Source organism: Lutra lutra, chromosome 16 (genome assembly GCF_902655055.1).
Source record: "Lutra lutra chromosome 16, mLutLut1.2, whole genome shotgun sequence".
Classification (NCBI taxonomy): domain Eukaryota; kingdom Metazoa; phylum Chordata; class Mammalia; order Carnivora; family Mustelidae; genus Lutra; species Lutra lutra.
The window spans coordinates 4,756,368-4,874,313 of record NC_062293.1 but is presented as its reverse complement, the minus strand read 5'-3'; the positions used below and the strand labels follow the sequence as shown (position 1 = coordinate 4,874,313).

At 55.5% G+C, this 117,946-nt stretch overlaps 5 protein-coding genes, 1 long non-coding RNA gene and 1 other non-coding gene across 18 annotated transcripts; 4 read left to right on the top strand and 3 right to left on the bottom strand.

The window, feature by feature from the left end:
- The first annotated feature begins 10,670 nt into the window (after positions 1-10,670).
- On the top strand, positions 10,671-13,073 carry AANAT (aralkylamine N-acetyltransferase). The gene is made up of 6 exons (XM_047708068.1): positions 10,671-10,700; positions 10,786-10,965; positions 11,325-11,406; positions 11,726-11,963; positions 12,263-12,417; positions 12,764-13,073. The coding sequence occupies exons 4-6, from the start codon at positions 11,801-11,803 to the stop codon at positions 13,067-13,069; spliced, it is 624 nt and encodes a 207-aa protein (XP_047564024.1). The 5' UTR covers positions 10,671-10,700; positions 10,786-10,965; positions 11,325-11,406; positions 11,726-11,800; the 3' UTR covers positions 13,070-13,073.
- A 942-nt stretch (positions 13,074-14,015) lies between these two features.
- On the bottom strand, positions 14,016-42,078 carry RHBDF2 (rhomboid 5 homolog 2). Of its 10 annotated transcripts, XM_047708060.1 has the most exons (22): positions 39,300-39,384; positions 34,093-34,217; positions 28,511-28,668; positions 26,952-27,142; positions 23,616-23,681; positions 23,004-23,168; positions 22,184-22,311; positions 21,467-21,662; positions 21,159-21,362; positions 20,116-20,244; positions 19,671-19,789; positions 19,330-19,527; positions 18,263-18,374; positions 17,972-18,046; positions 17,661-17,822; positions 17,197-17,306; positions 16,986-17,049; positions 16,787-16,881; positions 16,507-16,582; positions 16,256-16,356; positions 15,943-16,096; positions 14,016-15,259 (listed from the first exon to the last, which is right to left on the bottom strand). In XM_047708060.1, exons 6-22 carry the CDS (start codon positions 23,145-23,147, stop codon positions 14,840-14,842), a joined length of 2,487 nt encoding a protein of 828 aa, XP_047564016.1. In that variant the 5' UTR covers positions 23,148-23,168; positions 23,616-23,681; positions 26,952-27,142; positions 28,511-28,668; positions 34,093-34,217; positions 39,300-39,384; the 3' UTR covers positions 14,016-14,839. The 10 variants fall into 10 exon arrangements, with proteins under 10 accessions (XP_047564016.1, XP_047564020.1, XP_047564015.1 ...); XM_047708064.1 differs by lacking the exons at positions 23,616-23,681; positions 28,511-28,668 and adding an exon at positions 23,921-23,964; XM_047708059.1 differs by lacking the exon at positions 28,511-28,668.
- An 8,572-nt stretch (positions 42,079-50,650) lies between these two features.
- CYGB (cytoglobin) lies at positions 50,651-60,532 on the bottom strand. 2 transcript variants are annotated; one of them, XM_047708471.1, is made up of 4 exons: positions 59,836-60,532; positions 54,871-55,102; positions 54,401-54,574; positions 50,651-51,983 (listed from the first exon to the last, which is right to left on the bottom strand). In XM_047708471.1, the coding sequence occupies exons 1-3, from the start codon at positions 59,976-59,978 to the stop codon at positions 54,407-54,409; spliced, it is 543 nt and encodes a 180-aa protein (XP_047564427.1). In that variant the 5' UTR covers positions 59,979-60,532; the 3' UTR covers positions 50,651-51,983; positions 54,401-54,406. The 2 variants fall into 2 exon arrangements, with proteins under 2 accessions (XP_047564427.1, XP_047564426.1); XM_047708470.1 differs by having other exon boundaries at positions 54,411-54,574; positions 59,836-60,528.
- Positions 60,533-62,164: 1,632 nt separating this feature from the next.
- On the top strand, positions 62,165-70,205 carry PRCD (photoreceptor disc component). The gene is made up of 5 exons (XM_047708472.1): positions 62,165-62,860; positions 63,168-63,236; positions 65,383-65,463; positions 65,849-65,941; positions 69,483-70,205. The coding sequence occupies exons 1-3, from the start codon at positions 62,787-62,789 to the stop codon at positions 65,402-65,404; spliced, it is 165 nt and encodes a 54-aa protein (XP_047564428.1). The 5' UTR covers positions 62,165-62,786; the 3' UTR covers positions 65,405-65,463; positions 65,849-65,941; positions 69,483-70,205.
- A 7,809-nt stretch (positions 70,206-78,014) lies between these two features.
- On the top strand, positions 78,015-82,920 carry LOC125087283 (uncharacterized). 2 transcript variants are annotated; one of them, XR_007123397.1, is made up of 3 exons: positions 78,015-78,217; positions 80,993-81,088; positions 82,505-82,920. It is a non-coding gene; the product is annotated as an uncharacterized LOC125087283 (long non-coding RNA). The 2 variants fall into 2 exon arrangements; XR_007123398.1 differs by lacking the exon at positions 78,015-78,217 and adding an exon at positions 79,564-80,379.
- LOC125088243 (small nucleolar RNA R38) lies at positions 80,801-80,882 on the top strand. The gene has a single exon (XR_007123640.1). It is a non-coding gene; the product is annotated as a small nucleolar RNA R38 (small nucleolar RNA).
- A 1,348-nt stretch (positions 82,921-84,268) lies between the features above and the next one.
- ST6GALNAC2 (ST6 N-acetylgalactosaminide alpha-2,6-sialyltransferase 2) lies at positions 84,269-99,567 on the bottom strand. The gene is made up of 10 exons (XM_047707456.1): positions 99,312-99,567; positions 94,303-94,363; positions 91,518-91,692; positions 90,755-90,923; positions 90,236-90,374; positions 89,032-89,135; positions 87,249-87,332; positions 86,113-86,212; positions 84,915-85,089; positions 84,269-84,774 (listed from the first exon to the last, which is right to left on the bottom strand). The coding sequence occupies exons 1-9, from the start codon at positions 99,434-99,436 to the stop codon at positions 84,922-84,924; spliced, it is 1,125 nt and encodes a 374-aa protein (XP_047563412.1). The 5' UTR covers positions 99,437-99,567; the 3' UTR covers positions 84,269-84,774; positions 84,915-84,921.
- Between the last annotated feature and the right edge of the window lie 18,379 nt (positions 99,568-117,946).

Here is a 117,946-nt window from a genome sequence, read left to right as displayed (position 1 = left end):
CACAAGTAAGCAGAGAGAGAAGAAGGGAAGCAGGCTCCCTGCTGAGCAGAGAGCCCGATGATGTGGGGCTGGATCCCAGGACCCTGAGATCATGACCTGAGCCCAAGGCAGAGACTTTAACCCACTGAGCCACCCAGGCACCCCAAAGCTGGGGGCTTGACTCCTCCCCAGTCCCCGAGCCCCCAACCACAGTCTGCACGGCCAAGCTGGTGAGTGGGGTGGGCTGGGCTGGGAGCATTGGCCTAGTTCTTATTTTCATAATTGCCGAATGAAAACAAACAAACAACAAAGAAAACCCCTTCGTTCCCCAGCGGAGAAACCCCTCCTCTCATGGCCCCAACACCCAGCCCTCTTTGGAGGATAGAGATTCTTCTCAGGGGAATTTTGCTTATTTACAAATATGCCTGCAAGAAACTGAGCCGGTCTGGCCACTCCCCTTGCTAAGGGCCTGGCAGGGTGCAGGAGGCAACAGGGCTGGCAGTACCACGAGCTGATCTCTGGGAAGCAGGCCCTGTCTTATCCCTATCTCAAACAGCCACTGGGTTAAGAAGTGGCCCATGCGGGAGCCCCAGCCTGCTTGGCCTCTCTAAGCTTCCCCCTCCGAGAGAATCCAGATGGGCCCAGAGAACTCCTTCTACCCTGGAGTGCGTATTTGGAGGCTCTAGGGTGCCTTCAGCACCGGGATCTTCGGCTAGGAAGGTGGAGTGGGAGGGGAGCTCCCCTGGCAACCTGTCCCACACCCCCATTGCTAGCCTAGCTGGAGAAATACCCATGCCTGCAGCTCCAGCTGGCAACTGCTCAAGAATCATGGGCTTTTGGAATCAAAGGGGTCCTTCTTGCCCCTGGAGCCTTACCCCTTTTTGTGTGGATGCCCTGGGAGGTCTGTGAGATTTGCCCAAGTTCACCCTGCAGTACAGTCAGGATTGGGGCCCAGAGGGGCTGGCCCTGAGCCATTCTCACTCCCAACTCAGGAATGGTTGCAGTCCATGGGGCACACTACTTTGTGCTGGGGGCACCAGATAGTTGAGCAATAACTGAGAGCCCAGGTTTGGCAGGTGCACCCTGTTTCCCTCCTTTCTTCAGCTACTGGGGCCAAGGACAGCACCTCCACTGAACCAGCTTGAAGGACAATGGGGGCTGCAGTCACTCCAATCCACCCTCTTCACCACCAAGTCCCAGATCACCAGCACCAATTCATGGGTACCTCCTGGATGACCAGCCAGATGTCCCAAACCCATTTCCCCTAAACCTATGCCTTCTCCCAGACTCCTCTTCCAAGTGGATTGCAGCATCACTTACCTGGGTACCAAGTGGCCGAGGGTTAACCCTTGATCTGAAGCTCCACAGGCGATCAAAGCCCAGGTCATGGCCCCTCTACCCTCTTTCCACCAGGTCCAGAGTGTCTCCTCTGGGGGCTGCTCCACGGGGAGGTAGGGTGGCACCGTGGTGTTGTGGCTAGGAGTAGGATTCCAGAATCCATGGACTTGGGTTTGAGAGGCCTGTGATGCCACCGACCCACTCTGTGACCTTGGACAAGCTATTTCACTCTCTGAGACTCAGCTTTCTTTCTGTGAAATAGGAGTTACAACAGTACCTACTTCTCAGGGCTGTTGGCAGTGTAACTGGCGTGGTCAGTATACGGTGGTTTGCCTAGGGCCTGGTCAGTGAGCGGGGACTGATAAACGTTACCTGCTGGTATGAGTTCATCCCCATCTCTCGAGTGCACTACGACTGTAGCCTCCTTCCCCTACTCCCGCCACCTATCCATCCACCACCTTGTTCCCAGGGATGCTGAAAATGCAAACAGGATTCTCCAGCTTCTTGGCTTGCCATGTCTCTGTGGCTCTCCTGGTCCAGCAGAGAATGACACAGGTAGCCCTTCTAGAATCGGTCCCCTCCACCTACCTCTAACCCTGTCTTCCAGTTCTACGCCCTGCACACATGCGCCATGCTCCAGCCCCAGCTGCACCCCTCAGGACCCCAGTTTTTACTGCCTGGTGCCTTTTCCCTTGCTCACCATCTGCCAGGAAGTTTCAACCCCTGTTTTTACCAAAAGAATTCCTTTTCATCTCACAAAACCCAGATCAGGCCTTCTTATCCATGACATCCTCCAAGCACCTCGTTCCCTGATGATTCTCCCCACTTACCTGGTAAGACCTGTGTGGCTGTATTTATTCCCCTCTTCATCTCTGTACCGCAGCATCCAGCACAGGTCTGACCCATAGCGCGAGCTCCAAAGATATTTGTTGAGTGAACAAAACCAGCCAGCCAAACTTTCCCAACGGTTCGAAAGGTGTCAGCAAGTCTCCAGAACACTTCTGTCTTTCCTCAAGTCTGCTGCTCTCCATGTTTGCTAGATATGGAGAGGAACATACACATATGCCACACACACACACACACACACACACACGCAAACATGTGCGCGCGCACACACACACGCAGACACACACACATGCAGACACACTCACACACACACACACACACACACACTTGCTCTCTCCTCAGTTTTCAGCCTCTAGATCTATGCTGTCTGTTGCGGCAAACCCTAACCACATGTAGCCCTTGAGCCCTTAAAATGTGGCTCGTCTGAATTGACATGTGTTGTAAGTGTAAAATATACACTGAATTTTGGAGACTTGTTTGGGGGGGGAAAAGAATCTACAATAATCTTCTTAATTTTATAATGATTACTTGTTGAAGTGTCAATACTTTATATGTATTAGGTTAAATGAAATATATTATTAAAATCAAGTTCACCTGCTTTCTTTTGGATCTTTTTCATGTGGCTACTATAAAATTGAACATCACATTATGGGGCTCACATGACCTCTGTGTTGGCCTGCCAGGCTCCAGATGCTCAGGGAGCCGTAGGTCCCTTCTTTCTCCAGGAGGTGGCGATCCCTCCCTGCCTTTGACAACTTCCTTCCAGAAAAGTCTGGAAGGTTCCTGAGGAAACAGCCTGTGTCATCTTTCAGATATCAAACCCCAAATAAGGATGGGGCTCTGCTCAACCATGCACCGAAGCCAACCTATTTATGCAAATGAGGCTTCAAAATAAATCCACAAGAAATCAAGAAGCTAAATGCCATCCTATTCGCCATCCTATTCTACAGAAGAATCAAGACCTAGTTGATAGACACCTGATCTGGGCGGGGAGGGGCACATGGCCCCACTTTCAACCTGATCTCTGTTTTCCAGAGGTTTATAAAGCCCATGGGGTGGGGGGGGGGGGCTGCGCCTGGGTGGCTCAGTGGGTTAAGCCTCTGCCTTCGGCTCAGGTCATGATCTCAGGGTCCTGGGATCGAGCCCCACATCGGGCTCTCTGCTCAGCAGGGAGCCTGCTTCCCTCTCTCTCTGCCTGCTGCTCTGCCTACTTGTGATTTCTCTCTCTGTCAAGTAAGCAAATAAAAATCTTACGAAAAGTAAATAAATAAAGCCTGTCGGGGAGATGGGCATCAGTGGACACTGTGTGCACAGCCCGAGTCCACCTTCTGATCCCAGGAACCCTTCCCCCAGCTGCCAGGCATTGGCTGCTGAAACTGAAGGCTTTGGTACCTTTTCAGGGATTGCCCTAGGCTGCAAGAAGGTGCCTCACCCATCCAGTGACTGTCCTTAAGGAGGAGCAAAGCCCAGCCTTCTCACCTCCATTCAGGATCCCTCAAAAGGGGCCCCCCAGCTTCAGAGCTTCTCCTGGGATCAGCTGAGATCTCCACCCGAACTGGGTCTTCACGGTTAAATGCCCTCTGCCCACCTCTGCTGACCTTGCTCCCTGATGGCACTTCCGATAGGTGTCTTCGTGCAGATCTGAGCCTCTAAGTCTATTTCCTGGGGAGTCTCACCCATAAGCATTGGTGCTGAGTGTGGTGGGAGGGAAGACTCTAAAGTGGGTTCTAGAGCCCGCTCACTTGCCTGTTAATGAGGATCCCCACCGTGGTGGGAGATGTAGTATTCTGGGCCCTAGCACACTACAGTGGTGCAATCATTACAACTTTGGTGGACAGTGACCCAATGGAAGGAACTGTGGTGGTGGGGGGGGGAGCAAACAGTATCAGGCACCCGCGCAGGCAGTTGCCCTGGAGAAAAACAGCGAAAAGCTGTGGGTGATGGGTCACCAGTCAAAGGCTCAGTATTAAAGCCGGAGGGTCTCGGGGTGCCTGAGTGGCTCAGTGGGTTAAGCCTCTGCATTTGGATCAGGTCATGATCTCAGGGTCCTAGGATGGAGCCCCGCATTGGGCTCTCTGCTCAGCAGGGAGCCTGCTTCCCGCCCCCCCCCCGCCGCCCCCCCCCCCCCCCCCCCCCCCGCTCTCTCTGCCTCTCTGCCTACTTGTGATCTCTGTCTGTCAAATAAATAAATAAACTCTTGGGGAAAAAAAAGCCAGAGGGTGGTCTTGGCAGCATGCAGTGAAACTCACCTCCTGAAGTTAGGGAACAGAGAAAACTAGAGAAGCAGGTTCCAGACTTACTTAATAAGGGCAACAAGCCCCTAGAGGACGTTGAATTCCCAGCCTTAGTGAGCCAGCTATGCCAAGGAGGACCCTCATTGGGAAGGGGGCGGGCTCTGAGACATCTGAGGAAATTTGGGTCTCTGGACTCAAAAATCTCCAAGTGCCAGGTTCTCCTTGAGCCTTCTGGACCCTCACAGCCATGGCCCCCTCCTATGCGACCCCCCTCCTGCCTGGCACAGGTTAGTGCTTTCTCCTTGCCTGAAGATAGAACTCCTCCATGTGAGACAGATGCTAACCCTCCCCGGACCGGAGGACCTACTCCAGCTCCCCTCTTTGTCCCAGATCAATGACTTGGTCTAAATCACAATTCAACTCGGTTGGTAGCTCGCTGGGCCACTGAAAGGGAGAAAAAAATTGTCCCCGGAAGGGGCTGCAGGTCCCAGCCAATGTTGCCCACAGGAGCTGGGAGAATGTGGGACTGCAGTCAAGGGTACTGGGTCAGGAGAGGCAGAACATTAAGTTGGGCAAGGCGAGAGTGTTGTTCTGGGAACACTTTTCCCTGCTGCAAGATTTATGTCCCTGGCAAGGCCCCCGGAAGTCGGTGCTAGCACTCTGCTGGGGCAGCTCTTGGCAGCTTGATGAAAATGATCCCAAGACACCGTTAGGGAGAGCTGCCTTCCCTGCCTGTTATGGCCTTTCCGCGGCTCTGCATGGAAAGTTGGGGTCTCAGAAACGTCATCAGAGTGTCTCTGGGCCCAGTCTCTCAGGGCACCCACCTCTCAGTCTCCCCCAGGTCAGCTCCCCTGGGCCCTGCCCTGGGAACCCGGCAGTTGTCACATTGAGGGGAGGAGAGAGGTCCTGGGCCCAGGTGGGTGCTCACGGCCACACCGGGCCAGGCTCTGCAGGTTATCAGAATTGCTACACGCTGGATCCTGGTGCTGGGGGCGGGGGAGTGGGGGCGGGAGGAATACCGTGGGGGATGCGGGGAGTCGAGTCGTCTCCAGGCCCCAGACACGCCAATGGGTCAGTGTATCTTTAACAGACAGCCTCTGCCCTGTGACCTCTGCTCTGTCACTATGAGTCGGCTCCCCTGCATCGGGCCTCCCTCCCCATCCCCTCTCTCCTGAAGGACTTAAAGGCCACCAGGGGCCTCCTTGTTAAGAGCATCTGAGAACTTTTCTCCTTTTCGTGTGCGTTTGACACTGCTGACCCCCATCCCTTGGATTCTGGGACATGTCTTGAGTCTCACCTTTCTTCCTGCTAATGTCTCCTTCACTCCACCCCCGCCCTGAAGAGCAGACATCCCTTAGCTTTCCAGTAGCACCATGCAGCTCCTCTCAACACTCTTCCTTTACCAAGACCTCCATTGTCTACTTGATCATGAGGACAGCCACCTCTGTGCCTGTGATCCTTGCTGCTACAGATTATTGGTGGGATAGGGACTCAGCTGGGTCAGAGGTGAGGCTGTGCGGGGACAGGTGGGGAGTTTGGTAACACGGGCCTCTGGTGGGGGGTGGAGATCTCTTTGTGCCTTGCATAACCTGGCTCCAAACCCATAGAATGTTCTGGAGCCCTGAAGCAGGAGCCAAGCCACAGCCCGTGGTTCGCTTGGGACCAAAGAGCCTTGTGGGAGAGAACTGGAACCCAGCCCACAGCTGTCATTCAGATGTGCGTGGACCTGTCTGGTGGACTGGGAGGCCAGAACGGAGGAAGTGAGGGTAGCACCCCTAAGGGGAGCGGTGCTGGGAGAAGAAGTGTGGTATGGAGGCCAATGGGCAGAAGCAGAGCTGGGGAGCAGTGGTTATGACAGGACCCTCTCCAGGGAGCTGGTTCTGGAAGGAGAAGACTGGCATAAAAAGCAAAACTGTATCAGTAGGGGGTCTCACATGAAGCACCCCAAACCAATGGTCCCCACGCGGGACATTGGATTACACGGACTGTACATCAGATACGCAGCTCATCTGTGGTTCTGCCGTGGAAGTGCCCGTGATGTCCCCTGTGATGCCTCATCAGATAGATGGCACTCTTCTCTTACCCCCTGAGTCTGGACAGAGCCTTAGAACCTGCCAGTGGGGGTGGTGTTTCAAGGGCCAGGGGCACAGGACGCTCTGAGATGAGTCTGTGCCTCTGAGGGCAGTCCATTTCTCTCCAGGGGCCTCTGGTGGGACCCATATTGTCCCAGCTTCATGGGACATCCGGCCCGGGGTGGAGGTTGGGGCTCTTGGTCTGTTTTACGTGTTAGTGCTCTGCCAAAGACTGCAATTGCAAAAGGGTACAAGGTTTGAACCCCCCCCTCTGTGCACATGGCTAGCTGGGCATACGCTTTCCCCACAAGGAAGACCAATAAGATACCAAATTACAGCTCCGAGAATGCGCACTTTTTCAAAAAAAATAAACTCCACACCAAAGTGGGTCTCGAACTCATGACCCAGAGATCAAGAGTCACATGCTCTACTGACTGAGCCCGCCAGATGCCCCTAAAAACTTCTTTTCTAATTTGAATAGGGTTGACATATAATGTTGCATTAGTGTGAGGTGGAAATCAGAATTTTGGATAAACAATTTTTTAGTAAAAGTATGTCCCAAATATCACATGGGACAGACTTATACTTAAAAAATTACTTGTAGAAGGGGCGCCTGGGTGGCTGAGTGGGTTAAGCCCCTGCCTTCGGCTCAGGTCATGATCCCAGGTCCTGGGTTCAGGCCCCACATCGGGCTTTCTGCTCAGAGGGGAGCCTGCTTCCTCCTCTCTCTCTGCCTGCCTCTCTGCCTGCTTGTGATTTCTCTCTGTCAAATAAATAAATAAAATCTTAAAAAAAAAATTACTTGTAGGGCACTTGTTTGGCTCAGTCTGCGTAACGTTGCAGCTCTTGATCTCAGGGTGGTGAGTTTGAGCCCCACGTTGGGTGCAGAGATTACTTAAAAATAAAATCTTTTTTTTTTTTAAGATTTTATTTATTTATTTGACAGAGAGAGATCACAAGCAGGCAGAGAGACAGCCGGGGCCGGGCGGTGAAGCAGGCTCCCCTCCGAGCAGGGAGCCGGATGCTGGGCTCCATCCCAGGACACTGGGATCATGACCTGAGCTGAAGGCAGAGGCTTAACCTACAGAGCCACCCAGGTGCCCCTTAAAAATAAAATCTTAAAAAAGGTTGTTTACCTAAAATTTGAATTTCTTTTTTTTTTTTTAAGATTTTATTTATTTGACAGAGAGAAATCACAAGTAAGCAGAGAGGCAGGCAGAGAGAGAGGAGGAAGCAGGCTCCCGGCTGAGCAGTAAGCCCGATGTGGGGCTCGAACCCAGGACCTGGGATCATGACCTGAGCCGAAGGCAGCGGCTTAACCCACTGAGCCACCCAGGCGCCCCTAAAATTTGAATTTCAACGGGGCTTCCTGCATTTTTATTTGCTAAATATGGAAGCCTCATTCAGTAGGTCCATCTCCTGAGGCTACTCCGCTGGCCGGTTGAATTTGACGACAGCCCCTGGGGGAGGGTGCTCTGGAGTCAGGACCCAGTTAGCATTCTGAAATGCTTTAGCAGGTTATCACTCAGCAAGGCTGGGACTAGAAACACATGAAGTCACTCTCCATCTTCGTGTTTGACATTTTTTTTTCTAGGAGTGTATTTTTGGGGCACCTGGGTGGCTCATTCGGTTAAATATCTGACTCTTGGTTTTGGTTCAGGTTGTTGGGTCATGACCTGAGCCAAAACCAGGCTCCCTGCTCAGCAGGAGTCTGCTTGTCTCCCTTTCTCTCTGCCCCTGCCCCAGCTTATGCCCTTTCCTCGCTCTAAAATAAATAAATAAATCTTTTTTTTAAAAAGATTTTAGGGGCACCTGGGTGGCTCAATGGGTTAAGCCTCTGCCTTCAGCTCAGGTCATGATCTCAGGGTCCGGGGATTGAGCCCCACATTGGGCTCTCTGCTCGGCAGGGAGCCTGCTTCCCCCTCTCTGTCTCTGCCTGCCTCTCTGCCTACTTGTGATCTCTACCTGTCAAATAAATAAACAAAATCTTTAAAAAAAAAAGATTTTATTTTTGGGGCGCCTGGGTAGCTCGGTTGTTAGACATCTGCATTCGGCTCAGGTCATGATCCCAAGGTCCTGGGATGGAGATCCCTGCTCAGTGCGATGCCTGCTTCTCCCTCTCCCACTCCCCCTTCTTGTGTTCCCTCTTTTGCTGTGTCTCTCTCTGTCAAATGAATAAATAAAATCTTAAAAAAATTTTTTTTAATTTTAAGCAGTCTCTGCACCCAATGCGGGATTTGAATTTGCAGCCAGAAGGTGAAGAGTCACTTGCTCCACAAACTGAGTCAGCCCTGCACCCCGGGTCGGTTCTCCAAACTTCCCTGTAGAGGGCGTCCTTCTCTCCGTGCTCGTCCACCCCACACGCCCCTCATCTCTTTCCCTCCCAGGCGCCTTGTCCTGTTATTCCAGTTGACCAAGATAGATCACCTTCGCTCGCCCTCCCCTGCCCCCCACGGGGGTTCGGATCCCCCCGGTCTAGTCATGTTGAGTGTACTGTCTTGTCTTGCTTTCTGAGGTTCCACGTGTCTGGGGATGTTTTCCGGGAAGAGTAGGGCCAGCACGGCCATCAGTAACCTGCTCTTCTCCGGCGGGCCGTGAGGGGGCGCAGGGGAGCCACAGGCCTACGAAGGACGGAGAAGGCCTTTACCTTAGACCTTGAGGTTGGAGGCGGGGGTGCCCAGCCCAGGTCCTGACCAAGCCCCCAGAGCCAAGCCTGAGAGCTCAGTCGTAGGTTCCGGGAAGGGGAAAGACGGGAAGCAGCTTGGTAGCCGTTGGGGTTGGGGGGGGGCGGTGTGGTAAGCTCTGTGGGTTTTGCTGGGCCTCAGGCAGCAGAGCGGCCCTGGGAGGGGAGGACCCCACAGACAGAGGTGTGGGTGCGATGGGCGTCTGGGCTGGCCTGGGGTCACCCCAGTGTCAGAGCTACGGAGGCGACCCCAGAATCATGGTCAAGAGCAGGCTTGGCCCGGCTGTGCGGGTGTAGAAGCCGGGCCCTGGCAGGGCAGGGAGAGCGTGTGGCAGGAGCGAGGGGGTGGGTGCTGGCCAGGGAGGGGCGCAGGGCTGTGGGAGGGGTGTGGGCGGGAGGGAAAGCAGAGAAGCCTGGACCGCCTGCGGGTCTGAGGGCCTGGAGGGGGTAAGAAGGAAGAGCTGGAGGCAGTCGCCTGGGGCTCAAGGCTCCCAAGGGAGAACTCACACCAGCTGCTGACACGACCCTGGGGCAGCCTTGGCCTTGGGGCAGAGCCAGGGTCATTGGTAATCAGGGAATTTGGGTGGAACAATGTCTGGGATATTTAAGTAAACTTCAAGTAGAGCATACAGAAACAAAAGTGCGCAAATTGGCAGCCTGCTGAGTTCCCACCACCTTCCTCCTTCAGCTGAAGAGCTGAATGTTGGGGGCGCCTGGGCGGCTCGGTCGGTGAGGCCATGATCTCGGGGCCCTGGGATTGAGCCCCGCATTGGGCTCCCCACTCAGCGGGGAATCTGCCTCTCCCCCTCTCTCTGCCCCTCGCCCCACTTGAGGTCTCTCTGTCTCTCAAATAAATAAATAAAATCTTAAAAGAAAAAAAAGAACTGAATCTTATGTCACCAGCACCCCAGAAGCCCCCCCTTGGGCAGCCGCTGCCTCCCATACACTGATTAAAACAGACTCCAGGGACTCAGAACCCCTCTTGCTGGGGGCTTCTTTCCTTCCCTGCTGCACTGGCGAGGGTCCCAGCGACGCCATGTGTCCTCAGGGTCCTTTGCTCTCACAGCTGGATGAGTTCCCTAAGGAACTAGGGAACTAATTCCCTAGTCCCTTACTGCTGATGGTCATTTGGGCTGTTCCCAGTTGGGGAAGCGTCTAGCTCTATCGGTGTTCAAGTGGGGATTGCGGGTCCCAGGGCGTGAGCCCCAATGTAGCAGGTACTGCAAGGTCTTCCAAAGTGGCGGCTGTACCCCCTCGGGGTTCTTTAAGTACCCCAGGGTAATGGCAGGTGTGGGAGACTAGGCAGAGTACCAGGGGGACGGGAGGAGGGCGCGAGTCAAGAAGGACCTCTTGCTTGTCTGGGTTGGTTTTTGCTACAGGTGACCAGCTAGTACGCGCAGAAGGACTTGACTCTCACGTCTGGATCTGGGGGAAGGACCTCCGAGGTGGGGGTGTCCGAGCTTCCAGAGCACAAAGGGTGAATGCCCAGGCCCCGCCAGGCAGAGCCGGAACAGGGATTAGAGCTGGACCCCTGAGGTTTAGCCCTGTGTGCGTCCCCCAGATTCCGGGCCCTCAATCAGTCACTGTAATCCCCCGCGTGCAATGTGTCACTCTGATGTTTGACCCTCAGCAGGCAGGGACGGGGCGGGCAGCAGCACAGCCGTGCAGGCTCCATCCTGCTGGTGTAACGCAGAGGCGGGGCAGGGATTATAAATTGGAGAGAACATTCCATGTTCCCCAGTGAACCCTCAGCAGCCAAGCAGGCCGAAGTCCCAGATTTCCCTGCCTCCCCCGACTGCTGACGACCTCCAGGGTGAGTGGCTCTGTGGTGGAAACATTGGGCCCCTGCTCAGAGTCCTGGTAAGGGCCCCCCCATCTTCCACTCCTCCCCCAACCCCGGGCTTCCAGCCTTCAGGAACAGGAGCTACCCTGCTTGGGGCTTCAGGGCATAGGGAGAAAAAGTGGAGGAGGGAGGGCAAGACCATCATGGGAGAGAGGTCCAAGGCGCCATAGGGTCACAGTCAGATGCCCTCCAGGCCTGCTCCTCCCTACCTCCCCAGATGCCCCCCATCCTCCCGATGCCCTCATGTGTGTGGGGTCCAGTCTGAGGCCCTCTGAGTAAACATGAAGGCTCCTTGAGGACCCACTTCAACTAAGGGTCTTTTTCTCCAGGGCCGATGGCTGAAGCAGCCTAAGAAGCTGGACCCACTCCATCTTTCACAGGCGAAGGACGGGGAAGCCCCTTTCTGAGCAGGTGAGACGGACCAACCCACGCCTCTCATCGTTGCGTTAGACGTGGTCAGTGGCCACCGCCTCCTGAGACTTAGATGTACCCGGAGGTCAATGAGGCCAGGATCCGGAGGTTTGGAAGGGCTGCTCCGTGGGTACTTCTGGCTGAGAGGGAAAGATGGGGACAGGGTACCAACATTTACAGCTCCCAGAATCCGTGTTGGGACTCGCCCAAACCCAGGTCCGGCTACCAAAAAGACAAGAGGTGAGGTGCACCCGCACCCTGGCCTGCTCCTGTTGGAGTTGAAGACCGCACCGTGACCCTCACTCCTCTCTGGTAACAGGTGCCAGAGGGCCCTTTTAGGTGACGAAGGCCACTTCTGAAGTTGGGGCATCCCCAGGAGACACCAGCAGCCAAGATGTCCACACAGAGCACACCCGCCCCAGAGCCCGAGGCCTCGGACATGCAGCCTGGGACCCCAGAGGCCCTCAGCCGCCAGCGGCGCCACACGCTTCCCGCCAGTGAGTTCCGCTGCCTCACTGTGGACGATGCCAGAGGCGTGTTTGAGATCGAGCGCGAAGGTGAGCGGGCCCCGCCGGGGGTCTGAATGCCGACACACTCTGCCATGGCTGCCCTTTGGGGAGGAGCCCCTGTCCTCGGTGGCTGGGCCCCCGGAGGAGCAGATTGGCCGTGCATTTCTGTGTGTGCGTGTGTGCATGGGTGTTCAAGAAGGCGGGGATGGGAACTGCCCTGGATCCTGTTTTCTTGTGGGAGAGGGTGGGGGTGGGGGGCTGGGAGGTGTGGTGGGGGAAGACCCCGCCCGGGGCTGCTGAGCAGATGCTTGCTGCCACCGAGTCATCCGCCGTGCCTCCCCCTGCAGCCTTCATCTCCGTCTTGGGCACCTGCCCCTTATATCTGGATGAGGTCAAGCATTTCCTGACCCTGTGTCCAGAGCTGTCCCTGGGCTGGTTCCAGGAGGGGTGCCTCGTAGCCTTCATCATCGGCTCGCTTTGGGACCAGGAGAGACTCACTCAGGTGACGGAAGGCTGGGGCTGGGATGCCCAACTGCTGGGAAACCTCTGGAAGGGAGGCTGCCACCCCGGGACCCTGGCTTCTCTTGCTCAGGAGGCAGAGGACGCCAGGGCCTGGAATGTCTTCCTCTGGTCTTCTCCCGGGTCAAAGGACTTTGGGGCTCAAAGGCCTTCATGAAGGGTCCTCCAAGGGGTGGAGCGTAGGGTACCCACTGGGGGCCCTCCACGGGTGGGAAGGGAGCCCCGTTCGGAGACACTCGGGAGACACTTGCTCCTGGCCCGGTGGGGGTAGCTGGGGAGCCAAGGATGGGCAGAGATGGAGCTGGACTCACATCCCTGCTCATTCCCAGGAGTCACTGACGCTGCACCGGCCCAGGGGCCACACTGCCCACCTGCACGTGCTGGCCGTGCACCACGCTTGCCGGCGCCAGGGCAAGGGCTCCACACTGATGCGGCGCTACCTGCAGCACCTGGGCGGCCAGCCGGCGGTGAGCCGGGCCGTGCTCATGTGCGAGGACAGACTGGTGCCCTTCTACCAGGGCTTCGGCTTCAGCCCCGTGGGCCCCTGCGCCATCACGCTGGGCCCGCTCGCCTTCACGGAGCTCCAGTGCTCCATGCGAGACCACGCGTCCCGGCGTCGGAACAGCGGCTGCTGAGCCTGGCGCCCTGCCCTCCCGGCTGCCGCCCCATGGTGCCTGCAGCCACATGCTGGGGCTCCCGCCCGGCCCCAGGGTCCCCTTCTCTCCCCAGCCGGGGCTGCCTGCCGAACGGTGCCGGAGATGGGGCTGGGTTGGGAACTGGGGACAGCAGGTGTCCCTGGACCGCCTCGGTGACTCCTTCATTCTTAGGAACCAATGGGGGACCCTCTGGGCAGACAGCCTCCTTGTCCTCGTGGGAGGTGCCTGGTGCTCAGAAGACCCTTCTCCCCAGCCTCAGGGATTCCCCTTCTCATCCTCGGCCCCGGAATAGGGGGAAGCTGGGCACAGGGCAGTGTGGGGGTTATCTCCCAGCTCCCCTCATGAGCCCCCCACCCCTTGCCTCAGACACCCCGGATCCTCTTCCCTCTAATAAAGAGTTGTGCTTGGGTGCCTGGGTGGCTCAGTGGATTAAGCCTCTGCCTTTGGCTCGGGTCACGATCTCAGGGTCCTGGGATCGAGCCCTGCATCCGGCTCTCTGCTCAGCGGGGAGCCTGCTTCCCTCTCTCTCTCTGCCTACTTGTGATCTGTCTGTCAAATAAATAAAATCTTAAAAAAAAAAAAAAAAGAGTTGTGCTGCATAACTTCCCAGGTGGCTTCCTGTGTGGGGTGAGGGCTACGGGTGAGGTACGGTGAACAGACGAGGGCTGTGCCTCCCCTCTGCTGCCGTCTCTGCCGGGGCAGTCAACCCCTCAATGCCCCTGGGGTCCAAGGATCTGACCCGGCCCTCTCAAGGGACCCCCTGAGGCTTTCCATGGGACCCCAAACCTGATTTCCGGTCCAACCAAACCCCCCACAGGTTTTCCACCATCCCTTTGGGCCCCAGCCCTGCCCCTGAGCTCATGGCTGACCCTCCATCAACAGCTTTCACTCTGCCAGAACCCCTCAACTCACAAAATGATACTTCTAGAGACTATCATTTACTACATTTGAGTCTTCATCCATATAAAGTTAGCGTTACTTTTAAAAATTAGAACCATAATATAAACCAGTAAAAAAGGGCCTGACTGAGCCTTGGGCAACCCTGGGAGCAGGTCCTTGAGGTGGCCCGGCCCCTGCCCCGACTTGGGCAGGAGTGAGGCAGAGAGGGGTAGGGCTGGCCTTCTCAGAGCCAGCCCACAGGGCAGAACACTGACTCCAATGGAGGCCCACGACAGAGGGAGGACGGCCTCTCTTCACCACCAGCAAGCAGAGGCTCTCAGCTTCCCAGCCTCGCTGTGTCTCCGTGCTCGGCCTCTGCCCCAGACCACGGCAGAGCCCGTCCCACACATCTGGTCCAGGAGCATGAAGGGCGGGCTCGCTGGGCCACTGCTGAATGAGGGACATGGGCTCATAGGGCAGGGAGGGGTGAGGCAGGGGCGGGAACCTGGTGGGAACCCTGGCCACGTCCCAGTGAGGGCACATGCACGGTAATTGTGTGTGCATGTGTGTGGTGGAGGGGCCAGCACCAGTAGGGGCTGAGGGAGGAGATGGGCAAAGCCCAGGACCTTGGGATGGAGAGAAGCCCAAGTTGGGGCAAGGGTCCTGCCAGCCGGGGAGCAGCAGAGGAGCACGTGATCAGGGTGTTCCCCAGACTGAGGAAGGGGGGCCGCCCTCCCTGGAGGACCCGGCCTCTGTGACTGTCCCTGTGGAGTTGGCGTGGCTGGCGGAGGGAGGGCTGGGCCCCCCGGTGGCGGGTGTCTGGGGCGCGGGCTGGGGCGCTCTGCAGACAGGCAGCCCGTCCCTCAGGGGTCAGTGCAGCACCTGGTCCAGCTCGTACTTCTCGCAGAAGCGGCTGGTGAAGGGCAGGCAGGTGAGGTACTCGATCCAGGGCCAGTGGATGGGGTAGACGTAGAGCCAGATGACGAGAGAGGCAAAGAGGCCGGCAAAGACCAGCAGTGACACTAGGATAAGGGCGCGTTTGCGGTACTTGTCGCTGGTGCCGAAGGTGATGTAGGGCAGGAAGGCGAAGGCCAGCAGCAGGCCGCTGAGGAAGCCAAAGATGTGGGCGATGTTGTCGATCCAGGGTAGGAGGCCACAGATGAACAGGAACAGCACGACGGCCGACAGGTTGAGGAAGGCCTTCCAGGGCCGCTCCAGCAGCTGCCAGCTCTGGAAGAGCTCCACGAAGAGGCAGGCGAGGAGGCCAAACTGTGAACCCGCCGGGCCCACCTGGGGCAGGGTGGGGAGGGGAGGGGAGCGGCGTCAATCCCAGGGGCCCGGCGCAAAGTCGGGGCGCAGCCGGGCGGTGGGAGCACCGGGACCCGGCTCCTCCTACGGGTGGGCTCCTCCCAGGGCTGGGGACCCCGCAACTGAGGCTCCTGGACCAGAGCCGGCCTCGTTGCACCCACTCTTTCTGCAGATACCGAGGACCGACCACGTGCCCAGTGCGAGGCCCGTGCTGTAAGCCGGACAGGCCTACACCAGGCAGCAGACGGCGGGATGGACAGACACCGAACAAGCCGAGGGCATGGGGTTGAACTGATGGGAAACCTGTCCCTGCTTCTATGGGTCACGAACGGTTGCACATTACAGATTTCATACAACTCAACCCACAGATACATGACATGCGGGTAGGCAGGCAAGGGTCACGGTCATGAAGAGAAATGAAGCAGAGAAAGAGAGCAAAGCGGGGGACAGGGGCTGGGAAGGTCTTTCTGGAGGTGATGCCTGAGCATGACGCAAAGGCATGGCTGTCCGCTGCCCCCAGGGACTAGGGGATCAGCCAATAATCCCACAGCTTAGCTGTCCATCTGCCGTCTGGCCCGGGAGGGGCCGCGCAGCCCTCTGGCAGCTCCGGGGGGAAGGGCAGAAGCAGCAGAGCTGGCCCTCCCCGCCCTGTCCCCTGTCCCTACCTCCGCCCGGTATGGGAGGAAGATGGCACTGGCGAGGTTGCCGGTGATGCCACTGAGAATAAAGATGATGGCAATGCGGTGCCAGCCGGCCAGCTTCTCCAGGTCCCGCAGGATGGTCATTTGGAAGACCACAGACACGAGGCAGTGCACCACGCTGGGGAGGGGGGCACAGCAGGCGTCAGCTGTCCCCTATCTGCCCCCGGCTGCCAGCCAGGAGTCCTCATCCACGGGCCAGAGCAGGGGAGGGGGGAGGGGGGCACGCAGGCAGCACAGGGGTGTGTGGGGGAGGGGAGGGCAGCGAGGAGCCTTTTACCCTGCGTGGAGGAACAGAGACAGCCAGAGCCTGTAGAACTGATCGGGGACCTCGGGGTTGAGGAAGGGCAGCAGCCCGCACACCTTGTCCAAGCAGTGCACCTGAGGGCAAGCAAAGCACGGGGCAGTCAGTGCCTGTGGCCTAGCTGGCCCCGATGTGGGGGTGGGGGCATAGATCTGCAGGCAGTGGGGGGACACATGGCCGCCGTGCTCACCTCCTCACGCCTGGGGCCCCAGCAGGCCCCACCTTACCTGGGAGCAGAGTGTTGCCTCTTCGTGGAAATAGCCATGCATGAACTCACAGTACTCCCGGGTGGTGATCTCACAGCTGCGGGCCAGGGAGGCAAGGGGATCCATCATAGCCCCGAGGACCCCTGCCCCCTGGCAGGAAGAGGTACCCCTCTGCGGGGACCCTAGCTCTGGGCCAGGCTCCCCTTCATCCTGCTCACACCATGGACGACCCCTGAGTTGGGGAGGGAGGATACTAGCCCGGGGGGGCGGGGGGCGACCGAGGGGCACGGGGCTGGCTGACCTGCCCTTGGTGCCAATGCAGCAGGGGCGGCCCTTGATCTGGCAATCCATGTGTAGGAAGCCGGTGCGGTTACTCCTGGCCTGCTCGGTGCAGATCTGCAGGGGGCGAGGGGGGACACCCACACTGGGTTGGGCCCCTGTGGATGCAGGCACCCCGCCCCCCTGCCCTTCCTAGACCATTCTCTACCCCAGACACTCACTGGCCACTTGGTGATGTCATCGGGCCAGATGTGGGCGCCGCTCGAGGCTGGTTCCTCGCAGGTTCTGGAGGCAGAGGTCAGAGGGGGCAAAATGAGGAGCTGTGGGCGTCCCCCAGCCTGCCACACCCACCCGCTAACATCCCCGGAGGAGGCATATAGGACACTCAGCCCTGTCTTCTCACAGCCCAGCTGGGCCATCCTGGGACGGTACCTGGGGTCTTGGTGGCACACTGCCCCTGATGTCCGCTTCTGGCCCAGATCAGACTTATCCATGGGGGGCCCGGCATCATCCTGCCACTTGACAAAAGTGGCTAAAGTCTCCTGGAGGATGAAGGAAGGTTGGTTATGTCTAGGATCACACCATATCCATTAGTGAGCAAGGGACCCTCTGGACAGGGGCTCTTCCCCTGGTCCCCAAGGCTCAGGCCTATCTCCCACACCTCCACCCTCCGCTGACCTTCCTAAGACCTGGGAACATTACTTCCTTCACTTCTGCAGGGCTGGGAAGGTCAGCACTCTCCCTGTGCTGGGCCAAGTATGGGGGTGTATGGGGCCCAGAAGGAGAGAGGGGATGTGGTCACTGTCCTTGAGGGCCCCTCCGCTATGCCAGGGGCAAGGGAAGGTGGTGTGCAGGGCCAGAGTGGAGCTGGCAGGGGCTGGAGGGCCTGGCCCCACCGAGCAGTCCTTCCGCTGGGTCTGAATGCAGCCTGAGTGGTCGTTCTGAACACAGCAGCCCGAGTCCCGCTCTAGGTCTCGCTCCCGAAGCACCAGCTGCTCGATCTGCTGGTCCTTCCGGATGCAGGGGGAGAACTTGGCTCCCAGGTGGATCAAATCAATCTGGGGGGGGGCAAAGAGTGAGCCTGGGCTCAGAGCTGGCCACTCGCTTTAGTTTCCCCTGGAGTCCCCCGGTGAGAGGGGCTCCTGGGCGGGCGACAGGGCCCCAGGGTTCCCTGCTGAGAAGCTGCCCATCCCTCTGGGGTCCTCACCGAGCTGGGGCCAATCCAGAAGTTCTCCTGCTGGATATACTTCACGCTCTCATACACACCTTTGTTCCTGAGCACCTGGTGCAGGGGCGAGGTGGGGCAGTCAGGGGTTTCCCCATCCCAGGGTAGGGACCCCAGCGTGGGGCTGAGAGGTAAAGCTACGTTGAGCCCAGAGCACCCTCCTGCATGGGCCAGGCTGTGGCCATGGGAGGGACTCCAGGGCTGATGATGCTGATGTCTCTCAGGGGTCTCAGGACCCTCCAAGGGGAGCACCCCTTCCTTAGCCTGACTCACCAGCTGGGTGGTGATGTGCTGGGCAAAGCCCACAGGTGCGATGCCGTACGTGCAGATCACCAGCAGTGTGATGATGATGTGGACAAAGGTCAGCCAGTAGGTGAAGTAGGGCCTGGGGACAGAGGCCGAGTCAGCAGAGCCAAACCCACATCCCAACCTCAGCCTGCGGAGCCCAGCCCCTGTCAGCTCTCACTTGGTCTCTCCCTTCCCCTTCTGTTCCCCTCCAACTCATCCTTCACCACAGTGACTTTGAAAATCACCCCCAGGTCTCTCTCCCAGCTTAAACCCTTAGATGGCTTCCTGCTTCCCCTGGAGTAAAGTCTGACATCACCGCCTCCTGCTGGCTGCAGAGCCTTACTGCGCCCACCCGCTTTCTCCTCTTACAGTTCCTGCAACAAACTATGATCCCTGCAGCCCCAGGGCCTTTGCACCTGGCATTTCCTTTGCCCGGGATGTTCTTCACATCTCTCTCTATCAGGCTACCTCCTGCTCATGCTGGCTGCAGCCCTCCCTGCCGGTCTGTCCACTCATGCTCTGTCCTCCTGGGACACTTGCTACACTCGTTACTCATTTTTTGGTTTTGGGTTTGATGTCGATCGGGTCACCCCCTGTGGCACATGGTGAGAACTGCCCCTCCCCAAACCTCTGGTTGCCCCCCGATGGTCCCCTCACTCACAGAGCTTCTAACTGTCCCTCTGGCCCACCCTGCACCCCCATCCCTCCTGCTGGAGCTGTTCCAGGGCTCAATGAATCCTTGATGGCTGTTGGGGGCGGGACTAAGGACACAGGCCAAGAGAGCCAGGAGGGTGGAGAGGCAGCAAAGGGCCCAAGGAGCCTTCCCAGGCGACACGCGTGCTCGTGGGGACACCCTGAGGGCTTGTCCCCGCTCTCCTCTCCCGCGCCTGCTGAATACGGGGTGCCACAGGAGAGGGACCGTCGGGGGATGGGGCAGATCTGTCCGCGGTTGTCCGCCCTTCTCCTCCCGCCTACCGCGGAGGGACTCCGGAGGGCGCGACGCTCAGCCAGCCCGACCCCAGCAGGCAGCCCCCGGCCAGCCGGCTGCTCACCGGTGACTGTCGAAGCTCTCCAGCTGGCGCTGCACGGTGCTGCTGATGCTGCGGCGGTAGCTCCGGTTCAGCCAGTTGCCCACCACGCCCAGCCCGTAGTGCCGCTTCTTGCGGTCGAAGGCAAAGTGCTTCACCCTGGACGCGATGCGCTTGCCGCGCCTGGCCCCGTCCACCAGGCCTCGGCCATGCTCCTTCTTCCTGGGGGGTGGGGGGTGGCTCTCAGCCTGCTGCCCCCGCCCCCCCATGTTCCAGAAGGGGGCTTGGGGGAAGACTGGGGGTCTGGGGAGCCCTCCCGAGCTGTGCCTCCTCCCTGGGCCGGGAGGAAGGATGCCCAGACTCACAGAGGCGTCTGCACCCCATCGGGGGAGACTGGGGAGGCTGAGCGTGGGATGCCCCGGAAGTAGCTGGCCGAGAGTGGGGGAGACTCAAACACGTCATCGGGCATGGAGCTCATTTCCTCCTGCGGTGGGGTGGAGCGGGGGACACAGAAAAAGACAGGACCTCAGTTCAAGGACAGGACAAAGCTAGACGGGCTCTTTGGGAGGGAAGGGGAAGGCTTGTGCCCATCCACCCTGACCGTGGCTCTCCAGGCTGGTCCCCCGCCCTGCCAGGTCCTCCACAGGAAGACAGTGGCCCGGGAGTCCCACAAGGTGGCCCATCCCAGCCCACCCATGGGCCTCTGGATCCCTCAGGGGCTCCCGGCAGAGCATGATCAAGGCCAGGTTGCCTCTCCTCACTCCCAGGCCACCCCATGCCCTGTGCCCGAGGCCCACACCCCATGCTTGCCTTACTAAAAAATGAGGAGTCAAATGTGTCTGCGCCATCCACCACGTCCTCCTCCAGGAAGCTGGGGTAGGCGAAGCTGCGTTTGACCACGCGGCACCGCTGGCCCGTGGCATCCAGCACGGAGCGGCCCTGTCACAGGGCAGAGGCCCGGCCATCAGGCCGAGATCAGGGGCCACTACCCCTGCCCCCTCCAAAGGAACTGTGAAGCCCCTCCTCCCGGGGCAGCACCCTGGGAGATGGGACCTGGGACCTGCCCAGAGCATGGAGCAAAGCTTCCGTAGCCCTGAACCCATGGCTCTCTCCAAGATTTTCGGTTATGCTCACCCTGCTGACCTCCTTACCTCTGGCTGGGGCGGCTACCTCCCGCGCACTAGTTCTGTACCCTCGCCCACCACACTCGGGCCATCTCCCCCAGCTGCAGCTTCCTGGCACAGCACCGCCAGCCCACGTCTGCCTCTTGGACTCCAGTCGTGGCTTCTCCTCCCATAAACCCCTCCTCACTAAAATCCCATCAAACCACACGCTGCTCCTCTGATGGGCCAAGCCCCTTCCACCTCCAGGCCTTTGCATGGGCCCTTCCCTCCGCTGAGAATACTGTTCCTTTCCTTCCTTCCCTGGGGAGCTTTCCCTTATTTTTCTGGATTCCAGCCCAAATGCCTGTCCCAACATCAGCCCCTCCCTTACAGAGGCCCCCCTCTCATCACGCTGAGTAGTGATACCAGCCCCCTCGAGGCTGAGAGCCCTTCAAAGGCAGTGACACTGGCTCGGTCTGCCCCACAGTCCCCGCGCCCAGCACATCACAGGCACTGAGTGAACTTGGGTGAAGGGTGGTCCCTACACAGGTCACTTCCTGCTTTCCCAGCTCGGGTGGGTGCAGAAACCGGCTTCCAGAACCATGGAGAGCTGGGTCTGAGAGGACGTGGGCAGGGCTCCTGGGCTGCAGGGCCCCTCCCTCTGCCCTTAGCACAGTCTGGTGGGGTGGGGGATGCTCTGAGAAGAGGGGGGGAAGGGGGCGCCGGGCAGAGGCCGGGAGGCATCCTCACCTTGAGGAGGGCGGCGGCAGCCTGAAAGCTCATGTGGGCCACAGACATCCTCTTGCGGCGGGGCAGGTGGGAACAGCCGGAGCGGACGCTGCTGAAGGAGGTGAGGGACAGGACCCCTGGGGTCAGCGGTGGGTGCGGGGCATGGGGCCTATCCACCTCGTCCGGGTGACGGAACGCCCGTCCACGGGCCAGGGGATCCACAATCTGGAAGGGAGGGCAGGAGTGAGCAGAGCTGAGGGTCCTGGGGCCGAGGCACCTGCCACTCCCCATCCCCCCACCCCACCCCCACCGCCACCAGGGGAGCCCACCTTGGGCATCCTGCAGGGCTTCGGCGACTCGGCACCCTGGAAGGAGGGCACCTCCTGGCTGGGGAGCTCCAGGTCGCGCTGGCACGAGGGCTTGAGCCGGCCGTAGCGCACGCTGCAGTGGTGGAGGCTCCGGCGCTGCCAGTGCTGTCGCTTGGCCTCCCAGTCACCGCTGACCCCGAACCACTGGGCCGTGCCCCTGCGGGAACACACGGAGCCATGGCCACGGGGGCCTCCATGACGCCCACGGCAGGACGGGGAGTGCACGTTGGTGGGAGTCACAGGAGGGGTGGGCGGGGCAGGTGACGCGGGAGGGGCCGTGGGAGGTGTGTGCAGGGGGGCCGGGAGACACGGCACGTGTGCTTGCCGTGCAAGGAGCAGATTGGCTCCCCCTCTGGCTCCTGGGTTGGTACCTGATGACCAGACGGAGAGGCGTAAACAGAGTCCGGGGCCAAGCCGGGCTGGGCAGGCCTTGGGGTCCCTTCTGAGGGCCAGACTCTCCCCTGCAGCCCTGGCTCCTTGAACCCCCAGCCTCCAGACTGTGACTTTCTACAAGACACCTTGGGCTTCAGTTTCCTTCCCCTGTGCATCTCCCCCCCCCCCCCCCCCCCCCGCAATATGCACATTCCAGCCCTGCCCTACTCCTTCTTCTTAGAAGGGGACACAGAGGCTGGCCCAGCAGAGGTCCGCAGGGCTGCTAGGGGCAGGAAGGGTGCTCACTTGCGAATGCTCTGGGACAGGGAGGCCTGGCGGCGGAAGCCAGGGCGCTTCTCTGAGCTGCCCTCCTGCCATCGTCCCCGTGGCTCCTGGAGGCTGACACTCTTCACGTAGGCTGGGTTCCTGGGCCTCTGTGGGAGGCAGGGCAAGAGGACAGGCTGGGACTTGGTGGAGCCCAGACCCTGGGATCGCTCTTCTTCGGTCCCCTACACCAGAACCCTGAGAACACACCTTGCTCCTAAGGTACACGCCTGAGCTGCTTTCCTTCCAAATGTAAAGTCACCTTCTCTCCACACTTCAAGGAACCCTAATGTGATTTCCCAACTCCCTAACCAGTGCTCCCCCTTGGCTCCCTGTATGCAAAACAGCCCCCGGGGTGAGTGGGTGGCACCAACACAGGACCCCTTTTATGCCCCAGGACACTGCTTCAAGGCTGCTCTCAATAAGCCCTTTATGGAGTGTTGGTCCAGCCCGTCTTCATTTCCATTCTCCAGGGGAGCCAGGGCTGCGGGGTCAGCTGCTGACGCCCTAACCCCCCCCCCCCCCCCGAGTCTGCCAGCCCCTCGGGGAGGGGGCCCAGGGCAGGAAATGGGTAGAACCGGGAGCCTTTCTCAAGGACTGTGCTCCCGGTCTCCCCATCCACTGACAACTAGGAGATGCAGCTCCGGCGCTCGAGGCTCATTCCATGTGACACTGGGGTGGGGGAGGAGGGAAGCGCAGGCCTATGTCACTGAGGCTCAGGCAGAAGGGGCCGCCTCCGCCCCACTGGTATTGCATGGGCACAGCTGTGGCTCCCCAGTGAGCCTCCAGGCTGCCCCCTTACCTGGGGAAGCATGCTGGCCTGCTCGCCCGGCGCCGGGTTCTCGGGAGGTGGGATGGTGATGGACAGGTTGGGCGGCTTCCGGCTCTGCAGGCGGCTGCTGGACACAGAGGAGACGCTCTCGCCATTCTTGTCAGCGGAGGCCATGGTGGGCTGGGGGCAGGGCGACTGGAATGAAAACAGGGAGAGGGGGTATGAGCGTGTCAACAGGTGGCAAGACAGAAAGGGACCTGGGGGCCCCGGTGCCAGGGCGGGTGGCCCGGGCAGAGAACCACCTGCAGAAGCCTAACTCTGGGGTCCAAACCACCCGAGCAGAGACTGACTCTGAACTGGGTGGGGTCAGATAAATAGGTCTATTTCTGTCCTTTGTTTGCATTCCAGGCCCGGAGGGGCCTGGGGAATCCCCACCTTTCTACCTCCTTCCCTTGGTGGTCTCTCTGCTTCAGGCCAAGAACCACACCCAGAAAGGAGCTGAGGGCAAAGGACAGAGCTACAGTGACCTTGACCGCCTGGTCACCCTGGTCAACATAGGCCGGGGCCAGAGGACAGCTTCCTTGACCTTGGGGCAGGGCTTGGTGGAGGACAAGAAGGCTCCAGGGCAACCGGGTGCTCTACCCGCAAACAAGAGGTCCACAGCTGTGCGGGGAGCAGGTGGTTCTCCGAAGAGCTGTCCCTGGGTTTCTAGCAAGGAAGTGGTAGCTCAGCCTCATTACCAGACAGACGGGAAAGCCACCACACTGGTTCCTGTCCCTTGGGCTGCCTGGTTCCTTTTTCAAAGGTAACTGAAACTGTCACCTGTTTGTACTTTTATCTTTTCGTGGAAGAAAAATGTTAATCCCAGTGATAAAATGGCATATGCTCATTGCAGAAACAAAACACAAAAATGACTCTGACAATTATAAAGCAGAAAGTGAACTCACAGTCTGCCCGTCACCCCGTCTTCCAAGAAAGAGCCTCTTTGCACCTGGAGAAGGATACATGTACTTAAAATTTTACACGCTCACACCGTATCCTTTCTTCCGTAGGCTGCACATCAATGCATACAGACAGATCTACCTTTTTCTTTTTTTTTTTTAAGTAGGCTCCACACCCAGTGTGGAGGCCCACAGGGAGTCTGAGCTCATGACCCTGAGATGGAGACCTGAAGATCAAGAGTGGGATGCCCAGGGGCGCCTGGGGGCTCAGTGGGTTAAAGCCTCTGCCTTCGGCTCAGGTCATGATCTCGGTCCTGGGATCGAGCCCCGCATCGCATCGGGCTCTCTGCTCAGCAGGGAGCCTGCTTCCCTTCTTCTCTCTGCCTGCCTCTCTGCCTACTTGTGATCTCTGTCAAATAAATAAATAAAATCTTAAAAAAAAAGAGTGGGATGCCCAGCCGACAGAGCCCCCCAGGCGTCCCTACCTTACCTTTCTTGATGACTGCAAAGATTTCGCTGAGTGGAATGCACCAAGATTTAACCAGACTGATGGCTGTTTGGGGTGTGTTTGGCATTTGGGACTCCTGTCCAGTGTTAACCAACGCCCTTGCCTAGACGTGCACCTGTCCCAGTGCTATCCCAAAACGAACTTCTAGAAGTGGAACTGCTGGGTTGGAGAGTAAGTTCAGCCTGAATTTCAGTGGATCCTGGGAAATGGCCCTGCCAAGAGAAGGGGGCAGTTTACCCCCCTTCCCCGCCCCTGCCCAGATCTGGGGCTTGTCCATACTCGCTCGTGGCCCCCACTCCCACTTCCCCTCCGATTCCACCAGAATCACTGCTCTGCCTGTGCTATCCTCCTCCCTTCCTCACTCGCTCTGCTCTTTCTCTGACTAAAATCCTTCGCTTTCTCCTCTCCCCACTTCCTGAAGCTGCTGGAGCTTACCTGGTTTCCCTTCTCCCAGCACAAGGCCAGGGACTCCACATCTACCTGCCGACACAGTGCTGACCCCGGCTATGCGGAGACCCAGGGAGAGTCACATGGGAGCCCTCTAGGTAAGGCCGTGGGACCAACGTGTGACAGAAAGGTGACACAGCAGCCACACGTGGCCTGAGTCCGTCCGTCCCCTCCACCTCTACGCAGCCCCCAGAGCCACCATCTTCTTTCCACTGAGGGGTCACAGCAGCCTCCTGACCCTTCCACCTGCTACCCCTCACGTCCCCAGCCTCATGACCACCCTCCACACAGCAACAGACGTCACCTTTTAAAACCACCAATCACACCACGTCTCTCTCTGCTCAACACTGTCCCAGGATTTCCCGTTCTCACCTAAAGTCCATGCTTCTCACTGGGGTCTCTGGGCCCCGAGTGGCTCTGTGTCCTCCTCGCCCCTGCACCGGCCACTCTGAACCCCTCCCTACCTAGCACCTGCTAAGCTCTGTTAGGAGGCACTGAGGGGTCACGGTCAAAAGTGTGGGGCCTCGGGACGCCTGGGTGGCTCAGTTGGTTAAGCAGCTGCCTTCGGCTCAGGTCATGATCCCAGCGTCCTGGGATCGAGTCCCACATCGGGCTCCTTGTTCTGTGGGGAGCCTGCTTCTCCCTCTGCCTCTGCCTGCCACTCTGTGTGCCTGTGCTTGCTCTCTCTCTCTCTTTCTGACAAATAAATAAATAAAATCTTTAAAAAAAAAAAAAAAAAAGCGTGGGGCCTCTTGGTGGCTCAGTTGGTTGAGCGTCTGCCTTAGCCTTGAGTCATGATCCCAGGGTCCTGGGTTTGGGCCCTGCATCGGGCTCCCTGCTCGGCGAAGAGCCTGCTTCTCCCTCTCCCCCTCTCTGTCAAATAAATAAAATCTTAAAAAAAAAAAAAGGCATCCTGCCACTCACTGGGTGGTCTGGCCTTGACCTGCACTTGACCATGAGTCACCCACATCCTCGCTTTGTAAGGAGGGAAAGACCTCCCCCAGGAGAGGCGCCTGAGCATCAAATGAGAGAATGCATGACGCACACCTGGGCAGTGTGCGGACACAGAAACTTGTTCTAGAATGTTCACAGCAGCATGGTCATCAGAGCCAAAAGGTGCAAACAACCCAGAGGCCCATCGACAGACCAACGGAGAAACAAAGCCTGTTCCATCCACATAATGGGATTGAGTCAGCCAGAAACAGGAGAGCAACACCGACATGGGGTCCAGCACGGCTGAACCTTAAAGATGTTATGTGAAGTGAGAGAAGCCGGACACCAAAGACCACATGCTCTGGGAGTCCATTCATATGAAAGCCTGAGATAGGAGGGAGGTAGGGGGACAGCAGCTAAAGGGTGGGTCTCATTCTCAAGCGATGGAAGGTTGCACAGACCTGTGAATATACCAGAAACCACTGAATTGTACACTTTTTTATTTTTTTTTAAGATTTAATTTATTTATTTGACAGAGAGAGAGAAAGAGAGTGAGAGAGGGAACGGAAGCAGGGGGAGTGGGAGAGGGAGAAGCAGGCTTCCTGCTGAGCAGGCAGCCCCATGCAGGGCTCGATCCCTGGATCCTGGAATCATGACCTGAGCCGAAGGCAGATGCTTAACGACTGAGCCACCCAGGTGTCCCTGAATTATACACTTTAAATGTATCTAGTTTATTTGGATTAAATGGACTAAATGTGAATTACAGCTCAATGATGCTGTTGAAAAAGTCTCAGGCAGGTACCCCATAAACATTCGGCCTCTGCCTGTGTTCAGCTTTCTATCCTCATATCAGATCATCACACAACAGAGCAGGTGGCTCCTTCCTATCATTCTGGTTCCAGCTTGGGTGCTACCGCCTCCAAGGAGCCCTTCCTGACTGCCTGAAGCAGCTCTCCCACTCCTGCTTCAAGCCTCTCCATGGCTTTACCCTGGTCACCTTCCTCTCTCTGGCGTATTCCCTGCAGCACCACCCCCTCCAGCAGAGTACTGGCCCACAGGTAGTATCTGTAGGTATTGGTTGAAAAACAAAAAAGCAAGCAAAGCGGCAGGTGCCTTGGGTGCAGCCCACGCAGCTACCCAGTGTCCTACCTTCTGGGTTTGGACTGAGCTCACTGCTTCCCAGGTCTTGCTGCAGGGGTCTTCAGAGCATGTTCTAGTCCTTCCCTCACTCTATGCAGATGCTCTGGGGTCAGTCCAGCTTCAGCTCCGTGTAAAGGTGGACAGATGCCAAGGTAAGAGGCTTCCAGGCCAAATGGGGCCGCTCACTTGGTACGCACAGCCTATAGGGAGGGAAGGGCAGGTTCAAGCAGGCGTGCTGGAACGACGCATCTTTCAATCTTCCTGACCTCAGTCTCTGCATCTATAAAGTGGGGTAATTCCATGGGCCTCATGGGTGAGGGATTAGGAGATCTGCTCTCCTGCAGTAAGGACGTCCACTCTGGGCCAGGAATCCCAAATCAGAACAGTCCCTATTTTTTGTGTGCATCAATGTAACTTCATGAGAAACGTGTTGGCTTCTTCTGATTAAGATTTCCTTTCAAACAGAGTAAGACAGATGTTGAAGGCAGCGTTCAAATGACTTACAAGTGTTTCTTTGGGGGCACCTGGGTGGCTCAGTGGGTTAAAGCCTCTGCCTTCAGCTCAGGTCATGATCCCAGGGTCCTGGGATCGAGCCCTGCATCCGGCTCTCTGCTCAGCAGGGAGCCTGCCTCCTCCTCTCTCTCTGCCTGCCTCTCTGCCTACTTGTGATCTCTGTCTGTCAAATAAATAAATAAAATCTAAAAAAAGAGAGAGAGAGAGAGAAAAGAGTTTCTTTGTTATTGTATTAGCTCTTTAACTAATTGAGATCAAACCCACACAACATAAAGTGAAGCGTTTCAGAGAGAATGCAGCAAGCTCGCCAGGTCTTGCACACAGGAGCTCTGCAGCAGACCCTCCCTTAGCAGAACCCCGCAGGCTGCTGGGGGCAGGCAGGTCAGTCCTCAGGAGCGCCAGGCTTGGCCCCTCACATCCATTATCCCACTTTGTCCTCAAAACACCTTTGAAGGTAGACATCTCCCATTGCTCCCATTTCATGGATGGGAATGGAGCGGGGCTCAGAGGGGTTAAGTAACTTGCCCATGCTCACACAGCCAGGAAAGGGAACAGCTGGGTCTTTTCAGGAAACAGGAGCCCCCCCCTACTGCCACCAAAGCTAGGGCACACTGGGGGCTGGACAGATCCCTATCAGGGTGACCCAGTATAGTCCAGTCTGGAAGGAAACTTAGTTTTATTCAACAGCACTTTGCAAACTCTGTTCCTCAGCGGCCTGGGGTTACCCAGAGGGGTACGTGGGCAAACCGGCTGGGGCCAGGTCTTTGCCCTCCCTCTGATTTCACGGGGTGGCAAAGTGTTCCAGCTATAAGACAGAGGAACTCTGGGTGTGCGGGGGTGCCCGAGGGGGGATCTGAGGCAGAGCTGGGGGCCCAGGATGCTTTCTGCTTCAGGGTTTGCCCAATAGACCGGGCATCCTTATTTCTATCCCGAAGTGCTGGGAGTCCTGACTCCACTCCTCAGGGCAGGCCGGCAGCGGGCGACAAGGCCCCTGAGAGATGACGGGCAGATGGGCCTCAGTGCCAGGCCAGCTGGCTCCTCAGATGCCACTTTACCTCTACTCTGGGGGCAGCTCCAGGACAACAGCCTCCCCTGGGGCCACTGCATGGAAAGTTCTCCGGTTTGGTCTCCTTTGGGATCGGGGGCAGCAAGAGGGCACCAGGCAGGCGCTGTTCTGCCCCAAGGAGGGAAGGAGGCAGACGGTGGAAGAAGGCTGGGAGAAAGGTTAGGACGATCTGCTGAGTCTGAGCTTGGGTGAGGTCATCAAGCACGTAGGCTCCCTCTGGAACTCCCTACTGATCACACTTTCCCAGAGTAAGCATCCAGTGCCCTTCAGAACCTGTCTCCACCCGCAGCAGACACACATTCCCTGCAGGTCCCCTGGCCCCTACTTCCTCACCTGAGGCCCTGCACCTAGCACAGCAGGCTCTACCTCATCCCCTGGGCAGCTGAAATGTCACCTCCTCCAGGAAGTCTGCCCTGTCACCATCGGGCAGAATCAACCACTTTCTCACCTGCCTCCTCTACCATACTGCAGACACCAGGCTGTGTATAGGTGTCCCCCTCCCAGAGCAGCACCAAATCTGGAAGTTGGCTTCCACTAATGGCTAACGGGATGGAAGTGGGGGGGGGGGGGCATATGCACTGTTGCAGACTGTCAGTCCACATGGACCCCAGACTAAAACTATCCCTCCCCCCAATCCTGGACTCAGCCCAGGAAGGGAGTGGCCCACTCTGGAAGGCTCCAGGAGGTATTCTCTGCTCTGCTGGGGATCTGTGACCATTGTGGGCTGATGACAGCAGATGCAGTCCCAGGATGAGCCCCCACTGGACCTCCCGCTCCCCTCTCTCAGCACAGCCCAGACTCCCCGGCCTGCCCTCCCATCCCAAAGCCATAGCACCCTGGTTGGGCCCTCCGGCCTGGCCTCCACAGTGCTGCTGGCATCTGTGCCAATGTCCTGACACTGGGGAGACCGGACTGGCCCCAGGGGACTTCTGGGGGCCACAGGGAGAAGTGGCTGCACCCCGGAGAGCAGAGGCAGTGCTGGGGGTACACCTCCCTGGGGAGGAGTGGGGTATCTAAGAGAGCTATTTTCACCGTCTTCATGGTCAGTGCCGAGTCCTAGCCTGGAGCCAGCTTTACTCCTTGGCCTCAGTTTCCTTCTCTGTTAAGCAAGGGACTCGGGGGCGCCTGGGTGGCTCAGTGGGTTAAAGCCTCTGCCTTTGGCTCAGGTCATGATCCCAGGGTCCTGGGATCGAGCCCTCCATTGGGCTCTCTTCTTAGCAGGGAGCCTCCTTCCTCCTCCTCTCTCCCTACTTGTGATCTCTGTCTGTCAAATAAATAAATAAAATCTTAAAAAAAAAAAAAAAAAAGGCAAGAGACTCGGACGAGGTGATGGCCCAGCTTTCACACCCACCAAGCCCGCAGCTTAGTACAAAACACCACTTTCCTACAGCCCCTCTCCACCAAGAAGGGGAGGGCCTACTCCTGAGACTTCCCCAACTTGTGCAGAAATGGTGGGTAGGTGTACCAGAAGCCCAGTGTCTTCCTTGGGGTGGTGGGGGGCAGAGGGTAGGGCTGGCAGTACAGGGGGCCACAGAACCCAAGTCTTGGGGATGGCTGAACCCAGATGGAAAAAGTGCCGGAGCTTTGGGAGGACCCCGCCCTACCCGTATCTCCCCCGCCCCAGAAATGCTTGCTCATTGCAGAGGAAATTGTGACATCCTGGGACAAGGCTTCCTCCTGGCCCAGTCACATCCGCTGCTCTAAGACCCCAGGGCTGCCTCAGCACCCAGACTGTGGGCTAGGGAGGGGTGGGGGGCTTGTGTGAAAGGTCTGAGAGCCTGCCCCACCCAGTGAGGCCAATGCTGGATCCTGGCCTCAGTGGGGCCTTCTGCCCCCGCCCAGAGTAGCAGGGCCTGGGTAAGGGCAGCGACTTCGGGGGGGTCCATCACAGGGTGCGGTTGGGGCAGATTCAAATCATCCTGAGGTGCCCAAGGGTTGGTACTTCTGTACCCCCCCTCCCCCGCCCCCCTACAACCAGTGATATAACCCGGCTAAGAGCAGCCCAGATCAGGCACACAGGACAGAAATGCAGACTCAGAAAGCGCTCACTGATGCCACTGGACAATCTGGTTTCCCCACAAAGGGTGGGGCTGGGCATTGCTGGCTAAGCCGCCGCCCCGTAGACACAGCCACAGTGAGCAAGGCCTCGGTCGGAGAGGTCTCCCCACAGAGCTCTTCCTGGGCAGGCTCAGGCAGGGTGCTGGATGAGCATCCCCTCTCCTCGAGCCCGTGTGGCCCCACTGTCCCCTCGCCACCTGCCCCCAGGGGTCTGACTCCAGTCCCTTCTCTCCCTCCCCACCCGCCGGCCCCCCAGGCACACCAGCTGGCTTCTGAAGGCTCCCCTGGTCTCGCTAATGGCAATGGGGTCTCGGCAATCCCCAGGCTCTGAGGACCTCCAGAACCAGGACAGGGAGTCAGCAGCTGCAGCTCTGGACGGAAACAGGAGGCTACTGACTTCGGTGCTTGGCCTGTGTGGCCGGAACTGGGGACAAAGGGAAGAAAGGGGCTCTTGGACAAGGGGTAACAAGCATCCCCTCCAGCAAAGAGGCGGACCACTATTAACTACTAGGCTCAATCAGGAAGTTAAGGGGACCTCCCGGGGTGGGGGTCGGGGGGCACACATGTCCCCTGAACCAAGGAAGGAAACTGGCCCCCCGCCCGGGCTTGCAGCTGTGGGTGAGTAGAGGGAAGGAAGATGGCCCGGGGCTGCTGGGAACCTGTCTATCCCCTGATGAATCACAGAATGATAGGGTGACAGCCAGGAGCAAGGAAGTGGCCTCTCTCCGCTGCTTCCCTGCCACAGAAACTGAAACCGGCTGGTCCCTCCCCACAGCCTTCTGGGAACCAGGGCGTTTTTAGAAAGCTGCAGAGAGGAGAGGAAGCTGACCCTCGCCCACTGTGCAACCCCCAGCAAAACCCCGAGTTCTGCTGACCTCAGGGGAAGTGGCTCCAGCTCCCCTCGAGACCCGGAAAGGAAAGCTTATGTAAAGGCTGTCATCTAACCCTGTCTCCCAACAGGCGTCCCGATGGCCCTGACTCACCCCAACACCTCCCTGCACTGCCAAGAGCGGGCTGGAGCAAAGGGCAGGGAAGTGCCCAGCAGACGCTGAGGGTCTGGGAACAAGACTTAAGAAGAGAGAAGGCAGAGGCAGAAAGGGAAGGGGACACAGAGTCCCTGTCAGAGGCTACGAACTCTAAGTCACTTGCTGGTCAGTTAGAGAAACCAGTGGGTTGCCCCGTCCTCTCCTTCCCTCCCAGCGAGCACCCACTTCCCCAGAGGTGCAAGTCCACGGACTCGACTGCACTGCGGGGCTGGGAGGCTTCGCCCCCCCGGGTGCAGAGGAAAACTGAAAGCACCTGCGGGTTTGCGCCCCTCCCACAGGGAGAGCCCCGATGTCTCCACCCTCCCTTAAAACCTTAAAAGCCTTTGCTCAGGGGCGCCTGAGTGGCTCAGTGGGTTAAAGCCTCTGTCTTTGGCTAAGGTCATGATCTCAGGGTCACGCTCTCTGCTCGGTGGGAAGCCTGCTTCCCTCTCTCTGCCTGCCTCTCTGCCTACTTGTGATCTCTGTCTGTCAAATAAATTAAAAAAAAACTCTTAAAAAAAAAAAAAGCCTTTGCTCAAACTCAGTTCAGAAGATAAAGAAGGGGGGGAGGGGGCAGCCAGTTCAGGGGCTTGGTGACCCACACTGGCTTTGCCCCATCAGACCCCAGGTTCTGGACTCCCTGTGACCCAGTTAATGTGGCTTGGGTGGCACGGCCAACCACAGACACGGGAAGTGGGTGCTGGGCTCCAGGCCCAGAGTAGGAGTACATGGAAGTTGGAAGGGGTGCCAAGTTCTTAGAGTGGGGAGACCCCAACACCCCTTTGTCCCACCCGCCAGGCTTTCTCGGGACCATGCACCAGTGGGGCGGGCAGAGACGTGAATGTCCCAACCTCTGCAGGGGGCCCCGCGTAAGGGAGGCCAGCTGGGCTGGGATGCAGGGCAGGCAGCACTAAATGCCACCAGGGGTCCCCAGCCGGATACAGTGCCCGACCCTGCCCTTCAAGTGCCTTCCCGGAGGGCGCTCTGGAACTTTCTGGACTCTACAAGCTGTCTGTGGAAGCACACAAGGGGACGGTGGCTGAGCAGGGATGCAGGTGCCCTCCCACAGCCTGGGGAAGCAGCAGCTCCCAGAGCCTGGGGGCCAACTGCTACCTGGGGACAACAGAGGGAAGGGAGCACCGGGGCTGGTCCCCGGGGGCCCTGCCCAACGGCCCAGCCTCCGCTGGGAGGGTGACCTGTCCTAGTTCTGCTGCTCCCTGAGCATCGCCATGAAGGTGAGGAGTCAGGGAGGCACTGGGGGTCCAGAAGGCCCTGGTCCTTTCTGGGTCTGATACCAGGGCACAGGATGGCTCCTGGAGAGGGACACCGTGTCGACCTGAGCTTGAGGCCAGCTGGCTTTGTTCCAAACATCGAAGACGATTTGCCTCTCTCAGGATCTCGAGGTATTGGAAACTGTTTTTTTGTTTTGTTTTGAAGTTTATTTTTTTGGTAATCTGTGCACCCAGCGTGGGGCTAGAACTCACAACCCTGAGATCCAGAGCCGCAAACTCCACCCACTGAGCCTGCCGAGTGCCCCTAGGAACTGGGTTTTCACTGGTCCTTAGCACTGGTAGAGGCCTAGACCCTGCTCGGAGGTTAGGGGAAGGGTGGCTTGCAACGTGGGTTGGGGAGCAGGGGAGGCCCGCTTCACTCCTGCTGGGAGCTCCCCGACACCTAGAGGTGACAGGCTGTTTCCAGACATGAGCACACTCAGTACACAGACCAGGGCTCTGTCTTGGGCTTGCAAGGGTGGGGTCCACCTAATTTCCACCCAGCTCCTTGTGGCCTGGCTCTAGACAGTGCAAACACTGTCCAGCTGAGGCAAAGGGGTCTCGGGTCCAACCCTCAACGCTGGGTACTCTTAGACAGGCCACTTAACGTCTGACCCCAGTCTGTTTATGCTAAAGGATGCTAAACAGCCCCCCAGGAGTCTGAAATCTGGGTAGCTCTGTCCCCATTAGCTGGGGCTCACCTTGGGTACGGGCGCCACGGAGGGACAAAGGCTGACTTATCATAGCTCACAGAGACGTAAGCACCTGGCCCAGGGTCATTCAGTCAGAAGTCAGGCCCTGGGCTGCCCTGGGTCCCCTCATCTTGATCCACTCAGGCGGGGGCTCTGGGTGCCCCTCACTTCTGGAGGCCCAGGCTGGCCCCCACAGCTGGGAGGGAGCGTGCCAGGCAAACAATTTTCAGCTTGTAAACAGTCATTAAGGAGCTAATAAACCCGACTTCCCAGAACCCTGCCCCAGAGCTTGCGGCTTCCCCAGAAGAGGTTGGCCCCAGCCCCTGTGACGACCGAGCTTCAGGGCACTTGGACGTGGGCCCAGGCAGGCCATTAAGGCTGGGGGTGTAAGGCTTTGTCAATCCCGCCTCACTGCAGCCCCCTGCCTCACGCTGGGGCAGCACGGATTCACTCGCTGTGGAACGAGGAAGGCTGTGGGGCAGGGCGGGACGAAGACAGGACTCAAACCCTGGCCTGGCCACTTACCTGCCAGGAGATCTCAGCCAAGTTACCACTTCGGAGCCTTGGTTTCCTCTGCTGTGAAATGGGCTGAGGTCCCTCCAAACCCGCGGATCCAGCAGAGATGACATCAGATGATGAATGGACGGGGCCTGGCACACAATCAAGGGCCACTAATTGGTGGCTTCTTTTATTCCTGGCTGACCGCTGCTCACTGAGTCTCTCTATCTGAGCCGAGAGCCCCGGAGGTAACAGATCTCTATTTGACAGGTAGGGAAATTGAGGCTCAGACACGACCCCTGTCCCGGGTCCCATTGTTGGGCACGCGCGGGGGTGGGGGGGTCCTGCCACCCTGGAACTGGTGAGGCGAAGTGGCCAAAATACGGGCCTGGGGTGGTGAGCGAGGTGCTGAGGGTGAGTTTAGGCTTAGGCCTGCAAGACTCCGGAGCTCCTCCCAGTGCCCCAGGCAGAAATGACCTCACCCGGCGTTTAGGTAGTCCTGGGCTTATCAAAGGGCCTTCTCAAACACTCTCACATGCTGTCTGTCCCTCTGTCATGATCACCAGTGGCTGACAAGGTGAGAGCCAAGACTCGGGCCATATTTCGGTGTCAAGTCCTGCTCCTGGCCCATCCCACGGCTTCTGCAGGCTGCCCTGGAGGCCTGACCTGGGGAGGGCCATCTGGAAAGGGAAGAGACTCTTCTCGCTGGACGTCAGGGGCGTGACCACCTCACGGTGCTCTTGGCTCAGGTCCCGGGGCCCCACATGGCCCTGAATGGCTTACCTTGTTCCTGGCCTCACAAGCCCAGCCAGAGGGAGTGGAGGCTGAGGGTCACCGCCTCCATGAGCCCCTCACCCCTCAACCTGACACACGTGCAGGCAGACAGGGAGAAGCCCCTGCTGAAGGAGCCAGCACATCCTGGCCCAAGGCTCCCCTCCCACGTCCAAGCCCACCCTCAATCCCCTGGGCCTCAGTGCAGCGGGGGTCCCCACCCCAGACTGGGCCACTTCTGCAGAGTAATTATAGCACTGCTGCTCTTCGACATGCTCTTAGCTAGCCTTCCCGACAGCTCACGGGGCAATGCCCCTGTCATCACCACGAGCCTGTGCCAAGGGCACAGAGACACGCCCCTAACAGCAGGCACGATGCCCTTATCCTCACGGCTCCCACCTCAGACCCCAGGCCCAGGACTTCCCATGGGTCACCCCTGGAATCCTCACAGCAAGCCGTCCCGGTGGGCTACCGCTGCCCCACAGTACAGCTGTGGAGACTGAGGCACGGACCACAAGTGGCCCTCCTTCTACTGACCACTACCTCGTGGGCCACCATGGCTGCCAGCTTCTGGGCCTCGATCCTTGGCTCCCCATGCTGGGAATCACCCTCCTACCGTCCTCCCAGCCTCCTGGCCAGCATCCCTGACTGGCACTGCCTACTTAGCTCCAACCACTGGCACCCCACCCCCACAACAGGCCTCTGGCAGCTTTCAAACTGCAAACAAATGACTTGTGTCTGGGTCGCTGGATAAGTTTACGCAATGACGGAATGTAAGCGCTGGGTTCTCGTACCTCCCTGAAGACGACAGGCTGAATTTTTCTTTACACTCAGATCTGACTCCCATAGGGAAGCAATAGTAACTTTATGGGCTGTAGGGGAAAGCCCTTGTTTTGCCCCAGGGATGGGGCAGGTGGGGCAACCCCTCCCAGCCCATATCCTGTGAGCTGGACTCGCCCAGGCACTGCCCCAACCTCTCCACCGCACACAGGTTAGCCTGCACTAGCAGCGGGCGTGGATGACCCCGCCAGTGCTCCCTCAGCCAGGTCCAGCTGGGTAGGAAACACGGAGCAACGCTGTGAGCTCACTCTGGAAATCCCCACAGGCAGCCAGGACAACACTGAAGACTGCTCCAAAGTGGGTGGTGCAGACCGGAGGGGATGTGTGGAGAGGGGGAGGCAGACCAGAGCTCCTCTCCCCAGATGCTTCCCCCTGGGGAGGACCGGGGGCTGGGGCCGTGCTGATCCTGCCACCACTCATTCTGAACCAAAGAGAAGTACCAGGTGGCCCATTCAAGTCACCTGTTTTTGTTTCAGGATTTTAAAAAAAATTCTTATTTCCTTAAGTAATCTGTATACCCAATACAGGGCTCAAAGTTATGACCCCAAAATCAAGTCACATGCCCTCCTGAGCCAGCCAGGTGCCTTGGTTCAAGTCACCTGGACACCCGAACAGGTCGGTGCACGCAGGGACACACCCCCTTGACATCTTCCTGCTCTTATCTGCTCTCCCATCTAGCACGGTTTCTGGCAAGTCGAGGGGAACACTGTAAGAGCTCTGGCCACCAGGAAAAGCACCACCAGGGAGGAAGAGCCAGACCCAGACCCCGGCAGCCTCCATGATGATGCATTTGGGATGTGACTAATCCCTCCCCCGAGAGGAACGGATGTCCCCTCCTGGGCCTCCCATGTGTGTTTCGCACCACGTACAGCTGTAGCTCGAACGGGAGCGAACCAGACAGGAGTCAGCCAGTGGCTTAGCAGCAGGTAGGCACAGCGAACCAGACAGGAGTCAGCCAGTGGCTTAGCAGCAGGTAGCACAGGCACAGGTTGGGGGTTGGGCCTGAGAACACGGCCCCGGGTTCAGTGTCAGGCTCTGCCACTCGATTCCTTAACAGCCCGCACTAGTCCCAAGTGCTGTCTTGTGCCGCGAGGGACACATTAAAGGCGGAGGACACCATTAGTTTCTTGTTCAACCAAAAGATGGGAGTGTCCCTGCAGCCCTTTAAAGTTAAAAGCAAACAAAAACAAAAACAACCAACCAGAAACTGCCACCTGCTCCTTTTGTCCTGCCGGAGATCCCAGGCCAGGAGGCCAGGGTCCAGAAGTGAACAGGAAGGGGGCAACGGACACTGTCAGAAAACAGGAAGGGAGGGCAGCGGGTGGCCTGGGCTCCTGGGGACAGACAGCTGCTTCACTCCATCCCACCCCTCTAAAATAGCCCCCCCACCCCCATCCTCCAAGACCTGGGCCAATGTTCCTGAGCCCAACTCAAACCAGAGTCGTCCCTACTGGGGTCCCCCTGGCCTGGCTTGGTAACACCAGGAACGGGGATGCCTTGCTCTGCCAGCCGCGGGGCCCACCATGGGACCTCTTGCCTAACTCAGGGTTCCCACAGCCACAGAGGCCCTTTTTTGTTGTAGGAGGGAAGCAGACTGGGGGAGCCACAGGGAATTAGAAGCCTGTTAGTTGGGGCGCCTGGGTGGCTCAGTGGGTTAGGCCGCTGCCTTCGGCTCGGGTCATGATCTCAGGGTCATGGGACTGAGCCCCACACGGGGGCTCTCTGCTCAGCAGGGAGCCTGCTTCCCTCTCTCTCTCTGCCTGCCTCTCTGTCTACTTGTGATCTCTCTCCGTCAGGTAAATATATTAAAATCTTAAAAAAAAAAAAAAAAAAAGAAGCCTGTTAGTCCTTGGATGTTATTTTCCTGGTGTACATAGCTGGAAGAGTTAGGTGTCAGTTTAGAAGGGAAAATTCCAGCAGGTCACATGGCGCCAGGAGTCCATGCCTGTCTTAGCAATCCAGCTTTGGGAAAATCTGTGAGAACAGAGCCCCCTCCCCCAAAGGGATATTTGAGCTCTAGGGCTGCCCTGGCTCACCCTGCATGGAAGGTTGCCTTAGGGGTGAGGCACTCTAGGACTGAGCTATGAGAAGGCCCTGTTCCCAGCCCCTGGAACTCAGCTCCTGTCCCACTGCAGAGACTGTGGTTTGAGCAGGGAAGAGGAAGGTTTATGGCACCAAAGGGAGCCTATTGCTAGGGGAATAACTGCCCTCACACCTCTTATCTCATTCAAGTTTATTTTGTTCCTCCCCTAACCCCCAGGGAAACTGAGGCAAGCAGGGGAAGTCGGTGAGAAGTAACCCGATGAAGCAGGTGCGCCACCAGGGTCTCTGAACCTCAGCACCGCGCAGACATTTTTTTTTTTTAAAGAGTCCACCCATTTATTTGACAGAGATCACAAGTAGGTAGAGAGGCAGGCAGAGAGAGAGAGAGAGAGAGAGAGGAGGAAGCAGGCTCCCCACTGAGCAGAGAGCCCGATGCAGGACTTGATCCCAGGACCCTGGGATCACGACCTGAGCCAAAGGCAGAGGCTTTAACCCACTGAGCCACCCAGGCGCCCCCCCACTGACTTTTTGAGCAGAGTAATTCTTTGCGGGGGGGATGCTGTCCTGTGCACTGTTAAGATGTCTGAGCAGCATCTCAGCCTGGACCCACTAGACGCCATAACAACAGCACTCCCCTCCTTCTCCTGAGTTGTGATAACCGCAATGTCTCCACTGTCAGATACCTCCTGGCACCAATAATCAGTCCCCGCCTTGACACCTCACTGCTCTAGAACAAGCTTCACTCCCCACTCTTCCCTCCGCCCTACATACAGAGTGAACAGGAGCACATCTTTTTACCAGCCAATGTCACCCACATGGGGTCCTAAATCTAGCCACTTGGGAACCAGCTGCCAGTGCGTGCACCTGTGGGGTCTCTGGCAGCCCTTCCCAGCTCAGACACCCTCTCAGGACCTCCAACCCTTCAGCCCTCTCGGGTGAGACCTCGGCTTCCCCTCTGCCCTGGGATGGGAGGGTGCCTCTAGCAGGCATAACCCTTTCCAACCCTAACCTAACCCAAGGCCCTGGAGGAATATCAGAGGGGGCCAACCTTCCCCAAAGCCCTCGGTCCAGAAGTCAGGACTTCTGGTTCCAATTTCTGAGCTTCGACCTAGCCTCGCTGTGACTCCGCTTCCCCGCACCTGTTTCCACCCCGGCGAGGCTGAGAGCACAAACTCTGCCTCGGAGTTTAAAAGAGAGGGAAGGATCGGAGTTCCAGGCGCTTCTGGGAAGAAGGCGGGACCCCGCGGTCCTGTCCCCTTCCTTCCGCGGCCTTAAACTTCGGCCCAGTCGTCGTGCCCTCCCCACATCTGGTGACCCGTGGCCAAGGGACCCCCTTCGGCGTCTTGTCCCAGCCGAGCCCCGGGGACCGGCAGACCCGGTCCAGCACCTCCGTCCGAGTCCAGCCCCGACCTCTGGCCTCCCGCGCGGCCCACGTGGGGCCCGAGCGCTCCGGCAGGGCGGGCACCCTCGCGGGCCGCGCACCGTCGCCCCAGGCTAGGTTCGGGCCCGACCCCGCGGACCCCTACGGCGCCTGCCGCCGGGCCGCCGCGTGCCGGCTCCGCCCTTCGCCCCGCGCTCACCTCCCTGAGGCCCCAAGTCCCCTGGACGCAGCTCCGAGCGGCGCGGGTCAGCGGCTGGGCGGTGGCTCCTGGGGGCGGGGCCCCGGCGCTCCGCCTCTTCCCTACCTGCGCGCGGGCGGTGGGGGCGGAGCCGGGCCGGCCGGGCGGGCCGAGGGGCGGGGCCTGGTGGCCGGGAGGCGTGGCCGGAGCTCAGGTCTGTGCTGAGGAGGACCTGAGGACGCTGCCGCTGGCTGCCGCGGAGCCCGGGACTTGCGAGGGTCGCTGAGTGCTCCGCCCCCTCGGGGAGGGGGGCGTCCCCGCCTGGGCAGAACCCTGTTTTCCGCCGGAGCTTGCCTCTTCCGGGCGCCGTCCTCTCCTTCCCGGACAAAGCGCATGATCTAGGTCTGCACTGCCATCACGTCACCCCCACGCCCCCGAGAAGTCACTCCATTGATGACCACCTCCCATCCGCTCCCGCCAGCTCCCTCTTTCTAAGGCCAAGTGGGCCTGTTCCTCGCGCCCTTCACCCTTTCCTTGAAACGTATTTGGAGCCTCTCATTTACTCCAAGTCCTGCTGCGGCTCCCGCCTCGGCGAAGCCTCTTATCTCAGTCCTCTTCATCCTGCTGGGGGCGGAGGCGCCCTCCTAGGCCGGGTCTTGCTCGCTCAACTTCCCTCGCCCCCATCCGCGCGCCACCTGGGACCGGAGAGCGGGTCCCGGGGGGAAGCCCGCGCTGGGTGCCTGCGTGGGTGCCCGGGTTCTCTGGAGGAGTCCCAGCACTCTCCTTTAGGGCCACCCAGTGAAAACTTGACGTTGTCTCTGGCCCGGCGACACACAACCTTCCTGATGGGGCAAAACCTTGGCTCACAGGGACACCTGCAACGGGAAGGGAAAGCCCTCAGGATCTGGAGATTCGGGGCCCCCGGGGAGGAGGTGCGCAGCCTCCAGGCAGGGTGGCCGCGGCCCAGGCCCTAGCCCCTTCGAGCCCGTTCTTAATTTGCAAAGTTGCAAAGCCAGGAGCCCGTTCTTAATTTGCAAAGTTGCAAAGCCTGCCTGGCTTTCTCATGTGATTGGCAGTGGGGATGCAGAGAACAGAATCTGCAAAAGGTTGCACCATCAAGTGTTAACTAGTGGGGTTATTATTATAAGGGGGGTGCCCACAGCTAGAGGACCTAAGCTCAGATCCTGACCCTGCCATCTGCTATCTTTGTGGCCTTGGACAGATCCTGCCACATCCCCAAGCCTCCACTCCTCCTCTGTAAATTGGGGTCATGATAGGCCCCCACATCATGTAAGAAGCCCAGGGGTGGGGGCGGGGCACCTGGCCTGTGCTAGCAGCTTCTGGCAGCTGCTATGGTTACTACTGCTCCTGTGTCACACTAGGACCTCATTTCTCATCAATTCTGAACCAATTCCTACTCCTTCTCAGCCCAGAGAAGCTGGCCTCTGATTCCTGATCTCCCTGGGTCCCTGCCTCTCCCTAGCTCAGCGGCCCCCTGGGGTCCCACCTTTAACAGCCCTGTGGCCAGGACCAAAATTGGTGAACCTCCCTACTCTTAAAGGCATTGGCAGGACCCGCCCAATTCCCTCCAGGGTGGGCGTGGGCTGGGTGTGGTCTGGGTGGGATCCGGGTGTGGTGTGCCAGCCGGCCCTTGCTGGCACTGGGCCACTCCGTCCTTCTGCCCTCCTGGCCCCTTGACCCGAGTCTGGCTACCCAGGTGGACTTTCTTCCTCCTCAGCAGCAAGAGGACCTGGCCCTAGACTCCCCGTTCGGCCTAGACAAAACTGTGGCCAGGGGAACTGGGAGGAACTCCAAGGTCAGCATGCCCCTTTCTCAGCCCTGGAGGCTCTTATCTCCCCCTTCCATGTTTGCCTGGAGGAGCAGAGTCTGAAGGGAGACTCTGCTGGGGGGGAGGGGCTGGACCCGTGGGACCAAAATCAGGCCGTCCTGTTGGTCTCAGAGGACAGCCAAGACCCTGACCCCTTAACAGAGCTCCTGAGTGGGGTGGGGATGGGAGGTTAAGAAGTAGAAGGGGCCAATGCTGGAGGGTTGCTTCCCAGTGGCACATGCAAGGACCCATTATTGTATACCCGCCACATCCCTGGGGGCTGTGGAGACAGAGAGAAACGAGATCAGGGCCTGTGTGCAAAGTGCTGGGGCTCAGTGGGAAGGTGGAAGTACACAGGGGCTAGAAGAAGAAGGTTGAGGGCGGCCTGATTGGAGGGCTGTAATGTGGTATCCCAACTCTTGTGACAACTCAGAAGCGGTGCCGCTATGATCCTCTCCATGTTAGGGATGAAGAGACTGAGGCAGAAGGAGATGAAGTGATGCAGCTGGGGTGGGAGGCAAGTCACAATCTGACTTAAGATTCTGGCAAATGCTCCAGATACCGGAGCCAAGGGGGCAGTCCTGGAACGCCAAGGAAAACTGTAGGAGCCCCCAGGAGGAGAGGGACTCATGGTGGTGATTGACGTCAGGGATTTGTCCCCTGGAAACAGAGCACACTGCCCAGTGCCCAGCGACGTAGGCGCAGGGATGCTGACCGTGGCCTTGGCTGCAACCTCAGACACCCGTGGAGCCGGAGGGCAGAAGGGCGTCGAACAGACCAGGGGTATAGTTTGCGGTCATGTTACACAGCCGTTAAAAACAGTTAGGCAACTCTGTGTGCTGATGATGAGAAAGACATCCAGGATACATGAAGTGGAAGGCAGACGACAGCCGGGCGCATGTTTGACATAATTCCATTTGCCTGTGTTTAAAGAACATACCCATGGATTTGCTGGTAGATCCACAAACACAGTCTGGAAGTCCATGTGTGGGGTGACCCTGCGTGGGAGCGTAGTGGAGACGAGCAGGACAGACACGCGCTTTTCATTTCATACTGTGTGCGTGTATTACTTTTATCACTTACAGAAAACACAGTCTAAACTTTTTCTAAAATTAGCCTAAAAGGGGAAGCGCCTGGGTGGCTCAGTCAGTGAAGTGTCTGCCTTCGACTTAGTTCATGATCTCTGGGTGTTGGGATCGAGCCCCACATTCGCGTCGGGCTCCCTGCTCAGCAGGGAGTCTGCTTCTCCTTCGGCACCCCCTCATGCTCTCTCTTTCTCTCTCATAAATAAATAAAACCTTTAAATAAAATTAGCCTAAAGGTATCAGGAGGGTCTGGACAGGGAGGGGTGAAGAAAGGAATTGCTTGCTGGTGGGAAGAAGAAAAACAAAGACACAGGAGTGCGGGATCCCTGGTTATGGTCAAGGAGCTTCAGGCCCCTGTTCTGGCTGCATCCCAGGACGTGTTGGGGAGGCTGATGGGCAACAAGGATGGGGAGGCAGGACGTGTGTAAGGGAGGTTCTGCTAGGTCTGGAGAGGCGTTTTTATTTTTCTGTAAGCAGTGGGGAGTTTTTAAACTGGAAAATTGCATCTAGTATTTTACTCTTTGAAAAGTGCTTTCATAGACATGGTTACGTTTTTCATCTTGACAGCAGTCCTGCAGGGTAGGCAAGCCAGGCTTTATAGATGAGGAAACAGGCTTTGTGGAATAAAGAGCACACACTCGGAGTTTTAAAATGAGAACCCTTTGTCCTTTGTAAGCACTGCTTTGCAGGAAGACTGGGGAAGGGAGCAGCCCCCCCCCCCCAACACACGAGAATGATAGGCTTTGTTTCATGTCTGAGCAATCCCGAGACCCCCCCCTCACGACATTCAGATCAAGAAGGTGAGACATCATGACCCCCAGAAGAAAGGGCAAGAGGTTCCTGAAGTGATAAGTTAGCAAACTCAGGAAGGTTCTGATAAGGGATGCCTGGGCGGCTCAGTCGGTTGAGGGTCTGTCTTCAACTCAGGTCATGATTCCAGGGTCATGGGATCCAGTCCCACATCGGGCTACCTGCTCAGCAGGGAGTCTGCTTCTCCCTCTGCCTGCCACTGCCCCTGTTTGTGCTCATTCTCTCTCTTTCTCATAAATAAATAAAACTTTTTTAAAATTTTTTTTAAAGATTTTATTTATTTATTTGTCAGGGACAGAGGGAGAGAGAGCGAGCGAGCACAGGCAGACAGAGAGGCAGGCAGAGGCAGAGGGAGAAGCAGGCTCCCTGCAGAGCAAGGAGCTGGATGTGGGACTCGATCCCAGCACCCTGGGATCATGACCTGAGCCGAAGGCAGCCACTTAACCAACTGAGCCACCCAGGCGTCCCAGATAAATAAAACTTTTTTAAAAGTTCTGATAATATACCTTTGAAGGATGTCCCTGTGTTTGTCCAAGAGAGTAAAAATATTAGGAGTCTTTTTATTAGCTGAGATTCAAAGAAATTTAGATCACATAAGGAAGCTCTATTGAATGAAGCTCACTTTCTTGTCAAGGTTCAGAGAGGTATAGGGCTGTGCCCAAGGCCACACAGCTGTGAGGAGCAGAGCTGGGTACTCTACCTTAGACCCATATTCTTTCCAGCATCATGGACCACACCCGTATTCCAAAAGGGTCATTCTGGCTGTGCTTAGGACAGACAAGTTTGGCAAAGTTAGCAAGGTGAGTGAAGAGGCTACTGCAAGGGTCCAGGTCAAAGGGCTGGGGAGAGAGGCTGGGGAAACGGAGCAGAGAAGAGGGATCAGAAAGGCATCCCCTCTGTCCAGAATTTGGCTGACCCAGGACCTCAGATGTCCTCTCCATTTATGTTCTGGGTTTACCTCCCCACTCAGGGACTCTAGCCCGGCAAAGTGAAGGAAGAGAGAGCTTGGGCCGGCTGAAGTTGAGGGCTTTATCAGAAAAGGATCTCCGTGGGCCCTGACCGCTAGCATTGATGGTGCAGAGTCTCCACCTAGTGGTGGTATGGGGTACCGCACCAAGGAACCCCACCTGGTCTAGAGAACCCCGCGGAAGCCATGATTCATCTTTGTCCCCTCTACCTTCTTTCTCAGCAGAACACCTGGCAGCCCCACCTAAATACGACAGGCATTAAAGCTACAGGCTCACCCGTAAAGGGCTTATTGGCGTTAGTAAGCTGCAGAAGCCTATATAACTCGTCCTTGCCCTCCGGCCCTCCTTTCAGAAGGTCATGCCCAGGAAGGGGCACCAGTGACCTCTCTCTATTTGGGTGCTCATGAACTACAAGACCCCAGGTACCCTAAGAGCTGCCTGCCACCCAGGTGAAAGGCTGGGGCATCCAGTGTCCAGAGGCTGATGCGGTCAGACTCTTGGGCCCTGAGATGCTTTTCAGCTCCTCTTCCTGGAGCTCTCTCCCCGCCCCCCAGGGTGACCTTGAACTCTCTGCCTCTCCCCCAGCAGTCTGTTTCTTGCACGTGCTGTTCTCAATCCTTTATCAGCCCTACTCTGGGGCATCCTAGTCTCATCCTAGACTCGGTCATTCTGACTGGCCTTTGGGAACAGACTTTGAATATTATTCCGGAGCCCACATTACCTCCCAGATCCTGGCTGGGCTCATCCTACGGACCCCTGATCACTGCTGCATCTTCCCTGCCTCACCGTGGAGGCTGCAGTCACCCTGGGAGGACCGTGGGGGGGGGGGGGGCACTGGCTTTGGTGGCAAATACACCAGCATACCCGCTAACTAGCCATTTGATGAGTTACATTAGGCAATGCAGCTAACCTTGAGTAGCTGAGGGTTCCCCAGGAAGACACCTCAGCCTAGAAGCTCCACCCAGAAGCCAGAAACTAAAAGATGGACAGATCTGATGGCATAAAAGCTGTAGACTTCTGTGTCGCACAGATACCCTCCACAAAGTGAGGAGCCAAGCAAATGGGAGAAAGCAGTCCCGACGGTTGTAATTGATGAAGGATCAATATCTAGAAAGCTCCCCCAAACTTAGGCACTTAAAACAATGCACACTATGACCTCATAGTTTCTGTGGCTCGGGAATCCATGTGTGGCTTAGCTGGGTTCTTGGGCTCCGGCTATCTTGTGAGGCTATCATGGAAGTGTTAGTGAGCCTCTGGGCATCTCAAGCCTGGCTAGGGGACGATCCACTTCCAAGCTCCTTGGTAGGTTCAGTTCCCCAGTGACTGTTGTCCGCAGGCAGGGCTGGCTTCATGGGCACGTGACCTGGACAGTCGCACAGAGCCCCGTGCTCAGAAGGGCTCTTTTTATTTTGTTTATTTTATCTTTTATTTTTAAGCCCTCTCTACACCCAGCATGGGACTCGAACTTACAACCCTGAGACCAAGAGTCGTGCATTCTACCAATGGAGCCAGCCAGGCGCCCCAGAAGGGCTCTGTACTAGATTTAATGCTCTGTTGTCTATTTGTCTAATACTTTTATCTTTGAACTTGTGTTCTGTAAGCAAACCAATGGGACAATGGAGTGAGTACGTGAGCTGAGGAGATACGCCTCCTCTGTGTCCGCCACCATTCCCTGTAGCTCCCTTTGCATACGTCTTCAAGATGCCCCACGAACCCCAGGCATGGTCCAAATGCTTTCTGTATATGTCTGAATTCATTTCATCCTCCCAACAGCCCATTGTACAGATGAGTAACTGAGACACAGTAAATTCAAGTCATTTGTTCATGGCCTTGCAGCTGGGGAGTGGGGCATGCATTCTTGGAGCAGCATATATTCTAGAGAAATCCTAGAGAAAGACTGTCATTTCTTTCTTTCTTTTTTCCTCCTTCCTGCCCTCCCTTCTTCTCTCCCTCCCACCCTCCCTTTCTCTCTTTCTTCCTCCCCTTCCTCTCTGTTTCTTTCTCTCTCCCTTTCTTCCTTCCTTCCTTCCTTCCTCCTTTTTAAAGTAGGCTCCTTGCCCACCATGGAGCCCAGTGTGGGGTTTGTGCTCACAGCCCTGGGATCAAGACCTGAGGTGAGATCAAGAGTCAGCCTTTCAACTGACTGAGCTGCCCAGGTGCCCCTGTCATATTTTACTTTAAATCCACAGGTAGGTATTTCTGGAATCTTTAACAATAAGAATATATAAATGTTGGGAAGCCTGAGTGGCTCAGTTGGTCAAGCATCTGCCTTCGGCTCACGTCCTGGGATCGAGCCCCGCATCCGGCTCTCTGCTCCGCGGGGAGCCTGCTTCTCCCTCTGCTTGCGTTTCCCCTTGCTTGTGCTTGTGTTTTCTGTCTCTCTGACAAATAAATAAAAAATCTTTTAAAAAAAAGAATAAGAATATATAAATGTATACTTACAAAATTGAAAAAGAAAAAAAATGACGGAGGAAGAAAAAGAGGGAACTCCTTGGTCTGTGTTCTTCTTCCTCCTGGAGCCTGGCCCTTGCCCTCCGTGGGCCCCCACCGTGCCTCGCAGCCCTGACCTTTGCAGCACTTGTGCGTGGGGTCACCTCAAGGCTTTCAGTTCCTTGGGGCCCCTGGAAGTAGCTCCCAGAGTGGGGAGATTCTGGGCTAAGCAAAAAAAAGAACCGTTCAAGAGCCCATGGGCCCCAGCGGTAACCTGACTCCCTGTCTTGGGCCCCTGTAACTGGGGCTTAGTCCTGGGTCGCAGAGTAAGGCGGTGTGGATCTGAACGAGCGCGGGTCTCTTGATGCCAGTCTGACATGGTGCTGATGTGGGACACAGAGGCAGAAGAAACATTATTAAATTTCCTTACCTACTGACAAGACCTTAAAACAGGCAGAGTGACTCTCCTCTAGGGACTCCACTACCCCCTCCTTAAGGCTTTGCTAAGGACAAAGGACAATCGTAGACTGACGACCCCCTACCCCCAGCCAGAATCCTGTAAATCTACTTTAACAATTCCTTTGGAAACTTTATCTCTAAACCTCCAAGATAGTGTCATGACAGTCATTCCCAAGCATATGGCCCACTGATAGACATCTAAAGGGTCTCACGAAAGGTTTTATTTCCCCAGACAATAGCTAGCCCTTCAAGATCCTAGAAACCTTGCTTCCAAAATTCCATAGAGACTTAGGCCATCCCTAACCCCCTCCCCAACTTACAAGTATATAACAGACCACCCCTCACATCCCCCGGGCAGCAGCTCTTCCAGCCCACGGATCCTGTCCCGGAGCTCTAATAAACCACCATTTTGCACCAAAGACGTTTCAAGAATTCTTTCTTGGTCATCAGCTCCGGACCTCACCCCACCGAACCTCACCTATGTTCTAGAACTTCATCAGTGCTGCCCCCCGCTGTCCTGAGAAACACAAAAGCTGGTCTTTCCCTTTTCTCTTCTTTTCTTTTTCATTTTCTCTTAAGATATTGTTTATTTATTTGGGAGAGAGCGGAAGAGAGAGTATGAGTCAGGAGCAGAAGGAGAGGGAGAAGCAGGCTCCCCACAGAGCAGGGAGCCCACAGACTCGGGGCTCAGTCCAGGACCCCGGGAACATGACCTGTGCTGAAGGCAGACGCTTCACTGACTGAACCCCCCAGGCACCCCACAAAAAGGTCTTTGGAGGAGATTTGCTCCCTCAGGCTCTACGACCCAAGGGGATGTAGAAGTGAGTGCAGAGTCTGGATCCCCCGCCCCTCCCAAGCTCCGAACACCTGGGCCCCCACCATTGGCCCAGATGTCTGGTCAGGAATGAGAAACCAAATATTAGGTGTGAGGACACGCTCTCTCTCTGAAGCTCTGGGGGGCCTTCCCGCTTCCCCCCACAGTCTCAGATCCCAGGTCCCGCCTCGACTTCCTTAACCTCCCCCATTATCAGCTGCTCCTTATATAGAGCCTTCTGGACCCCAGAGGGCCATCTGGATAATTCTTGGATCAGGGCCTGGCCAGACCAGCAGGGCCCCGCAAGTGTCTGGCTTATAGGAGGAGGAGCAGGGGGGTCCCTGCTTGTTCCCTTGCTCTTTCCTCCTCTTATGGATGTAGCCAGCTAGTGGAGGCCCCCAAATTCTCATCCGCCTGCCTTATTGAAGAAAGGGCCTTTGCTAAAGATCTCGAGACAAGATCGTCTTGGGTTTAGGCTGACACACAGAAGGCCGTGTGGCCACAAATTGAGGGACATCCAGAGCCACCAGAAATGAGTGAGTCTGTAAGCGTTGACAAAGTAGACCCAACCAACTGGCCACCCATGGTGTTTTATCTATCGTCCGTTTTTTAAATAGAGATTTTATTAACTTTTTCCACGTGGTTCAGACTATGGGAGGATATCTTCATAAATAGGTATGGGGGCTCACGTTTTTCCTTTTTGCCTCAGGATACGTCCTTTCAAGTGAGGGAGGAAGGTGGGTCCACAGGGTAAGGGAAGAGGGAAAGGAAGGTCACTGGCAGCCTGGTCCAGAGCCTCCCGGGGAGGGTCCCGGCTAGTGGCCAGCAGGGGGCGCTGTGAGGCTGTGTGGCCGAGAAGGAGCAGCAGCCTGGGCACCCGCCCCCTCTTTCCCGACACCCCATCACTCACAGCCTGAGCAAGCAGGGGGAGCTGGCCCAGCTTGGTTAGTTCTTTAGCGACAAGGCTATCCCTGAGTGTAGAGCACAAAAGCCCACCCCTTGCTCCCTGACCCTGGGGCCAGCCCCCTGGGGACAACTGGGCCCTGCCCAGCAGGCCAGGGGTGGACTTGTCCCTCCCCCACCCCACCCCTACCCAGCAGCAGCTCTAGCCCTGGTGTGGGGGGAGTCGCTAATTGCCCGTGTCCCTTGCCTAGGGGGTGGGGAGCAGAGATAAACTCTCAAGGGCCACGTTCCAGAATGATTCCAGTTTTGCCAGTCAAGAGGCTCCTTCCCTACTTGAGTCCACTGAAGTGAAGGGGGGGGTGTGTCTCTCTTCCCAGAGGCTCTCCCCACCCTGCCCATGGATGCCCCCTTTCCCCTCACAGCCCTCACAGTCCCCAGCCCTCTGGCTCCCCCTCAGCCTGAGCTCACTAGGGGCCATCAGGCCCAGGATGGGGGCACTCACCCCCTCCCTGCCCGCCACAATCTCCCTGTCCTTTGCCCTGTTTCCTGCGATCTTCCTCCTTTGTTCACTGCCTTCCTCTTTCCATCTCTGCCCCTCAAGACTGGTCTTGGCCCGCCCACACTCTCCCCTCCCTCCATTTGCTGCTTCTGATGGCCTGACAGTCAAGTCACCCTGTCCAGAGCAGGCCCATGTCCCCGGTACTGTGGCTGGCTTCCAAACTCCTCCTTCTCCTCCGGGTACCTGCCTGGTTCACTCTTATTTTACTTACTTATTTTATTTTATTTTAATTATGTTTCACTCCTATTTTATTTTATTTTTTAATTATTTATTTATTTGACAGAGATCACAAGTAGGCAGAGAGGCAGGCACAGAGAGAGGAGGAAGAGGCTCCCCGCCGAGCAGGGAGCCCGATGCGGGGCTCGATCCCAGGACCCTGGGATCATGACCTGAGCCCAAGGCAGAGGCTTTAACCCACTGAGCCACTCAGGCGCCCCTCACTCCTATTTTAAATTAGAGGTGACTATGCAGCTCAGAAAGGCTAAGTAACTTGCTCAAAGTCACACAGCATTAGGAGGCAGTCTGGCTCCAGAGTCCAGCTCTCCATCCTGCCTTGCCCACTCCTGTCCTCTCCCCTCTGCACTCATGCCTCATTCACACAGCTCCCTCTCAGCCCCATGCACTGGTCTTGCTCTCTCCGAGCGGTGTTCATTCATTCTTTGGATTTCTTTTGAGCACCTCGGCTGTGCCAGGCCCCGGAGACAAAGGTGTACACTGCATTTGAGGAGTTCATGGTCTGAGAGACAAGACTCGTCCTGCATGTCAGCTGAAACTTCTAGGCAGCAGGGAGCCCTCCCAAGCGAGGAGCCTGCTTCCTGCTTCTCCTGCAACCCACCCGGGGGGTAGAGACCTCCTGGTCTCTCCTTAGGGAGATGTTGCTCTGGCTGTTGCCTCCATCGTGCGTGGGGGTGGGGCAGGCTGGCCTGAGGCTGTGGGGTGTGGGATCCAGGGCTAGGGAAGGGGGTCTGGGAGCTGAGAGCTCAGGGAAGGTGCTAGAAGTTTAAGGTGGTATATGTAAACAGACTTCCTTTCTCAAACATCCTCTGCCAGACACTTCCAGGAGCTCCCCACCCCCTTCCCCATGTGGGATACCCAGTGCTCATGTCTAGCAGAGGGGTGGAAGGGGTGAGGGGTGAGGGGGGTGGGCAATCCTTGACTCTCTCCCATTTTCCTGAACATCTCTCCTGGATTCCTCCCCGACTTATCCTATGCGCCCCAGGGAGGAGACTTCCAGGACAAAAGACTGAAAGCCCCTCGACTTTAAAAACAGCACAAACGCCCTTCCCGGCCCTCCACAGCCCTGCTTCTGGTCTCCAGCCCCGGCTTCTGATTACCCGGGTCAGGGCGTCTGCTCCACTTGTAAGCCCCAGCTCCAAGGAGCCACTGCGGGCCGTGGCTGAGGCACAGGTGAGGGGGCCCTTGGGTGGATCTCAAGAACAGGCCTGAGCCCTGAGCTAAGCGAGGGAGGCAGAGGCGAGTGGCAGCTGGCAGGAAAAGACAGAGCCAGTGGCGCAGACGCGGGAAGAGCGAGTCTGTTTAATGACACGGTGGGTCTGGTTACAAACATCAGAAACTACAAAAGGACAGGCAGTTACACACATGGCTGCACGAGGATGGGACAGGAGGGGACACAGGCACAGAAGCCACAGTAGCCAGACATCCTTGAGGACGGCACACGTGACCAAGGGGCACACATGGGGGGCGGGGTCCCCAGCAACTCTGAGCCAGATGGGTGGACAGGACCCGACTGCTAACCAGCAGCCCGGGGTCAGGGACGGAAGGCCCTGGGCCTTCGGCCCACAGAGCTCCAGGATGGGAGGGAGGCATCTGGCCTGTCATGGCTGACAGCCGCGTGGAGCCCCACTCCCGCTGGGCTCCTAGCAGCAAAGGCAGATGGGGCTGGCATTCAGGGTTTCTGTACCAGGGCCCCTCCCCCAGTGCGGTCCTCCTGTCCCACACGGCTGGCCCCTCTGTCCGCCCTTGCCCATGCTGGAGCAAGTCAGGGAGCCACATCCTTTTGGCGGGGAGAGGTGGGGAAGGCCACCTGGAAGTGGAAAGCAGGAATGTGCAGAGCCGGTCAGAGATTGGGCTGGACTCTGAGGGCAAGCTGGGTCCACCCCTCCCCCCGCCCTGCCCACCCAAGCCCTTGGGTCCCCTGCCACCCTGGCCACAGGTGTAGATTCTCTCTGTGCTGAGGTGGGAGCCCCATCTCAGCCAGAACATTCTGTCCTCTGCCCAGAAGCATGACCAGGACCCCTCCCTGCCCCACACGCAGATGGGCACAACCAAGGCTTCCCGTGTGCCTCTGGGCCCCGTAGATACACAGTATAGATATGTATGTGTGTATATATATATTTTATATATAGATTGTATATAGAATATATCTGTATGATTGATGAGTGTGCGTGATGCTCTAGATAGGAGATGTGGGGACCTGCATGCTGGTCGGGCAGATAGAAATGGGGCTGGCTTACTCCTGGAAAGACTCACACGTGCCCCGGACTCCTGCCAGCTGCTCAGCTAGGTCTCTGACAGAGAGTACAAAAGCTAAGAAGAGTGGGCCCAGCTCTTGAAGGAGGAAGCGTCCCCACCCCCACAGGCCCCTGAGCTGGGGTCAGCAGACAGGCAGCCAGCACCACCTGCTGGCCGCTCCAGTGGCGACTGTGGCCACAGCAGAGGCTGCCTCTTTCTGGGAAGACGAGTCAGGGTTTCCTCCAGCTTCCTTGGCACCCAGAAATGGAGGGTCAAGGAGGGTCTTCAGAACTCGGCCTTCTGCTCAAGGTGCTGCCTGGGAGGGGGGAGGAGAGAGGGGGTCCTACGGCCCCGAAGAGGGCAGCGTGGCCGGCGGGCTGTGGACAAGATAGGAGATGGAGTTAAGAGGTTACAAGGGGCACGGAGTGGGGCCAGGGAACGTGGGGGTCAGGGGATGACGGCAAGGCAGGGCACCATCTGCCGGGAGACCCACCCAGCTGCAGCCCAAAGCAGCCCACCAGACCCAAGTTCCGGCCCCCTTTGGCCAGGAACTCGCTGCGTGACCTCAGACAAATCAAGGGGCCCACCCGAACCCCAGGTTTTTCTCTCCAACCTGTGAATAACGTCTGTTTGGCCTGCCTCTACGGGAACGGAGTTTCCCGTAGGCAATGGAGTTTGTCTTTCACAAACTGCAAAGAACCTTTCAAAGGTCAGCTCTTTTTCTACTGATTCCGAGACCCGTCTCCGCTCTGGCTGGTTTGTCTGAGTTCCCTTCTTGTGACCCACAGGCATTCTCTGCACACCAGCCTCTTTGCACTCACCACCGTGCCCCCCAACTTCCCAACTCCCCAAACCACAAGAAAAATGCACATAAACCCTTAAGCAGCACAGTTCAATAAACAGCGGCATCTGGCCCGCCACTGCTTCCCTGATAAGAGAAGCTAGACGGAGGCCTTCTAGAACTCTGTTCTGAAACTCCCTCCCACCATCTGAACCCATTTGGACCTTGGCAGGAGTTTGGGTCTGCAGGCCCTGGGCCCAAGGAGACACGCCTTCTTGGGGTCCACACCCATGCCCTCAGGAGACCGGGGTGGGGGCTGAGTGTGCAAAGGGACGAGGGGACAATCCCCAGGACTTCATGGCTGGTGGGGGGAACCCAAATTCGAGGTGCCCAGGCCCGATGGATGCAGGGTTCCAGCCAGGCCCCGCTATAGCCCCTCCATTCACTCCCCGAGGAGCAGAAATGGGCAGACAAAGATTCTGGTGGTTTCTTAATGTTTGGGATTTCGTGAGATGTAAGTCCCAGGGGTCCAGCTGGGGCAAGACAGGGGAGGGGACAGGGCTTCGTGTCGGGAAACACTGTCCATGTGTTTCTGATTCACTGGGACTAGTGCTGGCCAGCTCTCTCTCCTTCTCCCTCTCCAGTCCCTCTAGGCCCCTGTAAAAAAGCCCTTTTCTCTAGAAGCAGGAAGTCTTGTCTCCTGGTTGTAAACAAACTCATCTCTGGCAGCCAGAGCTAAGCCGGCCTGGGGAGAGGCGTGGGAGGGCAAGCCCCTTCCCCCCACTGACCCTCCCTGGCCCCTCTGTCTGCTTCCGCCAGCTCTCCGGGCTCTGCCAGCACCTTCTCTGGCTGGTAAAGATCTTCGGCCTGCTTCCCGTCCACCCGGGGATCTGGGGCCGGCCAGGACCCAGCTGCGCACATCTGGAGTCACTGCCTGGCTGCAGCCAGAAGTTCCCGAGGTTTCTACTCTCCTGGGGTGGTGCTGCGGTGGGGGAAGGGAGCCGGAGCAAGCTGGAGCCGGTGTGGTCAGCAGCAGGAAGGCCTGGAGGCCGGGCCTCGCAAGGGCCTCGCAAGGGCCTCGCAAGGTCGCCCTCAGGGGACCTCCTCCAGAGCTGGGCCCGGAGGCCTTGCGAGCAGGAGGTCCCGGCAGGCTCTGTGGGCCTGCTTGGAGCCCAGGGAGGAGACGCGCCTTTTCCATGGGAAACTGCTGGGAATGTTTCTCTACAACGCGTGTCCTGAGCCGCTGGCTGACCCCGGCTTCCCATTCCCGCCTACGCTCCTCTCCCTCCTTCCTACTCCAGCTCTGCCTCCGCCCCTCCATTGAGCTCCCAGAGCCGCCTGCCCCTTGGGGGCCCAGGCAGGCCAGAGTGTTCCCAGCCACCATGTCTGGGGGCCGGCCCTTCCCTCATGCTCCGAGTCAGCTGGAGTCCCTGAGGCCGGCCACCCTCCTCGAGCCCATCTCCCCGGCCCTCACCCCAGCCCCGGGAACCTGGCCTCCAGGGTCAGCGGAGAAGTAGACCCCGCTGATGGTGTGTGTGGTCGTGGTACCCACACAGGCCCCTCGTGGGCCCAGGCACGTGTGTCCGTGTGCACATATCCTCGTGACTCTCCTGGCTCCGGCCCTACTGAGGCAGAGGCAGGATGGAGCACTGGCCAGCACGAGATGAGGAATGGCCCCCTGTGATTGGTACCCAGGGAGGAAATGGCCAAACTTAGCCTGGCCGTTCTCCGGCCCAATGAGCTAGCCTTCCCGGCAGGAACATTTTAGAGCCTCTCTGCCCTGGGTGGCCTCAGCCTTGAGGGCTCTGAGTGCTATCTTGTCCTAGAGAAGGAGAATTTGTTCGGGGCTCACTGCCGCCCTTAGGAGGGGCCTGGCCCTTGCCCATCGTGCCTGCTTGTCAATGTGTCAGACCCCAGACCCAGCCTCCCGGAAATGTTCCTGTGCCCCAGGAGAGACAGGAGATGAGCGGGCAGGGGGACACACGGCAGGGAAGCCACCCGGCCCACCCTCACCCCTCCTCACGTGGTGGTGTTGGGGACCTGCTGTACCCAGCCCACTTCCTTGTAGGCAGCGGTCACGTGACTGTAGATGAGGCCGCGCAGCTTGGCCCAGGCTCTCTGCGTCTCTGCTGGGAAGTCATTGGCAAATTCCTCCGCGATCACCTCGAGAATCACCCCAGAGAGGATCTGGGAGCAAAGAGAGGAGGGAAAAGTAAACGCCTGGGTACCCGGTGTCACCCCCAAAAGCCCCAGGACCCCAGCACCCCTTCCACCCAGAGTCTGGCCAAGGGGATCATTGATGACATGACAGCCCAGCGGTTTGGGGGACCAGGCACCACGGAGACCGGATCCTGCGTCCCTCCCTGTCACCGCCACGCTGCGGGCGGAGGCTGGGCTGTCTGGTGGTCACCGCTGTTGTCCCAGGGGCTCCCCGAGTGGAGCGGGGTGGGTGGTGGATTGGCCATGCCCACCCAGCCACGTACCTTGAAGTACACCGGCTCCACCTTGTGCTTGAGGGCGTGCGCTTTGCCCACAAGGGCGAGCACAGACGATACCTTCTCGGGGTCGTGTAGGTTTTCCACCACAGTGTTGAGGGCCCCCATGACCCGGCAGGCGTGTTTCCGCAGCTGAGGGCTCCGCTCCATCTCCAGGGGCTCGGTCATGTGCTTGAACTGGCTGAAGTATTGCTTGGCTGACGGGAAGTTCACAAAGAACCTGGCGGGGAGGGGTTGCTGAAGCGGGGGCCGCCGCGGCCCCACCCCGAGATGGCCCGGATGATGGGGGTGCAGGGTAGGAGGGGCAGGACCCCTTAACTGTTTTCACCACCGTGGGTAGCTGTCCCTCAGACGCAGACCCTCTCTCTGGCCAAGCTTGCTTACAGGCAGCCGCTCCCCCACCGCCGGGTCCTGCCCATTTCCGTCTGCCAGGCTTGCAGACTGTCAGCTGTGTCTCCCAGGCCTCTGCCTTTCTTGGTCTGGCCTCATTTCCAAATCCTACACACCCTTCAAGGCCTGCTGTAGTCCCAGCAGAGAGGGTAAGAGCTCTAGTTCTGGAATCTCAGGCCAGTGTCACCTTGGGCAAGGGACTTTACTTCTCTGAGGCTCAGTGTCCTCTTCCAAGCAATGGGCATCGTTGTCCCCAGCTTGCTGTGGGGACGAACAGAGCCACGGGGGGATGGGGTCCTCCGCACAGTGTGAACACGGGGTGCTCAGTAAATGCCAGACTTCATCACGGTCAGGTTAGAGCCTCTTTGCAAACAAAGTAAAGCCCGAGTGACCTAGCTCAGGTCACCCAGCGCACGAGGGAGGATATGCAACTCAGTCGTCCTGCCAGCTCTCTGTTTCCTCCTCATGCCGTGCTCCCCTCCTCAGCCCGTAGGGCACGTATTGACTGGCTGACTTAATTAGAACTACAGACGGTCTTACCCTCCTATTACTTCCCATCTCCACATCTTGCTTCTCCAAGAAGCCTGTGCCCATCCCAGGGCAGATCCCAGGTCTTCTAAACTCTCCTTCTCCTCTCCAGCTTACCTGAGATTGTCTAATTTCCCTCCAAATATTACTCTCATTAGGTCACTTTCATGCTCAAAAACATTCAGCGGCTCCCCATTGCCTACCGGACAAAGTAAAAATCCTTAACCTGGGATTCCAGGCTTCCTACAAACTGTCCCAACTCAGCCATCTTCTTCCAGCCCAGTCCATTCACTGCTGGTAAAACACCCCTGGGGCCGGCCAGCCTTTCTTTCCGCACAGTGGGAGGGATGTCTTCCTCACTCTTTCTCAGGTTGAGCTTGCCTCCCGGGAGACTGCTTTCCCCTTAAGGCCATGAGGGGTTCCCCTGCCACCTTTTCCGCTGCTTCCCTTTCTGCCTGTTGGACTGGGTCCTACCACCCAAGGGCAGGGCGTGGCTCTCACACATCCTCTGACCCAGTATCTCCACCCAGGGCCCTGTGGTCTGCAGGATGACGTTGACGTTGACGAGGATGACCTTTGCATTCCCTCTCCCTGACAGAGCTGGCTGTTGGGGGAGGTACACGCGGAGAGACTGGGTCAGAACTCCAGGACGTGTCCGGAATGTCTCGGGACAACCTGTTTTGTCAGGTGGTGTCACAGCTCCGAAGTGTCCCCCTCTGTGATCAGAGAAAGCTGATAATGTACCAAATCAGCCCTTTGGCCAGAGAGCTGGAACAGCTGTAGAAAGAGCGTCTGGCGGGGGCCGACCCTCCGGGCGACAAAGCTGCAGCTGGCAGGGACGGAGTGACCGAGACATGGTCCATGTGGAGACCAAGGGCGACCTTGGGCAAACCACTTCACAACCCCCTGTCTGCTCAAGTGTGAGAGGAGTTCCTCCCGCTCGATAGTTCACAGATACGATGGTGAGGACAAATGAGGCAATGAGTCTGAAAATACACTGGATTTTTCTGGAGAGGCACTGTATGAAGGACAAATGTGAAAAACCCAATCTGGACTTAGATGAGTATCTTGGGCTCTGGGCATTTCACATTGCCATAAAAATAATGATCGCTGTTCGCCCTGTGTGTCGCCGTGTGCAAAACATCTCCACCAGCTCCTTCACTTAATTGCCACAACCAAGCAGGCATTGTCTCTGTTCTACTGATGAGGAGACTTACTGAGCACTTACTAGATTGTCTCATTAATCCTGCAAGAGCCTCCTGAGGCTGGCACTGTTTTTATCCCCATATTTTGTTTTAGGAATTGATGGCCAAGGTTGCCCAGCGAAGCGGGGTCGGGAAGGAGAGACTCTACTTGCCCCATCCTGCCTCATAGGGATGGGGGAAATGGGGGGGTCAGGGACCCAGGGAGTCTCCTGCCCCAACACCCCGGGGCCAGGTGATGGTCCTGAGGAGTGACAGTCCCAGGGAGCCCCACGGCTACGCCGGGGGAGTCCGGGCGCCCTGTGCTCTGCTCCTTCATGCTGGGCCTCTGTCCCTGGCCCCTCCACGGACACTCTCGACCCTCCCGGTCCAGGCCTGTGCTGCCTGCCAGGGAGAAGCCTCAGCAGCCAGCCTTAGGGGGTTTCTCCACTCCCAGAGGCATCTGGGCTTCCAGCAGAGCCTGAAATAGGCTCATCTAAGTGTGAGGGGGAAGGCGGCAGAGTTACAACCCGGAGGAGAGAGGCTTCCTGGAGCAGGGGTGTTCCCTCTCGGTTGGAGTGCAGGTGTGGGGTCTGGTTCAGACTGGAAGATGGCTTCTCCACCACCACTGGCTGCCTGGCCACCCTCCTGGGGTAGAGCTGGGGCGGGGGGTGCAGCTGGTCTTAGCCCAGTGGGAGGGAGGACCCAAAGAGCAATGGGCCAGGGGACTAGTGTTTCAGGCTCTCACTGGGCCTGTGCTTGTGGGCCAGGACTGAGGAGGGCAGGATCTGGGGAGGGGCCTTTGGGACACCAGAGAAGCTTATCTATCTTTTCCTTTCCCCCTTTTTAACCAAGCCTGAACCCCCGCCCCCACAACAACCTGGCAGCTTGGGGAGACAGGGGGCAGGAAGAGACCCAGGAGGGGTAGGCTGGTGGGGCTTGGATCTGGCAGGGAGGAGCTGAGCCAGCAAGGGGCTCCCATCCGTCAACACAGAGGTGGGTCAGGTGGAGTGTGGCCTGGGCTGACCGGCAAGCCAGACCTAATCACTATCTCAGGACTTCTCGGGTTAACTGTGGCCCTCTCACTGAGCACCGAGCACATGGGGAAATGGCCCCTGCCACCCGCCCAACCCCAGCCTCCCTGAGAGTCAGGAATGGGGAACTGCAGGGGCGCAGAGAAAGATCTTGTCAAGATGTCAGACCCCCGAAACAGCCCTGGCCGTCTTCCGTTCCTTCCTCTGCACCCCTCATTCCCGGGGAGGCTGGACGGTACCCCAGGAGATGGATCTTGGACACATCCCCTCCCCGTCCTCCCTGGCAAATGGCAGGATGTCGGTGTTGGGACAGCGGATCTCCAAGACCCGAAGGATGCCACTTCCTTTCCTCTTGGTGACCTCTGTGTGTGCACCGGGGGTACATCCTGAGGCTTGGTGGTCTCGTGTGTGCCGACACACGGCTGAGAGCCGCCCTCCAGGGCTGCAGGCCAGCGCATCTGGGACTCCACTACCGTGAGCTTATGTGGGTGGTCCCACTTGCAGGTCTGTGTCTCAGAATGTCTGATGGCTTCAGGATCTGAAACTCTCTCTTAACCTCCCCACCATTGCCCCCCCCCACCCATGTTTCTGGGTCTCGGGGCTGCCCAGGAATCCTACTCCAACTCAAGAGTACTTCTTGCTCTTTTTCCTCCAAAATCTGTTTCCAAGTTGGAATCAGGGGATATAGATATGGAGCTGGACTGGTCCTCGGTTTGGGGGGAGGCAGAAGGGAGAGAGAATCAGGGAGACAGAGAAGCCAGAGCCAGGGGCCAGGACTGGGAGACAGGCATGCATTTCACCTCTCCCTTCCACAATCAAGGGCTCGCCCCATCTCCAAAGAATAAGGCTGCCCTACTCTGTCCGTAATCTGGCTGCTTCCCTCTGCGGCTGACAGTGGGTTGAGGGTGAGTGTGTGGGTCTGGGGCCCCAGGGACCCGCATGTGTGGGAAGAGAGCGTCATCATGTGCTGTAGTCTGTTACTAGCTTGTGGGGGTTGGGGACATTAACTCTAGAGCAAAGGTATGTGTCCACCAGCGTGTGGTGCAAATAAGTTACTCTGGGGGGTTGTGGTACCTGAGGAACCCCTGGGCCCAAGACACACGGCCTTTCCTCTTTAAGGGGTGATTCCAGGGTAGAACCCTGACTCCTGCCCCTTCTTCCTTTCCCTCCTCAGCTCAGCAGGCGTTTGTACCCTAAGGACCTTCGCTTCTCCACTCACCTGTGCCTCACCTGGGAGCTCCCTGCCCGCCCACTCCCCAGGGGCAGGAAGGGGCCAGCTGGGAAAGCCGGACCCTAGTGGCCTGCTCCTTCTGACCTCTATTCTCTGGCCCTTCGCTCCGTCCTTCTGAGAGGCTTTGAACATAGAAAGGGGCTGAGCTGGACGGGGGTCTTCTCCTCTTTCTCTCCCTTCTTGGTGGAGCCTCAGTTTTCCCGCCTCTAAAATGGGGAGTCCCCAGTTGAAGCATACAAATTGAAATGTGTGCGGGCGCAGCTGGGCTGGGTGGTTGGGGTCGCTGGTGAGGAAGGCATGCCTGGCCGAGCCAGGAGTTCTGAGGCAGGGGAGAGGAGGGGGACCAGGGTGCCCTCCTTCTGCGTCTGGCTCTTTAGTTCCTAGACCCCCGGCCCAGAGCCAGGACCCGCTGCTCGGCCAGAGCTTCGCCCATCCCAGGGCGCCCCACACTGCCTGCACCGGGGCAGGCCCGGCCCCAATTTCAGCTGGAGAGGTGGCGCCGGAGCTCGGACCCGGGCCGAACCCGCCCCTGCCCGGAGCCGCTGCCGCCCTCCCTCCCCCGGCTCGGCCGGGCCGGAGTGACACCTACCTCACCAGGATGGCCACCCCCACGTCCTCGCAGTTGGCATAGAGCCGGGCCCACGTAGCCTGCACCGCCTTCCTCTCCGCCTCGGACAGCTCCTCGCTCCGCTCCCTGCGCTCAATCTCCATCTCGCCCGGCACTTTCTCCATGAGCAGCTCCAAGCCCAGCCCGGCTTCGCTCGGAGGCAGCGGGGCGCGGGGCGCCGGGCGCGGGGAGCCGGGGCCGGCTGCGTGCGCGGCGGGCGGGCGGGCTGGCGAGCGAGGGGTAGAGCGCGCCGGAGGGAGGGAGCGTGTCTGTCTCTGCGCGCCGGGTGTGTGTGTGTGTGTGTGTGTGTGTGAGTGAGTGTGTGTGCAGGGTATATGTGCGGGGGGCGGGGGACCGCGAGCGGGGGGCGGGGATGTGGTCTGCTGGAAAAATGTGAAAAAAAATAAAGCCGCTCCAAACCCCAAACCCCGCGTCGGTGAGCCAATTCCGGCAAGGTGAAGGCTGGGCGGGGTGGGGGAGACGCGGCTCGCGCCCGCCAGGCCACCGCGGACCTTGACCGCCGGGCGGGGCTGGGGCGTAGGTGTGGTGGGAGTGCTGGGGAGCCTCGCGGGGAGGGGGCGGTCACGCGGCGCTGGGCTGCGCGGGCCGCACAGGAGTGCGCCCGGGCGGGCGCGGTCGGGGGGCACCGTGTCCCGGCTCACGCTGCGGGCGGTGTCGGGCTGTGTGCGTGTGTGCTCCCTTCACGCGGCGGGGAACTGACTCAAAGTCAAACACTCCCAGGCGTTTGCGGCGTGGCCGTCCGCCCGAGGGGGCGGACGCAGACCCTCCGGAGGCGCGGGGGTCCCAGCTGAGCTCACGCTCCCTCCCGGCTTCTCCCAAGCCAGCCACTGGGGGCCGCGGCGCCACTCCCGGAGCCGCGGACCCCAGGCTCCGGAGGGTTTGGGACTGGGGTCGCCTCCCTGCTCCAATTCCGTGTTGGAATCCCCTGCTGCGGGGATGGGGGACGGCTGTCGAACTACAGCGCCGAGGCCTGCGCCCCCTTTCCTTCCGGCCAGCACCCCCACCACCACCCCCGCCGCGGTACGTGTGCATGGCGTCGGAAGAAAGGCCTCTGGGTGGCTTATTAATGACACGGGCAGGCAAAAAACAGGCGCTATCCTGAATCCCGGCCCTGGAGGAGGAAAGTCCACAGGAGGGGTAGCCGGCCGGGCAGGGAGGTACTGTGGGGAAGGTGTCAAGTAATCTTGGGGAGGCCCAGGCCCTGGAGACAGCTTAGGTGCCAAAGCTGCCACTAGGCGCTGATTCCGCGGATGGAGGAGAGGAATTCTCATCCCAGTGGTCCTGCTCTGCGAGGTGGGAGCACCACAGGACAGGAGGCGGCAGCTCGGCTTGGGAGCCGGTGGGTCCCCACCCTGCAAATAAGCTGTTGGGAGCCAGGTCCCACCTCTGATGCCCAGCCCCAGCAGGAGGCCAGGGCCCAGTTCTCCCTAACACTCCCTGGTGACCCCCCCCCCCCCGCCCCCCCGCCGCCTTCTCAAGACTTTGTGTCCCACTTCAAGTATTAGAAGAGTTTGGCTCTCCTCTTGAGCGCTGGTTTAGGTATGTTAAAATCATATTTCCGGGGGCGCCTGGGTGGCTCAGTGGGTTAAGCTGCTGCCTTCGGCTCAGGTCATGATCCCAGGTCCTGGGTTCGAGCCCCGCAGCGGGCTTTCTGCTCAGCAGGGAGCCTGCTTCCTCCTCTCTCTCTGCCTGCCTCTCTGCTTACTTGTGATTTCTGTCAAATAAATAAATAAAAATCATTTAAAAAATCATATTTCCAAGTAGAGAGCCCTGGTGGAGCCCCAGCTCCGGCCCTCCCTGATGCTCAGGGTTCACGTACCTCCCTGGACTCCTGGGCAGGGGCTCCCTTGACTCTGCCTCCATCTCATTTGAGGGAAGGAGAATCTAGTGCCATCTCCTGTGGGTTTTGGAAAGGGTTGGAAGAGGATGGATGCTTAGACCCATCTCTGCTCCCCAGGCTGCCTGGGCCAGGACAGAGCCCTCTGCACCTGGCCACCTCCCTGATAGGACGCCCGACGCCAGTGTGGTGCCCTTCCAAGCACCTGCCAGGAAGCTTTCCACCGGGAAAGCAAGCAGAAGAAATCTTATGTCTGCTTACTCTCATCTCATCCTTTGCAAATCTTACGTGTGTTCATGGTGCAGGACTATATTTGCCCCGTTGTATCGTACATAATGTCTAAGCGGATGCATATACTATTTCACGATGCACACTGAAGATCAGTCGTTTAAGGAGGAGGGTAGGTCATCAGGGACATTTGGAGAGAATTGTCCAGAGGGGACAACTGAACGACTTAGCCAGCCCTTCAATCCCTGGCCTCCCTTGTCTTTCTGGCTTCATCATCTAATATTCTTCTCCCTTCCTCTCCTCCTGATGCCTTCCCATGACATCATTGTTCTGCTGACACTCAACTTCCAGTTGCCGGAACATGCCTGATGCTTTCATGTCTGCAGCCCCCAGCAGAATCTGCCAGCCAGGGGGGCTCAACCTTCCTCGAGCACCTCCCAATTCTGGTGCCCCCAGCTCTTCTTCCAGCTGGGCGTTCCCTAAGGCTTGTAGCACCCAAAGGGCTCTGCCCTCCATCACCTATGTCTCTCTATTGTGGTCATTTATGTAACTGGCCAGGGCGTGTGTCTAAACTAGAAGTACCTTGAGGGTCCAACCCAGGTCTGTCACATCGACATCCCGAAGGGACAGCTTGATTTACCCTGCCACCGTGGGCGACAACCTGGTCCCAGCAAGGTTAATCAGTCTGCACAAGGTCGGGTGTGCTGACCCCACTAAGCAGCTTGAGCCTCCTAATCCAGGGCCAGCAGGAACCTCAGGACAGACGGCAGTGGCTCGCGGAAGGTGACAGGGCCATCTTGGCCTTCTTCTGCGGACCCTGTCGGGGAGGGGATGGGGCAGCTGAGTCATGTGCACCACTCTTTTCGTGCTCAGCACCTTGGCCATGCTCTGGCGCCGCCGGTTCGCCAACCGGGTCCAACCGTGAGAAACTGGGCGGTGGGCTTGGGTGGGTGGGGTGGGGAGAAACGACTGTGGGGGGCCAGAGCCAAGCTAAAGTTGGGCCCCAGGTTACCTGGACCTTCTGGGAGGGCGGTGGAGGATGGGGTGAGGATTTGCAGGGAGTCCCTGAAAGGCTTCCACTCAGAGCAGGGGGAGTTCGCAGCTCTTCAAAAACTCTGGCTGAAGCTCCCCAGCTTCCCCAGGCCAGAGTGGCTGGGTCCTGCAGGAGAGAGGGTTCTGGGCCTGGGCACCGTCCACAGCTCCTCTTGCCTGGTCCTCCCGCCCACAGAGAGCCCAGCGGAGCAGACGGGTCAGTAATGGGCAGCAGATCGGAAACAGACCTCCAGTCCTCAGGCAGGTAAGGCAGAAGAGAGTCAGGGGTGGAGGAGGGAGGGTGTGTCCAAGGAAGCTGCCGCTCTCCGGGTCCCTGTCCGTGCCTGGGGGGCGAGGAGAGGGTGTACGTGAGTGTGTGAGTGTGTGCGTGCACGCTGGAGGCTGGCCCCTCGCCCCAGCAACCTTGCTCCCTGTGTGCCTGGTGGCTGAACGTTTTCTCCAGTTGGCAGTGGGAGCCTCCAGCCTGTCCTCTGGACCACAGCTGCTTTGTCTTGTTTGTCCGAATGTGGGGTGGTCCCCAGGGTCCTATCGGAAGGTGCAGGGGGACTGGAGAGAGGGATGGGGCAGAAGCAGCTCCGCTGGCTCGGCTCGCCTTCCCTTCCCCCTCTCCCGCTGCCCCCGCTCAGCCTCGGCGGCTCCTCTGCTCGAGCCCGGAGCCCGATTCGCCGTCCGGTGCCCAATAGGAGGCGCAGGAGGACCATGACATCATCAGCACGGAGTGCCATTGGCTGGGCAGCTCCTGCGGGCAGGACGCTGTCTCCAGTGGCCAGAAAGTTAACTCTTCCCTTGGCTGAAACCATGTGGCCTTTACAAGGGGTGAAGTTTTGGGAACTTCTGGAACGTTCCTTCCCTGGGTGACCAGGGCCCTTTGATGATCAGGGCTCCTGTGCCCAAAGAAACACAGAAAAATCGACGAATATTTATTAAGAACATACTATTTGTCACGTTCTGTTGTGCCTGTGGGTCTACCTTGTGTAAGAGAGAGGACAGCATTCTCTCCTGCAAATTCTTCTAGCCTTTGCTCACTTCTAGTGAAACAAAGAACACGATGCCCTCGGGCTCCGGGGCCCCTGGCTGGAGGGAGTCTCCCCATAGGGCTCAGAAGGCTGAGCCAGTTAGCACACCTGCCTGCCAGGGCACCCCAGTGTCTCCATCTTGGGGTGTGGGACACGCCTGCGGTGGCCCTCAGCCACACGGAGACTGGCAAGCCATGAGAACGGGAGTCTCTGTCTGTGTGCAGCGCCTAATTCCTCCTTGGTGCTGGAATTCCTCCAGGCTCTGAATGTCAGAAGACCCACTGGGCAGCCCCGGGCACATGCCAGAAACAGGCATTTCTTCGATGCCCTTCCTTGGCATCTAGGCCAGCTGAGATGGCCACAGAGCGCCCAAGTAGTCCTCCTGGTGAAATTGGCTGACCTAGGTGAAATGGTGAGCCCCGGGCCTCACACAGTGGGCCTCACACAGAGCAGGACCCTGTTCACCCAGGGAAGGAACATTCCAGAAGTTCCCAAAACTTCATCCCTTGTAAAGGCCACATGGTTTCAGCCTAGGGAAGAGTTAACTTTCTGGCCACTGGAGACTGGTCCTCCAGGCTGAGTTTGGGTCTGGAAGTGTATAGCCAGAGTCCATGTCCTGACTCCCCTTACTGACTGAAACTCAGAGAAAGCGACCTTTTTATTTATATATAAACTGAGATTAATAACAGTATGGCGTGGGGTGATCATGAGGTTCAAATACAGATCATCGTAAGCCACTTGGCACAAAGCAGGTATTTAATAAATGCTGGCTGTTCTCCTGCGCTCCTCTGGTTCTTGGTCAGTGTTCTAGTCATCCCCTGAGGTGTCCCATGTATTAACTCACTTGGGGGTTGTAACAGTCCCAGAGGGGTGGCAAGACAAACATTTCTACCTCTCATGAATGGTGGAGGAAACTGAGGGACTGGGAGGCATAAGTTACTTGCTCAAGGTCATCCCTCCGATTTGTGGCCAATGGGGACAGACAGGTCCCTGACTTTAGGCAGTCCGTCTCAGCCACATGAAGTGGGCCTGGACCCCTTCTCAGGAGGAGAGAGCCGAATCTGAACTATCAGGCCTGGCCTTGTGTGGTTAAGCCAGAAGGAAGCAGTTTCCTGTCAACTCGTCACGACCTAACGCCTAACACCTCCAGCCTTCAAGGACCAGCCTGGGTGAAATTTCTGCTCTCCAATTACCTGGTCACAAATTCCTGCTGCTTTCCCAGCTGCTCCTACCCCTCCTCCATAGTGGGGTGACTCGCTAGGCCTGGGGCAGAAGGAAGTGGAAGTCTGGACGCATGGGAAGGACACCCCCCTCAATCCTCTGACTCCCATCCTCACCCCCTCAATCCTCTGACTCCCATCCTTTTCTGTTTAGGGAGAAAGAGTCTCTGAAGTAAGTTCTCACGTCTTCAGGAGGAGCTTGGCCCCAGGGACTGACATCAGCCGGCAGAGACAGGTAGGGCCAGGCTTCGAGGCTTGGAGGTGAGAGGGCTAGGCTGGGGCCCAGGGAGGAAGACTGTGCAAGGCCTGGCCATGTGGGAACAGACCACCTGCAGCTCTGTGCTCCTTGGTCATAAGGGGGAGCCTGGACTCTTCTCAGCTCCTACCTTGAGCCTGTTATGGTCCCGGCCACAGGGCAAGGGCTAGTTTTAAGGGAATGATGTGTGATCTCAACGGCATTTTCTAAGCTAGGAGATGAGGCAGTGGTCATGCTGGGGCCATGAGGGTAGTCTCAGTGGACTTCTAAGGGAGAGGAGGAGCTCTGGAATATCCATTTTGGAATGCAAGCTTCTGCCTTGGCATGGGAGGAAGTGCTAATTTGGTCTGGTTTTCTGTTCCAGTTCAAGTCCCGGCTTGCCCCCCACCTACAAAGGATGCTGTGGTGGAAGGAGCGGCAGCACGCTGGAGAATGGGAAAAAGCAGCCATCGAGAAGGTAGACCCCTCCCCTTGAGATCCTGGACCTGCTTGTCCTCATTTTGTCTCCTGGCGCTGGTGGCCGGCAGGAGGAGCAGAGACGCTCATTGCCTTGGGACGGGCTCCCTTTGTCTGAGGTCTTGAGGATCGTCCGGGGCAGGCCCAGAGAGGGACTCGGTGGGGTCTACTCTGGGGCACCCCAGCAGCCCAGGCTAGAGGAAGAGCAGGTCAGGAGCTGAGGGACTGTTGATAGGGCTTCTCACTCATTCCTTAACCTCATCCTTGAAAAAATCCAAGGAGCCTGGGCATATTATTATCCACATTTTGGAAATGAGGAAACACAGAGAGGCTAACAAATTTGTCCGGTGTCATCTAGCTCATTAATGGGGGATCCCGCCTTCCCGAGCCTCACACGGACGCTGCAGAGCTTCCCCACGCTCTTAACCACCAGGACCTAGTCGTCTCTGGAACCCCACGGCAGTTGGCAGCTGCTCTGTGAAAAAAGGGGTTCCCCTGGCCTGGCAGCCCCAAAACTTGTGGACCAAGGCTGTGTGGCATCAGTGTCCCAGAGTGGCACGCGCTTCCTGTGGTCCTTGCCTCTCCCGGGTCCCCAGCACTCTCCCTGTCACGGGCCGCTTGGCTAGATCATCAGCAAGAAGTGCCCGTTGGATCTGTGACATGTCTGCCTGCAGCTGGAGCAAAGCTTCTCCCAGCCTGGGCTCCGAGCGCGTCTTCTGGGCGCGCGTGTGTGCATGCGTGCTCGGGTTCCAAAGGGGCAGTAGCGTGTGGGAAGGGAAAAAGCATGACACTTGTTTTTGTCAGTCCGCTGACTGCTCAGCACCACAGCGGCCTCCTTTGCCCCCAGCGGCTCTGCCATTTCTCTCTTCGCCATGCTGCCCGACCCGGAGCAGAGATCAAAGCAGATTTCCGCTTCTGCTCCCTGGGATCCAGGCACAGACCTGCAGGCAGCTGCTCCCGACTGTCTGGAAGTCATTCATCTTGCAAAGCAGCATCCCCCCCCACCCGCCCCCTCCTGCACGTGCACCCCCCCAACCTTCCTCACCATCCAGCCCCCAGGCGGGCTGACAGGCAGGGAAGTCTCCATCTGGCTGGCCCCTGCCATCAGGAGGCAGGAGATGGGGAGTTCTCTAGACAGCAGTCCCTTTGCTGCCGCCGTGTGACTCCACAGATGAAGGAGGGGAGGAAAGGGTGAGATGCCATAGACTGTGGGGACCCACACTGAAGCCCTGGGGGAGGGGCTGTTGATCCTGCAGGGAGCCTGGCAGGGCTATGGAAGCCTCTAGAAGTAGGGCGGGACAGAGGCAGGGGAAGGGTCCCACCCGGCAAGGAGCTCTGGGCTGGAGTCCCGGCAGAGCCCCACTGCCCACTTGACCCAGGCCAAGAGTTCGTGACCTCTGTCTCAGCTCCTGTCAGTCCGTCTTTCTGCTGCAAGGCAGGCAGTGGCTTTCCTGGTGACAGGGCTGTCACGCTGAGGGCTAGAGGACACCGTTCCTGGGGCCCCAGTCTGTGTCCCCGAGCCCGACCTGTGTATTCATTCTCTAATCTATTTGCCATGTTCCTGTCACTTCAGCCTCGGCTCTGCACTCTGCCGTTTCCAGGTGGCCTGTCTCCTTGCACGAGTCTGAGGAATTGTCAGGCCAAGGTCACCTGGCAGGACAGGGGCTGGCTGGAGGCCCAGACACACCTCCACAAAGCGACACCCCTTCGCAGCACTGTTCCAGGAGCCTGCTCAGGGGCTGGTGGCTCCTCCAGGCATCGGTCCCAGACGAAGGGACGGAAGCGAGGGGATGGGGGATAGGGGGGAGTGTGTTGGCTGGCCTTGGCGGCTGCCTGGACCCTGGCAGCTGGGGTGCCATGTGGGCTGGGCGGGAGGGGCCCCCTCCCCCAGGGAGCGGCTGGCTTCGGTGGGAGCAGATTGTGTTTACACCTTCCCCGCACACCCAGCCCACGCTCCCTCTTATTCCCCCGGGCTCTCCCACCCCTGGGCTCTCTGCACAACGTGCACATTTGCAGCCCCTCTCCTGCTGCAGGAAGTGGCCACCCTCAGCCGATGCTGGGCCCCAAGCGCTCCTGCCTCAGCCCACTGTCACAGGGGGTGGACCCAGTGTCCCCAAGAGGCTGCCTCCTCCCCTCCTCCCTCCCCCCCCGCCCCGCCCCAGCCCTATTTCCTTGGAAAGAGCTGCTGCTTGGGAATGGGTGCAGGAAAGTCCAGGGGCTTGGCAGACGGACCATAATAGGAGGGAAGGGATTAAGGGCAACCAGAGAGACAGCGCAGAGACTGAGAGCTGGGGCTCCCCTGGCCCCTCATGAAATATCAACGCAGAATCTGAGAGTGAGGAGTCTGGGCTCAGAGCACCAGATATGAGTCCAGACTCCACCATCACTTCCCAGTTCTGTGGCCTTGCATGGGTTACTGAACGTCCCCAACCTGGGGTTTCTTCTACGAGGAGGATCATGGTAAACCTGTCTCTGAGTGGTCGTCACAGTTAAATTAGATAACCGTCTAAAGTGCTCAGCGCACTCAGCAAGCCTTTGATATATCTGAGCCCGGGAGGCAGTGTTAACTACAGAACAACAGGTCACTTTGCAACAACGGTGGATTCAGAACAGCTAGTTCTTTGCCTCCTTGCCCCGTGGCCCTTCCTGCCCTGTCTTTTCCACATATGCAACAGCAGGGCGATGGGCAGTTCTGAAACAAGGCAGAGCCAAGCCCAGCTCAGCCCTGGGGCACCTGGGAAGACCCAGCAACAAGGCAGACTGGACCAGGGCGCATGGCTGCTGCCTCTGTGTGCCTGGAGCCCTGTCCCAACCTCCAGCGGGAGGCCTGGCCTGGACACCCTCCCTTCCACTGGCTCTGCTTCCCTGCGTGGATCTTAGCTCCTAAGGAAGACAGGAGGTGATGGCCTTGATGTTTTTCCATTCTCCATCTGAATGCTAATCTCTGCCGGTTGGAGCCTGAGTGACAGGGGAAAGGCTGCTCTGAGCTGCAGGGTGGCCACCAGCAGCAGCCAGGAGCAGGGAGGTGCTGTTGTCTGCTACTTTTGTGGCTGCTGCCAGTCTCTCCTGGAGATTGGAGCATGACTGGAGAGCTAATGAGGTGGTGGAGGAGGGTGGGGAGCAGGGGAAGCAGACACAGCAGCTGGATGAGCCACTGATGTCCTGTGTCACCCTAGGGGACAGATGCTGCCACAGGGAGAGCCCTGCCCATCCCAAACCCAAACACGCAGTTGTGCAGGAGGGTCCTGGGCAAGGGCGCCCAACAGAGGCCCTAGTTCAAGACAAAGCAGGCGCGATGGCACCAGGACTGGTCCCACAGTTTCCTAGGGACCCTTTATAGGACCTCAGTTAGGAAGAAGCCCAAGACCTTGAGCTAGAGGGAAGTCATGCTTTTTCGTGAGCCTCGAAAGAAGATAAATGGCCACGGTTTACAGTAAGATGATGATACTAATATTAAGAATGGTTAATGTGTCTCAAACACTTCTGTGCTAGGCGCTGTGCCAAGTGCTTTATTTATATGCATTGTCTCATTTACGGGGCAGGGACTGTTGTCATCCTCATTTACCCAATAAGGAAAGTGAAGTTCGTGGAGCTTGCTCAAGGTCACGGACAGCGACTAGTGAAGCCAGGAAGTGCGTCCTGAGCAATGTGATGCCAAGGCCTGGGGAGGTGTTGGAGCACCGAGGACTCGAGTCTCGAGCTGGGGCTTGAGGACATTCTGGGTATGACCTGCCCACCAGGGCTCCGAGAATGAGAGCTGTGGAGCCCGCCCCGTGACATTCCCACGCTCCCTCTGTAGGAATGCATCATTCGAGGCTGGATTTGACTCTGGGCCCTGAAAGGGTGGTCCTGGGTTGCCGACTGAGGGGAGTGAGGAGAGCCGCCTTTCTGGGATCTGTCACGCCCCTCAGGGAGGAAGCAGTGGCCCCTATCTGCGATGACAAGGTCATGGAACTTGTCACTCATTGTCACTGGTGTTCTGCTAGCAGCCTCCTTCAATCAGGGGCAGAGCCCTGGGGGTAGGAGGGCAGCCAGCAGCCCAGCAGGAGAGCGGGGAGATTGAGGAGGAAGGCTTTGTTGTTTGTTTTTACAGGGGGAGGGTGCAGGGTGTGAAGGAGATGGCTTCAAGAGGGACCCGGTGACTTCAGCGGGAAACCAATCCTTGTACCTAAGGACATCGGACCCTCTCTGTGGGCTACACATGCCCCCTAGTGGGGATTAAGATGAGAGGGTGGCTGAGAAAATTAAAACCAAAAAAAAAAAAAAAAAAAAAAGATTTCCTGAGGGGCACCTGGGTGGCTCAGTGGGTTGAGGCCTCTGCCTTTGGCTCGGGTCATGGTCCCAGGGTCCTGGGATGGAGCCCCACATCGGGCTCTCTGCTCAGCGGGAAGCCTCCTTCCTCCTCTCTCTCTGCCTGCCTCTCTGCCTACTTGTGATCTCTGTCTGTCAGATAAATAAATAAAATCTTAAAAAAAAAAAAAAAGATTTCCTGATAGATTGTGGCACCCGAGGCTGGGTAGGAATGGCCGGTCGTGTGTCCGTGCGAAGGCACGCGCCTGCTTGCACACACACGGGCACGCACACGTGTAATGCCATTTGCAGCAGTCGGGCGCACGGAACGTTCAAAGGAATGATTTCATTTCTTCCTTGGTCATTTATTTAAGACGCACATATCGCTGTGACATTCACACCCTGCGACAGGAGCCAGAGTCAGACGGCGACGAAAGGGACACTGCCTGATGTGCCAGTGAGGACAACAGGAAGAGCCTGGCCGAGCCTAGTCACTTGACCTTTCTTTTCCTTCTCTGGACCTCATCTCCCCTCGTAACAAGCAGTGTGGAACCCCGCTGGGCTGGTGCTGGGCGTGAGAGGGACTACCGTCAGACTACCCGACTACCCTCAGAAGAACGGTCTGTTCAGATGAAGGGGATGGACCATTTCCCGATTCTCCCAGTCCAGACAGGCCACGATGGACTGTGTTTGGAGGCGCTGACGATGACTGGCTCCCTGGGCAAGTGTGGATGGAGCCCGTGTGCCAGGTCCCTTGGGTGCAGAAATAAGGTGAGACTTCCTGCCACAAAGAACCAGAAAACCCGGCAAAGTAGAAGCAACCAGTACTTGGCAGCAGGTGCCACACAGGATGGTGACCCCGTGGCTGCCTCAGGTCTGTCTCACACAGGTCCCTGCCTGTGGCGTGGGGAGGGGAACCCCAGCAGATGGCAGTGGTCCCATTCCAGTGAGGAGACAAGATCAGAGCTCAGGGCAGCGTGCTGTTGCTAAGGATATCCACACAGACTCATGGGATCCCCAAAACAGACGCTATGAACGTGATCCAAAGGAGAAAGAAAAGCGCTTTTGAGAGTACACAAAAAGCACTAACCATAAAAGAAAAACAGATAAATTGGACTTTATCGAAATTCTTGGAAAGCCTGGAAGAAAATATTTGCCAAGCAAAGGTCTGAGAAAGGACCTGTGTCCAGCATATATAAAGAACTTTTACAACTCAAGAAGAAGACAGCCTGACAAAAAAGGGGGGAGGGTTTTAATAGGTACTTTGCAAGAAAGTATACATATGGCCAATAAACACATAAAAAGATACACAACATCATAAGTCATCAAGGAAATGCAAATTAAAACCACAATGATATACTACCGCACACTCAATGGAATGGCTAAAAGACGGACCACAACAGGTGTTGGTGAACAACCATGACCCTGTACTAATGCATTGCTGGGAAGCCAGTTTGGCAGTTTCTTAGGAAGTTATCCAAGAGGAATGAACCCATTGGTCCACACAAAGACTTGTACAGAGAAATTCACAGCAGTGTTATTAATAATATCTCCAAACCGGAAACAGCCCAAATACCAACCAACAGGTGAATGGATAGAAAAGGAGGCAGTGTCGGGGCACCCGGGTGGCTCAGTGGGTTAAAGCCTCTGCCTTCGGCTCAGGTCATGATCTCAGGGTCCTGGGATCAAGCCCCGCATTGGGCTCTCTGCTCAGCAGGAAGCCTGCTCCCCCCCTCTCTCTGCCTGCCTCTCTGCCTACTTGTGATCTCTCTCTCTGCCAAATAAATAAATAAGATCTAAAAAAAAAAGAAAGAAAAGGAGGCAGTGCATTCACATGATGGAATACTACTCAGCAATAAAAAGGAAATGGGTCACCAAGTAGGTCACAGCACGGGGCACTGAGAGAAGCCAGACCCCAAAGAGCACCTACGGTGTGAATCCATTTATGGGAGATTCTAGAACAGGAGGAACTAATCTGAAGAGGCAGAAAGCAGATCAGCGGTTGCCTGGGGCCAGGGCTGGATATGGACGCTGTGAAATAAACAGGAAGGGGCCCTTCCGGGTGCTGGAGATGTTCTAAATCCTGACTGGGCTTGTGGTTATATGGTGTATCACTGATGGGACTATTGAATCGTACATTTTAAATGCATGCATTTTATTGTATGTATGTACATTATACCTCAATAAAGCGACTTAAAGAGTTTAAAACAACTTAAAGAGTTTAAAAACAAAACAAAGTAAAAGCCAGATGTGAAAACAAATAATCGTAAGACTGTGAGTATCCTAAGAAGTGTGCTCAGATAACAAGGGTCCCTCACCCCTGGCCCATGGAGGTGCTGTACGTACACTGTTCTTGATGTCCCGGTGAGCAAAGAGGCTCAGACAGGAGGGGCAGCGGTTCTCGAAGGGTGACTCAGCTAGAATCAGCAGGGCTGGGGCCATGCTCAGAGCCTGCCTGGGTGCGGAGCCTGTGTTATGCCAGCCTGCGGCAGACCACCCCGAGGAGAGCTCGGGACCGCTGCAGCTTCTCAGGTGAGACTTTGCAGAGGAGGTGTTGACACAGGAGTTGGAATTTGTTTAGCAGAGGAGAGGGTGCGGGGAAGGAGATTTCAAGGCAAAGGGAACAAACAAAAATAAGGACGGGCTGGGCAGCCTTTGAGAAGGCAGGACTCCTGGGGAGGGAGAGATGTGTCCCAAAAGGAGCAGAAGAGGTCAACAGGATGTTGCATGAACTTCATATTCACTTATTTTTTTAAGAACCCATTAAGCAATAATTTTACGAGAGGCCACAGCTCTGCTGAGCAGGCAAAGGGATGGGTGTGCTCTTGGCTAACACAGGAAACAACCCACTGGGGTGCGAGGGTTGCCTCCTCTCAGGGAATGGGGTACGCCTTGTCATAATTCTCCTCCAGGAGGTCACAGGTCGTGTGGTCCACGTGCCCAGGTTTCCGCTGAACACCATGTGTGGCACTCTGTCGTGATCCTGAGAAATCCCAGGGTGAAAAACAAAACCCCTCTGGGCTTTTATGCTGGGCTTTCTAGCTGGCTGAAGTCAGGTCACTGGCGTGAAGCAAAATGTGTCCCATTGTCATCCTGTGTTCTTCCGGGAAACTCCGCACAGCCGCGGGGATCCGAAGCTTTGAGGCTGGACTGTCTGTGGTCTGATCTCAAGGCTCTCACTCACTGGTCACTTTCACTTTCCTGTCCTGTCCTTTGGCTCCTTTTGTTGCAAAAGGGGGAGGCGGTGATCATAAGAGAGCACATTGGAGAACCAGACCCATCAAGTCTGAGGCGTTAAGCGCCTACAGCTTTTTGTATGCTAGTCTGGCCTCAATACGTTGGTTTTTTAAAAAGGAAGTGCTTCGAGCAGAGCCTGGCCCAGAGCAAACACTTAATAGACAGTAGCTTTTGTGTTTTCAAAAAGGAGATGTGCACATGTCAGCTCATTCCTTTTATTTTGCCATGACCCGTTCTTTCAGAGAATTATAATGAAACGAAGAGGACGTGGTACATGTGGATCATATCATTTAGGATGATTGTGACTCAACAGAACACCCAACTTAGGGTGGCTCAAACAGTATGGAGATTTCTTTTTTAAATCTCACATTCTGGGACACATGGGTGGCGCAGTTTGTTGAGCTCCTGACTCTTGGTTTCTGCTCAGATCACCCTCTCAGGGTCGTGAGATTGAGCCCTGCATTGTGTGTGTGTGTGTGGGGGGGGGGGGGGGTCTGTGCTCAATGGGGAGTCTGCTTGGGATTCTCTCTCCCTTTCCTTCTGTCCCTCCCCATCTCTCAAATAAATGTTAAAAACTCTCATTCTGTGTTTCACTGAAACTAACATGCCATTGCTTGCAAAATGCTTCTCACATTCAGAAATACTAAGATGAAAAAAAAATGTGTCTGTGAGTCCAAACAAAAGGTCTGAAGGTACGGGGCTCCAGGGCTGGGATTTCGGCAGTTCGTCATGAAGACTCTGTCCTTTGTTTCTACCTTGCCACGCCAGACCTTAGATTCTGGCTTTGGAACAAGCCTCACGGACGCAAGAAGGCTGCCACAGCCTTAAGCAGTCTATCTTCACAGCCTCCCAAAGCCAGAAGGGAGGCTGTTGTTTTTAAAAACAAGAAAACGTTCCCAAACTTGGCATAATTGCATCACAAACCCTTTTCTGAATTCCTGGCAGAAGGAAGAGATTTATCATAAGGGTCTGGTGCTGACTCAGCAAGATCGGCCCTCAGGGCTGGGGAGGAGCTTGCCTCCAATGAAGCGCAAAGCCCACCAGTAGCTTTGTTCTGTTTGTGAGATGGAGGAGGAACGGCTGTGGGCCCCCCGTGAATCGTGAATCACCGGTCAGCTGCTCCCAACTAAGCAGCCAGCCACTTGGGATAACCAACCCACCTTCCTGTTCTTGTTAATGACAGCAGAGCTGCTTTTCCCAGTTGAGAAATTAACCTCAGATTCTAGAGACTCAGTTTCCTATTAATGTGGGTTTCAGATACCATATCTGAAATCCCATCAGTGAATGGAACCTGATGAGCCAACCACCAGAACACAGCAGACCAACCAACTAGGTTGACCCACACGGCAGACTTGGGCCCTGATCAGCCCGTGTTGGGCTTTGGTCACTGACCACTCGACTGTGTGACTCTGTCCATATCAATAAATACAGATCCACACTAGCCGTGAACAACGGCTGCATAGTAATTCCACCGCACAGAAAACTCCAGCATCCCAGACCTCGGGGCGTCTGGCTGGCTTAGTGGAGCACGCCACACTTAATCTCAGGGTGGTCGGTTCAAGCCCCATGCTGGGTGTGGATCCTACTTAAAAAAAAAAAAAAAAAAATCACAACAGTTAACACTTTGGTGTCGACAGCTCTGAACCCCGCCTGCTCATTCAGTCATTTGATGCATTTTTTTGTTGTCTTTCCCAAAGGTTTTTTAAGATTATTTATTTATTTGAGGGAAGGAGAAAGAGAGAGAGAGAAAGCAAAGGAGCAGGAGCAGAGGGGCAGAGGGAGAAGCAGACTCCCCACCAAGCAAGGAGCCCAATCTGAGACTCCTATCCCAGGACCCTGTGATCACGATCTGAGCAGAAGGCAGATGCTTAGCGGCCTGAGCTACCCAGACGCCCCATCTTTCCCATGGATTTCTGGCCTGCCCAGGCAGTGTGCCCAACAGGTGTGCAGGCCCAAGCCTTCTCACTGCATTTTGCTCTGGCCTCCTGGCCGCTGCCAAAATCACAGGACAGGTGCCCATCATTCCGGCTAGTAATTTCACCCCTGATCACCCCTGCAAACACACAAAACTCCTCTTTGCTCCTCTCCCCCACAACCAGAAGCCCTGTAATAAGGGTGTAGAGACATACATGGTGCAGTCCAACTTAGTGGTGAAAGCTTGGACTTTACAGGCTGGGCTCAAACCCCGACTCCAGCAATGGCCGGTTGCATGAATTTGGGAAAGTTACCTCATCGCTCTACGCTTGCATTCCCTCCTCTGTGGGACGGGGGTAGTGATGGTGCCCTTCACAGGGCAGTGGTGCACGTTAAACAAATCAGTGCACGTCCAGTGCTCCAGGAGTGAACGACACATACCCATAGTAAGCGCTAAGAGGTATCCACTCTCCCTGTTTTCTCCTACAGCAGGTCGCTGGCCTGCATACCAGCCAGTTTGGGAACTTCCACCCTTAAAACTCCCTCTTCAGGGGCGCCCGAATGGCTCAGTCGGTTAAGTGTCTGCTCCCTGTTCAGGTCGTGATCCCGGGGTCTTGGGATTAAGTCCCACATCGGGCTCCCTGCTCAGCGGGGAGTCCGCTTCTGTCTCTTCCTCTCCCTGTGTGTGTGCTTGTGCTCTCACTCTCTCTCTCAAATGAATAAAGTCTTAAAAACAAAGAGAAAAACTCCCTCTCCAGGGGCGCCTGGCTGGCTCAGTCGGCTAAGCGTCTGCCTTTGGCTCAGGTCATGATCCCAGGGTCCTGAGATCGGGCTCCCCATTCAGTGGGGACCCTGCTTCTCCCTCTCCCTTGGTGCTCTCTCTCTCTCTCTCAAATAAATAAATAAAATCTTAAAAAAACAAAAACCTCCCTCTCCAAGTCTGAAATGAAAGGAACTTAGTGTACACAGAGAGAACCCATTCTCCCTTTTGGTATTATACAAAACAGTGTCTTCAAGGGTAAGCTAGAGAAGCTTCAGGGTCAACTTTACAAGATAGAAGTTACTGCGAGGTGAGCCCACGAGTGTCTGTTGGGTGTGTCCTGTGAGCAGAGGCACCTGAATACCAACTACTAGACGTGAGGACATTAGTGAGAAAACTAAAATAATTAAGAGAGATATTTCCGGGCGCCTGGGTGGCTCAGTGGGTTAAACCGCTGCCTTCGGCTCAGGTCATGATCTCAGGGTCCTGGGATCGAGTCCCGCATCGGGTTCTCTGCTCGGCAGAGATCCTGCTTCCCTCTCTCTCTCTCTGCCTGCCTCTCCATCTACTTGTGATCTCTCTCTGTCAAATAAATAAATAAAATCTTTAAAAAAAAAAAAAAGATATTTCCTGGGGCGCCTGGGTGGCTCAGGTGGTTAAGTGAGGGCCTCTTGGTTTCCTCTGGGGTCATGATCTCAGGGCAGTGGGATGGAGCCCTGGGGCGGGCTCTGCGTCGGAGTGTGGTCTCTCTCTCTCAAATCAATCAATCAACCAATCAATCCATACATCCATCAGTCAATCTTTTTTTTTTTTTTAAAGATTTTATTTATTTATTTGACAGAGATCACAAGTAGGCAGAGAGGCAGGCAGAGAGAGAGGAGGAAGCAGGCTCCCCGCCAAGCAGAGTCCGATGCGGGGCTCGATCCCAGGATCCTGAGATCATGACCCCAGCCGAAGTCAGAGGCTTTAACCCACTGAGCCACAGGTGCTCCTCCATCAATCCATCTTTAAAAAGAGAGACAGACGTCTCCTGTCTCCCGCTTTGAAGAACTTACAAATTAAGGTAGGCAAACATAAGCAAATGTGGCAACCTCCCCTCGTGAGGTCCCCTTGAACTTCCTGCGCCACCCCAGTCTCGGCCAGGGACTATCTGTGGACCCAGCAGATAAATGACTGTAGCTGAAGCCACCGCCTGTCTTCGTTTTCTTCCGAGATCAGGGCTCCCACCCCGAGCTCTCTACTGTCCCGGGTGGCGGAAACCATCTTACCCCCAGCCCCACAGTCGCGCTGAGGATGCGACAGCCCCCCAGCGGCGGTTGCTTGGACTACATTTCCCATGAGCCGTTTCTCAACATCGCGAGAGCTCTCGCGAGATGGCCGAAAAGACGTTTGCGCAGGCGCGGCTCCGCCTTCTTCTTTGAGGTAGGCCGCGTGGCCAGGAGGCATGGCGGCTTCTGTCTGGGAAGAAGGGGACGAGCAGCCTCGGGCCTTTGGCTGGGGTAAGGCTGTGGAGGTGGGAAAACGAGGTCTTCGTTGAGCCGGCGCTAGTTCATTCGACTGCCCTTCCTCAGAGGCGGAATGGGGACGGTAGCCGGTCTCCTTCCTAGGGCGGCTGGGAGGCTTGGGTCGAGTACTGGGTCGGAAGACGCTTTCCGAGCCGCGCGTGTAGACGGAGAGCGCGGAGGCCCTCCTCTGGAGCCAGAGAGTCCCTCCTGGGCCGGGGAGAGCTGCTTCCAGCCTGTGCAGCCCCGTGCGTCGCACAACCACCGTGTGCCCGGTGTCTCCGAGGCCCACGGGGCAGGCTGCGGGGGGCGGTTCTTAATTCTCGTCCAGGGTTAGCGGCCAAGTCAGGCCCCTCGTGGAGCGCCTGGAGGACGCCCTAACCCGTAGTTCTGCTTAATCCCGCAGACCGCCGTGGATGGGACTGTCGGTTTTGGAAAGCCACGACTCTGCAGTCCCCCCTTTCCAAGCTCATTTTTTTCTTTCCCCACAGGCTTTTCTTGGGCGTCTGCGGAGACCGTGGGCGCCAGACCTGCAGGCTGAAGCTTAAAAGTAACAGATGGATCCCTGAAGTGGGTAAGGACGGGGCGCGGCGGGACCTGCGCGGTCACCGCACGCGAGGAAGTCCGGGTGGTGGGAAGGCCTGCCTCTCACTTTCTTCGGCTGTTCAGTTCGGTTTTAAGAGCACGTGGACGCAGGAGTCTGGTTAGGGTGAGAAAACGGGACCCAGAATCCGGAAATGAGCGGGGTCTGGGCCAGGGTGATTTGGGGCCACTAGGTGTCGCTGTATGGAATCGGGAGGGTCACTGCACCCAGGGGTGGAGGGGAGACCGATTCAGGGAAGGGGCTCTGGTAGGCCGGGGCTTAGAGTATTTATGGATGATTTAAAGTTACCCTTGTCTGAAAGGACGTCTTTTGTGAGGAGTTCTGACCCTTCGAGGCTCAGCTTTTTGTTTTTATTTATTTTCTTTTAACAAGTTTGGGTACTTTAGTTTCTTTTTTTTTTTTTTTTTTTAAGATTTTATTTATTTATTTGGCAGAGACGCAGGGAGAGAGGAAACACAAGCAGGGGGAGTGGAAGAGGGAGAAGCAGGCTTCCCATGGAGCAGGGAGCCCGATGCCGGGCTGGATCCCAAGTCCCTGGGATCATGACCCAAGCCCAAGGTAGACACTTAACGACTGAGCCACCCAGGTGTCCTCAGAGCTCAGCTGTTCAAATACCGATCTTGAGACTAACACCTTGACATTCTTTCTGTTAGAATGAAGTATGTTACCCACATTTCCCTTAGAGATTAAAAGTGTTGACTGTAGACTTTGAAAAAAGTCACGTGAAAACCATCTTAAGATGTTGAGTGTAAGGATTTTTTTTTCATGAAAATTCTATAAATGGGAAGGGTTTTTTTTTTTTTTTTTTTTAAATAAGCTCTTTGGCAGAATTGCAGAGATTAGGGTGCCTTTAGTGTCTGTTAGATTTCAAGGATGTGAGCCTCCCAGAATTGTTCTACCCAGATAAGGGAAGGAGTGTGGAACTCTGCTAGCCTCTGTGCCAAGCAGTCTACCGAACAATATTTGTTACAACAATCTTTTTTTTTTTTAAGATTTTATTTATTTAATTGATAGAGATCACAAGTAGGCGGAGAGGCAGACGGAGAGAGAAGGGGGGAAACAGGCTCCCTGCCGAGCAGGGAGCCCGATAAGGGCCTCAATGCCAGGACCTCGGGATCATGACCTGAGCCGAAGGCAGAGGCCCAACCCACTGAGCCACCCAGGCCCCTGTTAGAACAATCTTTTTTTTTTTTTTTTTTCTTCAAAGATTTTATTTATTTATTTGACAGAGAGAAATCACAAGTAGGCAGAGAGGCAGGCAGAGAGAGAGCAGGAAGCAGGCTCCCTGCTGAGCAGAAAGCCCGATGCGGGGCTCGAACCCAGGACTTGGGATCATGACCTGAGCCGAAGGCAGCGGCTTAACCCACTGAGCCACCCAGGCGCCCCCTGTTAGAACAATCTTAAGTGGAGTAGATACTTTCTCCTTTGCCAGTGAGTAAACAAACTGAGGCTTAGAGTTCTACAGCTGTTTCTTGTTTTTTAAAGAACCATAAACATTTTGTGGGAGTGCTGTTGCATTTTTCAGTTTCATTGAGAAATAATTGAGTTACAATTAGCCCAGGCGTTCTCCACTAGGGTGGAGTGCGCTGATGGGTGCTGCTGAGTATCCTGCAATGGATGACAGCCCCCACCACAAAGAACTACGCGCCCAGAATGTCAGAGCTGAGGCCGAAACTTTGTATTAGATGAACTTGAGAGCCCTGGGCTCCATTCCCAGCCTGTTACCAAATAACCCCACCGGAGCCTTATTTCCTTGTAAAATAGGGTTATTGGTTTCCAGATCTGGCTATACATCTAAGGGTGGAGAAGTACACCTCCAGCCATGGTTGAGAATGACCCTGGAGTGAGGCCCAAGAGTTGTGTGGCCGCCCCAAGAGCAGTCATACAGGAACAATTAGATGATCTGATCCACTTTTAGCTCGGGGACTTTTTATTACAGCAAGATTACAGCACTGGCTATTTATAAGTAGCTCTTGGGGCAGATCTATAATCCTGTACTTAAAAAAAAACTGATCTAGCTCTGTGGATCATGTTTACACAGAGGAGAAAGAAGGAGGAGATGACCTTGAGTGGTGGTGCCTCCTGGCAGCAGGTTCCTTTGTACAGCTGGCCTTCAGAGAAGTCCCAAAGAAGTAACTGCACTTTTTTAAAAGATTTTTACTTATTTGACAGAGATCACAAGCAGGCAGAGAGGCAGGCAGAGAGAGAGAGAGAGAGAGGAAAGCAGGCCCCCTGCTGAGCAGAGAGCGATGCGGGACTCGATCCCAGGACCCTGAGATCATGACCTGAGCCGAAGGCAGCGGTTTAACCCACTGAGCCACCCAGGCGCCCTGGACTTTGTCTTTAAAAGGGCACGAAGTGTCAGTCAGGTCTGGGATGCTGGGTACATCTAGGCACTGGGGATCAGCATTTTTACCTTTGAAGGAAAGTTCTTTTAATAAAGTAGACAAGATTGAGAATTCTTATGAGGGAAGTAAAGCCGAATTTTGTAAGGACAAAGTGGCCTGCGTGTGCTAGAAGTGTCAGCCCTGGGGGCTGGTGGATTGGTGGGAGCTGAGTCCATGATGATCTGAAGTTATCCCTGTCTGAAGGCAAAGAAAGGCCTTTCTGTGGAATATGGATGTCTGAAACTCAGTTCCCAAGTTCACTTTAAGGGAAATTTAGGCCAGATTTGAAAGTGAGCGGCTTGAGAATTACCTGTGTATATCTTGAGTAGATTTTTCTTTTGCAATTTCTCCTTGCCAGGTACAGTCCCAGCCTTGGTTTCTGAGGCTGGAAAGGATCCTGCAGAGGCAGATGGCCCAGTCCACTGCCCTGGGCCCGAAGCGGAGACTTTTGTATGTAAGTAGAGCCCTTTCAAATAGACTTGGATGGGAGGTTTGTTTGCTGCTCCTGCCCCGGGTTTAGGATTGTGCTGGGGGTGGGGAGATTTTAACATGGGTTTGTTCCTTTGGCTGGATGTCTGCAGTGTGTGAAACAGAGCAGAGCTGCTTTGCCTGAAGTAAGTGAAAGGACCCCTCCCCTGTTGCTTGTAGTCTCTGTTTCCATCTTCCGTGTCCCTAAGAAGCGCCACAAGCCTGTGATGGTGAGTTATCCCTGTCCGAACACCTCGGCTGAGGGGAAACCGTCTATTCTGAGGCATCGGGGTTTGGCTCTTTGCTCTTAAAGGTTCAGGCTTCATCAGGAATCAGCCTGAATGGACTCCAGAGGGAATTGTTACCTCGCCGAGACCCCAGTGGCGTGTGTCATCCCTCTGCAACTTGAAAACCAGTAGTGTGGCTGCCCTGTCACGCTCTGGGCCCTTGATCAGTGGTCCTCAGGGTACAGGCTCTGAGAAGGGGCAGACACGGGCAAGTAGCCCAGTTTCGGGTCATGTTCTTACTGTGGAATCAAAGAGTGCTTGTCCCATATTTCAAGGAAATGAATGCACTCTTTGAAACTGACGGGAATGTCGGAAGTCTGCCAGCTGTGGCAGGACTGGGACCTCCCTCAGCACCACATTGTGACACTCAGGAAAGGGGTTGCCGTGGCACCAGAAGAGCTATTTGGTTTCCAGGTGCTTCGTTCACACCACCAGGGAGCTCTCCTAGGGTTAGCTCGGATCGTTTCTGGACAGCGTAGTGGGCACGGCGCTGCTCCTGGTGTGGCCCAGGGCTGAGTGGGCTGGCGTGTGACCAAAAAGTAGCCCAGTGTACTGGGCGGGGTGGTGGTCTGGCTTTGTTCCCATTTAAATGCCAGGCTTGGAGTGGGCAGATGGCCTTTGTTGTTGTTGAAATTGGGAGGTATGTATGGGTTTTTTGTATTTAAGGTCACATAATTGTTCAGTCACCAAGGAAGCTAGATTTGGGGTGGGATTTAATAAGCCTGAAGACTGGCCCCAGCAGTTTACAGCCTGTAAGTAAAACAGTAAAAGGACGCGGTAGGGAGTCGGGAAGTCAGCTTCTGGCATTATCGTTGATGCAGAGTCCGTCAGAACTGCTCTGTGGGACTCCTGTGGACCTTCAGGTTTGACTTGAAAAGTTTTACCTCCAGAAAGGGGTTGAAGGGACGGTCTCCGGTGCTTCTTGGTGGTTCTCCCCTCGCCGGGCCTGCTCCCTTCGCGCCTCAGCTGGTGAGGGCAGCCTGCTCCGAAGCGGTCTGTGCCCGATGTTCGGTTAGAACGAGCGCTGCTACGATTGCCTTTTCTCTAGATCTGGCTTTCAGTTTTGAGGCCCGTACTTGACTGGCCTGTCACGCGACTCTCCTTTGGTCTTGCAGGTTCTCCTCCGCGACGCCAGGTGGAGCCGCACTGCGTCTGTTGCGAACTGTTCATGCCCATAAACTGAGGCCCCAGAGGGAGAACAATTGGAAGGATTCTTTGGATTTTCTCTTCAAAAAGGAACCAAATAATTTGAGTGACAGTTTACCCCGAAAAATATCTGGCGGTTAGTCAAATCAGGGCATAACTAGGAACATGCAGAACGCCTGAGTTGAGCCGATCTGGGTGTGAGCGGCGCACTGGCAGGAAGGCGGGGATTGTGAACAGAGAATGACGTGTACGGGCTGTGTTTTGGGGAGTCTGAGGGGAAGCAGGTGTTTGGCCTAGAAAGAGGTTTCTCAGAGTGGATTTCCTGTGAAGTTAATGTATCTTGGGCTTAAGATTTCAAGCATAAATAAAAGTTGTTAAAAATGTGTTTCATGTTCCATGTTGAGACCCTCATAAATGGATTTTATTCTGAGACTCAGCAAACATATTCTTACATAAATGAAGGTTTCTCCAAATACTGTTTTAAGAGGGGCAGAGGGAGAGAAAGTCACAAGCAGACTCCACGCTCATTGGGGGGTTCGATCTAACCCTGAGATCACCAGCTGAACTCAACATCGAGTCCGATGCTTCTGGGCTCTAGGCTCAGCGGGAGTCTAATTTCTCTCCCTAAGAGTGGGGCGCTTCCCCGACTGAGCCACCAGGGTCCCCCCAAGTTCCACAGGATGCAATCAGATGTTTTACAAGTTTCCCGCTAAACTGATTTTCTACCTCTCTTAATGGGTTACCACCCACAAATGTGACGTTAGCATTTCTCAAATCTGACGGATTGACAAAGATTCTGATAGCTACAGATGTCAGCGGAATAGGGACAAGTGAAATGTCCTGTTTACAAGTTCAGTCCTGACTTGGGCTACGCTGGCTACCCTGACTTAGGGCAACTGGATTTCTTCACTAGTGACGGTCACTGTCAGATGGCAGAACGGACTGACAATACCATGTTTCCCACATTAGACATTTTCTTCCTGGACCAGTAATTCTATCCAGAGAAACATACTTAGGACACTGCTGTCCTTGAGACTAAGGGACAGTTCCATGTTGCCAAGCTTAAGAGAGGCCATGGCCTCCCGCTGGCTTCTCCCCTCTAGTCTAAGCTGCTCGCCAGCCCCAGGTAGCAGTTTCAAGTAGCTGCCTCGATTGTGAAAGCCGAGGCCTTTGATCACATACTTGAATTTCTAAAGTAGAATTTTGATTCTGGTGACAGTTACCCTCTTCTTAAGACGCTGATAGGCTCTACCTTCCAAAACCATGGAGCCAGAGGCCAGGTCCTAGGCCTTGGTGAATTAGCCAGTGGTGATCAGTGCCACCTCGGGAAGGCTCTTGTCCATGTAGCCAGTGTAGCGGGTCAGACTGGAGCTACTAGTCATGGGGCCAGTAAATCCCAGGGCTTAAGGGCTACATGGAGGTGACTCGGTTAGTTGAGACTTAACCCTTCCAACGGAATCCCCTGTGCTCTGTTTAAAACTGCCTATCAGCCGAGTCCAGATTTACTGAAGCCGCGATGTGAGGCGGAGAGTTCTTTACCTGATCTTGTCACTTCAGTGGCCAGTGGTAATCGATCCAGTGGGACTTCCACAGGTGGGCAGCCCTCTGTGCACTTGACCCCTGTCAAATTACCACGACTGGCCCATGGTTCTTGAGTTTTCTGAGTGATCTGCCTGCTAAATACTCTGGTGTGCCACCCCAGCCCCCTCCCCAACACACAGAAAAGACACAAGGGTCATCCTGTCATTTATGCGAGTACCTAGTTCAAATTACATTCTGCCTTTCGCGCTCCCACTTCATCATGGGGCAGAAGGAAAGTGGTCATGTCCTCGGGTGGTGTAGGCATGTCTTAGAGTCTGACGTCGTGGAGTTGCTGGGAGGCTGGACATGCTCATGGGAGGGTCTGGCTGGCAAGTGTGCGAGCCTGCACTGCTGCTTGACCCTGGTCAGTGGAGATGTCGAAGTCGCCGCACCCACATAGTCAAGTTCTCTACCGACGGCTGGCTTTGAGAGCCTCTGCTCTGAAGTGTGTTTGTCTTTCGCTGGTGAGGGTCACAGTCTCATATTACATTACCTTCAGTTTTCAAACACCCAGCAGAGCGGTCGTCTCCCTTCGCCCAAGGTCGGGATATCTGTCTCCAACCTCGAGGGGAGTCTTCTTGGAGAAACCAAGAACAAGATGGGGTGTCCTGCAATGAACAGGCTTCAAAAACAGTCACAAGTCCAGCTCTTAAGTTCTCTAGAGAAGAAGGGGGTGGTGGAGGGGAGCTGGAGCCCTTCTCAGAGGCTGAAAAAACTGGGGGGCCGCCTAGGCCACGTGAGGGGCCGGGGAGGGGGCCCACGGGTCCGCAGCTCTGCAAGAACAAAGGGCTTGAGTACTTCAGGGTCAGCGCTGGTACAGTCGAAGGATGCCGGCCTTGTGCAGTTTCTTCCACAGGGTGGCTTCCAGGGACAGGTCGTGGTTCACGTAGAATATGAGTGGCTTCTTAATTCGCTCGAAATAGTGGTCTGAAAATTTCCAGTAATTGCTTGTGATGAATCCATAGGCACTAACCTGGACAAGGATAGTCACTGAATTAGCATTTACTGAGCTCTGTGCAGATTTGTGAAGTGACATGAACTGGGAAAGGCACCCCCCCCTCCCCCCCGCTTCCTTAGATGCCGTGTGGAAGACACAGGTGAACAGTAGTCGGAGCTCACGCTAACGGCAGGCCGTGCGCTCTTGGACACGTTCTCTCGGCCTCGGGATAACCTCAGGTGTTCTCCCCATTTCACAAATGGGGCAGCGCTCGGGGGTAACCAGCCATGTCCTCAGTCACGAGCTAGTGAGTGGCCAGGCTGGGCTTCAAAGTCAGGTCTGTGATTCATGATCAAAGCCATGATCTCCATTGTTAAGTGTGAGGTGGAGACAAGTCCACGGGTACTCGTTCTAAGGGGAGCGCAGTCAGGGGACTGCTGCTTTAAAAAAAAAAAAAAAAAAAACTGGGGAAAAGGAAGAGGACAGTGTCGTGGGGTGGCCCTTGGCCTCCGGCTTTTGTGCTGGCCTTAGTGGGGGTCACTGCCCTTCTTTGAAAACCACTTCTCCACCTCTGCTGGGCTCATGTGGGTGGCACTGGGAACGTCTCAGGCAGTGATTTCAAAGGCTGTGTGTGGAAGGCTAAACCTGCTGCCCAGCTCAGTTCTAGAATGTTCTCCCAAAAGGATGTCCTTTTCCACTCCTGTTGCAATTTTGCTTTCACAAGAACAGTTTGATAACATGCTCCTTAAATACCACAGGGGTGAAGGACAGAGGTCCCCGGGCAGGCGGCTGCTGGAGGAAGGTGAGGCCCAGCACCTGTCCTGGGAAGGTCTCTGCCAAGCCCTCGTGGAGGTAGCTGGGGAGGGCACTTCCTCCCGCCCCTTCTAGACACCCACTTTTGCTCCTGTGGCTGGAGAATCCCTTCCCCAAGGGGACAGGGGCCGGGCCAGTCCCAGGCCCCCTGGGGGTGACAGGCCTCCTGTAGGGCTTATCAGGTCAGATTAGGTTCCAGCCACACCTGCCCCCTGCTGCTGTGGGCCCCTCAAAGAGGCCTCTTACCTGGTCACAGGTGTGCAAAGCCGTCAGCAGCATGAGGGCCCCAGTACTAGGCATATATAGGTCTCCAAAATTTGTGTTAATCAACTTTGATTTCAAAAACCTGGAGAGGAGAAGCGGCATCAAAACTCAAGAAAGAGGTGTAGGTCTCAGTGGATGGTTGTGCCCCTACGCTTTCCAGCGACCCGTTCCGATCGGCTGGAGAACTGTTCAGAACTTGCTCTTCCCCACTTAGGAGAAAATGCAAACAAAGCAAACGCAAACGTCTGGGTAACAGAATCAGGTGAGAAGAGGAGCAGGCCTGGGCAGAACCACAGGTATAATCCTCCCTCTCCCGCTCTAGAAGCAGGAACCCAGCCTGATTCCCCTTTCCTCTCTGCTACACCTTGCCTTCACCCCTGGGCTAAGTAACCATAGTGGCTAGGGGACGGGCGGCCTATTGATCTAGCCTGAAACCTGTGTTTCTTTCTTTCCCCAGACTTCAACCCAGGAGGAGTCCCTTAAGAGGCGCATGAGCAGGGCACCCAGGGCCTGGGCCCGGAGTCACTGGTGAGAGAAATGTGCACACACACTCAGAATCCAAGTGAGGCCACACTACGGCGGCCACCCCAGATTCACATCTACGCTTTGCCAGACAAACCACCTAGCCTCCTGGAGAGCCTGTTTCTTCCTCTGTTGGATGGCTCGGAGTGCCGGCTCCAGTCAGCCTACCCAGAGCCACACTCGCCACCCTCCACCTGCTCTGGAGGGGGCCAGCAGGGGGCGACATCAGGGCTTCTCGGCCATGGCGCTATTGACGTCCGAGTAATTAATTCTTGGTTGCAGGGGCCTTCTGTGTACCGTATCCCTGTCTATGCTCGCCAGTGGCGCTTACCTAGTGACAACCAGAACGGCTCCCCCACCATTGGAACCTCTGGTAGGGGAGAGGGACTGAGGGCGGGAAGGAGGGGTGAGAGCAGGCTGTTATTCCCGGGTTCCTCCCTGTGGTCGCCTTGGGAATGCCTGCGTTTGGGCCCAGAACAGGTTGGCTGTCCCTGTGGGCAACTGTCCGGGGCGCAAAGCCTGCAGTGATGGGTTGGTGTGCAGGGGGACGGGAGGGGGAGCTGTTCTCTGTGTACCCTCCCCGCCCCAACACCTACCTCTCCCTCAGGTAGCTGATGAAGTCTGGATGTAGTAGCTTGAATTTCCTGGCAGAGGCTTCCGGTCCGAAGTAGGTCTGAGGCCTAGGACCCACGAAAGAAGTGGACAGAGCGGCCTGGGCCGTCGTACGGCAGGTTGGGGAGCGAGGTGAGGGGAAAGGCACTGGGCCTGCGGCGGTGCGTGCGGTACGGGCGGGGCTGGGTGTAGTAGCGGGAGAAGGGCGTGTAGAAGGTGGCCGGCAGCACCGTGGGCACCACGTGGGGCTTCCCGCTCACCAGAACCTCGGTGGGTGGGGTGTAGGTGAGCGAGGAGGGGGGCGTGAACAGGGATGGAGGGGTCGGGTAGGAGCAGTTGAGCCGGGGGTGGTGGGGAGGAGGTGGGAGCAGGGGGAAGTAGAAAGAGTCAGGGAGAGGAGGGGGCTCCCGGGCTGGGCAGGGGAAGGAGCAGGGGAAGCACTGGTTCTGGGGCAGGGGTGCGGTGGGGGGCTGGAAGAAGGGGGGTTCCTTCAGGAAGCGGGGCACGTAGGGGGAGATGTAGGAGGGGATGCCCCGAATGGGCCCGATGTAGGAGGCTGAGCTGGCGGGGCTGCGGGAAGGGGACCGGGGGATCGGCACGGGAGGAGTTTGGGAAGAGTTTCGGGAGAGGGATTTCAAGCCAGATTGGGAAGGAGATTTGGAGGTGGGTGGGGTGGGGTTTTGGGAAGACCCTCGGGGCACATGTTGGATATGAGGGCTGGGGGTAAGGGATGAAGCCCGGGAGGAGGGCTGTGAGGCAGTTGGGGTGACAGGGTGAGAGGGGGGCCGGGAGGAAGACCCCCGGGTGGGGGACGGAGAAGGGGCTGAGCCAGCAGAGCTGGAGTAGGCCTGCTGGTTGGAAGGGACGATGTGGTTGGACCGGGACTGGGAGGGGGACTGGGTAGGGGACGGATTGGGGGTATGGGAGGGGGGAGCTCATTGGTGTTGGGGAGGCTTACGACCACCCGATCGATGTTTCTGAGCCAGCCCCCGCAAGGGCCCAGTCCCCCCCGTGTCACAAAGCCCACCCTCATGACCAGATGCCACGTCAGGAGTGATTGTTGGATCGTCATGGGTGGGGGGTTGCAGGTGGCCAGAGCAAGCGGGCCTGGCCTTTGAGGGCTTAATCCCTAAGGACCTTAGAATTTGCTCTTTTGGGGGTGGGCGGCCTGGTGCGGGAGCACTGGGATAGGAAGGCCGGTTTTTGTGGCCACAGAGGAGGCACGGATACCTAAGGATTTGACTTTGGGATGAGAAATTGTCTCAGCACCACAGGGGGAAGGTCCAGCTGAGGCCAGGACAGGGTTCAAAGGAGCTGGACACCGGCCTGCTGCCCAGGAAGGTGCGGGAGAAAAGACAAGAGTTTGCCGGACTCTGGGCCCATGTCATCTGCTCTCCAGTTCATGGGCACAGTCCTGGGAGGATGCCCATGGGGACGAGTGGCATGGATACCAGCCCCCCCACCACTTTGCTTCCAGACACCGTGTGCTCAGCCAGCCAGCAGTCAGGAGCGGACAGGCACGGCCCGTGCTGCCGGCTGGGGGGCTGTGTGTGTTAGGGGACAGCAGCCCTTCGGGGCTACAGCCTCCTCCTTAGGTGGGCTCCTGGGGACTGGGAGGGCTACCTGGGCTCCTCTGGGGGTAGGGAAAAGAGCATAATTCCCCAGTAGTCTGTGAATTCTTGGAGATTTTCTTGCTGTCCTCACCCACCTTCCCACCCTGACAGTGGGTCCAGCAGTGCCACACCCCACACCAGCTTGGCCGCTCACCTGTCCCCTTTATCAGGGCCCTCGGGGACATCCACACCCAGAATGGCTGATCTCAGCATCACATAGTCCCGGATGTCAGAGGGGATGAAGATGTAGTGCAGGTCCTGGCGGGGCGACAGAGACACTGATCCAGTCCCCCCAGCCCCCCCAACAGGACCATGTCCTGCTCAGCCCTCTACCCGGTCCTGCCACCTGTCCTGATGGGAGAATTTCTGCTCTCTGCCTGGAACCCCCACTCTCACTGCTCTCCCTCTCCTGGTTTCAGTACGTGCTCACAAATCTTTGGGCGCGCTGCAAGAGGTGGGGCTCCCTGGCCACCCCTTGAGTGACTAATGGATAGAACGAAGCAGAAGGGATGCTGTGTGACCTTGGAGACGAGGCCATAAAAGGCACTGCAGCTTCCTTGAAGTGAGCTGCCACGATCTGAGGACACTCTAGTGGCCTCCAGAGGTGCCACCTTGACTGTGGCCTCCGTCAAGCCTTCAAGTGCCCGTAGCCCCTGCGGATCCTGGCAAACACCCAGATCCTGAGCTAAGACCACCCTGCTGAGCTGTTCCCAAATTCCCGACCCCCTGAAGCTGTAAGATAATAAATGTATGTTGTTTAAAGCTTCTAAGTCTGGGGTGATGTTAACACTGTGGTAACTCATGCAGGTGGTGTGGCCAGAAATGTGCTCTTTTTTGTTTTGTCATGAGCTAGGAGAGGTGCTGCTGTGGCTAGGACACTCCTGAATTTCCCACTTAGAGGAGGAAGCTTCTAAAAACTCAGCCCAGTCCTATCTAGCACCACAAGGCCCTTATCCTGGGATCTCCCCCCTTTGTGTGGCACCCAGACGGCTCCTGAAAGGAGAGCGGTGTTCCCGCAGCGGGGTGTTTCAAGAAGCTGGAGGCGGTAGGCGGCCTCGGATTCCGGCTCCCCTGCTTCCTGGCCGGGCACGCAGCCCCGTTCCTTTGAACCTCAGCCTCCCTCACAGGCTGCTGTGGGGTCAGGAAGGCCACTCGGGGAAATGGGAGACAAGCCCCAGTGCTCATGAGGTCAGGGGGGCCTGGAGGCAGCTGAGTTTTTCAGTGGCCCCGTCCCAGGCACCCGGCATCCGCACAAGCTGTCTACTGGACTGGGGCCACTTGGTTCGCCACACAGAGGGCGCTCTGGGAACAGTGGCACTGACCGTCCGCGACAGTGGCAGGCCCATCGGAAGCCTCACCTGGCCTTGTGGCACGGAGGTGAAGCCGAAATTCCAGTAGGAGATGAGGGAGTTCTTCATTGTGTTCACGGTGAAACCGTAGAAGGAGGTCTTGGTGCCCACATCCTTCTCAAAGCCTTTGATCACAGCACCATTGAGTCTGGTCCAGACAGAGGCCCATCAGCCTCCCGATGGTCACACCATGCTGTGCTGTACTTCCGCACCTGTCCCCAGGCCTCTGTGCAGACCATGTCCCTTGCCCAGGGAGGCACCAGCGCTGGTGGCCCGTCCCATCCAGCCCATCCCTATTCCTCCAGACCTCAAAGAAATGGGCACATCTGGCCCTGGCGGCTCCCTCCCCACTGGCTTGCGGCACCCACACTCCCACCTTCAGGGTCTGTCCCCCTGTATGCCTTTGTCCGGGCCCGCCTGCCTATTCTGGGGCTGCCCCTGCCCAGGGCCCTCCCCGAGGATGCTCCTCCAGGGGCTGGTGGGGACTAGCTCCGATTCCCGCTCCCCCCCACCTCCTACGCCCCATACCTGAACACGTAGTCATGGGCGTCGATGTTCAGCCCCTGGCGGGAGCCATTCAAAATGCCTCCGTTCCCCACCACCGCACACCGGATGCACTTGGAGAGCGGCTTCCCGGAGGCGGCGTACAGCCTGGAGCTCTCGGAGCCATTCAGGAGGCTCAGGGTGGAGTTGATGGCTGTGGGTGCCAGACAGGGCAGGGTGCCATGGGGGGGGGGTGCTGTCCCATGGGCCGGGGCTGTGCCGAGACTGTTTCTGGCACGCCACCTGCCAGAGGCCTGACGCCAGCCCTAACCAAGGCACGGAGGGGGGGGGGAGGGGCGCGGAGAGCGCAATGTTGGGCTGAACCGGGGGGAGAGGATTCGGCTGTACCCTCAGTCACCTCAAGAACTTGAATCACTAGTCCTCTCAAGACTGAATGTTCCACAGTAAAATAATCCGAGGCTCGCGGGGGTTGGGGGGCGGAGTGAGCGTGGGGGCGGGGTCTCTGGGCGGTTTCCCTCTGCGGGAACCACGGGCGGGCTGTTCTTGACCGCCTTTGGACACTGGTCCCAGGAGCTGCACATCAAACCCTCCCTGAGCCCTGGTGCATACGGCGGCGGGGGGGGGGGGGGGTCCGAGCCCGGAGATCTCCTTGGGAGCAAAGGGGCGGGGTGGGGGTGGGGGTCCCCGTAAGGTGCTGTGAGGGCAGGGTCGGCTCGTGGGCCCAAAGCAGGAGGAAGGGATTCTCTGGGGTCAGAGGGCTGGGCAAGAGGCACCCGCTTCCGGTTACCTTGGCGGGAGAGCCCCTGCCAGCCATAGGGGGCTTTATGCTGGCTCAGCCTGTCCCAGAGCTCCTGAGTGAAGAGGGCCCCCGAGAGCAGTACTGGAATGGAGAGATCGAACAGGGTGCGGAAGTGGGGGTGCTTCTGGATGGCCTGATAAAGTGGGTGTTGGCAGTGCGGGCTCTGTGGGGCAGGAGGCAAGAGGGCCAAGCTCCATTAGCTGAGGGCTGTGGCGGGTGGGAACCCTCCTATGGGAGCCTGCAGACCCTGCAGGATGGTTGGTTGGCGGCGCGGGGGGGGGGGGGGGGGGGGAGATCTGCTCTTCCCCTCCGGACTTGGTCCACCAAACCTGCCCGCTGAGCTGGCTTGTGGCACAGCAGCGTGGTGGGGTCAGCTTTCTGGATTTACCCAAGCCCAGCCCGCTCTCTCCCTCCTGGATGCCACCCTATCCAGGGCCTGATGGCTCTGGCCTCCTACTCCTTCAGTTCACACCTAGGGACACTGTGGGGCACCTTCCCACCAAATGTGTAAGACCTTCTGGCCCTTTGATGGAGGAATTCCAGCCTGGGCTTTGGAATCCGTCAGTCTGGACCCAAATCCTAGCTCTGGCCATCCTCCCCTTCCTGCATCCCCTAATGTCTGAATCCCTCACTGCCTCGGCCTAGCTGGGGCTCCCCTTCCCACTGAAGGGGGCTCTTTGCTAGGCCGCTGGTTTGACCAGGGCAGGAAAGAGCCGTACAGTAAGTTCTGCTGTAACGTTACCTATGGATGCCTAAAAACCAGCGCACTAGGCAAAACGGGTACCGTCAAAACCACAGGGCTTTGGGGCCAATGGGATCAGGGGCACAACACTCAAGAGCTTGGTCCGTGATGGACAAGATGAGGGGCCTAACAAAGCTGGAGGCCCAGGCTCACTCACCCCGTGGTTAAGATCTGCCACGTTCTACTAAACACGTGGCCCTTGGCCTTGGAGGAGACCTGACTTTTGCTTGTGTGAGTGGGCATGAGAAAGATGGGAACTCGAGAGTTATTGGGGAGTAGTGGAAAGAGGGTGAGAACCCTGAAGTGCTTATCTGATGGGCACATGTGTGCGCACTTCGCGTATTCTTCGTGGCTCCCTCGGGTTGGGCGTGGGTCTCTGCATTTACTCTTCATGTTCGCAATGAGAGTCACCCAGAGGCAAACACAAAGTTTGTGTTATGCTCAAATTGTTTCCTAAGATACCAATCTTGCTGGAAGAAATTCACATTTTCAAAGCAGGCTTTCTAACAGAACTGACTACTAATTTCATTACCGTTCAGTTCATCTCTGGGGTGTCTTCCAGGGCCTTCTTTAAGAGAGGCCAGGAGAAAACTCCCTGGTCTTTGTATTGGGAAAGGCTGTGCTCCAGTTGGGCAGCTGGCTTGCTATTAGCTCATGGACACTATGGCAAATTTCCTTCTTCCCCAGGGCCACCAGGAAGCTCAGAGCCAGATCTATGGCCTATCCCTTACACCTTGTGGCCGATTTTCCATGCAGTTATCTACATGACATTGTTTGATTCTCCTACCTTTATTCTGCCATTTCTTCATTTTATTCTATATTTTTGCCTTGTTATGTTGTATCCAAAAGCCACCCGGAATCCTTTTTTTTTTTAAACCTGGTTCAGATAAGTTTGCATCAAGCAGCACAGGTGCACAGGGCTTTAGGAAACTTAAAGACGACCCATAAGCTCCCATAAGATGCTTGAGGCTTCTCTTTGGCCTTGCACGCCAAGGGTCCACCCCGCCTCTGTTCTCAAGACGGGGACCCCCCTCACCTGCCCAGGGCTACTTGATCTGTCTCTGTACAGCTCAGCTATCGCTATGTTCAACGTGCAGTGAAATCTTTTCTCCTCTAAGGCCGCACTAACAAGTCCCAGGTTGGTGTCTTGTGTCTTGGGCACAACTCTTAAACCTGAATGAGCCAGGACCTGACCTCTCTGCCTCACTGTGTCCATCTATAAAAGCTACACGAGAGGGGTGCCGTGTGGCTTTTGCACGAGAACGTGACTGAAGTGCTCGAGGCAACACGATTTATGATAGAGCAGGGCCCAGAAGGTTCTCAACCCCGTAGGCAGGCATGGAGCATCTTTCCAAGGTTTGCTTGTCTACTCCATGGAGATCCATTTAAAAATTGCGTGAATTTCATAACAAGAAGGGATTTTATAGTAAGAAGGTGCCTGGCTGGCTCAGTCTGTAGAACACATGACTCTTGATCCCAGGGTCATGAGTTCAAGCCCCGTGGTGAGTGCAAAGAGTACTTAAAAATAAAATCTTGGGGCACCTGGGTGGCTCAGTGGGTTAAGCCTCTGCCTTCAGCTCGGGTCATGATCTCAGGATCCTGGGATCAAGCCCCATATGGGGCTCTCTGCTCAGCGGGGAGCCTGCTTCCCCCTCTCTCTCTGCCTGCCTCTCTACCTACTTGTGATCTCTCTCTGTCAAATTAAAAAAATCTTAAAAAAAAATAATTAAAAAAAATAAAATCTTAAAAAAAAAAAGGCATTCTGAGTAGAATGTCAAATTCACGGGCCTATTAAAGATAAATTACAAGGCTTCCCAAGAACTCTTCTCCTGGCTACACCCCTTCTCTGCTCCTGGGGTACAGGGAACCCTGGTGGCCAGGTCTGGCTGGCCGCTCAGCTCGAAGCTTCATGTTTATGGGGTCCAGAGAGCTCCCCCCAGCAGTCTCACGAGAACGTTCTCATTTGCTCTCTTAGTCCCCACCTCCCGCTAACTTGATGCTCGAAACCGCCAGGAGAGTCGGCCATTGTACCTTTCTCGGTCCAGCGTTTGATGCCTTGTGTCCAAAGAATGCTCGAGATGATGTGGCATTCCTGGGGGAGAAGCAGAAGTAAAGCAGGGCTCAGACCTGTCCCTCGGAACCTTCTGTCTGATTCTTAGCCCCAGGGGCTGTTAAAGCCTGTCAGAGTCAAAGATGGCATTCCTTTGATCTTGCCATGCTCTGATTTGTGCCCATGTCTCCCTCTTTAGGAACAAAAATATTGTCACATTAGGGGCTCCTGGGTGGCTCCATTGGTTAAGCGTCTGCCTTCGGCTCAGGTCATGGTCCCAGGGTCCTGGGATCGAGCCCCACATCAGGGTCTGTCTCCTTCTCCCTCTGCCTGCTGCTCCCCCTACTTGGTCTCTCTGTCAAATAAAATCTTTTAAAAAATATATATTGTCACATTAGTATATTTTGCTCAGCTCTCTAAACCCAGAAATCCAAGAAAGCCCATGGCAAGTGGCAAAAATGTAGAGTTTACAGAACTGTGAGATCTGGTTCAAGGATGAAAATATACACTAGGCAAGCTTGCCAGACCCCTCCCGCCATCTGAGGGAGCTCCCTGCCAAGTCCCCAGAGACAGATGGTCGGTCTCAGACGACGTGGTCCCCCTTCCCCTTGGGGTCAGTCATCCTGGCTCCTGCCCTGTGGCTCCCCATAGAAGACACGTGTCTGAAGGCTCACTCCCTAGGTTTATACCCCACAGTCTAGGGAAGTTACTTCTAGAAGCCTCGGTGTCTATATCTGGGCAGCAGATATAATCAAGTGATTCATTATCATTATTAATCATATCACATCTCCAGGGCGCCTGGGTGGCTCAATCGTTAAGCGTCTGCCTTTGGCTCAGGTCATGAACCCGGAGTCCTGGGGATCGAGCCCCACATTGGGCTCCCTGCTTGGCGGAAAGTCTGCTTCTCCCTCTCCCACCCCACTTGTGTTCCCTGTCTCTCTCGGTCAAATAAATAAATAAAATTAAAAAAAATCATATCACATCTCCAGTTGTTGGAAGGGTTCACACAGAGACTTGATATTATCTCACACAAAAAGTGTCCTCTAAATGATAGCTATTGTTACCTAAAGGAGGAAGGGAAAGGACCTTGTTTTTTTTTTTTTATGATTTTATTTATTTATTTGACAGACAGAGATCACAAGTAGGCAGAGAGGCAGGCAGAGAGAGAGAGGTGGAGGCAGGCTCCCCGCAGAGCAGAGAGCCCGATGCGGGGCTCGATCCCAGGACACTGGGATCATGACCTGAGCCGAAGGCAGAGGCCTAACCCACTGAGCCACCCAGGCGCCCCAGGAAAGGACCTTGTTATGACAACCTTTATGACTGTGTCCCTTCTAGAGGGAGGGAAGGGGCCCATGTTACTGCTCCGCCCCTACTCCCACCTCCCAGGCGACCCCTGTATTGGGAAGACGGCAAAGAGCGTAGAAGGAATAGGGGCCTTTGTCTACTCAAACGGGTGTCCGGCTTCTCCGGGACTCCTGTCTCTCTTGGCCCCCACAGCCACAGGGAAGCAGGTGGGGAGGGCTTTGGATCACCAGGCTTTTTGCAAGGAAACAGAGGCCTCTTGTTCTTGCTTCTGACCTGCTGAGCCAGCTGGGCCACAAGGGAGCCCGTGACCTGCCTCACTTCAGGTTTCCGTAGAACCCCACAGGGCAGACGGGGAGGGGCAGGGATGATCCCTTCCCCCATCTTTCCCTTTCCCCCTCGGATGGCCACCTGCCCCCCACACCCTGTAGTTCCTCTCCTCAGTACAACAGAACAGCCTCTCAAGAGGAACAGGGACACCAGGACACAGCCTCAGGGGAGGTGACGATTCCCAGGGAGCGTCTGAAAAACACCTGCGCACAGGGCCTCACCCCTGCAGTTCTGATCTGACTGGTCTAGGCCTCCTTGCCAGGTGATTCTGTGGGAGCTGGGCTTGAGAACCAGAGGAGGGAGCTGCTGGCCAGGGCAGCTTGGAGACCATAGGGATAGAGTTGCAGGCAAGGGGTTGGGGAGCCCCCCCTCCCAGTTCTGTTTTGCTGCCCTGAACACCCCAGTTTAGGGAGGCCTGCTTATCTCCAGAAGCCCCCTCCGTGCTCTGACTTCTCCCAGCCCTCCTTCTTAGGAATTCAAGGGCTTCTAGACACACCTTCTAGATGAACCCAGAAGAAGTGGGGAAGGGAGCCAGCCCCCCTATGCCCCTCCCTCAGGTTTCACTGGCCTGAGGAGAAATAAGGACCTTGTACAGTAGTCCTCCCCTACCCTGGGGGTAAGCTCCAAGACTCCCAGTGGATGCTGTGACCGTGGACAGTACGGAACTCTGCGCATGCTATGTTTTTTCCTTTACATGCAAAGGAATGCTAAAGTTTACTTTATAAATGAGGCACAGTAAGAGAAAAACAACAATTGATAAAATAGGAGGATCATAACAATATAACGTGAGTGTGGTCTCTGTCAATATCTGACTCTGTGAATATCACCCTTCTTGCACCGGTGGGAGATGACAAAATTGGAGGGGGAGGGAAGTGATGGCCGCACGGTGACTTACCATTATTTCAGGCTCCTACTGACCTGTCTGTGGGGGCGGGGGCGGGGGGAGGCTGATCTGCTTCCAGACCTGATTGGGGGTGAGTGACTGACACAGAGGAAAAGCCAAACTGCATATAAGGAGGGAGCCCTGCGGTACATTTCCCATAAAACAAAGTCTATTCAATTTGGATCTACCCCTAGGAATTCTAGGCCCCTGGATGTCCTTTCTTTTACAAAATAATGTTGACAACAGACACTGTCAGATAACTGGGGCCGCCTATATCTATCCTTACCACCACCACTCCACCCTTAAAAAGGATTTTCTTTTTTTTTTCTGTTTAAAAATTATTACTTTTTTCTCTCTTATTTATTTGACAGAGAGAGAGAGAGAGATCACAAGTAGGCAGAGAGGCAGGCAGAGAGAGAGAGAGGGGGAGGGAAGCAGGCTCCCCACTGAGCAGAGAGCCCCGATGCTGGGCTCCCAGGACCCTGAGATCATGACCTGAGCTGAAGGCAGAGGCTTAACCCACTGAGCCACCCAGGTACCCCCCAAATTACTATTATGTTTAAAGATTTTATTTATTGGGGTGCCTGGGTGGCTCAGTCGGTTGGGTGTCTGCCTTCGGCTCGGGTCGTGATCTCTGGGTCCTGGGATCAAGCCCCGTGTTGGGCTCTCTGCTCGGCGGGGAGTCTGCTTCTCCCTTTCCCTCTGTGCCTCCCATTGCTTATACCCTCTCTCTCTGTGTCAAATAAATATATAAAATATTTAAGCGGGAAAAAAAAGATTTTACCTATTTATTTGACAGAGAGAGACAGTGAGAGAGGGAACACAAGCATGGGGAGTGGGAGAAGCAGGCTTCCAGCGAAGCAGGAAGCCTGGTACAGGGCTCCATCCCACGACCTTGGGATCATGACCTGATCCAAAGGCAGAAGCTTAACAACTGAGCCACCCGGGCACCCCTCTTTTTTTTTTTTCTAAGACAAGTCTAGATATCCCAAGGCCTGGAAACTCCTGACCCAGATTCCTCTGCCACAGGTGAATTCCCGGGCTGGCTCCCCTGTCCAGCCTGCAATGACAGCCCTCAGGTGCGGAAAGACCAGGCCCCAAGGCACCCCAGTCCCTTCCCAAGCTCTCCAGGTGGCCAGGCCATCTGCTTTCCCACCCCAGGTCGGGGGCGGGTGGGTCACACAGCCTGCTCCCCACCCACTCTCTGGGGTACTCAATACCCACCCCCTACAGCGGGGCCCTCCTGGCCAGCCCCTGGGGCTCAGCCAAATCGCAAACCTTAGGGGAACAGCAAGAAAACGGACACGTTCTTGGCTAGTATGAGCTTTTTAAAAAGATGAAAGACCTTTCAAAACTTCCGTGGAGGCATAGTGGATGTCCCACACCCTCATATTTGAAGTTTATTAGATACTTTCAAAGGATGTTGAAATGTGTTTTAAAACATCTTTCCGTAAAATTCACAAAGGATTCTTTCTTAAACCACACCTTCCACCCTCCAGGCCCTCACCTTCTGCAACTCCTGACTACCCGCAGGTGTAGTGGCTCCAGGTCCCCGCGGCCGCAACCGCTCTGTTCTAGAGCCACTGGGCTCCTAAGGATTTGCAGGTGTTCCCGTGCTGTTTTGCAACTTTAGATGCCTTCGGACCGCGTTTCCTGAGAACGGATAACTAACTTGCCTTTCATCCCGTTGGTTTGGTGAGCAGATGGGGAGTCGGAGCGCCGGCAGAGCCGGGCCTCGCGGGTGGGCGAGCCTGTGGGGGGGGGGGCCTGGCGGCCCCCCAAATCCAGACTCTGCACAGCTCGATTCGCCTCCCGAACGGAAAACCAAATTCTTCCGGGGCTTCCTCAGTACCTGGCGCCATCACCTACCGACGCAGGCTCGGAGCTTCGTCCTTGCCCGGCACACATGCAAGGAAGGTGCGCGCTGGGCGAGCGGAGGGAGGGGAGCCCGGAGGCGGGTGTTGGGGGGGCTTGGACGGAGCCCGGGATCGGCCCCTGGTCCCGGGGGGAAGCCGGCTCTTTATCAAAATAAACGGAGCGAACGGCGCGCGGAGGGCGCAGACGGACCCGGGAGTCTTGGGTCCCTCCCCCAAAAGTAGAGTCAGAGAAATGTGTCGTTAGCGAGGAACGGTTCTTGACAAAAACGGGGCTGTTTTGTCCGACCCCGACGACCCAGCCAGATCTGGACAAAGTGTTTGGAATCACGGCCGGAGGGATGAACCCACAAGGCCCCGCGGAGCGAGTAGCCAGTGCTCAAAGGGGCGAGATTCCCCTCGGGCCCCGGCAGAGGCTGTGGGGCCCGGGTGGCGCAGGATGGTGGCCCCGGTGGAGGCTTTGGGGACAAAGGGCCGCGGCCCGAATCCCCGCCGCGAGCCACTCCAGGGAGGCCGACGCGGCGGGCAGACTGAGGGGCCTGGGCTGGGCGCCCCGCGCCACCCCCCACACCCCCTGGTCGGACGGCGCTGCAGCCCCTACCTGGCTCCGGACCGGGGCCCCGGGTACGGCCCCACTGCCGAGGAGTACAGAGTGAAGAGGATCCCCGAGCAGGCAGCCGCGAACAGGAGCAGCAGCCAGAAGAGGTGGCCGCGCGGGAGCCCCATGCAGCCCCGGCCCGCGGGCGCCCCGTCCGCCGCCGTCCCGGGCCGAAGGGAGAGGCCGGGGCGGGCCGGGGCGGCCTCCGGGAGGCGGCCGCCCAGCCCCACCGGCCCTGCCCTCCTCCAGCCCCCGCGGCGCCTCCCCGCCCAGCAGCTCTCCTCCTGCCCGGGCTCGCCGCACCCTCGGGGGGTGCGTTGGCGGGTCCGGGGGGCGGGCGTATCGCCCCCTCCCCCACCCGCTCGCGGAGCTGCTCGAGCCCCTCTGGCGCTGCCCTCGTTCCCGCGCACTTGGGCTGCGGGCACCTGCGCGAGCCGGGGTTTGGCCTGGGCGTTGTCCGGCCGCGGTCAAGGGCAGGCGCGCGCGGGCCGGGGGGGCGGGGCGCGGAGAGACGCCGCCACCTGCCGGGTGGGCCGAGCACTGCTGGCTCCAGGCCTGCGCCCGTGGCTTCCGGACGCCTGACGCCCGGCAAGCCGCGGCGGGGGCGCTCCCCTCGGAGGGACCCTCGGGACCTGTAGGTCCGGCCCTGGCACTTCGGCCCCGTCCAGAAGTGCGGGAGAAAGGACGGGCCGGGGAGGATGGAGGAGCCGACCCTGGGTCGGAGGTGGAAGGGACAGGGGAGGCAGGGCTCCCAGAGGCGTAGGATGGGTGGCCGTCCTGGGCCGCCGGGACCCTCAGTCACTTTGCATTCCGTTTCCAAACCCCGGCCAGCCTGGAGCTCTCGGCGGCAGAGAGACGGCCTGAAAGCTCCCCCAGGGCCTCTGGTGTCACCAGATTGGGCGTCACCTGGAAGGGCAGGGCAGCTCTGCACACCGCCCCCCACCCCGCGCCCCAGCCCCCGCTCTCAAAGAGCCCTCCACGGGCGCGAGCGGCAGGTGGGACGGCATATTCGCGGGCAGACTGCATCCAGGGTCTTCGCCTTCCAAAGCCTGGGAGAGCCCCCAGCCCCCAGATGTCTGGAACTTCAAGGATGAGAGGCGCCCGTCCCTTCCAGGAACGTTCTGCCCTCACCTGTTCTCCACCTGTGCGAGCAAGTCTGGGCGAAGCAACAAGTATCCATCCTCTGCAAGGCTTCCCGGGAAGCTGGGGCCGGCGCCCGGGGCGGTCATGGGTCATTCAGGCTCGGCTCTCTCACCTCCTCTTATGGGGCCAAGTCAGGGTCACGGGCGGGCACTCACAAGGGGACGGTTGTTCCCTTCATTCCAAGACTGTCCGCACATGGAGCTGCTCCTTGCTACCGTCTTGACAGTCACGACTCAATCAATGGTTTCATGTGTTTCATTTCCATCTTTGTGGGTTTTAGTCATCAAAATCCCTGTAGATGTTACTTATCCCTTGATCTGCACCTTATCCCCTTTCTTCAGTGGTTAATAAAACCCGGGACCCTCTCTCTGAGCCTGAAAATCCCACGCCCACTCTTGCTCTCTCTAAATGCCTCTCCTACTTCATGGAGAAAGGGAATCCTGTTAATTTCTCCTTCTTCTCCCTCTCCTTCTGCTTCTTCTTTTCAGACTTACTGAGACTTGTTTTGTGGCCTAATGGTTGATCTATCCTGGAGAATGTTCCATGTGCACTTGAAGAGAATGTGTCTTCCACTGTTTTGGGTGGGATGTTCTGTATGTATCCGTTAGGTCCATCTGGTATAAAGTGTCATTCAATGCCAACTATTCATTTCCTCAACTTTGCATCATTAAACCTATAAACTTGGCCCCACCCCAGCCCAGCCTTCAACCGTTTGGACTCCAGCTTAAGATGTGTGTGTGTGGGGGGGGGGCTTCTGTCCTCCTGTGTGGGAGTTGGCCCCCCACCACCTGTGTTAATGACTTGAGTCTACTTTCATTGCCTTTAATACCCCACTCAGACCAAGGCCTCCCATCTGTCCGTCCCCCCAGCATTCTCATTCTTCGTCTTCTACAACCTTATCCAGCCTCCATCTCTCTGCCCCTGTGTGCCTCCCAGCGTGTCAGCCCCAAAGCTTTCTTTCGTGTCCAGGCAGGAAAAGCTTATGATCCCTGGGGGTCATCATCCAAACTACTCTTTCATCATAACCCGAATCCCCTGTGTTCCTGGCTTTCTGCCCAGCCAAACCCTCACCTGGATTCATGCTCTGAGATCTGCTGCCCACGCCCTGGCCTGGCTAACAGGTGCTGGGAGTAACATTCCGCTTCAGCCGGGCTTTCTATACCTGCCGTTTTCTAGTCCTTGGTTAGCTCCAGCCACCCCCCTGTACCTCTCTGGCTAGGGGAAGTCCATGTGTCTCTGTGGTTACCTGTGGCACGCCTGAAACTCTCTCCCTCCCGGCCCCTCATTGATGCCACCAAGGGCCTTCATCATTCCCAGGAGAGCAGATGTTTTCCATTCTAACGCTGCTACATCTGCCTGCTACTGCCCCTCGGAACAATTTGTTACTTAAACTGTAACCCCTGGAGGATTTTACTAGTTGCCAAGCACATGTAGATATGGCCTTAAGAAAAACATATACTGGCAACAGGTCTTTGGGGAGAAGGACGATACACGGCCGTGAAGCTGGACAGCCGGAACGCCGGGTCAGCTCAGGGTGGAACGAAAACCACCTGCTTCCCTTTTCCGTGATCGCTCCTTTCTCTTCCCAGAAGCCCCCGTGGTCAGCTAGATGAGTCCTTCGAATGTGCTTGGTTAACTATAAACGTTATCCTCCTCCTTGCTCGTCTGCAAGACGTGACTGACGTTTGACCTTCATCGGTCCTTCTGTTGGCTATTGTTTCTATCCAATAAAAGTGAGACCGTGGAGGTGCTCGTGGCAGCCGTCCTTTTCGACTGTGGTCCCCCGCTCCCCATCTCTTGCAGCTGACTCGTTTGTGCCTAATTCTTCTCCCGTCGCCGACTGGAAGCGGCATCTGCCTCTGAATTTGAACTTGACCGTGTCCTCGTGGTTACTTTAGGTCTTTGTCCGTTAAAGCCAGTATCTGGCCACGGTCACAGGCAGTTCCTGTGGCCGCCTTTTTCCAGTGTGAGAGCAGAGTCCTGCTTTCCTGCTTCTTTGCTTGTCTCCTACGTCTTTGTTGGAAACTGAACACTTTAGGTAATATATTGTAACAACTCTGGATACTGGACCCCCAGTCCCCATCTCAGGCCTGTCCTCTGCTTTTTTAATGACTGGGTGGCTTGTTTTAGTGACGCCTCCTACCCCTGAGTCCCGTGAAGTGTTAAACCTTTGATGTTGCCCTGCAGGAAAGTGTGGTTTGGGGTGTATGTCACCCTAGGTTGGCAACGACTTGGCCTGGGCTCGCTACACCTCTTTCCCTGACCATATCCAGCTGTTCAGCTCCATTAATTGCTAGCTGATTGCTTTACGGTTTGTAATAATGTCCTGGGGCAGAAATTGCTTGACAAGACTCCCGCTCCTCTGCAGGAGTGGCACCTGAAGTTAGGGTCTCTACTAGCTGTCGCTTTCCCTGGTTCTCTCCTGCAAACCAGCTGGCCCACACTTGAACCTGTATCTTCATCAAATCTACCAATCTGCTCCCAGTTCCCTCTCACCACAACCACCACTGTTTTCGGGAGCACCCCTAGGGTTGAACTTCTCCACTCTCTTTGCAAAAAAGTCAATTCCTTTGGGAAGAGATTAGGACCTATGTAGGGTATAGCCTGCTTCTGTCCCCCGGCCAGATCTCTGAGCCAGGGCTCTGGAACTGGGGTGGGGACCATGGTGTGCTTCTCTCTGAGTGATACATTTTGGTGTTGAGCACCTGAAGGATGGGAGGCAGCTTGCCCCTCCTGGCATGAAACCACTGCCTTAACGAGCCAGGGCAGGGATGACCATACTCGACGTGACATCACACTCCACACAGTCTCCATTCCGTGAGTGGGAGCTGAACAGAAGAAGGAGTCCCCCCCCGCCGGCCACACTTGCCCAGAACTCTGTCTCAACAACAGGGAGCTGGTGTAGGATGACAGATGCTGATGTCCTGTTCCTTCCTGGAGGAAACCCTCTGACACGGAGCTGAGGGGAGAGGGGGCCCTGTGTTCTCAGCTACACCCATCTGGAGCAGAGGTAAGGAGAGAGGGAATAGTTTGGGTTCAAATACCACACTTCTAAAATTGTAGTGGATTTTCTTGAATAGATGTTTCTTCATTTGTGTATGCCCATAGGACCACTTCTAGATTATTGTAAATGGTTGTCTTTTTATATAGGTGAGTCCCTCATATTGTCATGTTGAAGTCCATCTTTTTTTTTTTTTAAGATTTTATTTGATTATTAGAGAGAGATCACAAGTAGGCAGAGAGGCAGGCAGAGAGAGAGAGGAGGAAGCAGGCTCCCCACCAAGGAAAGAGCCTGACGTGGGGCTCGATCCCAGGACCTGGGATCATGACCTGAGCCGAAGGCAGAGGATTTAACCCTCTGAGCCACCCAGGAGCCCCCCATCTTTTTTTTTGAAGTAAGCTCTAGTCCAAACGTGGGGCTTGAACTCATGACCCCAAGACCAAGAGTTGAATGCTCTATGGACTGAGCCAACCAGGCACTCCCAAAGTCAGGCACTTGCAATGGTTTTTGCGATCATTACGTCCTCTTATTGGGTTGATCCCCTTTTTGTTATATAAGGACCTTCTTTGTCTCTTGTTATAGTCTTTGTTTAATATATATATGTATATATATATATATTAAAAGATTTATTTATCCATTTGAGAGAGAGAGAGAGCAGAGGGAGAAGCAGGAGAGGGAGAGAGACTCTCAGGCAGACTCCCTGCTGAGCACAGAGCCCGACCTGGGGCTTGATCCCAGGACCCTGAGATCATGACTTGAGCCAAAACCAAAAGTCGGCTGCCCAACTGACAGAGCCACTTAGGCACCCCAACACAGTCTGTTTAAAGTCTATTTTGTCCATAGGGCGCCTGGATGGCTCAGTCAGTGAAGCATCTGCCTTTGGCTCAGGTCATGATCCCAGGGTCCTGGGATCGAGCCCCGCATTGGGCTCCTTGCTCAGCGGGGGAGCCTGCTTCTCCCTCTCCCTTTGCCTGCCACCGCCCCCTGCTTGTGCGTTCTCTATCAAATAAATAAATCTTTAAAAAAAAGTCTGTCCAATGTAAGTATTGCTAGCCTGAAGTCTTTTTTTGGTTTTCAAATGAAAACACGGCAAATATTTTTCCATCCCTCACTTTCAGTCTGTATGTATCTTTAATCTTGCAATGATTTTTAAAAAAGATTTATTTATTTGAGAGAGAGAGAGAGAGAGAGAGAGACAGCACGAGCCGAAGGGGTGAGGGGAGAGGGAGAGACTATCGGGCAGACTCTGCTCTGAGCACAGTGCTCGACTTGGGGCTCCATCTCATGACCCTGAGATCACTACCTGAGCCTGGCCCTTCACGGACTGTGCCACCCAGGCACCCCTCTTGCGACATTTTTTAGCTTAACGTTGGCTTCATTGTTGATCTATTATCTTAAAATTCAATTGTTGGATTGCAGGAAATTTGAAATACAAACTGGATATTTGGTTAATCTAAGAAATTGTTCGCTTTTTTAGATGTGATAATAGTATTGTGATTTTTAAAAATTAATTAATTTTTAAAAGGTTTTATTTATTTGACAGAGATCACAAGTAGGCAGAGAGGCAGACAGAGAGAGGGAGGAAGCAGGCTCCCTGCTGAGCAGAGAGCCCTATGTGGGGCTGGATCCCAGGACCCTGAGATCATGACCTGAGCCAAAGGCAGAGGCTTAACCCACTGAGCCACCCAGGTGCCCCTGATGTTAGAGTCTTAAGAATTATAATAATAAAAAAACATAAGCTCATCATTAAGTTGAATTAAAATCTTAAAGTATACATACTTACTTTTCACTGAAGATGTGGATGGATTATGACTTTATAAAACCAGGAACAGTTCAAAACTTGAAGTCCCCTCTGTTCCAAAGCAATTTTGTGTAAGCATCTTCGTATAATAAATACATTTTTATGAAAATCAATTTTTATTTTTCAGTCTCTGTAGTGGCATGAATTTCGAGCAAGCTTCTAATCAAAATTTATTAGATATTCTAATTATGTATCAGAGGCTGGTTTTGTCATTTCAATCAAAACCACTTTTAGATGATTAACTGTTTTATGAAAAAAAAAAAAAAAGCCATGATGAAAATTGTCCCAGTTGTATTTCAAGAATTTATAAAAGCACAAATTGAGGCGCTGAATGAAAGCTGAGTAGCACTGAGCTTGCAAAATGAAAACACATTTGATGACCAGATTTTGAATGTCAGCCGGGATGTTCTGGATAAGTCAGAATGTGGATTAGCATTTGTGACTCAAACAATTAGAGCCTAATGCTTTTCAAGAGTTAAAAGATTTCTTTTTTTTTTATATTTTTCTATAGGCCTATTAATGGAAAGTTTTTTTTTTAACCTCTTGAAAATGTCAATTTCTTGAAAAAAATGTCATAAGAAATGAGGAACTAGTTTTGACAATAGCTCATTTGCCCACTTATATCACGCAGGGCAACTGATAAAATTTTGTGTGATTATAATGGGTCTTGGTAACAATAGGAAACCAAAATGTTAAAATTACGGAACTTAAAATGATTTTATTATTCACCTTCTTTTTTAAGATTTTGTTTATTTATTTATTTGAGAGAGAGAGAGCATGAGAGAGGAGAAGGTCAGAGGGAGAAGCAGACTCCCAGCAGAGCTGGGAGCCTGATGCAGGACTTGATTCCGGGACTCAGGGATCATGACCTGAGCCAAAGGCAGTCACTTAACCAACTGAGCCACCCAGGTGCCCCTAATCTCTTTTTAAAACATTAATCTTTTTGGGGCCCCTGGGTGGCTCAGAGGGTTAAGCCTCTGCCTTCAGCTCAGGTCACGGTCTCAGGGTCCTGGGATCAAGCCCCGCATCGGGCTCTCTGCTCAGCAGGGAGCCTGCTTCCTCCTCTCTCTCTCTCTCTGCCTGCCTCTCTGCCTACTTGTGATCTCTGTCAAATAAATAAAATCTTAAAAATAAAGACTTTAAAAAAATTAATCTTTTTTTTTTTTTTTTTAATTTGTAAGAGAGAGCAGAGCAAGCAAGAACATGAGTTGTGGGGGGAGGGACAGAGGGAGAAGCAGACTCCCCACTGATCAGGGACACCTGTATGGGGCTCAGTCCCAGGACCCTGAGATCATGACCTGAGCTGAAGGCAGAGGCTTCTCCCACTGAGCCAGCCAGGCGCCGCCACAGTGACTTTTTTTTTTATTATTAGTTTGGAATCCAAATTGAACCCATTTGCCATCTTGATGCTAAATATTTTGTAAATATGTGCTCATTTCTCCAATTCTGCTGTAAGTGGCCAGTAGCCATATGGATTAACTGTCTTTGAATTCACTTCCCCTGCGTCCCATCTTGTCCTCCCAAATTCATCTTGCACTCAGCTGCACTGCTGATGTGATTTACATAAAAGTTCACTGCAACGTTGGAAATACCTGGTCTCTGAGGCACAGTTGTCCTTAAAGGGCAATTCCAGGGGCGCCTGGGTGACTCCGTCATTAAGCGTCTGCCTTTGGCTCAGGTCATGATCCCCGGGGTGCTAGGATCGAGCCTTGCATCGGGCTCCCTGCTCGGCAGGAAGCCTGTTTCTCCCTCTCCCACTCCCCCTGCTTGTGTTCCTTCTCTCTCTGTGTCTGTCAAATAAATAAAATCTTAAAAAAAAAAAAAAGGACAGTTCCAGTGGCAAGATTTGGCCTCGGTCTCAGCTGCCACAGGACCACCTGTCCGGACTTCACTGTATTTGTCATGAGGGCGCTTTCTGATACTGGGCCTGGTACATGAGAATACATTGAGATTCTGTGAGTGTGTATAGGTAGGTGCGTGGTGAGGGAAAGGGGAACCAGGGGCCTTCAGTGAGTTCCTCAGCATTATGCATGCCTGCCCCATCCTCCGGTCTCCCCTGCCTGAGTCCTCTTGGGGAACCCCTGTGGACTTTCTTCCAGAGGACAAGATCGGGCACATTCTCTCTGCTGCTGGTCCCTGGTGACGGTGTGTCCCTCAGCCCTGAAACCAACACCCTGCTTAACTGCTTCCTTCCCCAGCGAACCCTGGGGTGGGGACGCCCCTTGCCGAGTCTCACCTGCTGGTCCATGACTTCAGAGTGGTAGCCGGGGAGGGAGAGGGGTAGGGATGTGTGCTCCAGCCACTGTCCCCCTGAATTCCCGGCATTAGAGGAGGAAGGAGGGAGGAGTGCCAAGGAAGAGGATACCTGCAGATACCTTGGAGGGCGATATTCAGAAGGTGATACGGTAGAAAGCCCCAGAAGGCGGCTTGCAAAGCCACAGTCCCAGTTGTGCTGTGTGGACTGGGACAAGTTCCCTCAACTCCTTCCTTATGCCTCAGTGTCCTCATTTGTAACATGGGAATGACAATAGTCCCAAGAAAGATGGCTATGCTCACTCAGTGTGCCTGCAGCAGTTCTAGAAACGCAGGAACCCTCATCCAGACCTGGGCAGTTACGCCCCTGTGCACACTGCTGGGGACCCACACCAGACCGTGAGAAAGACCGGGCCCCTCTGGGTGGAGCTCTGCGTCTGCCCGTCCCGCCAGGCCCTGGACCGTGAGAGCGGTGTTAGGTGTGCGAACCCCGCGTCACCAGGCGCCACAGGTCCTGCCATCCTAGGTGTGCTAGAATGCACACCCTCTTCCCAACAAGAAGCCAAGTCCATTTCCCCACACCTTGACTCATGGACTGGCCTCATGACTTCCTTCGGCTAATGGAATGAGGCCCAGAGGTCGCTGTGTGCCTTCTGACGGTGGGCCTCCAGTGACCTTGTGGCTTCTGCTCGTGTGCTCTCGGGTCCCCTGCCACCGCGTCCAGAAGTTCACTCTAGCCTCCTCGAGGATGAGAGGCTGCACAGAAGAGGATGGAGACGCCAGGAACCAGGGCCGGCATGACCTCCCAGACGGGAGTGAGGCCACCATGGACAGCAGCCCTATCCAGCCCCTCGATGTCTGCACCTGCATGGGTCACCCCGGGCCAGAGCAGAGGGAAATTGATCCCAGCCCCAGTTGCTGGTCCATAAAATCATGAGCCTTTAAGCTTTCAGATTTTGGAAGGCCTGGAGGGCAGCCTCACAGGCAGCGGACTGTGCTCACTAGGGCTCTTGCCTTTGGGGTACAGCTGCCGGGAGCCCCTTGAGCTGTGAGCATTTCCCGCCCAGGCTCCAAGACAGGGCTTGGGGTGTGCTGTTTGCTCATATCTTGCCCACAGATGTGGAAACTGTTACTCTTACCTCACATCTCAGATCCTTGATGCCTGGCCTGGTCGATGAGAAAATACAGGCTCTGAGCAAGCGGAAGGAGAGTGGCTAATTTAGAAGAAGGATTGCACAGCCCAGGAAGGAAGGTCAGGTAGAACCACCAACGCCACCTACGGCCGTGGAGCGCGGGAGGGGCTCCTGGGAGCTTGAACTCTAGGGCAACAGGAATCCTTTCCAGGAGGTTTTGTTAGAACAGCTTTAAACAACTTTAAACAACTTTAAAAAGAGGGGAAGAAAAGGGGGTTGCTTTAAACAACTTAAAAGTTCTGGGATTAAAAACAAAACATAAAACCCATGTTTTTTTAATTTAAAAATTCACTAGACAATCTGAAAAAAGAAGGTAGCCTTTGTGGAAATCCCAATGGTTGACAGAGGGAAACAGTAACAACAACCCTGTTTGTAAGATGTGAATTATAACGCGGGGAAGCGATGGGGAAGAAGCCGACCCCCGGGAAAGACAAAAGACCAAAAGACGGCGGAGAAAGGTGCATCACGGGGAAACGTTTCCCGTGACGGCAGGTGGTGCTTGGCTGGTGGAATGGTCTTCCCGAAGTCAGAAACCTGCCTGTTCCCTTGCCCCAAACGCCTCTCCGCCAAGCCTCCCTTGCGGACCTCAATCATGTCACCTAAAGTGATTTTTCTGATCTCGTGAGCCCCTAACTCTGACACACGGAGGTCACTGCCGTTTGAGGCGACCCCGAGATGACAAGCAGCCCTAGATCAGTCTGAGGCATCTGTGGGCGAGAAATTCTCCGTCTGTGACATGGGTTGGGCTCTGCCAGGTTTGTCTTTCATTCGGAAGGAGTGTGGCGCCTACACGGAATGAAAGGGCATGCTGGGCCGTGTTTTCCCGGCACTAGCCGTCAGCTAATGTATCTGTCACGTGTCGCCCTGCGTGTGCTGTGCGCGATCCCAGGACCCCCGGATCACAACCTGAGCCGAAGGCAGACGCTTCACCAACTGAGCCACCCAGGCGCCCCAAGAACGCCATGTTTTAGTATCAACTGATTTGCAAACAGTTCTGTGGCCAACTATAAATCTTTGACTGTGGTAAGGGGTACTTTCCTCCTGGGAAACCAGTGTTGCACTTGAACCTTTCCTTTCCATACAGGTCAACAGGGTGTGTGTGAGGACCACCACGGGGAAAAGCCCCCGCAGCAAACAGCACGCCCTCCTTTCCTAGCAGGAACCTCCATCCTGCTTCTTAATCTCTCGTAATCTCTGTGGCAGCTCAGTGGGACAGGGATGGACAAAGCAGAAATTGTGTGCAGTATTAGAATTGTAACTTCATCTTCCAAATCCCCTAAATCTATTGACCTAGCAACACGCGCCCGAGGAGAGGTGAGAAAGGAGGAACGTGTTACCCATGGGTGGGGGGTGGGGTGCCAAATAGGGTGAGTACTAGATCCATGGCTCCAGAAAGACCAGGGAAGCTGGGAGACTGGGATTCCTGCAAGGCCGTGAGCCGCACCCTTGAAAGGACAAACCGTGGTTCCACCCGTTGGGAAACAGCTCCCTTCCTGGCCCAAGCTTTGAGTCCGGCCCAGCTCATGCCTGGTGAGAAGAGGCCTTAGGGTTTGGAACTGGAAACTTGGAGCTGTTGAGCCTGACAACTTCTCTCATGAAACCGTAAGTTCCTGTCAGCATTTTATTTCAAATCTGTGAGAGAGCTAGGCTGTCAGGAAAGCCAGTTTGAGGGGCACCTGGGTGGCTCAGCTGGTGAGGTGTCCAAGTCTTGATTTCGGCTCAGGTCGTGACCTCAGGGTCATGAACTTGAGGCTGGGGTGGGGGTCCCCGCTTGGCGGGCAGTTTGCTGAGATTCTTTCCCTGTGCCCTTTCCCCTGCTCTTAAACGCACATGTGCTCTTTCTCTCTCTCTCAAATAAATAAAATATTAAAAAAAAAAAGAATGTGTCATAATACATATAACATACAAAATATGTGTCGACTTGTTTATTCTATTGGTAAGGATTCCGGTCGACAGCAGGCTGTATTAGTAGTTACGTTCTGGGGGACTCAAGAGTGACATGAACATCATTATAGCAAGAAAGAGTGACTGAATAACATTGTGAGACCAGATATAACAAAGTAACCTGTGTTTGAAGGTGTTAGACCTCTCCCCAGAATTAGAGTCAGCTGTGTGGGTTCAGGACTGCTCAGAAAGGGCTCTGTCTCAGGATGGCTTCCCAGAAGCAGAGCCTGAGGCAGGGATTTTGTCAACAGAGGCTCTCCGGGAAATACCTGGAAGGGGGAAAGGAAAGGGCAATCAAGATGGGGTCCCAGGTAAAGTCTAGACATGGGTACCCAAGCAGAGATGACACCACACAATTGTCCTGACCTAGGCATGGGGACAGGCCTTCACACTCCTTCAGGGAGGCACTGGACTCCAGGAAGGGGGTGCAGGGTGGAGGGTCCCAGGATTGTCAGAGCAAAGGGTCCCATCTGCCAAGGGCCATCCTCCAGGGAAGGGCACAGGTGTCGGCTAACAGCCTGGGTGCTGCCACACTAGCCCTGGGCTGGGGATTTGGGTGGGTCCTTAAAATAGTCTGTTATCCTCACCAGGTGGAAGTTCTGACTGTCCATCAGGAGGTTGCTCAACGATTGCATCAGAAATGCCCAATAAAGAGACTTCACCTTTTTTTCAGGCTCAAGACTGTTCCTCTCTCAGAAGCTTGTACCTTATTTCCCTTTCGCACAGGCTTGTGTGTTCCTCGGGTACACAGGTCATACTGAGGATTGTAGCTGATGAACGGTAAATGATCATGGTTTTTTTTTTCCCCTTCCTACCTGGATAATCTTTTTTTTAAGTTTGTTTTGTTTTGTTTTTGTTTTTGATTTAACAAGGCTCCATGTTCATTGCAGAGCCTACACAGGGCCAGAACTCATGACCCTGAGATCAAAACCTGAGCTGAAATCAAGAGTCCGATGCTTAACCAACTGAGCCACTTGGTGACCCAAAGATTTTTTTTTAAGTTTATTTATTTAAGTAATCACTATACCCTATGTAGGGCTGGAGCTCACAACCCTGAGATCAAGAGTCCCATGTTCCACCAACCGAGCCAGCCAGGCCCCCCCAGGACAAGCTTTTAGATATGTTTAGTGGCCTGTGACCATGTTGGAGAAATCCCATCCTTTCATCTTTATCAGAGTGGGTCTTCTGTACTCAAGCATTTTAAAAGGTTCTCCTTACTTCCTGGGAAGACAGATAGCATTTCACTGCCTATTTTAGGGAGTACTGTTCAGGGGATTTTACTGTGGGCCTTAGTGTATTCATGAAGTTGTTTAGGTTTTCCTTTATTTTTACTCTATCAGAAGAACCCAGTCTACCCCTGTTCTTTATTTTTACACAAAACACTTCACTTCTGACACTTGCAGGCAAGTTCACTTGGAGACAGCGTCAGATTCCACAGATTAAGGGCTCCATCCTGATGAGGGAGCAGAAGGAAAGCATTAGCAGAAGACAAAGCATTAGCTGACATCCTGCAACTGACCCCCCCCCCCACATACATAATCCTGAGTGGGACACGTGACATTCCTCCAGGAAGTTCCCAGCTGTCTTCATGGTAATGCCTTGCTAGGAGGAAAAACAACCTTAACTTTGACAATGACAAGGCCTCCCATGTCTTGTAGGTCCTCTTTAGCAGATGAAAGTTCTTTTGAAAACCTCCCATTTTCCCTACCCCCAACTCCTAAGTACACAATCAGCCCTTCCTCACAACCCCAGGGCAGCAGCTCTTTCTGCCCTGGGGTCCTAACCCCTTGTTTTAATAAAACCACCATTTTCACCAAAGATGTCTCAAGAATTCTATCTTGGTCGTCTGCCCTGGGCCTCACCCGTATTCCAAAACCGCATTAGTCCCTATGAAGCTCCATCAGGAGAAGCTTCCGTCCCTGTGGACGTGGGATTCCAATGCACGACCGTGTTGGTCCACCTGCAGACTCTCCAAACCCCATACTACTAGGGGCTTCATCACGTAGGCGTGATCATCAATCCATTTAAAGCCCCTCTCCCCTCTCTGGAGGATGGTGGGTGAGGCTAAACATTCCAAGCTTCTAATCTTGGCTTGGTCTCTCTGGTGACCAGCCCCCATCCTGGAATCCTCCTGGAGTCACTGCCTGAGAACAAAAGCCATTCCTTTCACCCAGGGAATTCCAAGGGCTCTAGGAGCTGGGTGTCAGGAGTGGGATGGGTCCGGGGGAAGGGCCGGGGAGGAGGCAGAGACCAATATATATTTACATTTTTTATCTTACATTCAACAGTTTTTTTCTTGTTTGGCTCAGCTTCCTTCTCCCATTTCAGACTTTTGTAAGACCATTTCCTTTCCTCTAGAAATACATTCTCTAGAGGTCCCTATAGTGCATTTCTGTTCGCAGTAAACTCAGTTTTTTAGACATCTGAAAAGGCCATTGGTTCACCCTGTTCTTGCTACTTTTACAAAGGTGGGGGCTGACATTCTCTCAGCACTCTGAAGATACAATTCTGTTGCTTTCTGGCGTCTGTTATGGCTGTTGACTGAATTATATAGGTCCTTTGTAACTGTTCTAGATTTTTCTCTCTGGCTGCTTGAAAGATCCTTGCCTGAGTGTTGTGCAGTTCACCACAGGGTGCCGTGTGCAGATTTCTTATTTATCCCTCTTAGTATACATTATGCTTCCTGGGCTGTAGATTCCTATCTTGGGGCGCCTGGCTGGCTCAGTGAGTAGAGCATGTGATTCTTAATCTCAGGGTCATCGGTTCAAGCCCCATGTTGGGCATGGAGTGTACTTAAAGAAATAATATTAGATAAATCAAAAAGATTCATATCTCAATCACATGTTGAAAAATGTCCACCTTTAACTCTTCTAATATTATCTCAATTCCATTCTATTTTTTTTTTTTTTAGTGGTGGGGGGAAGAGAGGACTGTTTAGGCTTACATTAGATATTTTTATTTCATTTTCTATATTTTCTCAAAAGATTTTTTAAAAACTTATTTGTCAGAGAGAGAGAGAGAGCACAAGCAGGCAGAGTGGCAGATGGAGGCAGAAAGAGAAGCAGGCTCCCCGCCAAGCAAGGAGCCCAGAAGTGCAGGACTCGATTCCAGGACCCTGGGATCACGACCTGCGCAGAAGGCAGAGGCTTAACTGGCTGAGCCACCCAGCCGTCCCTCGTCTTCTATATATTTTTTTTAAGATTTTATTTATTTGTTTTCCTTTTTTTTTTTAAATTTTATAAACATATATTTTTATCCCCAGGGGTACAGGTCTGCGAATCGCCAGGTTTACACACTTCACAGCACTCACCATAGCACATACCCTCCCCATATATCCATAACCCCACCCCCCTCGTCTTCTATATTTTTAAAACTCTCTTATTTAAATATTTTTATACCTCTGCTGGAAAATTTCTTTAGATCTATTAGTTTACTAATTCTTCTCTTTTTAAAAAATATTTTATTATTGTTTTCCTAAGTAAGCTCTACGTCTAACAACAGGGCTTGAACTCATGACCTGGAGACCAAAAGTCACCTGTTCTTCCAACTGAGCCAGCCAGGCACCCCTTCGCTTTGTAATTTGTAGCTTTTTTGTGGGAAAGAATTTGAGGCTAGGGAGATACCTCATTCCTCATCAAACTTTAATCTATTAGTTGTGGCATTCGTTAATGATTCTTGTTTAAACCTATAAATACGATGTTTGTCCAAAGGTGATTTTCTAAATTCTTCATCCCAGCTACAATTATTGGATAGCATTGTTTTGCTTTTAAATGAGGTACGCCTGGAATTACTTTTCAGACTCTTCTGGAGCATTAAAAAGTCTTTTTTTCCCATTGCATCGCCATGCTCCCTGCTCTTGGTCCTCTACTCCCTGTTCTCAATTTTTAAGCATTTTCTCATCGCTCAATGATGATCATGGCAATGACCAGAACATGGCAGAATGCTCTGCTGTCTCATGGCCACACCGGGAGGGCCAAAGCAACCGTGACCAACAAAGATTTCCCTTCCAAAGGCTGGCTCTGGGTGGTGAAGGCTGAACCCACTGAGCCTGGCCATGGCCTACTCGGGTAGGATTCTACTGCAAGAGAAAACATTTCCTCCCTGCTGCCATGATTTATCTGTATCACTATAGACCTGTTGATTCCTGTTTTATTGAATGTGTTGAAATTCTTTACTATCATTATTTGTTTTGGGGTCCCTGGCTGACTCAGTCAGTAGAGGATGTGACTTTGAATCTCAGGGTTGTGAGTTCAAGCCTGAATCAGGCATAGAGCTTACTTAGGAAAAAAAAAAAAAAGAATCCCTTATCTTAATTTGTTTTCAGTCTCTGATTGTCCTGTGTGTAGTCAGTGGGAGCTCCTTCAAGCTCCTTTCTATGGTCTTTTGATGTGTTCGCCATGGTTTATGCACTTCCTTACTTCCTGGGATCATAAGATGTTCCAGGTTCATTTTATGCCTTCCTTACCCCAGCTGTGGAACCAGCCATTTGTCCAAAAGGCCCTGGTTCCTTCTTGTGGAGGACAGTGTTTAGGGACCCATGATCTGGTCCCCTGCATGTGGTCGTCGTTACTAGAGTGTCATTGCTTCTAGGCCCTCACAGCTGAGAGAGGGAGGAAAGCGTGTGTGCGTGTGCGTGTGCGTGTGCACGTGCAGGTACGTACATATGTCCCCTTACATATAATGCTGTATCTCACATCCCAAGTGCGCACTGACACCTCCAATTCCAGTCCAACCTACAAGGTTTATTGTTCACTATCATCTTGTCCCTTTCCGTATATATAACTTTCTTTTCCTTCTTGAAGAACAAAACAAGAAAAGTACAATTTTCCAAATGTAGAAGGGAGCTGTGCTAACAATTCTCAGCCCCGCTCTGAGCTGTAACAGAATATGTAAACGTTTTTACATCAACTCTCATGTTCCTGCTTATCCATATATATATTCACATACTCTGCCTCATGTCACCGCGGGGATGTGGAGAACAAAGGCAAAAGAAGTGGAGAAAAGTAAATCTTACAACTTGCAGTCCGGTGACACATTCTGGAGGCAGACAGAGTGACCTTCCTCCAGGCTCAAATGCCTTCAGGTTAATACTACGCTGGAGGCAGAGTGCAACCTCGATGTAAGTTAGGGTGACCTCCAGGACCCCATAAGTCTTCTTTAAAAATCTGTTTGAGGGGCGCCTGGCGGGCTCAGTGGGTTAAGCCTCTGCCTTCGGCTCAGGTCATGATCTCAGGGTCCTGGGTTCAAGCCCCACATCAGGCTCTCTGCTCAGCAGGGAGCCTGCTTCCCCCTCTCACTCTGCCTACTTGTGATCTCTCTCTCTGTCAAATAAATAAATAAATAAAATCTTAAAAAAATAAATATCCCTTTGAGGGTGCCTAGCAGGCTCTGTCAGTAGAGCATGTGACTCTTGATCTCAGGGTCATGAGTTTGAGCCCCACGCTGGGTGTGGACCCTACTTAAAAAAAAAAAACAAAATATAAATCCCTTTGAAACTTCCTTTATCTCTACTTCCTTCCCACCTCCCAAGATAGATGTTGGCAGTCATCCTCCAAACATATGGCTGACGGATACACATCTGAAGGGTCTCATTGATGTGGGAAACAAAGGCAGAAGAAAAATTACTACGTTTCCTTACGACCTACAGCCCATTGACAAGTCCTTGAAATGGGCAGAGGGACCTTCCTTTAGGGATTCAGGGCCTCCATATTATACTTTGTTGAGGGCAAAAGGCGGTCCTGGCCTGACCCCTCCCCCCCACAATCCTGCAAGTCTATTTTAACATATAAAAATTCCTTTGGAAATTTCTTTTATCTCTAAACCCACCAAGCATATGGCCCACTGACATACGTCTGGAGTCTCATGACTGAGGTTTTATTAGGCAGTAATAAATGACCTTTCCCCAGCAACAGCCAGCCCCCTCAAGGTCCTGAAAACTTGCTTCCAAAATTCCTTCGAAACTTAAGCAATCCCTCTCCCAGCTTGGAAGTATAGAATAGGCCACTCCTTATGACCCCACTGCAGCTCTCTCTGCCCATGGGTCCTGTCCCAACGCTTTAATAAAATCACCTTTTTGCACCAAAGGTGTCTCAAGAATTCTTTCTTGGCCTTTGGCGGCTTCGAACCCTAATGTTCTTTCCTACATCATCATGAACATTAACTTAACAGCAGCTAGCCCCTCAAGGTCCTGGAAACCTTGCTCTAAATTCCTTAAAGACATACACTATCCCCAACCTCCACTAACTAGAAAGCATATAATCAGTCATTCCTCAAAATCCCAGTGCTGTTCTCTCTGCCAATGAGTCCTGTCCCCCTGCTTAAGAAAGACACCTTTTTTTTTTTTGCACCAAAGACATCTGAAGAATTCTTTCTTTCTTTCCTTTTTCTCTTTCTTTCTTTCTTTCTTTCTTTTTTTTTAAAGATTTTTATTTATTTGACACACAGAGAGCACAAGCAGTGGGAGAAGCAGGCAGAGACAGAGGGAGATGCAGGCTCCCCGCCACAGAGGGAGTCCTCTGTGGGGCTGGATCCCAGGACCCTGGGATTATGACCTGAGCCAAAGGCAGAAGCTTAACCAACTGAGCCACCCAGGTGCCCCTCTTTTCTCTCTCTTTCTTTCCCTCTCTCTCGCTCTCTCTTTATCTCTCCTTCCTTCCTCTCTTCCTCTCTTTCTTTCTCCCTTCCTTATTTTCTTCCTTCCTGAGAGAGAGAGAGCAAGCACAAGAGCACATGTGCAGGGGGTTGTGGTGAGGGAGAGACGATCCTAAGCAGGCTCCACGCCCAGCGCAAAACCTAATGTGGGGCTCCATCTCAGGAATCTGAGATCATGACCTGAGCCAAAATCAAGAGTTGGATGCTTATGGGGCGCCTTGGTGGCTTAGCCATTAAGCATCTGCCTTCAGCTCAGGTCATGATCCCAGGGTCCTTGGATCCAGCCCCACATTGGTCCCCCTGCTTGGTGGGGAGTCTGCTTCTCCTTCTCCTACTTCCCCTGCTTGTGTTTCTTCTCTCTCTCACTGTGTCTCTCTGTGTCAAATAAATAAAATCTTTAAAAAAAAAAAAAGAGGGAGAGAGTTGGATGCTTATCTAACTGAATCACCCAGGTACTCCGAAGATATTAGAATCCTTTAAAACTGTCAGGTGATCTTCCCAGAAGACCAGGAGAGGTCTCTTGTGGGTGACACAGATCAGCTGACATGTAGCATTGAGATAAGTAAAGTGTTGTTGCACTTCATTTTGGATATAACTTTCTTTTCTGATAATGAGAAAATTGGTTTCCATTATCCTTAATATATTTACTTAT

Coding starts and splice junctions, on each gene's coding strand:
- AANAT (XM_047708068.1), top strand. CDS start 11,801: ATGTCCACACAGAGCACACCCGCCCCAGAGCCCGAGGCCTCGGACATG. Junction 11,964..12,262: donor GTTTGAGATCGAGCGCGAAG/GTGAGCGGGCCC, acceptor CTCCCCCTGCAG/CCTTCATCTCCGTCTTGGGC. Junction 12,418..12,763: donor ACCAGGAGAGACTCACTCAG/GTGACGGAAGGC, acceptor GCTCATTCCCAG/GAGTCACTGACGCTGCACCG.
- RHBDF2 (XM_047708067.1), bottom strand. CDS start 23,147: ATGGCCTCCGCTGACAAGAATGGCGAGAGCGTCTCCTCTGTGTCCAGC. Junction 17,050..17,196: donor GTGTGCCACCAAGACCCCAG/GTACCGTCCCAG, acceptor CTCTGCCTCCAG/AACCTGCGAGGAACCAGCCT. Junction 16,583..16,786: donor TGCATTGGCACCAAGGGCAG/GTCAGCCAGCCC, acceptor CCTGGCCCGCAG/CTGTGAGATCACCACCCGGG.
- CYGB (XM_047708470.1), bottom strand. CDS start 59,978: ATGGAGAAAGTGCCGGGCGAGATGGAGATTGAGCGCAGGGAGCGGAGC. Junction 54,575..54,870: donor TGGAGCCGGTGTACTTCAAG/GTACGTGGCTGG, acceptor CTTTGCTCCCAG/ATCCTCTCTGGGGTGATTCT. Junction 51,984..54,410: donor CAGGTCCCCAACACCACCAC/GTGAGGAGGGGT, acceptor TCTTGTCCACAG/CCCGCCGGCCACGCTGCCCT.
- PRCD (XM_047708472.1), top strand. CDS start 62,787: ATGTGCACCACTCTTTTCGTGCTCAGCACCTTGGCCATGCTCTGGCGC. Junction 62,861..63,167: donor TTCGCCAACCGGGTCCAACC/GTGAGAAACTGG, acceptor TCCCGCCCACAG/AGAGCCCAGCGGAGCAGACG. Junction 63,237..65,382: donor GACCTCCAGTCCTCAGGCAG/GTAAGGCAGAAG, acceptor TTTTCTGTTTAG/GGAGAAAGAGTCTCTGAAGT.
- ST6GALNAC2 (XM_047707456.1), bottom strand. CDS start 99,436: ATGGGGCTCCCGCGCGGCCACCTCTTCTGGCTGCTGCTCCTGTTCGCG. Junction 94,364..99,311: donor GGGCCCCGGTCCGGAGCCAG/GTAGGGGCTGCA, acceptor CTTCTCCCCCAG/GAATGCCACATCATCTCGAG. Junction 85,090..86,112: donor CTTTGCACACCTGTGACCAG/GTAAGAGGCCTC, acceptor ATCCTTGTCCAG/GTTAGTGCCTATGGATTCAT.